The sequence below is a fragment of the Ranitomeya variabilis genome, chromosome 8 (genome assembly GCF_051348905.1).
Source record: "Ranitomeya variabilis isolate aRanVar5 chromosome 8, aRanVar5.hap1, whole genome shotgun sequence".
NCBI lineage: Eukaryota > Metazoa > Chordata > Amphibia > Anura > Dendrobatidae > Ranitomeya > Ranitomeya variabilis.
In genome coordinates this window covers 64001053-64145231 of record NC_135239.1, presented here as the reverse complement: position 1 = coordinate 64145231, position 144179 = coordinate 64001053, and the positions used below count along the sequence as shown (strand labels likewise).

At 47.7% G+C, this 144179-nt stretch overlaps 3 protein-coding genes across 5 annotated transcripts; 2 read left to right on the top strand and 1 right to left on the bottom strand.

Annotated features, from left to right (window-relative positions):
* Positions 1–16748: 16748 nt before the first annotated feature.
* Positions 16749–26672, top strand: PRDX6 (peroxiredoxin 6). Its single transcript, XM_077276933.1, has 5 exons — positions 16749–16945; positions 24300–24456; positions 24904–25050; positions 25596–25742; positions 26131–26672. Exons 1-5 carry the CDS (start codon positions 16854–16856, stop codon positions 26260–26262), a joined length of 675 nt encoding a protein of 224 aa, XP_077133048.1. The 5' UTR covers positions 16749–16853; the 3' UTR covers positions 26263–26672.
* A 17179-nt stretch (positions 26673–43851) lies between these two features.
* Positions 43852–79827, bottom strand: ANKRD45 (ankyrin repeat domain 45). 3 transcript variants are annotated; one of them, XM_077276026.1, is made up of 5 exons: positions 79690–79827; positions 72067–72330; positions 57766–57933; positions 49549–49643; positions 43852–44054 (listed from the first exon to the last, which is right to left on the bottom strand). In XM_077276026.1, exons 2-5 carry the CDS (start codon positions 72308–72310, stop codon positions 43935–43937), a joined length of 627 nt encoding a protein of 208 aa, XP_077132141.1. In that variant the 5' UTR covers positions 72311–72330; positions 79690–79827; the 3' UTR covers positions 43852–43934. The 3 variants fall into 3 exon arrangements, with proteins under 3 accessions (XP_077132141.1, XP_077132139.1, XP_077132140.1); XM_077276024.1 differs by having other exon boundaries at positions 43852–44031; XM_077276025.1 differs by lacking the exon at positions 79690–79827 and adding an exon at positions 72417–72438 and having other exon boundaries at positions 43852–44031.
* On the top strand, positions 79816–139481 carry KLHL20 (kelch like family member 20). The gene is made up of 12 exons (XM_077276023.1): positions 79816–80107; positions 91048–91245; positions 97375–97948; positions 108614–108772; positions 109668–109762; positions 113615–113730; positions 114127–114310; positions 114437–114580; positions 124410–124543; positions 130727–130935; positions 133192–133298; positions 136116–139481. Exons 2-12 carry the CDS (start codon positions 91223–91225, stop codon positions 136198–136200), a joined length of 1830 nt encoding a protein of 609 aa, XP_077132138.1. The 5' UTR covers positions 79816–80107; positions 91048–91222; the 3' UTR covers positions 136201–139481.
* Positions 139482–144179: the final 4698 nt, after the last annotated feature.

Below are 144179 nucleotides of genomic sequence, written 5' to 3'. Positions count from 1 at the left end.
AAATCATGCATTTTATGTAGAACGAGAAAACGTATCACCTCGCGGTGTTCAGGAGTCATGCACATGGTAACCTGTGTCCAATACTGCGGTTTATTTTCTGCTAATGGCGTAGCATCAATACCCCTAAGAGGGATAGGATTTTCTAATGGTTCAAGAATAAAACCACAGCGCTTAGCAAATGAGAGATCCATAAGACTCAGGGCAGCACCTGAATCTACAAACGCCATGACAGGATAAGATGACAGTGAGCAAATCAAAGTTACAGACAGAATAAACTTAGGATGCAAATTACCAACGGTGACAGGACTAACAACCTTAGATATACGTTTAGAGCATGCTGAGATAACATGTGTAGAATCACCACAGTAGTAGCACAAGCCATTCCGGCGTCTATGAATTTTCCTCTCATTTCTAGTCAGGATTCTATCACATTGCATCAAATCAGGTGTCCGTTCAGACAACACCATGAGGGAATTTGCGGTTTTTCTATCACATTGCATCACATCAGGTGTCTGTTCAGACAACAACATGAGGGAATTTGCGGTTTTGCGCTCCCGCAACCGCCGGTCAATTTGAATAGCCAGGGACATGGTATCATTCAGACCTGTGGGAATGGGAAAACCCACCATAACATTCTTAATGGCCTCAGAAAGGCCATTTCTAAAATTAGCGGCCAGTGCACACTCGTTCCAATGTGTCAGCACGGACCATTTCCGAAATTTTTGGCAATACACCTCAGCCTCGTCCTGGCCCTGAGACATAGCCAGCAAGGCTTTCTCTGCCTGAATCTCAAGATTGGGTTCCTCATAAAGTAAACCGAGCGCCAGAAAAAACGCATCAATATCAGCCAATGCCGGATCTCCTGGCGCCAACGAAAAAGCCCAATCTTGAGGGTCACCCCGTAAGAATGAAATAACAATTTTTACTTGTTGAGCAGAGTCTCCAGACGAACAAGGTTTCAGGGACAAAAACAATTTACAATTATTCCTGAAATTCCTAAACTTAAATCGGTCTCCTGAAAACAGTTCAGGAATCGGAATCTTGGGTTCAGACCTAGGATTTCTGGTAACATAATCTTGTATACCCTGCACACGAGCGGCAAGCTGGTCCACACTTGTAATCAAGGTCTGGACATTCATGTCTGCAGCAAGCTTAAACCACTCTGAGGTAAAGGGGAAAAGAAAAAAAAAAATAAAAAATGAGAGAGGGAAAAAAACCCTCAATTTTCATTCTTATAATCCCACTTCTGCAATGCATTAAACATTTAATACTGTCCTGGCATACTGTTATGACCCCAGTGGACAGGGTCTCAGAGGAACGTGTAAGTCTGCGAGATTCAAAAATCCAGCTCATAGGGCTGTGGTAACTGGGTTGACCAAATAGCTACTCCTAACGCCAACACTAGAAGTAGCCGGGGATCATGCCTACGGTGATCGCTAGATGACTCGCGCCAGCCGGAGAATCTAACTACCCCTAGGAGAAGAAAACAAAGACCTCTCTTGCCTCCAGAGAAAGGGACCCCAAAGCAAGATACAAGCCCCCCACAAATAATAACGGTGAGGTAAGAGGAAATGACAAACACAGAAATGAACCAGGTTCAGCAAAGAGAGGCCAGCTTACTAATAGCAGAATATAACAAGATAACTTATCTGGTCAACAAAAACCCTATAAAAATCCACGCTGGAGATTCAAGAACCCCCGAACCGTCTAACGGTCCGGGGGGAGAACACCAGCCCCCTAGAGCTTCCAGCAAAGGTCAGGATACAGATTGGAACAAGCTGGACAAAAATACCAAACAAAACAAAAGCAAAAAGCAAGGAAGCAGACTTAGCTTGAAATACAGGAACCAGGATCATAGGACAAGAGCACAACAGATTAGCTCTGATTTCAACGATGCCAGGCATTGAACTGAAGGTCCAGGGAGCTTATATAGCAACGCCCCTGAACTAACGGCCCAGGTGAGGATATAGGAAAAGACAGAAGCTCCAGAGTCAAATCACTAATGACCACTAGAGGGAGCAAAAAGCAAAATCACAACAGGTATGGGTCGGGCAGGTAACGTGGAATTATCTGTCCTCCCAGTCTCTGAAGTAAAGTGTAGAGATCCTTACTCCCTCGGTATTCTGGCTACCGGATTCCTGCGCCTCAGAGGGAAGCAGCTTGCTCCTTGCTGATCTCCCTCTGATATACCTCTCCTGTGCTCTGCTTTCCTGCACACTCTCTGCAATGTGTTCACTTTAGTGTCTTTTCCCAGGCGCTGCAGCACTTCAGGCTCCAGGACTCCACTCCTTCCTCTGTCCTCCTGACAGGAACTGAACTCTGAGCCCCTTTCCCTCCAGATCAGGATGTTTTATAGGGGAGTTCACCTTAAACAGGCTTAGAGCTCCCCCTTCTGGTCTGGAGTGTGAACATGTTGCATGCATTGTGTTACCTGATAAAGAGATCTCCTTTATTGCCTTCAGACGTAACATCACTCCCCCTGGTGGAAGAATGACATTACTGCAACGACCAGGACTGTGGGGCGCTGCACATGCTCACTGCAACGTATTCTGCTTTCTAAGATGTCTCTTTCTGGGAGCTGCAGCTCTGAGGGCATGCACAGCTCTGTGAACCCTCTATCCTCCTCAGATGGCTGTCTGGAACTGACTCCGTCCGGAACTGACTAACTTTCCCTACAGACTACCAGTTATATATATATATGGGGAGTCACCTAATAAATAGGATCAAAAGCTCCCCCTGGTGGCCTGGAGTATGAATGTGTTGCATGCTTGTGGTACTTGGATGCAGTTATCCTTCCTTGCCACCGAACGTAGCATCACCTTCCCCTGGAGGAAAGCAATGCCACTGTGACGACCAGGACCCTGGGGCGCCACAGAAATAAATATGTTCATTCTTTTGAGGCTTTTGTTAGTGCGTTGTCAGATAGGTTTTGGTGTGAACTTGCGCCAAAAAAAATAGTTGTGTGCACATACTCTAAAGCAGAGGTGTCAAACTGCATTCCTCGAGGGCCGCAAACAGGTCATGTTTTCAGGATTTCCTTGTATTGCACAGGTGATAATTTAATTACCTGCGCAGAATGATTCCAGCACCTTGTGGAATGCTAAGGAAATCTTGAAAACACTCATGGTTTGAGGCCCTCGAGGAATGCAGTTTGACACCTCTGCTCTAAAGGGTCTACAATTCATTCACATTTCTTTCAGAAAAGTAAAGTTCTTGCTTGTAGTTACCTTTCCCACACCCAATGCTCTCATCCTATTGAGACCTTAAAGATTTACATGTCAGGCCAATATGATTTTTATATGAGTTTGTGCTTTTACCTACTGACCTTGAACATTTATATTTATGGCACAACTGAGCTGTACCAAAGTTCATACAACTAACCTAAGGGGCATAAAAGTGCATCTATATATCTCTGGATTTATGAGCTGTCTTCATCATGTAAGCAGTAGTGATGAGCGAGTGTACTTGTTGCTCAGGTTTTCCTGAGCTCGCTCGGGTGATCTCTGAGTGTTTGTAAGTGCACGGAGATTTAGTTTTCATCCCGGCAGCTGACTGATTTACAGCTACTAACCTGCTTGATTACATGTGGGGATTCCCTAGCAACCAGTCAACCCCCACATGTACTCAGCCTGGCTAGTAGCCATAAATCATTCAGCTGAGGTGCCGAAAACTAAATCTCTGAGCACTTACAAATACTCGGAGATCACCCGAGGGTGCTCGGGAAAACCCGAGCAACGAGTATACTTGCTCATCACTAGCAAGCAGTAAGTGAGCATATTGGCCCCGATTCACCAAGCTGAGTACGCCAGATCATAAAACGTTTTAAAAAGTTGCCATTTTTGTACAACAAGAGATTCTGTAAAAAATATATGGAGCTAGGGTGGCATGGGGGCATGACATCACATCTCGTCCAATTCATCATGTAGTGCTCCTTATGCCAAAAATCTTACTCAACAAGTAAGTCTAAACTGACAACCGGATCACACGAGTGCATGCAGCAATTGCTTCTTAAGCTTGTTGGTTAGCCAATCGTTTGCGGTAAGCATTATGCTCTGATATCTGTTTATCTACCTCACGAGATGAGTCTAAGGGTACCGTCACACAGTGAAATTTCCATCGCTGCGACGGTACGATTCGTGACGTTCTAGCGATATCGTTACGATATCGCAGTGTCTGACACGCAGCAGCGATCAGGGACCCTGCTGAGAATCGTACGTCGTAGGACATCGTTTGGAACTTTCTTTCGTCGCTTGATCACCCGCTGACATCGCTGGATCGTTGTGTGTGACAGCGATCCAGCGATGTGTTCGCTTGTAACCAGGGTAAACATCGGGTAACTAAGCGTAACGTCTCAGCTTCTCTGCACTGTGAGCGCCTGCCGGCCGGAAAGCGAGCACAGCGGTGACGTCACCGCTCTGCTTTCCGGCTATGGCGCTTACACAGTGGAGAGAAGCTGAGACGCCGGGGACAGACACCGGAATGTGAGTATGTACTGTTTGTTTTTTTTTACGTTAACGCTGGTAACCAGGGTAAACATCGGGTTACTAAGCGCGGCCCTGCGCTTAGTAACCCGATGTTTACCCTGGTTACCCGGGGACTTCGGCATCGCTCCAGCGCCGTGATTGCAAAGTGTGACCGCAGTCTACGACGCTGGAGCGATATTCATACGACGCTGCGACGTCACGAATCGTGCCGTCGCAGCGATGGAAATTTCACTGTGTGACGGTACCCTAACACTACCCCATTTAATTGCATTGGTCCATGTGCTGCTTGCATGCTATCCAGTTTGCATAATGAAGACAGCCAGCTGCACAAGTGAGTACTTGCGGACAGCACCGCTGCCACCACCGATAATGGTTGATGGTCGGGTGCCAGATATCCTAAGGATAGGTCATTAATGCTAAAGTACTGGACAACCCCTTTATGATATGCAGAGTAGTCTGGTAGCATTTATTTTTATTTCTAACAAGTACCAAGGACTAGATTAAGCTGGTAGGCATGTGGGAGATGGGTAGCTTGGCTGTACATGATGTGCACTGATGTAAATTTTCACCTATACTCAAGCCCTTTTTAAAAGCAGTTTCTCCTCTATAACCATCACTAGGATACAAGGAAGCTTAAATAATCATGGATTTCTGAGATGTGACATGTGGGCCCGGGAGATTTGATCTCTTCTCAAGAGTCCAGGAGGGCTCTTTTTTTCTGTAAAAGATATTTTGCTATTTTTTATTCATCATGCAATAGTGGCTACAGAAGAACAAAAAAAAACAAATATTGGATATCAGGAAAATATAATGAAAAATTGTATAAATATATAATAAAACAAAACATACTGAGATGATACAATAAAAGAATGTCTTTGTTATATATTATTTGGCATACAATAGCACTGATACAACGTGCCTGTACTTGGAAAGCAAATACAGCTGTGGCGCCCCATGGTCCTGGTCATCACAGTAGCACTGCTTTCCTCACAGGGAGAGTGATGTTACATTTGGAAGCGATAAAGGATATCTTTTATCAGGTAATCACCATGCACACATCTTCACACTCCAGGCCACAAGGGGGAGCTTTGATCCTATTTACTAGGTGACATATATATATATATATATATATATATATATATATATATATATATATATATATCTATAATATAACGCTGGGAGCGTCACTCTGTCCGAAGCCTCTATAGACTGCGCAAGCGCAAGCGCCGGCGCAGTCTGGACCGCACAGAGCGACGCTCCCAGGAGATCGCGGTATGCGTAAGCGCTGAACGCACACCGCGATCTCCACCGGACAAGAAGGGACGAGCCAGGAGGCGGAGGGTGAGTATACTTACCTGACCCGTTCCACCGACGCGCTTCCGGGCCGTGACTGTCCCCCTGCTCCCGGAATCGGCGCCTGCGCAGTCCGCGCTTTCCGGCGCCATTTTCTTGAAGACACATTGCAGTGTCTTCAAGAAAATGGCGCCGGAAAGCGCGGACTGCGCAGGCGCCGACTCCGGGAGCAGGACCAAGAAAATGGCCGCACCCAGCACAGCCGCCGCGCCCAGCACAGCCACGCACAGCTGCCCACAGCAACGCACAGCCGCCGCACCCAGCACAGCCGACCATAGCCACGCACAGCCACCCATAGCCACGCACAGCCGCCGCACCCAGCACAGCCGACCACAGCCACGCACAGCCGCCGCACCCAGCACAGCCGCCCACAGCCACGCACAGCCGCCGCACCCAGCACAGCCGACCACAGCCGCCGCACCCAGCACAGCCGCCCACAGCCACGCACAGCCGCCCACAGCCACGCACAGCCGCCCACAGCCACGCACAGCCGCACCCAGCACAGCCGACCACAGCCACGCACAGCCGCCGCACCCAGCACAGCCGCCCACAGCCACGTACAGCCACCCATAGCCACGCACAGCCGCCGCACCCAGCACAGCCGACCACAGCCGCCGCACCCAGCACAGCCGCCCACAGCCACGCACAGCCGCCGCACCCAGCACAGCCGACCACAGCCGCCGCACCCAGCACAGCCGCCCACAGCCACGCACAGCCGCACCCAGCACAGCCGACCACAGCCACGCACAGCCGCCGTACCCAGCACAGCCGCCCACAGCCACCCATAGCCACGCACAGCCGCCGCACCCAGCACAGCCGACCACAGCCGCCGCACCCAGCACAGCCGCCCACAGCCACGCACAGCCCACAGCGACGCACAGCCGCCGCACCCAGCACAGCCACCCACAGCCGCCGCACCCAGCACATCCGCCGCACCCAGCACAGCCATGCACAGCCGCCACAGCCACGCACAGCCTCCCACAGCCACGCACAGCCTCCCACAGCCGCCCACAGCCACGGACAGCCGCCGCACCCAGCACAGCCGCCGCACCCAGCACAGCCGCCCACAGCCACGCACAGCCGCCGCACACAGCACAGCCGCCCACAGCCGCCGCACCCAGCACAGCCGCCCACAGCCACGCACAACCGCTGCACCCAGCACAGCCACCCACATCCGCCGCACCCAGCACATCCACCGCACCCAGCACATCCGCCGCACCCAGCACAGCCGCCGCACCCAGCACAGCCGCCCACAGCCGCCCACAGCCACCCATAGCCACGCACAGCCGCCGCACCCAGCACAGCCGACCACAGCCACGCACAGCCGCCGCACCCAGCACAGCCGCCCACAGCCACGCACAGCCGCCGCACCCAGCACAGCCGACCACAGCCGCCGCACCCAGCACAGCCGCCCACAGCCACGCACAGCCGCCCACAGCCACGCACAGCCGCCCACAGCCACGCACAGCCGCACCCAGCACAGCCGACCACAGCCACGCACAGCCGCCGCACCCAGCACAGCCGCCCACAGCCACGTACAGCCACCCATAGCCACGCACAGCCGCCGCACCCAGCACAGCCGACCACAGCCGCCGCACCCAGCACAGCCGCCCACAGCCACGCACAGCCGCCGCACCCAGCACAGCCGACCACAGCCGCCGCACCCAGCACAGCCGCCCACAGCCACGCACAGCCGCCCACAGCCACGCACAGCCGCACCCAGCACAGCCGACCACAGCCACGCACAGCCGCCGCACCCAGCACAGCCGCCCACAGCCACGTACAGCCACCCATAGCCACGCACAGCCGCCGCACCCAGCACAGCCGACCACAGCCGCCGCACCCAGCACAGCCGCCCACAGCCACGCACAGCCCACAGCGACGCACAGCCGCCGCACCCAGCACAGCCACCCACAGCCGCCGCACCCAGCACATCCGCCGCACCCAGCACAGCCATGCACAGCCGCCACAGCCACGCACAGCCGCCTACAGCCACGCACAGCCTCCCACAGCCACGCACAGCCGCCCACAGCCACGGACAGCCGCCGCACCCAGCACAGCCGCCGCACCCAGCACAGCCGCCCACAGCCACGCACAGCCGCCGCACACAGCACAGCCACGCACAGCCGCCCACAGCCGCCGCACCCAGCACAGCCGCCCACAGCCACGCACAACCGCTGCACCCAGCACAGCCACCCACAGCCGCCGCACCCAGCACATCCGCCGCACCCAGCACATCCGCCGCACCCAGCACATCCGCCGCACCCAGCACAGCCGCCGCACCCAGCACAGCCGCCGCACCCAGCACAGCCACGCACAGCCGCCACAGCCATGCACAGCCTCCGCACCCAGCACAGCCACGCACAGCCGCCTACAGCCACGGACAGCCGCCGCACCCAGCACAGCCACCGCACCCAGCACAGCCGCCGCACCCAGCACAGCCGCCCACAGCCACGCACAGCCGCCGCACCCAGCACAGCCGCCCACAGCCACGCACAGCCGCCGCACCCAGCACAGCCGCCTACAGCCACGCACAGCCGCTGCACCCAGCACAGCCGCTGCACCCAGCACAGCCACCGCACCCAGCACAGCCGTCCACAGCTGCCGCACCCAGCACAGCCGCCCGCACCCAGCACAGCCACGTCACATACAGCCGCCCGCACTCAGCACAGCCACATACAGCCGCCCGCACTCAGCACAGCCGCCCGCACTCAGCACAGCCGCCCGCACTGATGGGGGCGCAGGATGGAGCAGCACGTGATAGGATGGGGGCGCAGGATGGGAGCACATGACAGGATGGGGATGAGGATGGAGCAGCACATGACACGGTGGAGCAGCACATGACAGGATGGGGGCGCAGGATGGAGCAGCACATGACACGGTGGAGCAGCACATGACAGGATGGGGATGCAGGATGGAGCAGCACATGACACGGTGGAGCAGCACATGACAGGATGGGGGCGCAGGATGGAGCAGCACATGACACGGTGGAGCAGCACATGACAGGATGGGGGCGCAGGATGGAGCAGCATATGACAGGATAGGAGCAGCACATACCAGGATGGAGACCATATTCCAATATAAATGCTTGCCACCCGGGCGTAGAACGGGTTCAATAGCTAGTATATATATATAGTGGTTTGGAGGGAAAGAGAGATTAGATTGTCAGAGAGACAGAAGAGAGCAGTCTATAGGACTGGAGGGGCCGTTCTGCCAGAAAGTGCTGAAGCTCCTGGACAGAGATGATACCGACAGCAGAGCATCGTTCAGTGAGCGAGAAGGAGAGCGAAGCACAGGGGAAAGATATCAGGGGAGACCAGCTAAGAGAAGGCTGCCTCCCTCTGAGGCACAGATAACCGGTAGCCGGACCACCGAGGTTGTAAGGACTCTACGACTTACATCAGACCCTGTGTACTGCCCACTCTCCTGATACTGAACTCGCCTTTGTGGCCTGTGAACTGCCCGCTCTCCTGATACTGAACTCGCCCTCGTGTACTGCCCGCTCTCCTGATACTGAACTCGCCCTCGTGTACTGCCCGCTCTCCTGATACTGAACTCGCCCTCGTGTACTGCCCGCTCTCCTGATACTGAACTCGCCCTCGTGTACTGCCCGCTCTCCTGATACTGAACTCGCCCTTGTGTACTGCCCACTCTCCTGATACTGAACTCGCCCTCGTGTACTATCCGCTCTCCTGATACTGAACTCTCCCTCGTGGCCTGTGTACTATCCACTCTCCTGATACTGAACATTCCCTCGTGGCCTGTGTACTGTCTGCTCTCCTGATACTGAACTCGCCCTCGTGGCCTGTGTACTGTCTGCTCTCCTGATACTGAACTCGCCCTCATGGCCTGTGTACTGCCCGCTCTCCTGATACTCAACTCGCCCTCGTGGCCTGTGTACTGTCCGCTCTCCTGATACTCAACTCGCCCTCGTGGCCTGTGTACTGTCCGCTCTCCTGATACTGAACTCGCCCTCGTGGCCTGTGTACTGTTCGCTCTCCTGATACTGAACTCGCCCTCGTGGCCTGTGCACTGCCCGCTCTCCTGATACTGAACTCGCCCTCGTGGCCTGTGTACTGCCCGCTCTCCTGATACTGAACTCGCCCTCGTGGCCTGTGTGCAGCGCCCCCAGGGCCGAGGGGTACCCGGTACCGGGCCTCTGAGTCTCTGTTCTGGGGTTGTCACGGTGGCTAGACCCGGTCCGTGACCCTGCTGAGGGGCGCACAATGAAAGGTGGTGGTATGGTGCTGAAGTTATGGTGCGGTGTAGTGCCGGTCGCGGTCAATAACGAGGACACCAGGTTGCAGTCTCTTTACCTCTTTACTGAAGGCTTCTGAGTCCTCAATCCGGAATACGGTTAACCGGGCTGCGCAAGTCCGGTCAGTCCGATGGCACCTCCAGAGTTCCCTTTGCAGGTGGAAATCTGTGCCTACCTTCCTGCGCTTGTGTGTTGTAGTCCATCCCTGCTGAGCACCACGGGATAGTCCTCACAACTGTTGTGTCTGTTTCTCGTGTTCCCTCACAACTCGATTCTGATGTTCTTCCACGTCCCCCAGATCTTATGGTTAGGACGCACCCGTATGACGGGGAGGCTCGGAGCTATTCCGGGACTCTAGCGTCGCCCCACTCCTGTTGTTACCCCCCTGTGTCTTCCTAGGTCAATTGGGTGAGACAGCCCGCCTCTAACTGACTGTCCTGCCGTAGGTTTGAAGTTTGGCTTGGAGCTCTATACTTCCTCGGCGTTCCGGCCACCGGTTATGCGCCTCAATAGGATGTTGCCTCGTCTTACAGCACAACTCCTACTGGTATTCTCCTTGTTGCATTGATCTCGTTTCTCACTCAGCACAATAAACTTCGCTTCTTATCCTTTCTTGGGGTACCGCCGCTATATCGTGCAGGCACGGTCCCGTAAAGTTCTCTCTGGTTGCTAGGCCTCTGTCAGGATCCCACCCCTGACAGGGACCCCTCTGAATCTTCCCCTACAACACCCTCTGCCACAAGGTGTTGCCTGGTTACAACCCAGTCAGTTTTCTCTCTAACTTCCTGCCTAACCCCCAGTTTTACCAGATTGTGAGGAGTGGCCTAATGAATAGAACCCTTAGCTCCCCCTGGAGGTCAGACTGTGAAATGTATTGGTGTCGGTGATACCTGGTCAGATGAACTCCTTCAGTGCCATCAGACGTACAATAGCCCCCCTTAGCGGCGGAGCCACAGTACTGCAACGACCAGGACTCTGGGGCGCTGCACTCCCCCCCGGTTAAATCCAGTACTCCTGGACTGGGAAGAAAACAACAATACATGTTAGCAAAAAGACATACAATTTTGAAAATGCAAGTACAAGTAAACTTTTTAACAGAGCTTCCCTTTATGGGAGGTGAGGACACTTGAACGTTACAAACATGGTTAAATACTTTAAATAACAGACTATAAATAACTTCTTTTACCCAACCGGGTATTCTACTCAGTGCAAAACTTGTGAACAATAATTCAACATTGCCTTTAAGGACGTACTCGCTAAATCCACTAAAGACCTTCTTATAACACATTATAAGGCTATTCAACGTTTATGCATTCTCCTTCTTTACGTCTGCAGGACCGCCTGTCCTAACTGCTCCAGACCTACTGCCTCTCCTTTCTGGACAGGACCGCCCCTTTTCGCCTGGGCCTACTGTCCTTCCACTACTATACACAGTATAGAACATATCATTTTTCTTTCAGTTCAAGATCACTGAGCCATCTCTGTATGGCTCCTAGGAGGACTCACTAACTAACCCCGTACGGGTTCACTTCCTGTCCTCGTTCTTCTATCAACATTATTAAACATTTCTTACAATTAACTAGCTTGTTACATTCAACTTTTACATATCAGCATTATTACTTCTTTTAAAGCATCATCATTCCTTAAGTGCTATCGATGAACATCCCCTTTAAGAGGGGACCAAGTCTCTATGAGGTAGTGCAACTTCTCAAGCTGCAAGTCCGTATGCAGCAAGGACTCCGGTGTTGGTTCCTAGACCAGTGTCTTCGCAAAGAGTCCTTTTCTTGTATAAAACCAGTAGAGAGCACCTTTAAAAAGGTGCAAACTATTTACAACATCAGTTTTTGAATCATTCACCGTCCATGATTCGGCAGTCCTTTGATAACTGTGCAAAAAATAGAAAACAAACAAAAAAAACAATAGGGATCCCGGGTCAACAAAGGGATCCCTTTAAGAGTTAACCCTGGACGGGTTTTAGCAGCAAAACAGTGAAAACAATGAACTTATTTACAGTTGCAGAGTGTTAGTACAGTTACTTAAACCACTCAGGAGGCAGCACTGGCGGAGGCAACTCCTGTGGATATTGCCCACCACCTGGTACTGCATAAGGGGGAGTGTTGTCCCATCTGGGGGTCTGCGTACCCACTGTCTTCAATTCTGGAGCAGCAGGAGCACCCCTCACCTGAGGAGGCGCCTCCTTGGCCATGAGGGTGGTGGAGGTGACGATGCTGCATGTCGTGGTCTTGATCATAGTGCACGTTGGAGTGACCTCGGTGGTCCTGGTGATGACCACGGGCTGACCACAAGGGGGCACCTTGGCCACAGGGGTCAGCCTCACCGGCACCTTAATCGGGGGGGGGGGTCACAGGGTTCTGCCTCCTGTGGACATTCAGGGCAAACCACCCCTTTTCCCCAAAGTGCCTGGTGTAGCTCACTTCGTCCCCCGGGTAGAGATCCCGGTCTGGATGGCCCTCTCTGAGATGTGACTCAACATCCCTTCGGTTGACAAACACCTCCGCATACAGGCCCGGCTCTTTAATGAAGCCCCAGCCTCCGCGGAGCTTGAAGGTGGTGATGGTGCCCTGCCTGCGCGGGGCCTGGTGAGCAGCGGGGTCCTTGCGGGCTCGGTCCTTGACCGCCAGGTCTTTTTGATGGTAGGCCTCCAGCCCGGCCTGGTATGCCTCTTCTTTCTCTTTCCACTGCCGTGCCAGCTGGATCTGGTACTCCTCCCAGCTCAGGGCCTGCACCATCTCCCCTTCCCGTGTCTTCACCCCGGGGAACGCCATGAGGTCGGATCCTGGGTTCACCCAGCGGCATACCGTGCGCTCCGCACGGGCCTCACACAGCAGGGTAGTGGGTGTGATTGGGGCTTTCAGGAAGCGCTCCATACCCGTTGCCTCCTCCCATGGCAACAGGCGCTGGCGTCTATGGGTCCCAGGGAGAGGGGGTGCCGCAACGGGGCCTACTAACAAGCCCTCTGCTAGCGGGACGGGGTCGGTGGACTCACCAGCCAATGCAGGCTTCTCCTCCGCGACGGGTTCCGCTGGCAGTGTCGGCGAGGGCCTCAGCAACAACACCGGTAGCGGCACAGGATCCGATGCCAGAGGACTTCCTTCCGGCGCTACCTGGTGCAGACCTTGGGCCTTCATGTTCAGCTGAAGAAGTTGATGGATCAAGTCTCCCATCTCAGCCTGCAAGAGGTCAGTGCTATCCGTGGAGAATTGGCTGCAGTATTCGTCCGGGTAGTTGGGGGAGACTTCTGCTTCCACCCCACATTCGGGTTCCGAGTTGCTGGCCATGGCGTCCTCCACGTGAGTCGCTTCCTGGTTCTTTTCCCGCTCTCTCCTTCGTGGGCGGTTTCGTTTTCTCTGCCTCCGCCCACCATTGAGAATCAGGAGGCGGATCTCGGATGACGGACACGTCCTCACGGTGCAGAAATATTTAGACTGGGCGGCCATTGTCTTTCGCGCTCTTCAGCTTGTCTACGCCCACTCCACGCCCCTCTTCTTCTCCTGCGCTCTCCTCAGCGCTGTAATGGCGGATTTTGGCGGCAAGTGGCGCGGCACAGTCTTTGCAATAAGTCACAGTCCAAGTATAATAAATCACAGTTCCAAGGCACACATGACCTGATTCTTCAGGCTTAAGTAGATCCTGTTCGTGACGCCAAAATTGCAGCGCCCCCACTGCCGCAGGGCCGAGGGGTACCCGGTACCGGGCCTCTGAGTCTCTGTTCTGGGGTTGTCACGGTGGCTAGACCCGGTCCGTCACCCTGCTGAGGGGCGCACAATGAAAGGTGGTGGTATGGTGCTGAAGTTATGGTGCGGTGTAGTGCCGGTCGCGGTCAATAACGAGGACACCAGGTTGCAGTCTCTTTACCTCTTTACTGAAGGCTTCCGAGTCCTCAATCCGGAATACGGTTAACCGGGCTGCGCAAGTCCGGTCAGTCCGATGGCACCTCCAGAGTTCCCTTTGCAGGTGGAAATCTGTGCCTACCTTCCTGCGCTTGTGTGTTGTAGTCCTTCCCTGCTGAGCACCACGGGATAGTCCTCACAACTGTTGTGTCTGTTTCTCGTGTTCCCTCACAACTCGATTCTGATGTTCTTCCACGTCCCCCAGATCTTATGGTTAGGACGCACCCGTATGACGGGGAGGCTCGGAGCTATTCCGGGACTCTAGCGTCGCCCCACTCCTGTTGTTACCCCCATGTCTTCCTAGGTCACTTGGGTGAGACAGCCCGCCTCTAACTGACTGTCCTGCCGTAGGTTTGAAGTTTGGCTTGGAGCTCTATACTTCCTCGGCGTTCCGGCCACCGGTTATGCGCCTCAATAGGATGTTGCCTCGTCTTACAGCACGACTCCTACTGGTATTCTCCTTGTTGCATTGATCTCGTTTCTCACTCAGCACAATAAACTTTGCTTCTTATCCTTTCTTGGGGTACCGCCGCTATATCGTGCAGGCACGGTCCCGTAACGTTCTCTCTGGTTGCTAGGCCTCTGTCAGGATCCCACCCCTGACAGGGACCCCTCTGAATCTTCCCCCTACAACACCCTCTGCCACAAGGTGTTGCCTGGTTCCAACCCAGTCAGCTTTCTGATCTAACTTCCTATCCAACCCCCAGTTTTACCAGACTGTGAGGAGTGGCCTAATGCATAGTGCCCTTAGCTCCCCCTGGAGGCCAGACTGTGAAATGTATTGGTGTCTGTGATACCTGGTCAGATGAACTCCTTCAGTGCCATCAGACGTACCATAGCCCCCCTTAGCGGCGGAGCCACAGTACTGCAACGACCAGGACTCTGGGGCGCTGCATGTGTACTGCCTGCTCTCCTGATACTCAACTCGCCCTCGTGGCCTGTGTACTGTCCGCTCTCCTGATACTCAACTCGCCCTCGTGGCCTGTGTACTGTCCGCTCTCCTGATACTCAACTCGCCCTCGTGGCCTGTGTACTGTCCGCTCTCCTGATACTCAACTCGCCCTCGTGGCCTGTGTACTGTCCGCTCTCCTGATACTGAACTCGCACTCGTGGCCTGTGCACTGCCCGCTCTCCTGATACTGAACTCGCCCTCGTGGCCTGTGTACTGTCTGCTCTCCTGATACTGAACTCGCCCTCGTGGCCTGTGTACTGCCTGCTCTCCTGATACTGAACTCGCCCTCGTGGCCTGTGTACTGCCTGCTCTCCTGATACTGAACTCGTCCTCGTGGCCTGTGTACTGTCCGCTCTCCTGATACTGAACTCGCCCTCGTGGCCTGTGTACTGTCCGCTCTCCTGATACTGAACTCGCACTCGTGGCCTGTGCACTGCCCGCTCTCCTGATACTGAACTCGCCCTCGTGGCCTGTGTACTGTCTGCTCTCCTGATACTGAACTCGCCCTCGTGGCCTGTGTACTGCCTGCTCTCCTGATACTGAACTCGCCCTCGTGGCCTGTGTACTGCCTGCTCTCCTGATACTGAACTCGTCCTCGTGGCCTGTGTACTGTCTGCTCTCCTGATACTGAACTCGCCCTCGTGGCCTGTGTACTGCCTGCTCTCCTGATACTGAACTCGCCCTCGTGGCCTGTGTACTGCCTGCTCTCCTGATACTGAACTCGCCCTCGTGGCCTGTGTACTGCCTGCTCTCCTGATACTGAACTCGTCCTCGTGGCCTGTGTACTGTCTGCTCTCCTGATACTGAACTCGCCCTTGTGGCCTGTGTACTGTCTGCTCTCCTGATACTGAACTCGCCCTCGTGGCCGTGCACTGCCCGCTATCCCGCTAAATGATGCTGGGAGGCCAATTTGTATTCATAGACATGGGCAGGAAGCCTACTACGTGGAAATCTGTATTCAACATTACAGGAGTTTTTCCACTTTAGGCCATATTGCGTTGGTGCAGTCCGTTCAACGCACAAACACTAGTGCCTTTTCCAAGATCGCATTATGCGATAGCGATCGCGCAGATGCTCCATTTGCGCTGTTGGTGACGGACCCGGAAACGCTGCAGACCTCGTAAAGGGTCTGTCACAAAATGACGGCACATGCCAATTATGGCCTGCGTTAGTTATGCGCTACATAATGGCAGACAATGGGTGCCTGCGCTGAAGCGTCTGTTACATTGTGTTAGTGCTGCTGTGTAAGATGCCATCAGCGCATTGCCATTAACGCAATATGAACCCGGCCTCAGACCAGTGGTCACCAAACATTTGCTCCAAAGTAAAACAATAGCTCCTAACGTAAAAAAACAGCACTGCTCCTCCTCCCCGTCACTATCTCTCCGACTCTGTGAAGTTGAGACTACAGAGCATATCACCGCTGCAGTCAGTCACTGCGCTCAGCCATGTAAACGGCATTAGCTGCTGAGTGCAGTGATTGGCGGCAGTGTTAATGTGCTCTGTAATCAACTGCGTATGTGTTACAGAGGAAATAATGGCTTGCTGTGACAGAAGTCTTGTCTTCATGAGTGTGGTGGTCAGAAGACATTAGAGGAACGTGAGCTGCAGTGCAGAGTCCTCCACCACGGAGGACAGGAGATTATGCTACAGCACGCAGTTACCCGCACAACACTGCGCCTGCGCCTCAGTCACACCCACAACGTCACTGCTCCGCCCATTAGATAATAAGTACCCCTACACAGGCCTGCCCGGCTTTTAACTGGTGCCGTCTATTAAGCACAAATCCCCGCCCCTTAGTGTAACCCCGCCCCCTTTACATCCCCGCCCCCTGCCATTAGCGCTGCGCTCGCTCTCGGCTGTGCTGTCAGTCGCTGTGTCTTGCTGTCACCGCCATGCCCGGACTGCTCCTCGGCGATGTCTTCCCGGACTTCGAGGCCGATACAACGATCGGCAAAATCCGGTTCCATGAGTTCCTAGGAGATTCGTAAGTGTCAGAACCGGCTGTTATATAACCGCGCGGTGCACAGGATCCTGCCCGGAGGGAGCTTGCTGGGACTTGTAGTTCTGGGATCTGGATGTCTTCTATAGCATGTGATCTCTAGACAGGCTGCTGATGGCGGCGGATAACACCCGCTGCCCTGTGTGTGAGGCCCTGCCCGGTTCTGACCTCCTGCCGCTGCGGGACTTTCATGTTTCAGTATTATATTTCCTCCTTTTCCCCATCGTCTGCAGCGTGAGTGCGAGTGACGGCCCCGGGCGGTGCGGGGGTTCTGCGCCTTGTCACCGCTCTCATCATATTTATCTATATACTAGATGGTGGCCCGATTCTAACGCATCGGGTATTCTAGAATATGTATGTAGTTGCATTCTGAAAACTTCATAAATAAATTAGGCTACTTTCACACTAGCGTTGTGCACTGCACGTCGCTATGCGACGTTGCAGCACAGCGATGCATAGTGTGAATGCACCGCACATCGGGGGCAGCGGATGCTGTTTTACATCGCATCCGCTGCCCCATTGTGATGTGCGGGGGGGGCGGAGTTCCGGCCGCGCATGCGCGGTCGGAAAAGACGCTATCGACGCACAAAAAAAATTACATGTAACGTTTTTTTTGTGCAGACAGTCCGACGCAACCGTCGCACTGTGTCGTTAATTCAAGTCTATGGAGAAAAAACGCATCCTGCAAGCAATTTTGCAGGATGCGTTTTTTCTACAGAACGACGCATAGCGATGTGTAGTGCACGACGCTAGTGTGAAAGAGGCCTTACACACAGGATTCGGCCGGCCACGACTAATTAGCGAAGCGTGGTTCAAATTGCCACATAGTATATAGCACAGCCACATAGTATATAGCACAGCCACATAGTATATAGCACAGCCACATAGTATATAGCACAGCCACATAGTATATAGCACAGCCACATAGTATATAGCACAGCCACATAGTATATAGCACAGCCACATAGTATATAGCACAGCCACATAGTATATAGCACAGCCACATAGTATATAGCACAGCCACATAGTATATAGCACAGCCACATAGTATATAGCACAGCCACATAGTATATAGCACAGCCACATAGTATATAGCACAGCCACATAGTATATAGCACAGCCACATAGTATATAGCACAGCCACATAGTATATAGCACAGCCACATAGTATATAGCACAGCCACATAGTATATAGCACAGCCACATAGTATATAGCACAGCCACATAGTATATAACAGCCCACATAGTATATAACAGCCCACATAGTATATAGCACAGCGATGTAGTATATACCACAGCCACGTAGTATATAGCCCACAGCCACGTAGTATATAGCCAACAGCCACGTAGTATATAGCCCGGCCACGTAGTATATTGCACAGCCACGCATAGGCAGCATCTATAGTAAAAAGTTGGTCACACAGGGTTAATAGCAGTGTTAACTGAGTGCGTTACACCGCGGCATAACACGGTCTGTCAACGCTGCCATTAACCCTTTGTGAGCACTGACTGCAGGGAGTAAGGAGCGGTTATTTTGCCGCCGGACTGTGCCCGTCGCTGATTGGTCGCAGCAAAACGGCCACGACCAATCAGCGACTTCAGACAATCAGACAGAAAGACAGACAGACAGAAAGACGGAAGTGACCCTTAGACAATTATATAGTAGATTTATTTATCCATGGAGGGGTTTAATTCATTGGGGCTATATTGGGGTTTATATCTTTGTTTGGATTGCAAGGAGTGGGAGAGATGTGGTGTCAAATATATCAATATTAGAATATAGATTTTTTTTTTTTTTAAACCGTTTTTTATCAGGAAATTAAAAACCATGGTGGATACATTACAAATTTTTTCTTTTGGATAAAAAAAAATCACAAAAAAATGCTTTAAAAAAATGAATCTATCGTGTGTTTATTATGGGGATGTTCATCAGACTGCACTCTGTGGAGAGTAGTTTACGGGGGACTGCCGCCCTCTGTGGAGAGTAGTTTACGGGGGACTGCCGCCCTCTGTGGAGAGTAGTTTACGGGGGACTGCCGCCCTCTGTGGAGAGTAGTTTACGGGGGACTGCCGCCCTCTGTGGAGAGTAGTTTACGGGGGACTGCCGCCCTCTGTGGAGAGTAGTTTATGAGGGACTGCCGCCCTCTGTGGAGAGTAGTTTACGGGGGACTGCCGCGCTCTTCTTAAGCCGCATTTACACTGGCTGGTTGTGATGTAGCGTTCTTAAAAACACGTTTCAATATAACCTTTCGCTGTAAGCAGGCTGCTGATGGACGAGCAAAGCATTAGTTCGTTGGGTGAAATTATATTTTGTGCAGCGCTAAAGATCATTATCCTCGGTGGTATAGCATCCTGTGTAATCCAGATTTGTGCAGCTGAGAGCCATGGCAGCCCATGCACAGCGGTCGCTCAGTGCACGCTGACTGCAGTCTGCCTGTGTACACTGGATACACACGCTGTAAGTTGTTTTTTTTCGGGCATGCACAGTTTGCGCTGCCCTTCGAACTTACAGCGCAGGCGCTGAGGCCACAGCAGAACACACGGGCGACTGACTTCCTCAAAGTGGTCGCTGTTGCGGCTGCTGCTCCGACCACGGAAGGTCGTCTGGGAAGTGAGGGACGCACGGCAATGGTCACTGACATGGCGGTACATCTGGGAGCCCCAGTGGGACGTTAATGAAAGCAGAGGAGGCGGCGCACAGAGTATTGAGTGATGGCTGGGAGGGAGGCGTTTGTGTTCGGGTGAAAAGACATGCCCCCAGGTCTAATTCGAGGTATCAGGGACAAATTATAAAAACGATTATTTTAGCATTGAAAGGGACCACAACTAAAAGAGCCACCTTGTCAGAATGTAGCATTAGTGCTGCACAAGATGGCTCTTTTAGTTACAAACTCCAGAGGGGGGGTGACAGGTTCCCTTTAAGTGGTCTAAAAACACAAAACCCCTCCCGCTTGGCATGTGTATAAAATGAAGTTATAACTCAGCCCAGGAAGTATTGATAAATGACTGAAAAGGCTCCTCACTGTGAAATTGTGATTAAATGTTTAACCCTGTCTGGTGCGGATTGTGTATGCTGCTAGTGCACACACAACAGTATTTGCATGCTGAAACCAGGAGTGCCTCCGAAATACAGAACAGGTGTCAGTCTTTCAATTAGAGGTTTACTTTAAGTTCCAGTCTTGCAGAATAGTGATGATTCTCAGGAAATGTGTATTCAGTTTTTTCCAAAACTGTATGGGGGAGGGGTGCCGCAAGTCACGTCTGTGGGAGGGCAGAATGTTTCTACTCCTAAATCAACGACCTTTTACCATGGGAAGGGTTCGGCTTCTCCTCGGTTCATGGTCCTCCAGTGTGCAGCAGCGCTTATATGAATCTGCATTTCTGGCAGGAAGCCGAGGTTAAATATTAACACGCACCCGTACAGTGGTAAATGTGCAATATGTGTGTGTGGGGTGGAGGGGGAAGGGGGATTTGATAGTTCAAGTATCTGAAATATTCTGTGCAATTGGGAAAATATTCAGTTGTGCTGCTGCTCCCAAACATGTTCAGAATCCGCACACAATCTCCTCTATACACTCAGGACTCCCATTGTGACAATCACCGGGTCCCAGCAAGAGATTGGCCATTGTTTTCTGCAAAAAAAACAAGACTGACCATCCCTCCAAACAGAACTGCTGTGTACAGGTGTAAACTAAGAGTAGCCATCTCTATTCATAACAAATAAATTGCTGCTCTAGGTAATGGGAAAAAAATGAGATTCTTGGCACATAACTTAGCCAGTTCATGCCCAGCAGCCAAGACAAGGTGATCTCCTTTTGCTGGGAACCTATCTAATGTGAATCTTAGGCTGAAGCCTGCATTTATGGGTAGGTAGGACCATGCTGTAATTAAACCGTAACTCCACCCATCAGTCCATGGCAGCTTTACTTGCATCAGAATCCTTCCTACCCATATAAATGCAGGCTTCAGTCTAATGTGAATCCTCTCCTAGGTTGCAGCCTTAATTTTCTGCAGGATGCTTCAGGGGCTTGAAAATGAACCTGCAGCCTGAGAAATCCTGGGAATAGTTTTAGTTGTATTTTTTTTTTTTATACTGTCTCTCTCTAGGGTACATGAACAGTTTTTAATAGCAAGTTTCCTAAGGGTTTTTTCCCCTTAGGCGTTAAAGGGAATCTGTCACCAGGGTTTTGCTATGTTATCATAGAGCAGCATGATGTAAGGGCAGAGATCCTGGTTTCAGGCATGTCGCTTGCTTAGCAGCTTACTGTAGTTTCGATACTATCAGTGTTTTATCAGCAGGAGATGATCACTGCAGGACTAGGGTTGTGGTGTCAGTCCAGGTGATCTATTAATCTCACCCCTACTCCTGATTGGCAGATTGACAGCAATCAGGGGTGTTAACACGTATAGGAGAGAAAACAGGGTTTCTATCAAAATTTCAGAAAGCAGCCCGGAAAGTGACACATTGCTGGAATCAGGGTCTCTGTCTTTATATCATGCTGCTGTTGGATTACACTTCAAAAACCTGCTGATAATTTCAGTATAAGCAATGAATTAAATGTTAACCTTTTGTGAGGCAATAATCCCTAAAACTCTTACAAAACGTTCAAAATAATAACTCCCAGGCATCTGTACCATTTTTGTAGTTTGCACACTGACTTCTATGGTAAAGTATGTAGTGGTTTCGTACTGGAAAATGCCTGAAAAATTGACAGATCAGTTTCCATTTGGCATTTTGAAAGCCTGAAGTGGATAAAAAATACATTCAGGCTTTTCAACTCTTTGTTTTTACGTAACTCTGAATAAGAGCAGGCAGCCATAACCCAGCGCTTCCCTTCAATAATGGTTAGCAGGAGTCAGTTTCTCTTGCAGAGCTCCACCCTGCACATCCCGGGCACTGGGGGCTATAGACATTGTCTGCTAATCCTGTCACCTTTGGCTGCCTCTGTGCACACTGCGCACATCTAATGCCTGTTATATCTGGTAGACTGCCCCCTGACATTTGCTGCCAAGCCCGGTCCTGTGCTTTTTCCCACCATGTCAGACCTGTCTGCTGCTCCTCACCCTCCTCTGCTGTATTAAAATATGGAGCGATTACATAACCGTGAATTTGCAATATGTAAGATTTGGGCACTCGGTGGCATGTTTCTACATGTGTCCCATTTCAAAGTCCTCCTCACCTGGAAGCTCGAGAGAATATGGTGCCTCCTATGGGCGCCATACTTAAGGGTACACTCACATCTGCGTATCTATAGTAGCTGAGATTCTCAGCCACAAAAGGAGTATCGGGCATTTTTTTTTTCCCCCTCACCCAGCATCCGTATGCCATGCAAGTGGTACGCGAGTGTGCTTTTTTTCCCCCTCACCTAGCATGAGTATGCAATGTGTTTTAATGTGCAGTATTTGTCATTTCAAGCTATTGCTCTAACTACTAAAACAATCTTATATACAGATATAAATATATAATCAGTGCTTTGCGTGTGTATTTTTCTGTACTTGTATTTAGCAAATAAAAGAAAATGGCATTGGGTCCCACTTATTTTTATTAACCAGCTGAGGGAAAGCAGACAGCTGAGAGCTGGTCTTAATACTCTGGGAAGGGGGCAATAAGCAGCTGCACTGCGCTGTTACTTCTGACTTCATTTTACCAGGTCAATCGGGTTTCTTATTAGGAATGAAACATATTGTTTTGGATTACCTGCACAAATAAATATCTGCTGTTTTCACATCCAAGTGCCAAGTTTACTTTACATACTTAAACGGATCGGATCCTGCCGGGGTGCTTGTGCTCTAGTCTTTGACATTACAAAGTTGACATCAACTCCAAAACCATTACCCTCCTTGCCAATGTACCAGGGCAAACGGGAAGAGCCGAGTCTAAGCGCCAGAATTGGTGCATCTAATGGATGAGCTATTTCTGGGGCGGCTGAGGGCTGGTGGTGTTAGTCTGGGAGGGGACAAATATCTATGGCCCCTTCCCAGCATATTATCAGCCTGCAGCTGCTTAGCCTTTGCTGGTTATTAAAAATAGGGGGGACCTCACTTCATAATTTTTTTTTTTTTTTTTGAGGGGGGGTCCCCTTGTAATTACCAGTAAAGGCTAAGATGACAGTTGTGAGCTGATCTTAATAGCTCCGTGTTTATTTCGCCCATCCCAGACTTAGCCTCTGCTGGTTAATTAAAAAAGCCATTACTCTTATATTTAATTATTAGCTAAATACATGCACGGTAAGCTTTATGCACTAATTATATATCTCAATGACCTCTTTCCATCTATTCTGACTATTCAAGCTGTGAATTTGCTGTACTCGGCTGATGAAATGTCACGTTTCCTATGAGACGGTGAGATGTGTGTGTAACAATCGCATGGAACAAGCATGGTCCGTGTGCTCTGCGGTGTTTTTTTTCTTAATATTGCACTTCCTGATTTCATACACAGATGTGAGCGAACCCTAAGACCATGTGATTTACTGCAATTTTTGTTGCACTTGGGAGTGTGAGAGTCCACAACGATGTGCTATGCAGCAAGCAGTCTTCAAAAGGAGATGAACCCCCTACCCTCGGAGCTGAAAGGCATTGCTGAAGCTTAGTATCTTGGTTTGGCATCTCAAGGAATCTTGGTCTGTTCTCCCCATACTCTTACAAAGCAGTCATAGGATCTGTGCACCCTGAATATTCATAAAGTAAAACCAGACATAAATGAGCATGAACACAGTCTAAATGCAGACAAGCCATCCAACTGGATTTTTTTCTATGCGGTAACAGGGGTTGTATAAGACAATAGGCTTTTTTTGCCCTTTATGTACAGCAGATGCCTATGGGTCTGTAATGACTATCATGCAGGATCCGAACTTGTAGCTTGTCGTGTACATGGACCCCTTGTAGAAGAGCAGAGGGTGACGTGGAATCTGTGGCCACACAGGGGATAACTTGCCATCCTGGGATTCCACCTATTTATAAGATGGGAGAACTTATTGATCACTAGCCAGAACGGGGCTCTGGATCCTCTATTGTGCCCTGTTGTGAATGGGGCAGAGGTGCCCATACCTTGCCTAAAGGATTGTTGGACATAGCCCAGCACTGTACTTTTTCTGCCAGCCCCATAGACAATGAATAGAAAGCATTGAGCATACACATCTCTGGTCCATTAAAAATGGGTCTCTACAGGGCCTTGTTCTCAGTCAAAGCCCCCAAAATCACTAATTTGTCTCTTATTCTAAAGATAAGGGTTCTGTCAGTGGTGCTGAGCCACTAATGCTTTTTACTTGTCTTTTCTAGCTACATAATTCTGCATTATAGTTGACTCCAATTTATATGAAACATTACTTGTATTTCTCAGATGGGGTGTTCTCTTCTCACATCCGAGGGACTATACGCCAGTATGTACCACAGAGCTGGGTCGGGCTGTAAAGATGGCACCGGAATTCAAGAAACGAAATGTCCGCATGATCGCCCTGTCCATAGATAATGTTCCAGATCATCTCGGCTGGAGCAAGGTAAATGCTTAACAGGTTTAACCTGTGATTGGGAAACTGTAGCTCATACAGTAGTCGGAAAGATGAAAGTGGGGAGTTGACAGAAAGCCACCCTTGGGGTGGTGGCCAAAGCTCCTTACCAGTCTTGTACAGTACATGCTTAGATGCCAACCATGAATGTCTTAGTGGCCGGCCGGTCTCCCTCTTCTTGTTATTGAGCTTTGTGAACATGTGGCGCGTTCTTGCCCTTCTGCAGCCCATTTATTCTGATGTGTACATATAATTTTGTGCATCGGCTACATTTACGTGTGCTATGCTTTCTTTGAAGAAGCTTTTTGCACCAGTAATGACTTGTGGTCCTTCTGTAGCACTGGCAGCATGGGAAGCTCATTTATGTCACCTTGAGCTTGCCACCGATGGACAGAAGCTTTGGTATTTTTATTCCATGTTCTGTTTTGTTCCATACAGGACATAAATTCTTACAACGGTGAGGAGCCAACAGAGACCCTACCCTTCCCCATAATTGCTGACCCCAAAAGGGACCTTGCTGTAAAACTGGGTATGCTGGATCCTGATGAGAAGGACAACGATGGGATGCCGATGACAGCTCGTTGTGTGAGTATTGATTTCCTCATAGGTGACTTCAATCAAATTAGGTTTCCCTATTTTTATTTGCCTTATGGCATTAATTGACTTTTTTTGTCTTCATCAAACTCCTCAAAATCTCAGTTAATAAAAGTGTTTTGTTTTTGCTTTTTTAGCACCAAGACAAATCCTTTTCAACCTGGTGCATTTTTTTGCAACTTTATAAAACTCCTCCAGATACCTTACTACAGATGTGGACAAGAGTGAAAGGCGCGCCCCCCTTCCCCATTAAATGCAACATCTGGTTAAAAGTTGCATTTCATAAATATAGTACAAATACTAAAGGAGCAGTGAGAGAAGTGGAGAAACTGCAGAGAATCCAGGCCAAAAGGCTGCACACTGTGACTTGTAATTGGCCGGAGGTCATTGCAGTGGTGTAGTAAGCACAAAAACCTAACTTATTGCTGCACTGTATTTCTCTATATCTTGGGGACATGCCTACAGATCTAACTTTGCACATATTGCATGTGATCAGTATATAATGACCTACTGAAGCTTTTCTTTTTTTCTTGTAGGTGTTCGTCATTGGTCCAGATAAGAAAATGAAGCTGTCAATCTTGTATCCAGCAACCACCGGTAGAAATTTTGATGAGATCTTGAGGGTTATAGACTCCCTTCAGCTAACAGCCCACCACAACGTTGCAACTCCTGTAGACTGGAAGGTAATAAAGGCAATGCTTGATAATAACCCGATAGTACAGCACCATAATAGGACATGGTGGGTTCTTGTGAGTTGATGGTTGTATTTCGGCACAATGATGTCAAGAACTGAACCCCAAAGAGTCTTGTTGTAATGTGGTACTCTTAATACCGGGTAGAGGTAGCCGTGGGGAATAGGGTGGTGGCAAAACTTTTTTTGCATTGCTTAAATCCGCTTTATAGTACAACTTTAATTTCTCTAACATCTCAACCACGTTTCCACTGCATTTCTCCAACCCTAGCACAGAAATCCTAGCTACAGCCACAATCAATATTGTGCAATCTAAGCCATTGTTTAAAGAACGCCTTTATGCAATCTGCTTTAATCCGATTTTCTTTTCCCTTTATCAGCCTGGCGACAGAGTTATGGTTCCTCCAAATGTTCCTGAGGCCGAAGCTAGTAAGATCTTCACCTGTGGAGTTTTCACCAAAGAACTACCTTCTGGGAAGAAATACCTGAGATATACAGCACAACCAAAATAAAAGATTCCTTCTGCTGAAGTTTCTCATTATTTTACAGATAAAATCTAATTGACCTTCTGTGATTGTCCTCTTGATGAGCTCCAAAATCTTTAAAGTGGCTTAAAAATTGCATTCCAGATCTTAAATTATCCAATCCTTTATAATGAAGAGAGATGGAGAACTCTTGGCTCTTTGGAAGAAAAATATCAGATCTTATTGTTCTGTATTACCTACTAGATGTTCTTGCATTTGACCTTCATCTCACAAAAAAAAACCCTGAATGTGAAGCCCTCGTCAGCCATATGCCAACCACACAGTGCCTTTCTCACTACATTGTAAAATAATGCAACTGTACTTGATATTTGGGGGGGTCTGGTATCCTGATACCACTCTGAGCAATATGGAATAAATTCTCCTCTTCATTACACATGCATCTTGTAGTTGCAAGTCTAATTTGTTAGACCCCCATACCCACACCTGTGTTTCATGTATTTTTGGTTGTAATTTTTCTACCTTTCCCAGACCAAACGTCTGCAAAATGAATTGCTGAAACATGTCCATGTTTGGTACAACTTGTGGTCCCCAACTCGCCCAGTCTCGGGAATGGGTAGATACTAGTGATGAGCAAATATACTCATTACTCGAGATTTCTCGAGCACGGTCAGGTGTCCTCTGAGTATTTTTTAGTGCTTGGAGATTTAGTTTTTTCCATCATACATGACGGCACCACGAGAGAGGGGATCCGCCCATCAAGGACAGGAAACCTTCAGGATAAAAGGGGCGGCTCCTCTCTCCACATCAGTTGGTTTCCTGTCCTTGACGGGGAACCCTCAAGATGGAAGATGTCTGATGAAGATGGATGACGTCTGAAGATTGAAGAGGATGCCGGCGCTGGTCTGCTGCACCCGTCACCAGGTACCAGTAGTCGCCTCGGGGGTCAATGTATACCATGCCCCCCCTGAGCGAAGCATGGCCACAGCCCGCGAGGTGAACGCCCGGGTGAAGATTCTCCACGGGGGCCGCAGGTGCGCTCTCCCCCCTGTCGAGTAAAAATCCTGCCTGTCCACGGGGGTCACCTTATGGTGCCCCCCCTGTTGACCAAAGGTGGCCATGCAGCCCGTGAGGCACATCGGTGCCTGGGCTAGGTAAGCTCCTCGGTGGGGTTTGGGGCCCTCCCTGTTGAGCGTAAAAAAGCAGGTCTCCCCCCTTACTCCCCTCCTCCCTGGTCGGTACCTGTACAGAGGAGCGGTTTTGGAGCGGTGTCCGCTGAGAAACATCTGCTTGTTGGGGGTGAGTGCTGTGCATCTGGCTCCTGGGGTCCGTGGCGTGGACATTTTCCGGCGCTGAAAGCTCCTGCTCAGTTGGCGTCAGGTACCCGGAAATGGCAGGTACGCGCATGCGCACAGTACCCGGCGGCAGCACTCGGAACATTATAGAGGTGCTAAGCAGCAGGGGGACTGAAAGATGTGGTGCGCACCGGAAGTAAGTCCGGGTGCGCGCGCAGGGCTCTGCCAGAGGCAGGATCAACCAGGTAAATGGTGGATTAAAAAGCACGCACCGGAAGTGGTTGCCGGGTGCGCGCTGGCATGATTATACAGCGCAGGCGTTGCGCTAGCGACTGCAGGATCAACCAGGTGATTGATTGCACATAGAAGCACCGGAAGTGGTGCAGGCACGATCAACCAGGTAATCATTCAGGACAGGTGCGATTATACACCTGATCACTGAAGCAGCCAGTAAGGCAGGATCAACCAGGTGATTCATTAAAAAAAAAAAAGGGTGAATCTATTTAAGCAAGCCAGAAACGCTGCCCTGTGTCACTAAAACCAGGCCAGGTTGAAGGTGACTACTCTTGCTAAGTGTTAGTGTGTATGATGGAGAGTCTTTCACCAGAGCATTTGATGCCACAGCAAGAGATACAGGAGAGGCGGTCTCGCTCAAGCGAAAAGAGCCAGTCCCGCCATGGCAGCAGCAGAAGCCACTCGGACTGCGTACGGACGGATCGCCGTGCCAAGGAGGGGTCCCTAGTCTCAGGGAGAGACACGGAGAAATCCAGCCAACCTCCGGATCCGGTACCCGTACTTTGAAAGCGTCCGAGTGGTGAGTGATCTGCGAGAAAGTCCAGCACGCTAATGTCTGTTCTTTTCTCTTCTCTTATCTCCGTCTCTCCCCTCTTTTCTTACATACATTGCGGGGTGGAGTATAGGAGGTCCCCAAAAAGTGTAGTGGAAAAACTAAGAATAAGGAGTGCCCCTTATGTAAAAAGCCCTTAAAGACATCTTGGGGTAAAAGACTGTGTCAGAAGTGTATCAACAGGATGGTGGCGGAGGAAACACCCTCCTTTACGGACAACCTAAGATCACTGATCCAGACCGAGGTCTCGAAGTCCGTAAAAGCATTGCAGACACCTGACACAGATGCCAGATCTAGGGACAGATCCAGCCCTTCAGTAGGATCCCAAAGAGATTCCTCGGGGTCAGAGCAGGATTCAGATACAGCCCGCTGCTCTGATAGTAGCTCAGAGGAGGAAGACATCTTTCCAGCAGAGGCTACGGATAGGCTTATTAAAGCTGTTCGCTCTACCATGGGGCTGGTAGATGAGAAGGCCAAAAAGACAGCCCAGGAACTTATGTTCAGTGGCCTACAAAAGAAAAAACGGAGGTCATTCCCTGTTAATGAACAAATTCTAGATCTGATTAAAAGGGAATGGCAAAAGCCAGAAAAAAGGTCCCAGTTAACCACCTCCCTAAAAAGAAGGTACCCTTTTGAAGAGGAGGCGTCCTCATCTTGGGACAGATCCCCAAAAATTGATGTGGCGGTCTCCAAAGTAGCCAGGAAATCCTCCCTGCCATTCGAGGACCTAGGTTCTCTAAAAGAACCTCTGGATAGGAAGGTGGACAGTTCCCTGAAGACAGCTTGGGAAGCCTGAGCAGGAGCACTAAGGCCAGCCATCGCGGCCACTTGTGTAGCCAGATCCCTTAAAATCTGGATAGACAACCTGGAGGAACAGGTAGAGAAAAAAGTTCCCAGGGAAACTATCCTGGAGGCAATACCAACTATGAAAGCAGCGGCGGTGTTTCTAGCTGAAGCATCAGCGGACTCGGCTAGGCTGGCAGCAAAATCAGCAGCGTTGGCCAACACAGGACGCCGTGCCGTATGGCTTAAATGCTGGCCAGGAGATACTCAGGCGAAGATGAAGCTCTGCTCTTTGCCTTGTGAGGGGAACTTCCTCTTCGGACCGGCTTTAGACGAGGTATTGGAGAAAGCCATTTCAGCCCTTTTGTCGCTCCTTTCGGAGAGGTCAAAAATTCCGGAGGCAGCAGTACAGAGACCGAGACAGGAGCAACCTGGACAAGCGACCCAGGGGAGGAAAAGGCTTCTATTTCGGCAAGTCCCCCAGAGACACCAAAAAACCCTCCCAGTGATGGTCCTTCTCAGGTGGGAGGAAGGCTCTCTCACTTCCTTCCAGCCTGGGAGAGGATCTCATCCAGCATATGGATCCGGCAGATCGTAGGATCAGGCCTAAAACTAAAATTCCACCACTGGCCTCCAAGAAGGTATATGCAGACCCCGGTACAGTCCTCTCAGGAGAAACAAGACAGTCTGGAAGGAGAAGTAACATCACTCCTAGACAAACACGTCTTGGAAGAAGTTCCTATAGAGGAAAGAAGGGAAGGATTTTATTCCCCTCTTTTTCTCATAAAAATACCAGTCAACTCCTGGAGGACAATAATAAACCTAAAAGGCCTCAACAAATTTCTTGTAATACCATCATTCAAGATGGAGACCATAAAATCAGCAGTGAAACTTCTCTATCCCCTGTGTTACATGTCCGTCCTCGACCTCAAGGACGCTTATTATCACGTCCCAATCAGACAACAAGATCGTCGGTTTCTCAGAGTGGCAGTCCAGATGGGGTCCCAGCTGCGTCACCTCCAGTACAGGGCTCTGCCCTTTGGGATAGCAACAGCCCCATGGGTATTCACAAAGCTGATAGCAGAGGTCGCGGCACATCTCAGGGAAAAAGACACTCTGATAATACCCTACCTGGACGACTTCCTGATAGTGGGGAAGAACTTTTCTCACTGTCAGGAACAGGTCAGGATAGTGATGGATACTCTTCAGACACTGGGATGGCAACTAAATCTCAAGAAGTCCAAGCTAGAGCCAGCTATGGTCCAGAATTTCCTGGGGATAACGATAGACTCCGTGGCACAGGAAAAACCCAATGTGGCTAAACAAAGAAGTAAGACAGGCAATTAACAGTAAAAAGAAAGCATTTGCACTACTAAAGCAGGATGGCACCACTGAAGCTCTAAAAAACTATAGGGAGAAAAATAATTTATCTAAAAAACTAATTAAAGCTGCCAAAAAGGAAACCGAGAAGCACATTGCTAAGGAGAGTAAAACTAATCCCAAACTGTTCTTCAACTATATCAATAGTAAAAGAATAAAAACTGAAAATGTAGGCCCCTTAAAAAATAGTGAGGAAAGAATGGTTGTAGATGACGAGGAAAAGGCTAACATATTAAACACCTTCTTCTCCACGGTATTCACGGTGGAAAATGAAATGCTAGGTGAAATCCCAAGAAACAATGAAAACCCTATATTAAGGGTCACCAATCTAACCCAAGAAGAGGTGCGAAACCGGCTAAATAAGATTAAAATAGATAAATCTCCGGGTCCGGATGGCATACACCCACGAGTACTAAGAGAACTAAGTAATGTAATAGATAAACCATTATTTCTTATTTTTAGGGATTCTATAGCGACGGGGTCTGTTCCGCAGGACTGGCGCATAGCTAATGTGGTGCCAATATTCAAAAAGGGCTCTAAAAGTGAACCTCTAAATTATAGGCCAGTAAGTCTAACCTCTACTGTTGGTAAAATATTTGAAGGGTTTCTGAAGGATGTTATTCTGGATTATCTCAATGAGAATAACTGTTTAACTCCATATCAGCATGGGTTTATGAGAAATCGCTCCTGTCAAACCAATCTAATCAGTTTTTATGAAGAGGTAAGCTATAGGCTGGACCACGGTGAGTCATTGGATGTGGTGTATCTCGATTTTTCCAAAGCGTTTGATACCGTGCCGCACAAGAGGTTGGTACACAAAATGAGAATGCTTGGTCTGGGGGAAAATGTGTGTGAATGGGTTAGTAACTGGCTTAGTGATAGAAAGCAGAGGGTGGTTATAAATGGTGTAGTCTCTAACTGGGTCGCTGTGACCAGTGGGGTACCGCAGGGGTCGGTATTGGGACCTGTTCTCTTCAACATATTCATTAATGATCTGGTAGAAGGTTTACACAGTAAAATATTGATATTTGCAGATGATACAAAACTATGTAAAGCAGTTAATACAAGAGAAGATAGTATTCTGCTACAGATGGATCTGGATAAGTTGGAAACTTGGGCTGAAAGGTGGCAGATGAGGTTTAACAATGATAAATGTAAGGTTATACACATGGGAAGAAGGAATCAATATCACCATTACACACTGAACGGGAAACCACTGGGTAAATCTGACATGGAGAAGGACTTGGGGATCCTAGTTAATGATAAACTTACCTGGAGCAGCCAGTGCCAGGCAGCAGCTGCCAAGGCAAACAGGATCATGGGGTGCATTAAAAGAGGTCTGGATACACATGATGAGAGCATTATACTGCCTCTGTACAAATCCCTAGTTAGACCGCACATGGAGTACTGTGTCCAGTTTTGGGCACCGGTGCTCAGGAAGGATATAATGGAACTAGAGAGAGTACAAAGGAGGGCAACAAAATTAATAAAGGGGATGGGAGAACTACAATACCCAGATAGATTAGCGAAATTAGGATTATTTAGTCTAGAAAAAAGACGACTGAGGGGCGATCTAATAACCATGTATAAGTATATAAGGGGACAATACAAATATCTCGCTGAGGATCTGTTTATACCAAGGAAGGTGACGGGCACAAGGGGGCATTCTTTGCGTCTGGAGGAGAGAAGGTTTTTCCACCAACATAGAAGAGGATTCTTTACTGTTAGGGCAGTGAGAATCTGGAATTGTTTGCCTGAGGAGGTGGTGATGGCGAACTCAGTCGAGGGGTTCAAGAGAGGCCTGGATGTCTTCCTGGAGCAGAACAATATTGTATCATACAATTATTAGGTTCTGTAGAAGGACGTAGATCGGGGGATTTATTATGATGGAATATAGGCTGAACTGGATGGACAAATGTCTTTTTTCGGCCTTACTAACTATGTTACTATGTTACTATGTTACTATGAGTGTCGCCTCCCAGAAGAAAAAGAGGAAAAAATCAAACAGATGATTATAGCCATTTTAAAAAAAAAACGGAAATGACTTTAAGAAGGGCCATGTCGGTGTTAGGATCCCTAACCTCCTGCATACCGGCAGTAAAATGGGCCCAGTTCCATGCAAGAGAACTGCAATGGTGTGTGCTGCAGAACGACCGGGAACTTCAGGGGCAGTTAGAGCAGAAGCTCACTCTCCCACTCTCTGTGCTCCAATCTCTCAGATGGTGGTTACAGATAGTCATCCCCGAGAGGAGTTCCCTGGACATTCACAGCCTCCAAGGTGATCACAACAGACGCCAGTCCGTGGGGGTGGGGAGCCCACTCAGACACACTATGGGTCCAAGACCCCTGGGCTCAAGAGGAGAAAGATCTATCCTCAAACGAGTGGGAGCTCCTAGCAATAGAAAAGGCGCTAGAGAGATTACTTCCTCACTTGGCAGGGCATCATGTGAGAGTCCTATCGGACAACCGAACAGCGGTCGCATACGTGAACCACCAGGGAGGCACCCGCTCTCGGGCTCTGATGCACGTAACCACAAGACTCATGTCTCTAGCCGAAAGGCACTTCCTGTCATTATCGGCCCTGCATATCCGAGGCGTGGACAACATAAAGGCAGACTTTTTAAGCAGGAACCACTTGAGGCAAGGAGAATGGTCCCTAAAAAAGTCCGTTTTTCAACGGATAGTGCACATGTGGGGAAAACCCAAGGTAGACCTCTTTGCCTCAAAAGTCAACAAGAAAGTCCAAAAGTTCTGCTCCCTGAACCCAGCAGACAGGCCGTTGGCAGTAGACGCCTTCAGCATAGAATGGACGTCAGGACTCCTGTATGCCTTCCCACCGATATGTCTAATCCTAATGGTTCTGAGGAAGATCAGGGAGGACAAGGCCAGGGTAATTGTCATAGCTCCCTTCTGGCCGAAAAGACCGTGGTTTTACTGGCTGAGAGTGATGTCAGTGACGGACCCATGGGTTCTCCCGGAAGACCAGGACCTTCTAACTCAGGGTCCCTTCAACCACCCGCAGAACTCCGGGCTTCATTTGACAGCCTGGCTTTTGAGCGGTCGTTACTAAAGAAGGGTTCTCAGCTGGGTTAATATCCACCTTGCTCAGCAGCAGAAAACCAGTAACGACCAAGATCTATGGGAGAATATGGAAGAAATTCCTCTCCAACTCAGGGCCAATACGGGAAGGGGAGGTCCCAATAGTGGCAATACTGGAGTTCCTGCAGAAGGGCTTAGATCTGGGGTTAGCTGTTAGCACCCTCAAAGTACACATTTCAGCCTTAGCAGCCCTATTTAACTGTGACCTGGCAAGTAATAGGTGGGTGGTGAGGTTTGTCCGAGCCTGTAGTAGAGCTGACTCTGTTCCATCTCCTACTCCTCCACCATGGGATCTAAATCTAGTGTTAACAGCCCTGACGGAAAGCCCCTTTGAGCCGTTAAATACAACTTCTGATAAAATACTAACATTAAAAACAGCTTTGTTAGTGGCCCTTACATCGGCCCGTAGGGTGGGGGATTTACACGCATTGTCAGCTGACCCCCCTTACACACAAATCATGGACGATAGGGTTGTATTAAAATTAGATTCGGCATATCTCCCCAAAGTGGTATCGAGATTTCATAGGGCTCAGGACATAACCCTACCCTCTTTCTGTCCCAATCCCAGTAACAAAAAAGAGGAGAGACTCCATTGCCTAGACGTTAGGAGATGTATCCTACAGTATCTAGAGGTGACAAAATCCTGGAGGAAGCAGAGGGCTTTGTTTCGTTCCAGGGGTCAAGGAAGGGCCTTAAAGCCTCAAAACAGACTATAGCTAGATGGGTGAGAGAGGCCATTATTCTAGCGTATAGTAGTGCAGGCAGGGTTGTTCCACAGGGTCTGAAAGCCCACTCCACGAGGGCCATGGCGACATCGTGGGCGGAGAGAGCAGATGCTACCATCGACCAAATCTGTAAGGCGGCCACTTGGTCCTCTCCGTCTACATTCTTTAAACACTATAGGCTAGACCTATCTGCTACCTCTGATCTCACATTTGGGAGAAGAGTGTTACAAGCAGTGATCCCTCCCTAAAGAGAATACAAATCTCTGTAACTCTCTCGTGGTGCCGTCATGTATCATGGAAAAACACGGGTATTACATACCTGGTAATGTGTTTTTTCATGAGACATGACGGCACCCTTATATTCCCACCCTTTTGATCACGTCATTAGTTGGGTGCATTATTAGCATTATTTGTATTACACACTCCCTGGGGTATCGGTGAATAGAACCGTATAGGATGTATTATTTATGTGTACACTAACCAGCGGAGTTCCTCTCGTACTCTGTAAACAACTGATGTGGAGAGAGGAGCCGCCCCTTTTATCTTGAAGGTTTCCTGTTCTTGATGGGCGGATCCCCTCTCTCGTGGTGCCGTCATGTCTCATGAAAAAACACATTACCAGGTATGTAATACCCGTGTTTCATCGCCTCAGCTGAATGATTTACAGCTATTAGCCAGACGGAGTACATGTGGGGGTTGCCTGGTTGCTAGGGAATCCCCACATGTAATCAAGCTGGCTAGTAGCTGTAAATCATCCAGCTGCGGCGAAGAAAACTAAATCTCTGAGCACTAAAAAATACTCGGAGGAAAAATGCTCGGGAAATCTCGAGTAACGAGTATATTTGCTCATCACTAGTAGATATAAAAACACTGATGTATTTCAGGTTGCATTTGAGTGCGGTTCATTTTTCACTTGGCAATGCAAGAAGTAGAAGCCCGGAAATCTCTAAGTGTTTCTCCTCCCCGGCATTCTCTCTCGAAGAACATTGGAAAAATAACACCCAAAATGTCCTCAGCAACCAAAAATGGATGTAAATTTGAAGCTGCACATTTGAGTACATAAAATTAAACTAATTTCTACTTAAAAGTTAATGTACAAATTGTAGTCCAAGCACTTTTATAGGCCTGGGGAAGAAGCTTCCACCATAAGTAAAGGATCGTTTCGCAATGTATTTTCCGGTCTGTACTTGGACTGTGAGGCTGCTTATGTAGTGATGAGCGAACGTGCTCATCTAACGTGTTATCCGAGCGTGCTCAGGTGCTAACAGACTGTCTTCATGTGCTCAGAAAATATATGTTCAGTCCATGTTGCTGCATGTCTCGCGGCTTTTAGGTAATCCCTGCATGTTTTGCAGCTAACAGACAATCCCTACATGTGTTGTGGTTGTCGAACAGCAGTGAGACATGCAGCCGTGAGGTTGTGAACATGTTTTCCAGGCACGCCAAAGACCTCGGCACCTGATCATGCTCGGATAACACGTTAGAGGAACACGTTCGGTCATCACTATTATGCTGTCAAGCTTGGGTCAGAAAACCCACGGCCACGCCGTACATCACGGTCTTTGCTTGATGCTTCATAACAGTCTTAAGGGCTCATGCAGATGACTGTAGATTCTCTCGTCCTCAGATAATTTGGCCAAACTCTGATCATAGTGTCATTTGCATGGTGTGATCTGATTCTCCCTGAGAAGATGCAGGTGGGGGATAAAATGTCTCCATTCTGTCAGTGTGCAGAAATCCATCTGCAGTCATTAGAGTGCAGCCCGATGGTTTCCGTGGACTCATTGACTTGCATGGCTGAGTGCAATATGAATATCTGCTCAAACTCTGGCATGGTTTTTTTTTTTTTTTTTCTCGCCCCTCTTAGACTTTCCGAGGTTTAAAATCTGACATAACATTGGTCCAGGTGCAATCTCATATTTCTCTAGTCACCTTCCACGACAGCCACTTCGGAGGTTGTCTTCCCCGCCCTAATAGGGGACAGGAACACAAAGAGGTTAAATACCCCTCCCTGCAACCACCAGTGTTTTCCTGTTCCCTATGGGGCATGAAGGGGCTGCCGTGGCCGGCGACTGGAGCTCCACAAACTACCTTTTCAAGTCGGGCAGCCCGAAGTCGGGGGCTTCGTCTCTCCTCCGGTGCTGCTCCCGTCTCCTAGCCTCGGCAGGACCTTCACCGCCTCTCCTGTGTCCCCTCCGGGGGTAAAGCAGGTCGGTGACGTGCATGCTGGGGACCTCCGGTAGCCCCCCGGTTTCCTCCTCCCTTGCTGCTTTCCGGTGCTGTCGGGGCGCACTAGGGGAGGGTGGCGCGCGCCTCGGCTCTGGCGCCTCACTTCCGGTGGGATGTGCGTCACTTCCGGTCTCTTCCTGTGCGTTCCACGTGGACCGCATGCGCGCCGGCCGGCGTTTTTTCAGCGGGCAATATTACCGGGCCTTCCCGGGAAGGATTCTGCTCAATTGGGCCAGGATTGGAGGAGGAGAACAGATGATGCTGACCCATGATCCCCTTTAAAGATCCGGGTGGGGGAGACACCAGGTAAGGCTTGTCTGACGCTGACTATGGACGGTGACAAACCCCTTTGCTCTGCTTCTGCAGAACCCAGCATACCCCCCTCCTACTGTAAGTATCAGATGCTGGCCCCGGCTATCCTGTATACATGCTACAAGCGGATTAGTGAACCCTTTTTCTCTCTTATAGGGAGAAAAGGGCTCTGACCCTAGAAGGACAAGCCGCAAGTGTAAAGTGTGTGCAGCCAGACTCCCATCTACATATGGGAAAAAGCTCTGCCAGTCTTGTACAGATGAGGTCCTACGCACTGAGCAGCCCTCTCTTCTGGATAGCATAAGATCCCTCATTAAACAAGAGGTCCAGTCTTCCATGGCTACCCTCTCCCAGATCCGGGTGCCTCAACCACTTGTTCCTAAGAAGAGGAAAACAGCCCCAGTAGACTCAGACTCTGGTGAAATTCAATCCTCGGGTTCTGGGGACGTTTGGGAGAATGAGGGCTCCACTTCCACCACCACCCCTAAGTCAGAGAACAAGAAATATTACTTCTGAGGATACGGGTGACCTAGTCAGTATAGTAAGAGGCACCATGGGGGTGGAGGATGAGGAAATTAAGCTTACGGTACAGGATGAGATGTTTGAGGGTCTAAAGCCCAAAGATGAAAAAGGTTTTCCTGTACATAAAAATATACAGAATCTAATTCTACACGAATGGGGCCTCCCTGAAAAAGGTCTTAGTATCCCCTCAGAACAAAAAAAAACGTTTTCCCTTGGACGGAGATAACTCCTTATGGGAGACCCCAAAAGTGGATGTTCAAGTGTCCAGGGTAACTAAACAAACAGCCCTTCCCTTTGAAGACTCTTCCCAGCTCAAGAATCCAATGGAGCGAAAGATAGAGAGCTTGTTGAGAAAGTCCTGGGACACCTCCACAAATTTATTAAAGACAAACATAGCCTCCACATGCGTGGCCAGATCTCTGTTCATCTGGTTACGCAAACTTGAGGATCATTTAACACAGGGCACCCCAAGAGAGGAGATCTTAGACTCCTTGTCCCTCAGACCCCAGATAAACAATAACGGTGCTCCGGTTGGGGGTCGACTCTCACTCTTTTTCACCCAGTGGCAGTCCTTCTCCGCAAATCAGTGGGTCCTTCGTACCATACGAGATGGACTAAAAATAGAATTCGAGAGACCTGCCCCACAATGCTTGAGATAACCTCCCTACAAACCCCACACCTCCAAAACTCCTTGTTAAAAGATCTACAAAGTCTACTCCAATCAAATGTGATCTCGCAGGTGCCAAAACGGGAGGAAGGATGTGGCCACTATTCTCGTCTCTTTCTGGTAACAAAACCGTCCGGGAAAAACAGGATCATCATAAACCTGAAACCTTTAAACGAATCAGTCCGGTACAGGAGATTCAAAATGGAAACAATCAGGTCGGTGAACCCCCTCATTGGGCAGGATTGGGTAATGGCGACAGTGGATCTGAGGGGATGCGTACTACCATGTACCAATCCATGCAGGACACAAGAAATTCCCCAGATTTGCAGTCTCTCAGGAGCAGCAAATCAAACATTTCCAATTCAACGTCCTACCCTTTGGCATCTCTTCGGCTCCACGGGTTTTTACAAAAATTATGGCGGAAGTAATGATCTTCATCCGTCGCCAGGGAATATGCATTGTCCCATATTTGGACGACTTTCTCATCATGGCACCATCTACCCCCCGTCTGGAGGCAGACGTAACAAAGACCCTGGAGATATTATGGTTCCTAGGCTGGATCCTGAATCTAGAAAAACAGAGATCCATCCCTCCACAAGGAGGAAGTTTCTAAGGGTTCTCCTGGACTCGAAAGAAAGGACATCAATTCTACCAAAGGATCGTCAGATCGGCCTTGTCCGCAAAATAACCAGATTCAAGGACCAGCGAGCACCGACCCTCAGGGAATCAATGTCCGTTCTAGGATCCCTGACCGCATGCATACAAGCAGTTTCCTGGGCTCAGGCTCACACGCGAACCCTTCAAACCTATGTGCTTCTACATTCCAGGGAACGACAGATTTCATTAACTCAAAGAATTTTTCTCCCCGGCCAAGTAATACGCCCTGAGGTGGTGGTTAGATTATCAAAATCTTCAGAGGGGGGTCAGCTGGGATCAGCTTCCCCTGAAGACACTCTGCTCAGATGCCAGCAGACGAGGTTGGGGTGCAGTGGTAGGCGGTTACCACTTTCAGGGACGATGGGCATCAAGCATCAGCAGCAGTTCCTCGAACCTAAGAGAACTAAAAGCTGTGGAAGAAGCCCTAAAAGCGTCATCTGCGCTGATCCAAAATCACCATGTTCGTATCTACTCGGACAACATGACCACAGTGGCCTAACTGCGACACCAGGGAGGAATGAAGTATGCCGGTCTGAAGGAAATAGCAGCAAGAATTTTTTTCTGGGCAGAGAAAAACCTTCTGTCGGTCACGGCGGTACATCTAAGAGGGTTAGACAATACTCAAGTGGACTTCCTCAGCCGGAAAGACATAATCCAGGAGAGTGGTGTCTCAACCAAACAGCGTTCATGTCCCTAACCTCGAGATGGGGAACTCCAGAGGTGGACCTGTTTGCCAACAAACAAAATGCGAAGGTGGAGACATTCTTCTCCCTCTATCGCACGGATGGGGCGCAGGGAATAGATGCATTCTCGCAACCATGGAGGTTTAACCTCGCATATGCTTTTCCACCCATCCCCATGCTGGCAAAGACACTACAAAAAAATCAGAACAGACCGGGTCACCACAATCCTAATCGCTCCACTGTGGCCTGGGAGGAGCTGGTACAATGACCTACTGGACATGACTCTAGAAGGTCCCTGGCTTCTACCTCAAAAAGTCGACCTCCTTCACCAAGGTCCCCTACTGCATCCCGACCTACACAAACTGAACCTGGAGGCATAGTTACTGAGGCCACAATTTTAAGAGCCAGAGGACTCTCGGATAAAGTAATCCAAACCCTCCAAAAAAGCAGAAAGCCAGTAACCAATGCCATCTATGCCAAGGTCTTGAAAAGGTTTACATCCTGGTGCTCCCCAGAAACCCCTTCCATCCCAATATAGCACAGATCTTAATGTACCGTCACATTCAGCAACTTTGCAAAGAGAACGACAACAATCCGTGACGTTGCAGCGTCCTGGATAGCGATCTCGTTGTGTTTGACACGCAGCAGCGATCTGGATCCCGCTGTGCCATCGCTGGTCGGAGCTAGAAGTCCAGAACTTTATTTCGTCGCCAGGTCGGCGTGTATCGTCATGTTTGACATCAAAAGCAACGACGCCAGCAACGAGCATAGGGGGCGTCGCAGCGTCTCCTTCTAGCCAGTCGGTACACTCCGGCTGTTTGACATGGAGCTAACAACCAGCGAGAACGAGAAGTGAGTCGCCGTTACGTCACTGGATCGCTCCTGCATCGTTCTGGAGTTGCTGTGTTTGACGTCTCTACAGCGACCTAAACAGCGACGCTCCAGCGATCTAGTTTAGGTCGGTTCATTGTCTATATCGCCGCAGCGTCGCTGAGTGTGACGGTACCTTTAGACTTTTTACAGAAAGGTTTAGAAATGGGCCTTACCCCTAGCACACTCAAAGTGCAAGTATCAGCCCTTAGCATCTTTTTTGATCTAGACTCAGCCGGCCACCGCTGGTTCAAGCGCTTCATGACATCAGCATCCTGGATTTGTCCTAGACTCCGTAGTACGCTGCCGCCTTGGGACCTCAATGTCGTTCTTAACAGTCTAACCCAAGATCCGTTTGAACCCCTGGGATCTATGACCATAAAAAACTTAACCCTTAAGGGTATGTGCACACGTCAGGATTTCTTGCAGAAATTTTCCTGACAAAAACCAGACATTTCTGCCAGAAATCCGCATGCGTTTTTTTCACCTTTTTTGACGCGTTTTTTCCCAAATGCATAGAATTGCAGGAAAAACGCAGGAAATCCGCAAAAATAATGAACATGCTCATTTTTTTACCGTGATGCGTTTTTTTCGCGGAAAAAAACGCATCCATGTGCACAAAACATGCAGAATGCATTCTAAATGATAGAATGCATAATGTATGCGTTTTTAATGAGTTTTTATAGCGTTTTTAGCACGAAAAAACGCAAAAAAACCTGAACGTGTGCACATAGCCTAAAACAGTTTTCTTAGTCGCAATCACTACGGCTAGACGTGTAGGAGAGTTACAGGCCCTGTCCATAAAGGAACCTTATCGGATGTTCACTACAGATAGCATTATACTGAGACTAGATCAGTCCTTCCTACCTAAAGTAGTCTCAAATTTTCATATGGATCAGGACATTGTGCTGCCCTCATTCTGCCCAAACCCATCCAACCCTAAGGAAGAGACCTTCCACACCCTTGATGTCCGCAGGGTGGTTCTATCTTACCTACGACAGACTGAAGCCTGGCAAATTGACCAAAACTTATTCATCCAGTTCTCAGGACGGAACAAAGGCAAGAAGGCGGCAAAGAACACAATCGCAAACTGGATCAAACAATCTATTTGCCTGGCTTACTCAGCACAGAAACAATTAGGCTTACCGGTAATTCGGTTTCTAGGAACCTTTCAGACAGCACTAATTTCCCTCCCTATCTAATGTTTATTTATTGAATGATTCCTGCACTTTTGTAGTAATTATACATGCTACTGTGTCCAGGAAAACACTGGTGGTTGCAGGAAGGGGAGGGGTATTTAACCCCTACATGACCTTGGGATTTTCCATTTTTCCGTGTTCGTTTTTCTCTCCCCTCCTTCCCAGAGCCGTAACTTTTTTATTTTTCCGTCAATTTGGCCATGTGAGGGCTTATTTTTTGCGGGACGAGTTGTACTTTTGAACGACATCATTGGTTTTACCATGCCGTGTACTAGAAAACGGGAAAAAAATTCCAAGTGCGGTGAAATTGCAAAAAAAGTGCAGTCCCACACTTGTTTTTTGTTTGGCTTTTTTGCTAGGTTCACTAAATGCTAAAACTGACCTGCCATTATGATTCTTCAGGTCAGTACGAGTTAATAGACACCTAACATGACTAGGTTATTTTTTATCTAAGTGGTGAAAAAAAATTCCAAACTTTGCTTAAAAAAAAAAATAAAAATTGCACCATTTTCCGATACTCGTAGCGTCTCCATTTTTCATGATCTGGAGTCGGTTGAGGGCTTATTTTTTGCGTGCTGAGCTGGCGTTTTTAATGATAGCATTTTGGTGCAGATATGTTCTTTTGATCGCCCGTTATTGCATTTTAATGCAATGTCGAAGCGACCAGAAAAACGTAATTCTGGCTTTTCGAATTTTTTTCTCGCTGTGCCGGTTAGCGATCAGGTTAATGCTTTTTTTTTTATTGATAGGTCGGGCAATTCTGAACCCGGCAATACCAAATATGTGTAGGTTTGATTTTTTTATTATTGATTTATTTTGATTGGGGCGAAAGGGGGGTGATTTAAACTTTTATATTTTTTTTATTTTTTTTCACATTTTTTTTTACTTTTTTTTTTTTAACTTTTGCCATGTTTCAATAGCCTCCATAGGAGGCTAGAAGCAGGCACAAAGCGATCGGCTCTGCTACATAGCAGCGATCTGATGTTCGCTGCTATGTAGCAGAAATGCAGGTGTGCTGTGAGCGCCGACCACAGGGTGGTGCTCACAGCTGCTGGGAATCAGTAACCATAGAGGTCTCACGGACCTCTATGGTTACACTGCTGAAGCATCGCCGACCTCCGATCATGTGACGGGGGTCGGCGATGCGATCATTTCCGGCCGCCCGTCCGGAAGCGGTGGTTAAATGCCGCTGTCTGCGTTTGACAGCGGCATTTAACTAGTTAATAGGCGCGGGCAGATCGCGATTCTGCCCGCGCCTATTACGGGCACATGTCAGCTGTTCAAAACAGCTGACATGTCCTGGCTTTGATGCGGGCTCACCGCCGGAGCCCGCATCAAAGCGGGGCTTCTGACCTCGGACGTACTATCCCGTCCGAGGTCAGAAAGGGGTTAACCTCTTTGTGTTCCTGTCCCCTATTAGGGCGGGGAAGACAACCTCCGAAGTGGCTGTCGTAGAAGGTTCCTAGAAACCGAATTACCGGTAAGCCTAATTCTATTTTTGCCTGATTGCACTTGGACCAGTAATATGGTTATGTACACTAGCCCTAAGCATGTACACTTAATAAAGTGTTTAGGAGTGCAGGTTCAAGCTCCTTAGGGGTGGGAGGACTAAAAAAAAAATGTATTTACAACACCACCCTTCTCCCATCTTTATTTTTAAAGTTGAGGTAGTGGGAAAAGGGAGGTAAAATGTGAGGTCAAAATGTTTTTAAACAGGGAGAGAAATGTATTAGCTCACAAAAAGAATCAGGTGCTGTCCTGTCTGTATGCTCTTTTGCTTCTTCCCCTGCCCAGGAGCTGTGGTATGATCAGACCATGTCTCTTTACGGTCAGACAAGGCCATTACACAGCAGGGGACATTTATAAGATTATCTCAGCACAGGAACATTTTTATTTATCCCATCCAGTTATGGAAATTATTATTCAAAGATCTATTGATTAAAATGTGTTGTTAGTGGGAAAACCCCTTAACGTTCATCTCTTAATATGACCTACACGTTAGATTCCAATCTCATTATTTCATAATGAAAATCTTTAGTGTCACAAAGAAGAATATGGAAAAAAATACGTATTCGATACCAAATGGTAATCTATTAAAGTCCATATTTTCAGGCCAAAGATTTTTCGGTTTGTGCTCCTACAAGAGAGAGAAAGAAAGGTCTGAAGAGTCTTGGTGCGGCTGTCATCGATAACCTAGGAGCCGCGTGCTCCGGTGTACAGAAAAATCGGGAAGATCGCTGTGAGCCAAATGATTGGCTGATAGCTATCGAATGTGTCTGAGGGGCTTTACTCTGTTCTTCATCATTGTCAACCAGTACTTTCACTGCTCCCAGCAGCTGAAGAGCCACAGACTGGAGAACACTGCCCATAGAGCATTACTAATGAGTCTTACGTGGTGTATTGATCTTGGTGAAGATTATCTGTGCTGTGTTCTCTAGTTGTTGCTTCTGATCCAAAAAGTCTTGTGTTGTTGGATTCTTGGCGTTTTGCAGCCATTCATTTTTTGATTTGCAAGCATTGATCGCTTGGTTCTAAGGAAAAGAAAGACTGAGATCTAAAAAAAATCCGGACATAAAATGTCATACAAGTTCATGTTTAACACTGAAACCTTATCTTCTATTGTATAGATAATTGTCTCCAGGGCTACATGGCATTCATCATGTTACATTTCACAATTGCATCCAGTTATTGTCAGTGGTGTCACATTGTGCCATCATGCGGAGCCGCCATTACAGATAAAACAAACCTGTTGGATATTTTGGTCAAAGAGAACAAGTCACATGCACAAAGCCAAATTACAACTGTAAAATAGACAAGTGACTGCAAGTTTCACCAATGTTTTTAATCCTGCATCTTGTCTGAGACTTGCTGTTGCAATTCTAGCCCTAGCCTAAATGCCAGATGAAAAAAAAATGACATCTCACTGTAAATATGCAGTTTAAATGGGATGAGTCCTAAGAAAGCTGCCTAGTCCTGTCTACAGAATGATCACCAGTGGCCGATCCACAGCTTGCAATCTAACACCCAGGCCCCCATACACATGATGAAAGTCGGCCAAACCCAACAATTCTGATAGGATCAACCGATCATCTGTGTATGGTCGTCTCTTGGCCCTTCCTCTGACATTGGAGAATCAAGGTTTTAGAATTTCAACAGCCTTTCTGTTTTCAGGGCAGATAACCCACTATAAGGGTGCTAACACATTGCATTCATGGGCTTGTTCACTGGCCCCATCAGGGCTTGTGTCCGATCCTCCTGCAAAAAGGAATTTGGGCATATTCATCGATGGGGCTATAGACTATAATGGTGCCAACAGCGCGAACATGTGCTCTATCGTGCAGCATGACAGAGCACACGTTTGAGCTGACGGCACCATATACTACAACGGTGCCGAAAGAGCGTACGCCCGAATCCCATTTTACGGGGGTTTGGACACAAGCTCCGACAGGGCCAACGAACGGGTTAATGAATGCAATGTGAAAGCACCCTAAGAGAAGTCGGGCAGCGGCTTTCTCCTCTCTCTCCATTGAAAACACATGATTGCTCAGCCATGAGAGATTGCTGGCTGCCCAATTACCTTTGACCACAAGTGGTCTGGAGTATCGCCAACAGTCTACTAAGGAATCAGGGCAGACCTATTTAATGCACGGAGAATCCTGCTGTTTTTTTTCTGATTATTATGGGGAATGAAGAAAAATTAAATCTATTTCAAATCAATATGTGGTGTAATCGTGCTTTTCCTTCAAAACAACATCAATTCTAGGTACATTTGTACAAAATTTTGAAGGAAATCAGCAGAAGAAGGAGGTTGTATCAAACATTTTGGGGAAATAATCACAGATCTGTAGATGTCGCTTGCGTAAATTCTCCGGTCTTTTCATGTATACCCACACAGACTTGATTATGAGATCAAGGCTCTGTGGGTTCCAAATCATCACTTCCAGGACTCTGAAGATAGAGCCAATGTCTGGCCGCATTTCTACCACTTCTGGACAAACTTCTCTGAACAGTAGATGGGTGTAGCTGGATCCAACTGTTTGCTGCCATTTCTGAACTGATAGCACTGCTGGACATCTTTCGATTTCAAAGGGAAGTGTGTATGATATGTCTTTCATCTGCTGCAATTAGTTTCCTTGGCTGATCGCTGTGACTACGGTCTTTAACTTTGTCCATTTCTTGGTGCCTTTTCAAAAGAACTCATCGTGAAACTGCAGTCTGTTTTTGAAATCTTTTCCAGGGAGAGATCTTGTTGATGCAGTGCAACTACCTTGTGTCTTGCTGCTGTGCTATGTCTCACTATGGTGTATGACCTGTGAAAAATAGTCTTCCACAACCTCACTGTGTAGCAGAGTTTGGTTGATACTCACCCAGTTTTCAGCTTCCGCCATAGCTGTCCCCGTTTCAGTTAAATGGGTTCTCCAAGAATGTGATAAACATGATGTCGGTGACATAGTTCAAACTGCAGCCGTCCTAGTCATGTCAGGATGACTGCACACTGAAGAAGCAAAGCTCGAGACGAATCTCAGCTGTTAGAAGAGCTGCCGTTATAAGCACACATCAGCTAAGGAGCAGGGCTGACTTGAGACAGAATAAACATTTAGGCTATGTGCACACGTTGCGGATTCGTATGCGGATTTTTCAGCGCAGATTCAGAAAAATCCGCAGGTAAAACAGATTTCACCTGCATTTTTGCACCTACGGATTCCTATTAAGGAATAGATGTAAAACGCTGCGCAATCCGCACAAAGAATTGACATGCTGCAGAAAATAAACCGCAGCAATTCTGCGCAGAATTTTCCGCAGCATGTGCACAGAGGATTTGGTTTTCCATAGCTTTACATGTTACTGTAAAACACATGGAAAACTACTGCAGATCCGCAGCCAAAACCGCAACGTGTGCACATACCCTTAAGGTACTGTCACACTCAGCGACGCTGCAGCGATATAGACAACGAGCCGATTGCTGGAGCGTCGGTGTTTAGGTCGCTGTAGAGACGTCAAACACAGCAGCTCCAGAACGATGCAGGAGCGATCCTGTGACGTAACGGCGACTCACTTATCGTTCTCGCTGGTTGTTAGCTCCATGTAAAACATTGCTGACATTGTTGCTTTTGATGTCAAACATGACGATACACGCCGACCTGACGACGAAATAAAGTTCCGGACCTCTAGCTCCGACCAGCGATATCACAGCGGGATCCAGATCGCTGCTGCGTGTCAAACACAACGAGATCGCTATCCAGGACACTGCAACGTCACGGATCGTTGTCGTTCTTGTTGCAAAGTTGCTGAGTGTGACGGTACCTTTACAGTGACTGCGCACGTATATTTGTTCTACTGAACAGCAGAAACCCTGCTCTACCCCATTGTGTTCAGTCAGTGAAAAGATCCTTGACTTAGTACAAGATTACGTAGAAGAATTGATGCTTTGATACTGTTTTGAAGGAAAAGGGTGACACCAAATATTGATTTTATCTAGATTTCCATTTTGTTCATTCACTTTGCATTTTGTTAATGTTAATAGTTTATTTCCATCAATAACCTAGGCACTTATGGAACAGATGTCTTTCTTGTGTATATTTGTCAGGTTTACATCTGGACAACACTGTTTCTTTGAAAGTATCGAAACATGTAGACCCATTATGTCTATCCACCCGCGGCTGTTAACATGTTAAATGCCACTGTCAATCTGTGGCAGAGGCATGCCGGGAGAGTGTCATAAGACCAGCACATTGGTGCCCCTGTCACATGATCGTTAGGTGTGAGATGGGTTGGCATCACAGCCGGGGTCTGCAGAAGACCCCCGTACTTGTTATTGCAGATCTCCTATGAACACTGTGGCCGTCATTCATAGGAGATGATGATTTCTGCTACAAATAGCAGGAATAAAACCCTGCTATGTATAGAACAAGCTGGTATCAATAAGAGCATCAGCTCGGTGAGGGAAAAAAAAAAAAAATAAGCCCCCACTCAGCCCCAGATCCCAAAAATGGAGACGCTACGGGTTTCGGAAAATGGCGCCATTGTTTTTTTTCACCACTTAAAGGGAACCTGTCACCCCGTTTTTTCCGTATGAGATAAAAATACTGTTAAATAGGGCCTGAGCTGTGCATTACAATAGTGTATTTTGTGGACCCCGATTCCCCACCTATGCTGCCGAACTACGTTACCAAAGTAGCCGTTTTCGCCTGTCAATCAGGCTGGTCTGGTCAGATGGGCGTGGTGTCTTCCCCCAGAATCCACTGCACAGGGGAGGGAAAAGATCGCGATCTGCGCTATTCCCCTGGTGATCGGTGGGGGCGGCCATCTTCCTGTGGCCGCGCGTGCGCAGATGGAGATCGCGGCGGCCATTTTCCTGAAGCAGAGTTCGCATCTCTGCTTCAGGAAAATGGCCACCGCGATCTCCATCTGCGCACGCGCAGCATCCCGCGGCCATTTTCCTGAAGCCCCGGGCAGCAGAGCGCTCCATCTGCGCACGCGCGGCCACAGGAAGATGGCCGCCCCCACCGATCACCAGGGGAAAAGCGCAGATCGCGCTCTTTTCTCTCCCCTGTGCAGTGGATTCTGGACTTGGGCATGCGCAAACTACTCTGCCACCAATGGAAAAATAAGCAAGATCTGGGGGAAGACACCACGCCCATCTGACCAGACCAGCCTGATTGACAGGCGAAAACGGCTACTTTGGTAACGTATTTCGGCAGCATAGGTGGGGAATCGGGGTCCACAAAATACACTATTGTAATGCACAGCTCAGGCCCTATTTAACAGTATTTTTATCTCATACGGAAAAAACGGGGTGACAGGTTCCCTTTAAATAAAAAAACCTATACATGTTTGGGGTCTGCAAACTCGTGCTGACTTGGATACTCATAGGTCAGTTTTAGCACCTAGTCAACATGGTAACTAAAAAAACAAACAAGCAAAAGAAAAAAAAAATTGTGGCATTACTTTTTTTTTTTTTGCAATTCACCACACTTGGATTTTTTTTCCTCTTTTCTAGCACAATATATGGTAAAGTCAATGGTATCGTTCAAAAGTACAACCTGTCCTTCAAAAAACAAGCCTTCACACGGCCATATTGACGAAAAAATTAAAAAAAATATAGCTCTTGGAAGAAGGGAAGTAAAAAACGAAAACGCAAAATGGCAAGGTTGTGAAGGGGTTAATGCCATAATCTAATCTATTTTCTAACATACGTCAATTAAAAATGTCTTATCCTTCCCCAACTTCACTATCTAACTGCTTTTCTTTTTTTGTTTACAGTTTCCTTTTTTATCGCGCTTTGAGAATTCCCAGTGCATTTTATAATACTCAAACAATGCATTATCAGTCACTGCCACTGCCTCTGTCCTCTCCCTGAAACAAAAAGTTATCGCTGACCTTCATGTAAGGGGCTTGGCTAGTCACTGTGCGATGTGTACAATGACAGTGCACTCTGTTGCTGGCTCAGATCAGAAGTAATGAGCCGGCAACAGGCCGCAATATCAGTGCGCATTGGAAGAATACCTGGCGGGTAGAGACAAGCGCTGCCCGTGCAAGTGATGCCACTTGTGTGGGAAATGCTACTGTCTGCAAGCCAGGTATTAGTCTCACAAACCATCAATGACAGTGTGCTCGGTCACAGACTTGTTACTACTGAGTCTGTGAAAGAGCGCACTGTCATTGCTCACATTGCACAGTGACAGAACAGTCCCTGAAATAAAGGTCCCGGATGACACTTCATATCAGGAACAGGGCAGGAGCTGTGGAAGGGATGGCAGCCTCTGACCCCTGATGACGCAGAGTCAGGATGCACTGGGAATTCTCAAACGAAGCTTCATACAAATGAAAAAAAAAAGCAGCTAGTGTGGTTGGGGAAGGATAGGGAATTTTTTAATTAAAGTATGATAGAAAATAGATTTGATGAAGACATTAATAGAGCTTTAGGATGAATATTAATTAGTATTTTGGGCCACCCCTTAAAAGTAAGTTTTAATAGTTTAGATAGCATATCTGGCAATCAGATAACTCATTAATACACCTCAATTAAAGCTTGTTTGACCACAAACCTTGTCCTCTTTATTAAGTTTTCCATGAACTTTTTCAGGGTCAGCAATGGTCTGCTGGATAAAGCTGATGTAAGCCTTCAGGGCCAATCTAGCTTCTGTAGGAAAGAAAAAAAAACAATTTCCAATTCGTAATTAAAAAATTACCTAAAACAGTACACCAACATCTCTGACACTGATCACTTGTATTAACACGCTTCTATTTTTATACTTTTTTTTTTACTGAAGAACCAAGAATAAGTCACAACTCAGCAAAATATTCCAGGCCTGTTAGCTAATGAAGAGTGTTGCAATGGCCAGTAGATGTGTCACAAGTGGATGTGACCGAACAGGAAGGCTACGCCGCCATTCAAACTGACACTAGGAGTTTCCTGGTTACGAAACTGTCCAAAAATGGGTTACAATGACGTGGCATCCAACTGGCACGGAAATAGTATATGCACATAGAAGCTGATCAGGTGGTCCCGGAGGTTTCCTTACTCAGTGGTCTTGTTCTCTCTATCAATGCAGTACGATACGTGAATCAGCTACGGTTCTAAGGCTGCACATCAGCTGCATGCGGGATCCATTATTTACACCAGTCAGACTGGAACCTGTCCTGGTGGTTCAGTAAAGGCTTTATTGATCCCTTCCCCTGAATGCAACTCATCCATGGGTGATGGTGACATCCTAATCACAGACACTGATGTGATAGTCTAGTTTCTGAGCCAGGTTCTCAATACCTACAGAACCTGGCCAGGTGATCATCGGTTGCGTCTTCCTGTTCATGAGTCATCAAAAAAGAGGTTTGGCACAAATGTGTAGGCTTAAAGAGGCCGACACAGGTAAAAGAGGGCCCCTGTGCATACATGGACCCTTAGTAGTCCAATAGTTTAGGACAATACCCCCGATTACGTGTTTGTGATAGAATCTGCTGCCTTGGAGGTCTCTGACCTATTGGGCCATTGTGGTGGCTGCTCTGGTTGCACTTCTGGTATTGTCTTCCCATGTATCCCACAGAAAGTAATAGAGAGAGCGGCATACATGCACAGCTACCCCTCCATTCCCTCCTTACATGCGGCAACTGGTGGACACCTTACCAGAGAGGATGGGGACTGTGGGTCAAAGAGGTAGACCTCACGCCTTTCCTATCACAATGTGTATTAAAAAAAGCTTACAACTTTCACACTGGCCACTGGGGCTTTTTTAGACTCGCATTTCCTTTTCTTTGGGAAGAGTTTTCAGCAGTCTCATTATCATCACAGGCAGAATTACAATGACAGGTAACATCTCTATACACAGCTGATGACACAGGATCCACCAATCACAATAGGCGACGTCACAGCTGACCTTGCTCCCCCTCCCTTCACAAAAACTTTTGCACATGCTCATTAGAGGTTTCGATACAGAAAATAGGGTCTAAGTTAGCCTATTGCTGCTAATGTACAAGTGAATTTCTTAAAACAACAAACAGTCTAAAATAGCCCCAGTGGCAAAATTGCAAAGTTTCTAATTTTTATTATAGATTGTGTTATGGAAAAAAAAAAAATAGAAAAAATGTTTAAAAAATGAATTTCAAACACAAAACCTGATTTAACTATCGGACGTTTCCTCAGGAAATGAACCCAGGACCTCAGCGCTGGAAGGTAACAGTGCTAACCACTGACCACCATGCAGCCCATTAGAGCATGGGTGGTTTTACTTGGCAGTCAGCCATGGGAGATGATGACATGGAAGCCTCTGTGACATCACAAAGAACCATGAGCAAAATCCTGCAGTCACAAGCAGATGCGTTACAGTTTAAGATGTCTCCACCACGTCGTTTCCGTTTGGAGGTTTGTGAACGTCCTTTATGGAGGACTATTGGATTAGACTTATTGCCAGAAGAATTAGAAGACAAAGAACCTCAAACAAAAGCTTCCAGTTCCCATCTTTACGAAATTCTTGATCATATACAATGGGTGTATGGGCAGATGTACAGCATGCCCACATCTGTTGTAGTATTTCATGCAACCTGGATTGTAATGTTTATAATTTTGCTATCAGCGGCCTTCTATTATAGAAGACATTGGAAAAAGCCTCAACTCAAGGTGAGGAAAGTAACAGAGGTTCCTTTAATTGTGAGAAGCAACCTCAGGTGCCGAGTACAGTACCACACACATCTGCTATCGTGGCTGCCAAACCGCCTGCCACAGAACTGCCCCAGTACTATGCTGTCCTCCTGAGCCCTGCCCATGCTTCATTTCCCTGCTTCGGGTTAAATACTCAGGTTATTTTAATAGTGAGAAGCAACCTCAGGTCCAGAGTACAGTACCAGGCACATCTGCTATACTGCCTGCCCCAGTACTATGCTGTCCCCCCAGCCACAGTTGTCCTCCTGTGCCCTACCCACGCTTCCTTTCCCTGCTTTGGGCTATATACTGAGGTTATTTTAATTGTGAGAAGCAACCTCAGGTGCCGAGTACAGTAGCAGGCACATCTGCTATACTGCCCTCCCCAGTACTATGCTGTCCCCCCAGCCGCAGCTGTTCTCCTGAGCTCTTCCCATGCTTCATTTCCCAACACTGCTATAGTGTTGAAGTCAAATATGTGATCCACAATAATCATGTGCTGATTAAACTCTAGAAAACAATCAGTGTCATACCTTGCTGCAAGCAGCAATGAAACTGACAAAAGCACACCATATAAAGAGTATAACAATAATTTTTATTAAATCCCATATAAAAACACACAAACAAAAACAATTGGACTAATAAACCGGACTATCTCAGATTGTGAGGGACTCACAAGGTTACTCTTAACTAACATCCACATGTGCAAGTTATTAAATTAAGAATGCAGCAAGGTAATTGTTATATCGTAGGTGAAAAACCCCCTCAATGTCTATCGCTTATAAGAAGCCTTATGCGGGTACACCGAGACAATGCCTATCACAGTATCAAGCAAGGGGCTGAGGCTGCATGCATTCCACTTTTTCAGCAATTGCTCCGAAGACAACTATGGAAGCTTAATGTCCTTCCTCAAACACCAAACCATGCTTGCTATGAGCTGCAATTAAATATCAATAAATCATAATGAATAACAATAGTAATGCTTACATTGGATGTGTGAAGAGTCCCGGTCCCTCCAACCCCGACGCGCGTTTCGTCAACACAGGTGCCGAGTACAGTACCAGGCACATCTGCTATACTGCCTGCCCCAGTACTATGCTGTCCCCCCAGCCGCAGCTGTCCTCCTGAGCCCTACCCATGCTTCCTTTCCCTGCTTTGGGCTATATACTGAGGTTCCTTTAATAGTGAGAAGTAACCTCAGGTGCCGAGTACAGTACCAGGCACATCTGCTATAGTGTCTGCCCCAGTACTATGCTGTCCCCCCAGCCGCAGCTGTCCTCCTGAGCCCTACCCATGCTTCCTTTCCCTGCTTTGGGCTATATACTGAGGTTCCTTTAATAGTGAGAAGTAACCTCAGGTGCCGAGTACAGTACCAGGCACATCTGCTATAGTGTCTGCCGCAGTACTATGCTGTCCCCCCAGCCGCAGCTGTCCTCCTGAGCTCTTCCCATGCTTCATTTCCCAGCTTTGGGCTATATACTGAGGTTCCTTTAATAGTGAGAAGCAACCTCAGGTGCCAAGCACAGTACCAGGCACATCTGCTATACTGCCTCCCCCAATACTATGCTGTCCCCCCAGCCACAGCTGTCCCCCTGAGCTCTTCCCATGCTTCATTTCCCAGCTTTGGGCTATATACTGAGGTTCCTTTAATAGTGAGAAGCAACCTCAGGTGCCAAGTACAGTACCACGCACATCTGCTATAGTACCTGCCCCAGTACTATGCTGTCCCCCCAGCCACAGCTGTCCTCCTGAGCCCTACCCATGCTTCATTTCCCAGCTTTGGGCTATATACTGAGGTTCCTTTAATAGTGAGAAGCAACCTCAGGTGCCAAGTACAGTACCAGGCACATCTGCTATAGTACCTGCCCCAGTACTATGCTGTCCCCCCAGCCACAGCTGTCCTCCTGAGCCCTACCCATGCTTCATTTCCCAGCTTTGGGCTATATACTGAGGTTCCTTTAATAGTGAGAAGTAACCTCAGGTGCTGAGTACAGTACCAGGCACATCTGCTATAGTGCCTGCCCCAGTACTATGCTGTCCCCCAGCCGCAGCTGTCCTCCTGAGCCCTGCCCATGCTTCATTTCCCTGCTTTGGGCTATATACCTTTGCATCTGATGCATCTATTAACATTTCTCTCCAGTTCCCCTAGCTTGTGCAGTCGTCATTTCCGTAGATAATCTAGGCCATTGCTTTGATAAATTCTTCTAAACTTATATTTTTGTAATACCACGTCCTGTTAATCATCCTCGCTAGTGGGACTTTTTGTCTTCTCAAATGTAATATTGAGGTAACAAATAGGTCAAAACAGGCAAAGGAAGGATCAGAAAAGCATCTTACCCGATACATGGCTATCTCAGAGGAAGCAGTGTGTGCACCATGACAGTAAACCATGCATCAGTGTGTGCACCATGACAGTAAATCGTGCATCACTGTGCAATCTGTGTGTACAGCCGATGACAACATCGGACATACATTACCACACTCCGCGACTTGTCACCTTTTTGCATCACTAGTATTCACGTCACAGGCGGTGAAAGCTTTGTCTTCAGCACCCTTTGGCCTTACATGCCATTGAGCTGCAGGGGATCAGATTTCTTCTGAATGTAACAATGAATTACACTGTTTAAAGGGGTTGTCCAGGACTGAGCTAATGATGGATTACCGTATTTGTGGGTCAATATGAGATTGAAGTGGCACTCTCACTGATCAGCTGAAAACTGTCAGTAGAAGCCACTTACCAACGTACAGATCTGCTGTGTTAGACCACAGACATTGCTTATTTCCGGATGTTGTCAGCAGATTTCAGCTGATCAGTGGGGGTGCTGGGAGTCGGACCACCACAAATCTCATATTGATGACCTATCTTTCAGATAAGTGATCAATAAATCAGTGGTCGCCAGCCCCTTTCATCAGCTTTTGAGCTTTGCCTTCCCCCCTCACTAAGATTCTGCTTTAAAACCTTTAGGGGTAGTACTGGCTCTCGTTAAAGAGACACATTAAGAAATAAAGACTTATGATAGGTAATACAAATTAGTTCCTCTATAGTAGGAAAAAAAAAGCTATCTCCTGCCAGAGACTGCTCCAGAAAATGAACGGAAACCCATCCACAGCTTCTGGGTTTTTGCCCCTCATTAGTGCTGAGCTGAACATTGGTTAGCGAGCTGCAGCTCAGAGAGAAAAGGCTCTAATTAAAGAGAAATAGTACTCTATGGAAACTTATTTACAGGGAAATGCTCCATAGGACAAAAGTGACTATATTGGCTCTCCTCTAGAAGAAAGCCATCTCATATCAGTCAAGCCTAAAAGGCAGAAAAGCCCAGTTACATACAGTTGTTCCGTGGGTTTTGCCCCTCATCAGTGCAGAGCTCGATAATGATTTGATGAATTAGAAGCCTAAAGGCCCATTTTGGGTGAGCTGAATTGGGAACAAGCCGTCATTAGAACGCACGAATGAGTAAAATGCTCATTCGTCAGTTCATTGGATCTTCATGTTGGTGATTGGTGGTTGGATTGTTTATAGTTATTGGCAGCACCCTGGGTAAACAGGTGATATACATTGAACAGTCATATACGATCATTCTACATAGAATTTCGGTGGTTTCTAAACAAGCCACTAAATGCCCGACCGATCGCTTGTATGTAGCTGATCAGCAATAGTTTAATGGTCGCGGTCGGAGGGTGTAAATGAACCTTTAGATGCTGCTCTCATTAAAGAGCCACAGTGGTGAACAGAGGCTCCAACACCTGGTTCTAAGAGCTGTAAGTTCACACATACGATTTTCTCATAGGAGTGCCCTCCTTGTTTTTCAAGGAATGTTCACGTCTGATTTTTTTTTTCCTTGGACCAAATAGTTAGCGAAAAATATCGGAGACATGTCCGATTTTGATCCGAGCGTTGGATCAAAATCAGCTCTGTAAGTCTATGGGTCCGTGAAAAAAAAAAAATAAATAAAAAATCGGACTGCACTCGGATGTCAAAGCGCGATCTGATTTTCACGAAATGTCAGAATGGAGAAAGTGGAGAAAGTTTTTTTTCCTCTCCACATCCGATAAAACTGACACTCGGATCACATGCTGATCAAACACTGATCAGAATAATCAGTCCGTTTTTCTCGTATGTGTAAAAATCGGATGTGTGAATGAGCCCTAAGAAAGCAACTCTCTTTGTACTAATCCTGTACAACCAATTTAACAATCACAAGATCTCCATTGCAAAACATGATATGAACTTGGTTCAGTCATAACGTGGCCATTTTAGGCCAAAAAATATATACACCTCAATATTAACTGCTCGGATAATTGGACTCATATGTCCCAATGTTCAGACCCAAACGGAAATGTATGAATTCTTACAATTCTGTCAAAGCAAAGCTAGCTGAAAAGGACATCCTATAGTCAAAGGTCGAGCAATGGCATGAAGATCATTTAGTGTTTGTTATATAAATACAAAGTCTGATGATCCAGAAAGTCTGATGATCCAGAAAGTCTGATAATCTTACATCTCTTAGGAGCTATTTTTTTAAATTAAGGTTAAATTAATCTGCCCATTAACTCCAATTTTATGGCTCATTTGTATGGTGTTCAGATAATTCCACGCAGACCTGATGATTCACTCGTCTTACCACCGTTTCTCGTTTCAGGATGGTGTCTACAACTTCTCCATCAATTATAACATACCAGGACCAGACTGTATGGACACAGAATGTGAAGTCGCCGAGGTTATTCGGCAGATTGCAGGAAGCACACTAGTGGTGGAACTGCAAAAAAAAACAAGTGGACCACCCGGTCCATCCAGAAATGGCAGCAGTGAACAAGCTGCAAGATGCTCATGTTGCACATGAATATGAGAGCGATACCATCTAAACATAAAGCATCTCAGAACATCAGTCATTGGGGCGATCTCTTACTGATCTATATGTCTTGCTGTGTTTTTCATTAGCTAACAGCTAGGTGTTATTACGCCATCGTCTATAGAAAAAAGGCAAAAAAAAAAAAACTTTCTGCCATGATGGTTGAATAGTAAATGTGGGTTTACACAACCCGACTTGCAGAGTTAAATGACTGCTGATCATCTGCTTGTTTGTAGATTGGGGGTCGTTTAATAGCACTGTCAGATCGCGCTGCAGAACAATCTAAGAGAGTGTATTGCCTGCTCTTGTTCTCGGCAGCACAATTTTGTACAGGAAGATGTGCTGCCGAGAGCGATGATGTTTCAGAGAAACCAAAATTATCCTTGTACCTTAAAACGAACCTGTTACATAAAAAAAACCCGCTATTAACCTGTAGATATGGGGTTAATCTGCAGGTTACTAGCATTCTGGACCAGCCCAGTGCCGAGAGGAAAAAGTACTGTATTCCTCCCGGCAGCATTCTGGTTTCAGCCACGGGGGTGGCACCGGCATGGGTTCAGTCACCGCTCTGTGTATAGAAAGTGGCAGCTGTAGATGAGACCCAGTACTGATGGACAGCAGGGTCAGCATTAGGGCCAACTGTCAGTCAGTACAGGGGTGCGGTTACAGCTGCCGATCTCTATATACTGAGCGGTGACTGAACCCGCACCGGTGCCAACCCCATGGCTGAAACCGAACGCTGCCGGGAGGAATACAGTTAATTTCCACCCAACAGTGGGGCTCTAAGTGCATGTGCCGGGCAGATTCAGAACGCTATTAACCTGAAGATTAACTCCATATCTGTGGATTAATAGCATTTTTTTCACATCACAGGTTCCCTTTAAGAGTGTTTTGCTTGTTCGTCAGGGGCATCGGTAGCCTGTTTACATTGCACTATTATAAAATATATATATATAATGCATGAGGTATGCAGTTTATTCACTGCTGGTAGAAATGTATGTATACATTTTATTTACTGCTGGCATATAGCTATGTATTTTTTATGGTATATATTTACACATATTTTGAATCATATTATGTTTTAATAAACTATAGAAATCCAATTTTACATTTTGCTTACAATGTGAGAAGTTCCGGGGTCTTGTAAATTTGATTGTAAGGGAACCAAATATTTCCGAGGGCGGCCTTTTATGTGCTAATATTAATACATGGTAGCCCATTATGGTAGAGCACATATGCTTGTTGCATACTTTGTATGTTACACGGGTTAGAGCACTTACCAGCCCATTTCAGGAAATCTACACAATCTGTCTTGTTGTATCTGGACGCTATTTCACCTGCTTTTTCCCCACGGAAATTGAGAAGCGAGATGTCACCTCCTAAGTCAACAAGAGCCTTTAACACATCCAGGCGTCCCCACGCTGCAGCACAATGTAATGCTGAATATCCTGCAAGATGAAGGGGAAAGACGCCTTATTGATTTCATTCAGTTGCTGTGGGTTAATGGGATTGTATCCTGGCAGCCTGTACAAAGTGTATAGCATGCGGCTGCACATCATTTAATTGCTGGATGTAAAAGTTAATTAGACGGCATGAAATTGCTGGTCAGAAGTCAAGTCAGATAAAAGGTAATTGCACTATAAAATCTAAATGCCAAAGTGCCATGATACTAAAAGGCCTTGTGCACGTAGCAAACAAAGCCTAGTGGGATATAGCATGTAAGTCCTAGTGACTAACAGGCAATCCCTGCATGTGTTGCGGCTGTTGAAAATCCGCGAGACATGCAGCTGAGGAGACTCGAACATATTATTCGAGTACGCAGAATATACTCTGCTAGCACTGGAGCATGCTCAGATAACACCTTATCCCAGTTCATTCATCACTAGTTTAACATATTCATGATGAATCTATATATATAAGAGGCATCGTGACTACTCGCTAATCCCGCCCCCTGCACAGTAGCTCCGCCTCCACATCACCACACACAATCCCACCCCCACATTACCACACACAATCCCGCCCCCCACCACATTACCACACACAATACCGCCCCCACCACATTACCACACACAATCCCGCCCCCCAACACATCACCACACACAATCCCGCCCCCCCACCACATTACCACACATAATCCCGCCCCCCACCACATCACCACACACAATCCCGCCCCCACCACATTACCACACACAATCCCGCCCCCCACCACATTACCACACACAATCCCACCCCCCCCACATTACCACACACAATCCCGCCCCCACCACATCACCACACACAATCTCGCCCCCTCACATCACCACACACAATCCCGCCCCCACCACATTACCACACACAATCCCGCCCCCCACCACATTACCACACACAATCCCGCCCCCCCACCACATTACCACACACAATCCCGCCCCCACCACATTACCACACATAATCCCGCCCCCCACCACATCACCACACACAATCTCGCCCCCTCACATCACCACACACAATCCCGCCCCCACCACATTACCACACACAATCCCGCCCCCCACCACATCACCACACACAATCCCGCCCCCACCACATTACCACACACAATCCCGCCCCCCACCACATTACCACACACAATCCCGCCCCCCCACCACATTACCACACACAATCCCGCCCCCACCACATTACCACACACAATCCCGCCCCCCACCACATCACCACACACAATCCCGCCCCCACCACATTACCACACATAATCCCGCCCCCCACCACATCACCACACACAATCCCGCCCCCACCACATTACCACACACAATCCCGCCCCCCACCACATTACCACACACAATCCCACCCCCCCACCACATTACCACACACAATCCCGCCCCCACCACATTACCACACATAATCCCGCCCCCCACCACATCACCACACACAATCTCGCCCCCTCACATCACCACACACAATCCCGCCCCCACCACATTACCACACACAATCCCGCCCCCCACCACATTACCACACACAATCCCGCCCCCCCACCACATTACCACACACAATCCCGCCCCCACCACATTACCACACATAATCCCGCCCCCCACCACATCACCACACACAATCTCGCCCCCTCACATCACCACACACAATCCCGCCCCCACCACATTACCACACACAATCCCGCCCCCCACCACATCACCACACACAATCCCGCCCCCACCACATTACCACACACAATCCCGCCCCCCACCACATTACCACACACAATCCCGCCCCCCCACCACATTACCACACACAATCCCGCCCCCACCACATTACCACACACAATCCCGCCCCCCACCACATCACCACACACAATCCCGCCCCCACCACATTACCACACACAATCCCGCCCCCCACCACATTACCACACACAATCCCGCCCCCCCACCACATTACCACACACAATCCCGCCCCCACCACATTACCACACATAATCCCGCCCCCCACCACATCACCACACACAATCTCGCCCCCCCACATCACCACACACAATCCCGCCCCCACCACATTACCACACATAATCTCGCCCCCCCACCACATTACCACACACAATCCCGCCCCCCACCACATTACCACGCATAATCCCGCCCCCCACATCATCACACACAATCCCGCCCCCCACCACATTACCACACACAATCCCGCCCCCACCACATTACCACACATAATCCCGCCCCCCACCACATCACCACACACAATCTCGCCCCCCCACATCACCACACACAATCCCGCCCCCACCACATTACCACACATAATCTCGCCCCCCCACCACATTACCACACACAATCCCGCCCCCCACCACATTACCACGCATAATCCCGCCCCCCACATCATCACACACAATCCCGCCCCCCACCACATTACCACACACAATCCCGCCCCCCACCACAATACCACACACAATCCCGCCCCCACCACATTACCACACATAATCCCGCCCCCCACCACATCACCACACACAATCTCGCCCCCCCACATCACCACACACAATCCCGCCCCCACCACATTACCACACACAATCCCGCCCCCCCACCACATTACCACACATAATCCCGCCCCCCCACCACATCACCACACACAATCCCGCCCCCACATTACCACACACAATCCCGCCCCCACCACACTACCACACACAATCCCGCCCCCACCACATCACCACACACAATCCCGCCCCCCCACCACATTACCACACATAATCCCGCCCCCCACCACATCACCACACACAATCTCGCCCCCCCACCACATTACCACACACAATCCCGCCCCCCACCACATTACCACGCATAATCCCGCCCCCCACATCATCACACACAATCCCGCCCCCACCACATTACCACACACAATCCCGCCCCCCACCACAATACCACACACAATCCCGCCCCCACCACATTACCACACATAATCCCGCCCCCCACATCACCACACACAATCTCGCCCCCCCACATTACCACACACAATCCCAGCCCTCACCACATTACCACACACAATCCCACCCCCCACCCCATTACCACACACAATCCCGCCCCCCCACCACATTACCACACACAATCCCGCCCCCCCACCACATTACCACACACAATCCCGTCCCCCCCACCACATTACCACACACAATCCCGTCCCCCCCACCACATTACCACACACAATCCCGCCCCCCCACCACATTACCACACACAATCTCGCCCCCCACCACATTACCACACACAATCCCGCCCCCCAACACATTACCACACACAATCCCGCCCCCCACATTACCACACACAATACCGCCCCCCACCCCATTACCACACACAATCCCGCCCCCCCACCACATCACCACACACAATCTCGCCCCCTCACATTACCACACACAATCCCGCCCCCTACCACATTACCACACAATCCCACCCCTCACCACATTACCACACACAATCCCGCCCCCCCGCCACATTACCACACATAATCCCGCCCCCCCACCACATTACCACACACAATCCCGCCCCCCACCACAATACCACACACAATCCCGCCCCCACCACATTACCACACATAATCCCGCCCCCCACATCACCACACACAATCTCGCCCCCCCACATTACCACACACAATCCCACCCCTCACCACATTACCACACACAATCCCACCCCCCACCACATTACCACACAATCCCGCCCCCCCACATTACCACACACAATCTCGCCCCCCACCACATTACCACACGCAATCCCGCCCCCCAACACATTACCACACACAATCCCGCCCCCCACATTACCACACACAATACCGCCCCCCACCCCATTACCACACAATCCCGCCCCCCCACCACATCACCACACACAATCTCGCCCCCCCACATTACCACACAATCCCGCCCCCCCGCCACATTACCACACATAATCCCGCCCCCCCACCACATTACCACACACAATCCCGCCCCCCACCACATTACCACACAATCCCGCCCCCACCACATTACCACACACAATCCCGTCCCCTACCACATTACCACACAATCCCACCCCTCACCACATTACCACACACAATCCCGCCCCCCAACACATCACCACACACAATCCCACCCCCCACCCCATTACCACACACAATCCCGCCCCCCCACCACATTACAACACACAATCCCGCCCCCCACCACATTACCACACACACAATCCCGCCCCCCCACCACATTACCACACACAATCCCGCCCCCCACCACATTACCACACACAATCCCGCCCCCCACGTTACCACACACAATACCGCCCCCCACCACATTACCACACACAATCCCGCCCCCCACCACATTACCACACACAATCCCGCCCCCCACCACATTACCACACACAATCCCGCCCTCCCACCACATTACCACACATAATCCCGCCCCCACCACATCACCACACACAATCCCGCCCCCCACCACATTACCACACAATCCCGCCCCTCACCACATTACCACACAGAATCCCGCCCCCACCACATTACCACAGATAATCCCGCCCCCACCACATTACGACAGATAATCCCGCCCCCCACCACATCACCACACACAATCCCACCCCCCACCCCATTACCACACACAATCCCGCCCCACCACATCACCACACACAATCTCGCCCCCCCACATTACCACACACAATCCCGCCCCCCCACCACATTACCACACAATCCCGCCCCCACCACATTACCACACACAATCCCGTCCCCCACCACATTACCACACACAATCCCGCCCCCCACCACATTACCACACACAATCCCGCCCCCCACCACATCACCACACACAATCCCACCCCCCACCCCATTACCACACACAATCCCGCCCCCCCACCACATTACAACACACAATCCCGCCCCCCACATTACCACACACACAATCCCGCCCCCCACATTACCACACACAATCCCGCCCCCCACCACATTACCACACACAATCCCGCCCCCCACGTTACCACACACAATACCGCCCCCCACCACATTACCACACACAATCCCGCCCCCCACCACATTACCACACACAATCCCGCCCCCCACCACATTACCACACACAATCCCGCCCCCCCCACCACATTACCACACATAATCCCGCCCCCCACCACATCACCACACACAATCCCGCCCCCCACCACATTACCACACAATCCCGCCCCTCACCACATTACCACACAGAATCCCGCCCCCACCACATTTCCACAGATAATCCCGCCCCCACCACATTACGACAGATAATCCCACCCCCCACCACATCACCACACACAATCCCGCCCCCCACCACATTACCACACACAATCCCGCCCCCCACCACATTACCACACAATCCCGCCCCCACCACATTACCACACAATCCCGCCCCCACCACATTACCACACACAATCCCGCCCCCCACCACATCACCACACACAATCCCGCCCCCCCACCACATTACCACACATAATCCCGCCCCCCACCACATCACCACACATAATTCCGCCCCCCACCACATTACCGCACATAATTCCGCCCCCCACCACATTACCACACATAATCCCGCCCCCACCACATTACCACACACAATCCCGCCCCCACCACATTACCACACAAAATCCCGCCCCCACCACATCATCACACACAATACCGCCCCCCACCACATTACCACACATAATCCCCCCCACCACATTACCACACACAATCCCGCCCCCCCACATTACCACACATAATCCCGCGCCCACCACATCATCACACAAAACCGCCCCCACCACATTACCACACACAATACTGCCCCCCACCACATCACCACACACAATCCCGCCCCCACCACATTACCACACATAATTCCGCCCCCCACCACATTACCACACATAATCCCGCCCCCCACCCCATTACCACACATAATCCCGCCCCCCACCCCATTACCACACATAATCCCGCCCCCCACCACACTACCACACACAATCCTCACCAGATCACCACACAATCCCACCCCCCACAAATCCCGCCCCCCCACCACCACACACAATCCCGCCCCCACCACATTACCACACATAATCCCGCCCCCCACCCCATTACCACACATAATCCCACCCCCACCACACTACCACACATAATCCCGCCCCCACCACTACCACACACAATCCCGCCCCCACCACATTACCACACACAATCCTCACCAGATCACCTGTTGTGAATTTACCTTTTGGCTCCCTCTAGTGGCTACTAGTGATTTGACTCTGGGTATGTCATTCATCCCTTGTATGCTCACCTGGGTCGTTAGGTCAGGGGTGTTGCTATATAAGCTCCCTGGACCTTCAGTTCAATGCCTGGCAACGTTGTAATCAGAGCTAATCTGTTGTGCTCTTGTCTACTGATCCTGGTTCCTGCTGAATTAAGCTAAGTCTGCTTTCTTGCTTTTTGCTATTTGTTTTTGTTTGCATTTTTGTCCAGCTTGTACATAATCTGTATCCTAACCTTGCTGGAAGCTCTAGGGAGGCTGGAGTTCTCCCCCCGGGCCGTTAGACGGTTCGGGGGTTCTTGAATCTCCAGTGTGGATTTTTGTTAGGGTTTTCGTTGACCATATAAGTTATCTTACTACATTCTGCTATTAGTAAGCGGGCCTCTCTTTGCTAAACCTAGTTCATCTCTGTGTTTGTCATTTCCTCTTACCTCACCGTTATTATTTGTGGGGGGCTTGTATCATACTTTTGGGGTCTATTCTCTGGAGGCAAGAGAGGTCTTTGTTTTCCTCTTCTAGGGGTAGTTAGTCCTCCGGCTGGCGCGAGACATCTAGCGACCAACGTAGGCATGTTCCCCGGCTACTGCTAGTGTTGGCGTTAGGAGTAGATATATGGTCAACCCAGTTACCACTGCCCTATGAGCTGGATTTTTGTACGTCGCAGACTTACTTGTTCCTCTGAGACCCTCGCCATTGGGGTCATAACAATCACCACACACAATCCCACCCCCCACAAATCCCGCCCCCCCACCACATTACCACACATAATCCCGCCCCCCACCCCATTACCACACATAATCCCGCCCCCCACCCCATTACCACACATAATCCCGCCCCCCACCACACTACCACACACTATCCCGCCCCCCACCACATTACCACACACAATACCGCCCCCCCACCACATTACCACACAATACTGCCCCCCACATTACCACACAATCCCGCCCTCCCACCACATCACCACACATAATCCCGCCCCCCACCCCATCACCACACATAATCCCGCCCCCCACCCCATTACCACACACAATCCCCCCACCCCATTACCACACATAATCCCGCCCTCCCACCACATCACCACACATAATCCCGCCCCCCACCACATCACCACACATAATCCCGCCCCCACCACATCACCATACATAATCCCGCCCCCCACCCCATTACCACACACAATCCCCCCCACCCCATTACCACACACAATCCCCCCCACATTACCACATAATCCCGCCCCCCACCACATCACCACACATAATCCCGCCCTCCCACCACATCACCACACATAATCCCGCCCCCCACCCCATTACCACACACAATCCCCCCCACCCCATTACCACACACAATCCCCCCCACATTACCACACATAATTACGCCTCCCCAACACATCACCACACTTATTCCCGCCCCCCACCCCATTACCACACATAATCCCGCCCCCCACCCCATTACCACACATAATCCCGCCCCCCACCCCATTACCACACATAATCCCGCCCCCCACCCCATTACCACACATAATCCCGCCCCCCACCACACTACCACACACAATCCTCACCAGATCACCACACACAATCCCACCCCCCACAAATCCCGCCCCCCCACCACATCACCACACACAATCCCGCCCCCACCACATTACCACACATAATCCCGCCCCCCACCCCATTACCACACATAATCCCGCCCCCACCACACTACCACACACAATCCCGCCCCCACATTACCACACACAATCCTCACCAGATCACCACACACAATCCCACCCCCCACAAATCCCGCCCCCCCACCACATTACCACACATAATCCCGCCCCCCACCCCATTACCACACATAATCCCGCCCCCCACCCATTACCACACATAATCCCGCCCCCCACCACACTACCACACACTATCCCGCCCCCCACCACATTACCACACACAATACCGCCCCCCCACCACATTACCACACACAATACTGCCCCCCCACCACATTACCACAAACAATCCCGCCCTCCCACCACATCACCACACATAATCCCGCCCCCCACCCCATTACCACACACAATCCCCCCCACCCCATTACCACATAATCCCGCCCTCCCACCACATCACCACACATAATCCCGCCCCCCACATCACCACACATAATCCCGCCCCCCACCACATTACCACACATAATCCCGCCCCCCACCACATTACCACACATAATCCCGCCCTCCCACCACATCACCACACATAATCCCGCCCCCCACCACATTACCACACATAATCCCGCCCCCCACCACATTACCACACATAATCCCGCCCCCCACCACATTACCACACATAATCCCGCCCCCCACCACATCACCACACATAATCCCGCCCTCCCACCACATCACCACACATAATCCCGCCCCCCACCCCATTACCACACACAATCCCCCCCACATTACCACACATAATCACGCCTCCCCAACACATCACCACACTTATTCCCGCCCCCCACCCTATTACCACATATAATCCCGCCAACCACCAATTTACATTTCGTTATGAAATTTGTTTAGATGCTGGAATGAATAAAAAAACGCACATCTTACTGAATCCAGTTTGTTTTTGATTTTACACTGTGAATAAAATGTATTATTAGTATTATTCTGATTTTTAATGATTATTATTGTTATTAACTTCATTTTAAGTTAATTTACCACCTGCGTAAGCGCTATTGAATGTTGTCATTATTTACTTTAGGTTAATCACCAGCAGCGTTAATTAGATAGCAATGAGCGTGCCGATCGTTAGCTGGCTGGAAACAGCTAGTTTTGAAATAAAAGTTAAAAAAATACACCAAAACAAAGTGGAAGCAGAAAAAAGTAACAACCAAAAGTTCTGGCCATAAAAGAGTTGTTGTACCAGATACAGTGGTAGGTATGGAAGCACTGATGCTTATGATAAAAAAATAAATATCACGGATCCTGAAGACTGGTGGTCCCTAGGGTCAGACCCTCACCAATCAGACATTGATGGACTGTTCTCAGCATAAGCCATAAAAACTCTCTTCAGGACTATAACATTGATGGTCTCTTCTTATAGGGGCCAAAGGGGTTCTCAATCAAAACCGGAGGGGCAGAGCTGGACAGAAAACTGCATAAAAGCACGCTTCACTCTTTACAGAGCTTTAGCAAGCAATGTGCAACTTTTTAAAGGGATCGTCCACCACTATGACAACCCCTTCTCAATCTGTGTTGTTCTCTCACTTCCACCGGATAAATATGTCAGAAGGTGGTGAGCGTGAAGCGTCCTCCAACTGGCAGCAGGGATCGCATGACGTACAATGTTATGGGATCACCGGGAGAGCCAGTGCTAACACCACCAGAACGCTGCCGGCACCGGAGGGGAGTATAAGTGTTACTGTCTTACTGGGGGCAGACATCTGGGTTGTACAAGTAGTGAACAATCCCTTTAATAAGTGATATTATCAAAACTACAGCAAGCAGCCCAATAAGTGACACATTGCTGGAATCATTATACTACTTTCAGATTAGGTGGAAAAAACCTGCTGACAGATTCCCATTAAGTCATTAAGGAACATTTCTGAGCACACAGAGTTTTATCATTCGGGTGGAGATAAACTGTAGAAGATGCAAGTCTGATGATAATATCCAGCACGTAATCCCATGGATTCATGATATAACACAGGTACAATGCGGACTCCATAGACAGACTCTGGGGCCTGAACTAATCACAAGACCTGCCTGCAAACACACAATCACAGAGGAAGAAATTACAATTATTAGTTTGGCGCAAAAACAAAAGACGTGCACAAAGGAAAGATGACGTTGTAGGCATAGCGCGTTGCCTGGCAACCGAAACGCTCCGGGAAGGCCTAGCTGTCTCATAATCACTCGGCATACCTAGACGCCCGCCATGTGTAATGCGCAACTGCGGAAGTAAGGAAAGATGACGTTGTGGGCACAGCTTCCACAGTTGCGTACTATACATGGCAGGCGTCTAGGTACACTGAGTAATTACGAGACTATGATTGGCTGGAAACTGATTTAAATAGACTTATGCACATTAGCACTTTAGCATTATAGGTTGTTTCTCTTAGGCAATTCATTAGACTTAATACCTGTCAACAGGGTTCAACAATAACTAAGGAACAAGTTATTTATTGACTTACCTTACTATTTACTACAGGGTTGTTATTGTTTAAACATCTGTACTGCACATGAAACCAGTTATTGGATTGGAGGTATTCCTTGCATTATGAAATTGTAAGTTGTTGTATGTGATGAGTTTTTATCTCATTTGTTATAAATAAAATTACTAGTTTGAACATAGGGTACTTAGTTAACATAATTTTGATTAAAAAAAAACAATGTAAAAGTCATTAAACCATGTCAAGGTGACCCTATTTGGGACGGTCCTAACCTCTAGTATTAAAACCTTACCATATGTCAAATGACGTAAATGTGAAGAAGGACGGAGACCTGCAGCCATGGGGAGCCACATTAAGTCCAGATCAAACAAAAGGGAGGCCGAACCCTTAAGGTACCGTCACACTCAGCGACGCTGCAGCGATATAGACAACGAGCCGATCGCTGCAGTGTCGCTGTTTAGGTCGCTGGGGAGCTGTCACACAGACAGCTCTCTCCAGCGACCAACGATCAGGGGAACGACTTCGGCATCGTTGAAACTGTCTTCAACGATGCCGAAGTCCCCCTGCAGCACCCGGGTAACCAGGGTAAACATCGGGTTACTAAGCGCAGGGCCGCGCTTAGTAACCCGATATTTACCCTGGTTACCATTGTAAAAGTAAAAAAAAAACACTACATACTCACCTTCTGATGTCTGTCAAGTCCCCCGCCGGCGTCCACAGGGTTAAACTGCTTTCGGCAGGAGCGCTTGCTAATGCACGCGCTGCTGCCGAGAGCTTCCCTGCACTGAATGTGTCAGCGCCGGCACCCGGCAGTAACAGCGGTGATGTCACCGCTGTGCTCTGATTTATGGCCGGCACTGACAGTCAGTGCAGGGAAGCTCTCGGCAGCAGCGCGTGCATTTAGCAGCGCTCCTGCTGAAAGCAGTTTAACCCTGTGGACGCCGGGGGACGTGACAGACATCAGAGGGTGAGTATGTACTGGTTTTTTTTTACTTTTACAATGGTAACCAGGGTAAATATCGGGTTACTAAGCGCGGCCCTTGCGCTTAGTAACCCGATGTTTACCCTGGTTACCATTGTAAAACATTGCTGGCATCGTTGCTTTTGCTGTCAAACACAACGATACACACCGATCTGACAACCAAATAAAGTTCTGGACTTCTAGCTCCGACCAGAGATATCACAGCGGGATCCAGATCGCTGCTGCGTGTCAAACTCAACGAGATCGCTATCCAGGACGCTGCAACGTCACGGATCGCTGTCGTTCTCGTTGTAAAGTCGCTCAGTGTGAAGGTACCTTTACCTGCACTGAGTGCAGAAACCTGAAACAGAAAAATAAAAAGAGATGAATTGGTCCTCCTCGGGCCTTATTCACATATGGCAAGGTTGCAACACTATAGATTAAGACCGCCCTGAATAGGGTCACCTTGACGTGGTGGGATGGCCTTTACATAGTTAATGTAATTTTAATAAAAACAAAGTACCCAATGTTATTTTCAGGCACTATTGCTATTTATATATTGCAGGGTATTTGCTCATACTGTTTTTATCTTAGTTTTTTCTGTTTAGTGGCCAATGTGAACATGTGCTTACACGACGCATGCACACCAACTTATATTCCAGTTCATCTCTTTAGGTTTTTGTAATAGGAAAAGGGGTCAAGTGTGAAGTGCCATGCTGTGAGTACTGGGGGGCTGTGGAGAATTCCGATGAGAGTGTTAGGAACTGTTTTTCTAAATAGAAGACAGGATACTTATATTACTGAGGAAGAAGGTAAAGCGCTACTTAGATTACTGGTGAAATAAGTCCTATGACTTCTGGGTAAATGAGGTGGGTCTACTGGGCAAGCGACTGCTGTGATCACTTAGTTAACATGAAAGGCTAGAGCGACTATTTGGAAAGTAGGTAAGGGGATGATTCAACAATTGAAGAATTAGATAAAGGCTGCTGTGACTACTGGGGGAAAAGAGAACTGCAGTATCTACAGGGGAAAGCTGCAGTGACTACTAGGGAAGTGGGCAGATAGCGGAGTTTACTAGGAAACTAGCCATAGAAAGAATACAGACGCTGAAATTCCAGACACAGCGCAGAGTTACATCTTGTTATGTGCCCACCTTGAGAGGTGGATTCCCTAAGCAGCAGGTCAGGGTGAGCAGCAGAGATGGAAGGCCATGGGCTTTGAAGGTCAGTCCCATGTATTCGTGAGGATCAGGAAGACAAGAGGACATAAAAACAGAGCAGAGTAGAAAATGTCACATGAAGCAGAGTCAACTGTGTGGATACAGATTGGCACATTAGATGAATAGACAAAACAGGAGTTGCAGCAGACAAATGGTCAATAGCAGAGATACTGTATATACAATAAGAAACTTGCAGCAAATAGATGATTAATGTTAGAAATATGCTGTATACAGTCAAGGAATTGCAGCAAGGAAACTGATAATCACAGGAAAGCACTGATGAATAGGCCGACTCGTTACTTGCTTGCAGAGACTAAGTTATGAACAGCACCGAGAAAAAATTAAAAGAAGTTGGTAATCTGAATCATTATTGCAGAATGATAGCTGTAGACTACACCTAGATAAGCAGGACTGGGCTTGGAAATAAATACTGGAAGTTAAATGGAAGTTAGGGGCATCATGAGATCATTAGACACTGGGCTAGAGCTGAGCTAAGTGGAAGGTGAAGCAACTCCTGACAAGCAGATGGCCCCCTGAACCGGCCTAAAAAGGCCTTGGGAGATGATGTCAGAGGTGTTTGCCAGGTTACCACAGTAACCCGGTGTGGACGAGCACAAGGAAGCTGGCCATAAGGGAAGGAAACAAAGCCCGGCACTGAAGCCAGGACAGGTAACACACTCGGAGCATGCCCTTCCTGTTGCATGTGTCTGCAGCTTCTGTAATCCAATGTGACCTTGACCTGCATTTTTTATATTTTTGACTAATGATCCCCATCCTTACAATCATTACATCTCTGATGATGGATATTGAAAACATACAATATTGGACACACGCTGACATCTTCCAATATAAATGTTTCACATTATGTTTTAAAAAAGATAATTGTTATGCAAGTATGACCATTATTAATCAATAATCATTTTAAAATGGTTTATTTTTATTAAATTTGTGCATTTCCATTGCTTCATTAGTGTTACAATTCTTAAGCAGAAATAAATTATGACAGTACTTAGTATGGGTTTTTTATTACTTTTTTTTTTATTATTATTTGCATATCTACAACAGAACCACTAGAGGGCAGCAATGAATTTGGAATCATACTTCGGGATAGATTTGACTTTTGCGCTAATGTTATATACACTAATGATGCAATTAGACGTGCTGACTGAGGGCCATCAATACATGTTAACGAGCGTCGATCGACTATTTCCTGTCGCTTGTTACCGGACTGTTTACCAAGCCTGACAATGATGGGGACTTTAGGACCGCTAATGTGATCCTTCTCATACATCTCATGTGATTATCAGCTCATTCCCCGACTACACAGGACGATGTGCTGCTGATAATAATGTTTTCTTGACAGCATAAAAGACCGATCACCTAGGTAGTGCCACTAGCTGATTGGATATGAGAAAATTGATTTATAGGTGGTGACTCAACAGTTTGGACCCCCTATGACCCTCAGGACTAGGGGTCTCTGTGCTCCATATTTGCAGTGGAGAAAGGACAATTGCTACACTGCATGTCCATTGTATGGAGGAGCAATACAAGCAATGTACAGAATACACGCTCCGCACATACACACACACTACCTCGAGCTGTTTTTTGGTTGACGTTGGCTCCATACTTGGCCAATGCTCTGACGACTTCGGTGCGTCCCAGTACACAGGCTAAGAACAGCGGGTTCCTCCCAAGGAGATCTTCTTCTACAAGAAATGTGTTACATTGTTCATGGTGGTCATCAGCTGAATCTTCAAAAATGGACTGTAGAGCGGGCACATTTCCTTCTAGAGCACAGCGCAGCACCGGGTTATCAGGGGGACCGGAGACTTCCATCCTCTGTTCTTCACATTACCCTGAATAGTGAAATAAGAACTTACAACCTCCAACACGATGAATCGTCATGACTCACAGATCGGAACATGGAGGCCGCTGCTAATACTTGTCCTGTACTGGTCGCTGGTCCCTGCATCGGTGGTGATGGGTCCCTGCACTCCTGTCACCGTATGGACAACATGTGTACGATGTTAAGATGATGTGTGAAGGTGGTCTTAGAGGCACGGCTCCACTCACTTATAGGGGCCATGTATCCTGGGGATCACTGACACTTATGGAGTCACTGCATCAGATAATGGCACAACAGCTGGCACTTCAGGGGCAACGACACCTGACAATCACAGGGCAATGAATGTGACACAGTATGCCTGACAATGACGGGAGCATTGTATGCAACACTTATGGAGGCGCTGCGTGTGGTAGTTATGGAGGCGCTGTGTGGTAGTTATTGAGGCCCTGTGTGTGTGGTAGTTATGGAGGCGCTGCGTGTGGTAGTTATGGAGGCCCTGCGTGTGGTAGTTATGGAGGACCTGTGTGGTAGTTATTGAGGCCCTGCGTGTGGTAGTTATGGAGGCCCTGCGTGTGGTAGTTATGGAGGCGCTGTGTGGTAGTTATGGAGGCGCTGCGTGTGGTAGTTATGGAGGCCCTGCGTGTGGTAGTTATTGAGGCCCTGCGTGTGGTAGTTATGGAGGCCCTGTGTGGTAGTTATTGAGGCCCTGCGTGTGGTAGTTATGGAGGCGCTGCGTGTGGTAGTTATGGAGGCCCTGCGTGTGGTAGTTATGGAGGCGCTGCGTGTGGTAGTTATTGGGGCGCTGTGTGGTAGTTATTGAGGCCCTGCGTGTGGTAGTTATTGAGGCCCTGCGTGTGGTAGTTATGGAGGCGCTGCGTGTGGTAGTTATGGAGGCCCTGCGTGTGGTAGTTATGGAGGCCCTGCGTGTGGTAGTTATGGAGGAGCTGTGTGGTAGTTATTGAGGTCCTGTGTGTGGTAGTTATGGAGGTACTGCCTGTGGTAGTTATTGGGGCGCTGTGTGTGGTAGTTATGGAGGAGCTGTGTGGTAGTTATTGAGGTCCTGTGTGTGGTAGTTATTGAGGCCCTGCGTGTGGTAGTTATGGAGGCCCTGCATGTGGTAGTTATGGAGGCACTGCGTGTGGTAGTTATGGAGGCCCTGCGTGTGGTAGTTATGGAGGCCCTGCGTGTGGTAGTTATGGAGGAGCTGTGTGGTAGTTATTGAGGTCCTGTGTGTGGTAGTTATGGAGGTACTGCGTGTGGTAGTTATTGGGGCGCTGTGTGTGGTAGTTATGGAGGAGCTGTGTGGTAGTTATTGAGGTCCTGTGTGTGGTAGTTATTGAGGCCCTGCGTGTGGTAGTTATGGAGGCGCTGCGTGTGGTAGTTATTGGGGCGCTGTGTGGTAGTTATGGAGGCGCTGCGTGTGGTAGTTATTGAGGCCCTGCGTGTGGTAGTTATGGAGGCGCTGCGTGTGGTAGTTATGGAGGCCCTGCGTGTGGTAGTTATGGAGGCCCTGCGTGTGGTAGTTATGGAGGAGCTGTGTGGTAGTTATTGAGGTCCTGTGTGTGGTAGTTATGGAGGTACTGCGTGTGGTAGTTATTGGGGCGCTGTGTGTGGTAGTTATGGAGGAGCTGTGTGGTAGTTATTGAGGTCCTGTGTGTGGTAGTTATGGAGGTACTGCGTGTGGTAGTTATTGGGGCGCTGTGTGTGGTAGTTATGGAGGAGCTGTGTGGTAGTTATTGAGGTCCTGTGTGTGGTAGTTATGGAGGCGCTGCGTGTGGTAGTTATGGAGGCCCTGCGTGTGGTAGTTATGGAGGCGCTGTGTGGTAGTTATTGAGGCCCTGCGTGTGGTAGTTATGCAGGCGCTGCGTGTGGTAGTTATTGGGGCGCTGTGTGGTAGTTATGGAGGCGCTGCGTGTGGTAGTTATTGAGGCCCTGCGTGTGGTAGTTATGGAGGAGCTGCGTGTGGTAGTTATGGAGGCCCTGCGTGTGGTAGTTATGGAGGCCCTGCGTGTGGTAGTTATGGAGGAGCTGTGTGGTAGTTATTGAGGTCCTGTGTGTGGTAGTTATGGAGGTACTGCCTGTGGTAGTTATTGGGGCGCTGTGTGTGGTAGTTATGGAGGAGCTGTGTGGTAGTTATTGAGGTCCTGTGTGTGGTAGTTATTGAGGCCCTGCGTGTGGTAGTTATGGAGGCCCTGCATGTGGTAGTTATGGAGGCACTGCGTGTGGTAGTTATGGAGGCCCTGCGTGTGGTAGTTATGGAAGCCCTGCGTGTGGTAGTTATGGAGGAGCTGTGTGGTAGTTATTGAGGTCCTGTGTGTGGTAGTTATGGAGGTACTGCGTGTGGTAGTTATTGGGGCGCTGTGTGTGGTAGTTATGGAGGAGCTGTGTGGTAGTTATTGAGGTCCTGTGTGTGGTAGTTATTGAGGCCCTGCGTGTGGTAGTTATGGAGGCGCTGCGTGTGGTAGTTATTGGGGCGCTGTGTGGTAGTTATGGAGGCGCTGCGTGTGGTAGTTATTGAGGCCCTGCGTGTGGTAGTTATGGAGGCGCTGCGTGTGGTAGTTATGGAGGCCCTGCGTGTGGTAGTTATGGAGGCCCTGCGTGTGGTAGTTATGGAGGAGCTGTGTGGTAGTTATTGAGGTCCTGTGTGTGGTAGTTATGGAGGTACTGCGTGTGGTAGTTATTGGGGCGCTGTGTGTGGTAGTTATGGAGGAGCTGTGTGGTAGTTATTGAGGTCCTGTGTGTGGTAGTTATTGAGGCCCTGCGTGTGGTAGTTATGGAGGCCCTGCATGTGGTAGTTATGGAGGCACTGCGTGTGGTAGTTATGGAGGCCCTGCGTGTGGTAGTTATGGAGGCCCTGCGTGTGGTAGTTATGGAGGAGCTGTGTGGTAGTTATTGAGGTCCTGTGTGTGGTAGTTATGGAGGTACTGCGTGTGGTAGTTATTGGGGCGCTGTGTGTGGTAGTTATGGAAGAGCTGTGTGGTAGTTATTGAGGTCCTGTGTGTGGTAGTTATTGAGGCCCTGCGTGTGGTAGTTATGGAGGCCCTGCGTGTGGTAGTTATGGAGGCGCTGCGTGTGGTAGTTATTGGGGCGCTGTGTGGTAGTTATTGAGGCGCTGTGTGTGGTAGTTATTGAGGCCCTGCGTGTGGTAGTTATGGAGGAGCTGTGTGGTAGTTATTGAGGCCCCGTGTGTGGTAGTTATTGAGGCCCTGCGTGTGGTAGTTATGGAGGAGCTGTGTGGTAGTTATGGAGGCACTGCGTGTGGTAGTTATTGGGGCGCTGTGTGTGGTAGTTATTGAGGTCCTGTGTGTGGTAGTTATGGAGGAGCTGCGTGGTAGTTATTGAGGCGCTGTGTGTGGTAGTTATTGAGGCGCTGTGTGTGGTAGTTAAGGAGGCCCTGTGTGTGGTAGTTATGGAGGAGCTGTGTGGTAGTTATTGAGGCCCTGCGTGTGGTAGTTATGGAGGAGCTGTGTGGTAGTTATGGAGGCACTGCGTGTGGTAGTTATTGGGGCGCTGTGTGTGGTAGTTAAGGAGGAGCTGTGTGGTAGTTATGGAGGCACTGCGTGTGGTAGTTATTGAGGCCCTGCGTGTGGTAGTTATGGAGGAGCTGTGTGGTAGTTATGGAGGCCCCGCGTGTGGTAGTTATTGAGGCGCTGCGTGTGGTAGTTATGGAGGAGCTGTGTGGTAGTTATGGAGGCACTGCGTGTGGTAGTTATTGGGGCGCTGTGTGTGGTAGTTATTGAGGTCCTGTGTGTGGTAGTTATGGAGGAGCTGTGTGGTAGTTATTGAGGCCCCGCGTGTGGTAGTTATTGAGGCGCTGCGTGTGGTAGTTATGGAGGAGCTGTGTGGTAGTTATGGAGGCACTGCGTGTGGTAGTTATTGGGGCGCTGTGTGTGGTAGTTATTGAGGTCCTGTGTGTGGTAGTTATGGAGGAGCTGTGTGGTAGTTATTGAGGCGCTGTGTGTGGTAGTTAAGGAGGCGCTGTGTGTGGTAGTTAAGGAGGCGCTGCGTGTGGTAGTTATGGAGGAGCTGTGTGGTAGTTATTGAGGCGCTGCGTGTGGTAGTTATGGAGGCGCTGTGTGTGGTAGTTATGGAGGCGCTGCGTGTGGTAGTTATGGAGGCGCTGCATGTGGTAGTTATGGAGGCGCTGTGTGTGGTAGTTATGGAGGCGCTGCGTGTGGTAGTTATGGAGGCGCTGCGTGTGGTAGTTATGGAGGCGCTGCGTGTGGTAGTTATGGAGGCGCTGTGTGTGGTAGTTATGGAGGCGCTGCGTGTGGTAGTTATGGAGGCGCTGCGTGTGGCAGTTATTGAGGCGCTGTGTGTGGTAGTTATTGAGGCGCTGTGTGTGGTAGTTATTGAGGCGCTGTGTGTGGTAGTTAAGGAGGCCCTGCGTGTGGTAGTTATGGAGGAGCTGTGTGGTAGTTATTGAGGCCCTGCGTGTGGTAGTTATTGGGGCGCTGTGTGGTAGTTATGGAGGCACTGCGTGTGGTAGTTATGGAGGCGCTGCGTGTGGTAGTTATGGAGGCGCTGTGTGTGGTAGTTATTGAGGCGCTGTGTGTGGTAGTTAAGGAGGCGCTGTGTGTGGTAGTTAAGGAGGCGCTGCGTGTGGTAGTTATGGAGGAGCTGTGTGGTAGTTATTGAGGCGCTGCGTGTGGTAGTTATGGAGGCGCTGTGTGTGGTAGTTATGGAGGCGCTGCGTGTGGTAGTTATGGAGGCGCTGCATGTGGTAGTTATGGAGGCGCTGTGTGTGGTAGTTATGGAGGCGCTGCGTGTGGTAGTTATGGAGGCGCTGCGTGTGGTAGTTATGGAGGCGCTGCGTGTGGTAGTTATGGAGGCGCTGTGTGTGGTAGTTATGGAGGCGCTGCGTGTGGTAGTTATGGAGGCGCTGCGTGTGGCAGTTATTGAGGCGCTGTGTGTGGTAGTTATTGAGGCGCTGTGTGTGGTAGTTATTGAGGCGCTGTGTGTGGTAGTTAAGGAGGCCCTGCGTGTGGTAGTTATGGAGGAGCTGTGTGGTAGTTATTGAGGCCCTGCGTGTGGTAGTTATTGGGGCGCTGTGTGGTAGTTATGGAGGCACTGCGTGTGGTAGTTATGGAGGCGCTGCGTGTGGTAGTTATGGAGGCGCTGCATGTGGTAGTTATGGAGGTGCTGCATGTGGTAGTTATGGAGGCGCTGTGTGTGGTAGTAATGGAGGCGCTGCATGTGGTAGATATTGAGGCGCTGTGTGTGGTAGTTATGGAGGCGCTGCATGTGATACTTATGGAGGCGCTGCATGTGGTAGTTATGGAGGCGCTGTGTGTGGTAGTAATGGAGGCGCTGCGTGTGGTAGATATTGAGGCGCTGTATGTGGTAGTTATGGAGGCGCTGCATGTGATACTTATGGAGGCGCTGCATGTGGTAGTTATGGAGGCGCTGCGTGTGGTACTTATGGAGTGTGGTACTTATTGAGGCGCTGCGTATGGTAGTTATAGAGGCGCTGCGTGTGGTAGTTATGGAGGCGCTGCGTGTGGTAGTTATGGAGGCGCTGCATGTGGTAGTTATGGAGGCGCTGCGTGTGGTAGTTATGGAGGCGCTGCATGTAGTAGCTATGGGACGCTACTCCTGGCACAGAGCTAACAGTATGGAGCATTGCACCTGACATGCATTGCTGCAGCGATGTGACTGGCCCTTGGGTTGGCACCTGGGCATTATGGCGGCAGGGATGTGACTGGCCCTTGGGTTGGCACCTGGGCACTATGGCGGCAGGGATGTGACTGCCCATCGGGTTGGCACCTGGGCACTATGGCGGCATGGATGTGACCGGCCCTTGGGTTGGCACCTGGGCACTATGGCGGCAGGGATGTGACTGGCACTCAGGTTGGTACCTGAGCACTATGGCGGCAGGGATGTGACTGGCACTCGGGTTGGTACCTGTGTATTATGGCGGCAGGGATGTGCCTGGCCCTCAGGTTGGCACCTGGGCACTATGGCGGCAGGGATGTGACTGGCCCTTGGGTTGGCGCCTGTGTATTATGGCAGCAGGGATGTGACTGGCCCTCGGGTTGGCGCCTGGGCACTATGGCGGCAGGGATGTGACTGGCCCTCGGGTTGGCGCCTGTGTATTATGGCGCAGGGATGTGACTGGCCCTTGGGTTGGCGCCTGGGCACTATGGCGGCAGGGATGTGACTGGCCCTCGGGTTAGCGCCTGTGTATTATGGCGGCAGGGATGTGACTGGCACTTGGATTGGCGCCTGTGCATTATGGCAGCAGGGATGTGACTGGCCCTCGGGTTGGCGCTTGTGTATTTTGGCGGCAGGGATGTGACTGGCACTCGGGTTGGCGCCTGTGTATTATGGCGGCAGGGATGTGACTGGCACTCGGGTTGGCGCCTGTGTATTATGGCGGCAGGGATGTGACTGGCACTTGGATTGGCGCCTGTGCATTATGGCGGCAGGGATGTGACTGGCCCTTGGGTTGGCGCTTGTGTATTTTGGCGGCAGGGATGTGACTGGCACTCGGGTTGGCGCCTGTGTATTATGGCGGCAGGGATGTGACTGGCACTCGGGTTGGCGCCTGTGTATTATGGCGGCAGGGATGTGACTGGCACTCGGGTTGGCGCCTGTGTATTATGGCGGCAGGGATGTGACTGGCACTCGGGTTGGCGCCTGTGTATTATGGCGGCAGGGATGTGACTGGCCCTCGGGTTGGCGCCTGGGCACTATGGCGGCAGGGATGTGACTGGCACTCGGGTTGGCGCCTGTGTATTATGGCGGCAGGGATGTGACTGGCACTCGGGTTGGCGCCTGTGTATTATGGCGGCAGGGATGTGACTGGCACTCGGGTTGGCGCCTGTGTATTATGGCGGCAGGGATGTGACTGGCACTCGGGTTGGCGCCTGTGTATTATGGCGGCAGGGATGTGACTGGCCCTCGGGTTGGCGCCTGGGCACTATGGCGGCAGGGATGTGACTGGCACTCGGGTTGGCGCCTGTGTATTATGGCGGCAGGGATGTGACTGGCCCTCAGGTTGGCGCCTGGACATTATGGCGGCAGGGATGTGACTGGCACTCGGGTTGGCGCCTGTGTATTATGGCAGCAGGGATGTGACTGGCCCTCAGGTTGGCGCCTGGGCATTATGGCGGCAGGGATGTGACTGGCCCTCGGGTTGGCGCCTGTGTATTATGGCGCAGGGATGTGACTGGCCCTCGGGTTGGCGCCTGGGCATTATGGCGGCAGGGATGTGACTGGCCCTCAGGTTGGCGCCTGGACATTATGGCGGCAGGGATGTGACTGGCCCCCGGGTATTATGGCAGCACTGGCCTTGTGCTTCCGTGTAACCATCTCACACCCGCCCCCACATCCCCCGGACGCGCTCTCCGCTCCCCCATCTTCTCACCTGATCTCCACCTCAGTACAAGCACTGCAGACGCGTCGTCATGGAGACCGCTGCTCCGCCGGAAGTGCGTTTCAAGCCTCTTTCTGAGCGAGGAATGAGTCCGTACAGACGTTGCTTCCAGTGACAGCCGCGGCCGGGGGAAGAGAGAGGCGGCGGACCTCTTCCGGCCGTAAAGGAAGACTGGAGACTCCGGTTAGGAAGCGGCTGTGTCTTGCTTTAGCTACGTGGACCGGCGAGAACACCGAGAGGAGAGGCCGCTGCCGGGGTTATATGATGCCTGGACCGTGAGTGGCGCTGGGCCGGGGTCACCCACGATGTGCTGTGTAATGGCCTCCTATTGACTGGTCTACACAGAGCTACAGTGTAACAGGGCGTGCACCGGGAGTCCACGATCAGCCCCATCACCTGCTCCCACCAGGTAAGTGCCAGTGACCGGATCAGGTCCTATGAGGCGCTGTGTCACCAGGGGGGCTTCTAAGTGTAGAGGATCCCCCACAACCTGCGGCCATACCACCTTGTGTCGCCCCAGGGTCTGTCCGGCGGAGGCACCGGCAGCCTGCTAGAAAGGTGATGTCCCCCCTCATCCGTCCCCCCAGCCCCCAGTTTGTGCAACTTGTCTTCATAAAACATCCGATGATGTGCTGCTGAAGTCACCTGACCCCTACAGTCAATCACAGGCTGTCACTGCTTTTCTGTCTCTGTGCAGTCTTCCTTTTTCATCCAGCTCTCCTGGTATGTGAGGGTCCATCTGGTATTGATGAATAGTGCTGAGTGAACATGCGCGGATAAGGCTACTTTCACACTAGCGAGAAAAACCGCATCCTGCAAAGTTGCCCACAGGATGCGTTTTTTTTTTTCCATACACTTGCATTAGCGACGGACCGTCGGCACAAAAAAAGTTCCATGTAACGTTTTTTTGTGCGTAGTGTCTGCCATTTTCGATCACGCATGCGTGGGCGAAACTCCGCCCCCTCCTCCCCGGACCTTACAATGGGGCAGCGGATGCGTTGAAAAACTGCATCCGCTGCCCCCGTTGTGCATTTATTTCACAACGTATGTCGGGCCGACGCTAGTGTGAAAGTAGCCTAAGGGGTTAACCGAGGGTCTTCAGCATACTCGAATAGCATGTTCCAGTCCCCGCGGCTGCATGTCTCCTGGCTGTTCAACAGCTGCAACACATGCCGGGACTACCTACTACCTAACAAAGAAACCAACACCACCACATATTCAGGGAGATTACAAAGTATTAACATATATAAATTAGGTCATAAATCCCCATGTGGACACTTTGTCAAAGCGGACACATCCATAATCCAACAACTCAATTCCACTAGGGAATAACGATGCACTAGTCCAAGTAAAATTTATTGTAAATCTTTATTAGAAATGTTAAAGTAGGAATAACCAAGTGTGTGTAGATTACAACCTAAAAATATATATGTACCTGAGGCGCCACACCCCCTATGTATCCCCACAAACCTCAAAATACCACCATATTGTTATAATATATTGTCTGCACCTACAGCATCATTATTATTATTTATTTATATAGCACCATTAATTCCATGGTGCTGTACATGAGAAGGGGTTACGTACAGAGTTATAGATATCGTTTACAGTAATCAAGTTTACAGTGACAGACTGGTACAGAGGGGAGAGGACCCTGTCCTTGCGGACTTACATTCTATGGGATAGTGGGGAAGAGACAGAAGGTCGGAGGTGCAGCAGCTCTGGCAATGGCGAGGCAGCAGAATGGTTATTGCAGGCTGTAGGCTTTCTTGAAGAGATGGGTTTTCAGGTTCCGTCTGAAGGATCCGAGGGTGGTAGTTAGAGTTAGATGTCCCTGCACCAAATGCCCATCACAATTGTGACTCAATGTGGCATATCCCAATAGGGGAACTCATATCCTAATCAATGAGCTTTTTATGTATAATCACTATAAGGCTGCTGTCACACTAGCAATATTTGGTCAGTATTTTACATCAGTATTTGTAAGCCAAACCCAGGAGTGGACCACTAGAGGGAAAGTATAATAGAAACACGTCACCACTTATCACCCACTCCTGGTTTTGGCTTAAAAATACTGATGTAAAATACTGACCAAATACTGCTAGTGTGACGGCAACCTCACATGCAGAGTGCACAGCAGATTGTAGGGAACCAGGAGAGTGTGCACCCACCCCAACGTGCGTTTCGGTCCGTCCTTTGTCAGGGGACCACCTAACAAACAGACAATCCCCACATGAGTTGCTGCTGTCTAACAGCCACGAGACATGCAGCCGCGGGGGCTCGGACATATTATCCGAGCACATCAAAGTCACTCAGCACCTGAGCATGCTCAGATAACACTTATCCTAGAACGTTCGCTCACCACTACTTATGGGCTGACTCCAACTTATGTGCAATGTGGCACTTACTGTTGGTCTGTGTCTTACTGTTGGTCTGTGTGGCTTGAATTATAACAGTTTGCGTTACAGACTCATCCTTTTTTTGAAGCCGATATTACACAAGGGACACACTCGGACATCCGTGCAAATCAGCATGAGATCGGACCGCAGTGCACGGACTGGCCGCTGGTCTCCTGACCTGAATGTAACAGCTTCCGGCCAGTCCGTGCACTGTAGTGCCGTCTCTCACCGATTTGCCCCCACGTCTGAATCTGCTAAAATGTGAAACAACTCCGTGAGCACAGCTACGAAGTGGTGCTATAGTTAGGCTAGTCTGCGGTGGACTCCGCGTCTGGCGGCATGCACGCCAACACCTCGCTCTCCTAAAGCACTTCTCTCTGCATACCTTGGCTGTGGTCCCCCAGCATAGAATTTGTGTGGCCCACTGACTTCTGGCCCCATTCATCACATGTATTCCGTATACGTAACTGAAGAAGGTTCATGTTGAACCGAAACGTTTTGAGTATACTGCAAAATAAATTCTTCTGTTCCAGCATCCTAAGTTGAGTGCTAAGTTTTATGTTGATTGAATCTGCTAAAACCCATAGAATTTATTGGAACTTTTCACTTCTCGCACTTCCCGGATCGGCGTCCCTGATCTGTTAAACTGTTTAATCTCCCTAATATCAATCATGGATTAGAATGGGCCATTTAAATCAAAGGGAATCTGCAGAAACAGATAAAGAATGGAAGTTTTCTTCTCCCATCTGTTCTTCCTCCACTTCTAATGGATCCATTTCTGACTGATGTAAAAAATAAATAATTGAGCACTATACAATGTTCAATTATTGTTTTTTAAGATAAACAGATGCAAAATGAAAAACTGAACCCGCTATGTGACTGTGCCGTAAGGTTGCCATTTGGGCCACATTCACACCTCCATTGTGTGCTCCTCCGTGGTCGCCGTCTCCTTCTCAGCAGCTCACTCTGTGTCATTGAGCCGCACACACATGGTCCTCGGTCCTGATCACAAGTTTTGCAGATCTGACTTGGCCATTTAAAGTTGTGAGGATCTGTGTAAAACGGACACTTTAAGGAAAGGCTTTGCACTTCAGTTTTCCCTTCAAGTTTCACCCATTTTTAACTCCACCTTTGTGGAGAGTCAGTGGATCAAAAACATTCATAGATTACCTGCAAAACGAAAGAAACTAGGATGAGCCCTGAGAAAATAATCTGTTTCCCAACAGTCCCACGGTTGTAGCCTAAGGGACTGATCAGATGAGAGTGAATCTGAAGCCTCACTGATCAGATGATGAGAATATCTCCTATACAGGGCTGAGCGCTCACAATCATTAAGATTCCATATGGATCAACTGTGTATTATCGGATTTATTTATTTTTTGATGCATTGTTATTATTTTAAATACACAACTCTTACACCCCCTCAGTCCCTATGTCCCCACTCCTCCTCATCCTTTTAAAATAATAGCATCTATACTCCCCTCCGTTCCAGTGATGTTGGCACCGGCCCTCCCAGGGCTCACATAACACTGGCTGCGGGACTTGCATGACACAGCGGTCACTTCACTGTCGCCTCCTTCCGACAAATCGGACATCCGGAGCAAGTGAGCGAGCAGCCGCAGTGCTGACTGTCAGTTATGTCCGAAGTAGGGAATAATGGAGAGGCCGCTGATAATGTCACATGAGCCCTGGAGGGCAGGTGGTGGCATCTCTGGAGCGGCGCCCCCACCGGAGGAAAGTCTAGCTGCTATTACTCGTATAATGGGGATATAGTAATCCATACTGCATCGGGATTTGCGGGAAAACAGTCCATTGTATATTATCACTAAAGCGCCTAGATGTCATCTTATATCTTCATAAATTCACAACCTGTCGATCAATGTTGCAGGTTACACCCAATGCAATGCAAAGGGAAAAATATGCCTGTAGATTCACTAAGGATCATTGCAAAAACCTCTGCAGACAATCTCTACATGTGACTATATCCTTACAGTCAATATTCTTATAGAATCTGTATGAAGAGGTGAGGACTAAAGATGAGCGAGTGTACTCGTTACTCGTGTTTTCCAGAGCATGCTCGGGTGGTCTCTGAGTATTTATGACTTCTTGAAGATTAAGTTTTCGTCCCCTCAGCTGCATGATTTCCAGCTACTAGCCTGCTTGATTACATGTGGGGATTCCCTAGCAACCAGGCAACCCCCACATGTACTCAGGCTGGCTAATAGCTGTAAATCATTCAGCTGCCGCGATGAAAACTAAATCACCGAACACTAACAAATACTCGGAGATCACCTGAGTAACGAGTACACTCGCTCAACACTAGTGAGGACACAAGAAATAAATATTGTCACAACATCTTGTGTAGTCAGGTCTGACTGTTCCTGGCAGCAGAAATCAGAAGGCATGGACTGCTCAAAAAGGCTTAACCCCTTCCCGACATTTGACGTACTATCCCGTCGAGGTGGGGTGGGCCCGTATGACCGCCGACGGGATAGTACGTCATAGCCGATCGGCCGCGCTCACGGGGGGAGCGCGGCCGATCGCGGCCGGGTGTCGGCTGCATATCGCAGCTGACATCCGGCACTATGTGCCAGGAGCGGTCACGGACCGCCCCCGGCACATTAACCCCCGGCACACCGCGATCAAACATGATCGCGATGTGCCGGCGATGCAGGGAAGCATCGCGCAGGGAGAGGGCTCCCTGCGGGCTTCCCTGAGCCCCCCGCAGCAACGCGATGTGATCGCGTTGCTGCGAGGGTCTTACCTCCCTCCCTGCCTGCTCCAGACCCGGATCCAAGATGGCCGCGGATCCGGGTCCTGCAGGGAGGGAGGTGGCTTCACAGACGCCTGCTCAGAGCAGGCACTGTGAAGCAGCCTGTACTTCTCGCAGATCGGTGATCTGTCAGAGTGCTATGCAAACTGGCAGATCACCGATCTGTATTGTCCCCCCCTGGGGCAAAGTAAAAAAGTTAAAAAAAAATTTTCCAAATGTGTAAAAAAAAATAAAAAAAAATATTCCAAAATAATGAAAAAAAAAAAAAATATTATTCCCATAAATACATTTCTTTATCTAAATTTAAAAAAAAAAACAATAAAAGTACACATATTTAGTATCGCCGCGTCCGTAACGACCCAACCTATAAAACTGCCACACTAGTTAACCCCTTCAGTAAACACCGTAAGAAAAAAAAAAAAAACGAGGCAAAAAACAACGCTTTATTACCATACCGCCGAACAAAAAGTGGAATAACACGCGATCAAAAAGACTGATATAAATATCCATGGTACCGCTGAAAACGTCATCTTGTCCCGCAAAAAACAAGCCGCCATACAGCATCATCAGCAAAAAAATAAAAAAGTTATAGTCCTGAGAATAAAGCGATACCAAAATAATTATTTTTTCTATAAAATAGTTTTTATCGTATAAAAGCGCCAAAACATAAAAAAAATGAGATAAATGAGATATCGCTGTAATCATACTGACCCAACGAATAAAACTGCTTTATCAATTTTACCAAACCCGGAACGGTATAAACGCCTCTCCCAAAAGAAATTCATGAATAGCAGGTTTTTGGTCATTCTGCCTCACAAAAATCGGAATAAAAAGCGATCAAAAACGGTCACGTGTCCGAAAATGTTACCAATAAAAACGTCAACTCGTCCCGCAAAAAACAAGACCTCACATGACTCTGTGGAGCAAATGTGGAAAAATTATAGGTCTCAAAATGTGGAGACGCAAAAACTTTTTTGCTATAAAAAGCGTCGCTGGTTTCACACTTCCGTTTTTGTCTGCAGCGTTTTTTGCACAAAAAAACGCATGCGTTTTTTCCCTATATTTAACATTGAAAACGCATGCGGTTTTTTTGTACGCGTTTGGTCGCGTTTTCAAACGCATGCGTTTTTTTTCTGCATGCGTTCATTTTCAGAAATACAACCTGCAGTATTTTCTTGCGTTTTTAAGCACATGCGTTTGTTTGCGTTAAAAACGCATGCATTTTTATCGAAAAAAACAGAAAACACACTGAAAAGCCACCCACCACCATCAAGGTGATAAAGGGATCCAAACCCTTACCCTAACTCTACCCCTAACCTCACCCCTAACCGTTTAATGAACATTTTCTGACAGTCATAGTGCCACGTATTTCAGTGCCACGTATTTCAGTGCCACGTATTTCAGTGCCACGTATTTCAGTGCCACGTATTTCAGTGCCATGTATTTCAGTGCCACGTATCACGTATTTCAGTGCCACGTGTTTCAGTGCCACGTATTTCAGTGCCACGTATCACGTATTTCAGTGCCACATATTTTAGTACCACGTATTTCAGTTGCACGTATTTCAGTGCCACGTATTTCAGTGCCACGTATTTCAGTGCCACGTATCACGTATTTCAGTGCCACGTGTTTCAGTGCCACGTATCACATATTTCAGTGCCACGTATTTCAGTGCCACGTATTTCAGTGCCACGTATTTCAGTGCCACGTATTTCAGTGCCACGTATTTCAGTGCCACGTATTTCAGTGCCACGTATTTCAGTGCCACGTATTTCAGTGCCACGTATTTCAGTGCCACGTGTTTCAGTGCCACGTATTTAAGTGCCACGTATCACGTATTTCAGTGCCACGTATTTCAGTGCCACGTATTTCAGTGCCACGTATTTCAGTGCCACGTATTTCAGTCACGTTTAGGGTTAGGGGTAGGGTTAGGGTTAGGGCTAGGGTTGGAGGTAAAGTTAGGGTTGGGGCTAAAGTTAGGGTTGGGGCTAAAGTTAGGGTTAGGGTTTGGATTACATTTACGTTTGGATTAGGGTTGGGATTAGAATTATGGGTGTGTCAGGGCTAGGGGTGTGGTTAGGGTTACCGTTGGGATTAGGGTTAGGGGTGTGTTTGGGTTAGGGTTTCAGGTAGAATTGGGGGGTTTCCACTGTCCAGGCACATCAGGGGCTCTCCAAGCGCGACATGGCGTCCAATCTCAATTCCAGCCAATTCTGCGTTGAAAAAGTAAAACAGTGCTCCTTCCCTTCCGAGCTCTCCCGTGCGCCCAAAAAGGGGTTTACCCCAACATATGTGTTATCAGCGTACTCGGGACAAATTGAACAACAACTTCTGGGGTCCAAGTTCTCTTGTTATCCTTAGGAAAATAAAAATTTGGGGGGCTAAAAATCATTTTTGTGGGAAAAAAAAGATGTTTTATTTTCACGGCTCTGCATTATAAACTGTAGTGAAACACTTGGGGGTTCAAAGTTCTCACAACACATCTAGATAAGTTCCTTGGGAGGTCTAGTTTCCAATATGGGGTCACTTGTGGGGGGTTTGTACTGTTTGGGTACATCAGGGGCTCTGCAAATGCAACGTGACGCCTGCAGACCAATCCATTTAAGGCTGCATTCCAAATGGCGCTCCTTCCCTTCCGAGCTCTGTCATGCGCCCAAACAGTGGTTCCCCCCAACATATGGGGTATCAGCGTACTCAGGACAAATTGGACAACAACTTTTGGGGTCTAATTTATCCTGTTACCCTTGTGAAAATACAAAACTGGGGGCTAAAAAATCATTTTTGTGAAAAAAAAAAAAGAATTTTTATTTTCACGGCTTTGCGCTATAAACTTTAGTGAAACACTTGGGGGTTCAAAGTTCTCAAAACACATCTAGATAAGTTCCTTGGGAGGTCTAGTTTCCAATATGGGGTCACTTGTGGGGGGTTTGTACTGTTTGGGTACATCAGGGGCTCTGCAAATGCAACGTGACGGCTGCTGACCAATCCATTTAAGTCTGCATTCCAAATGGCGCTCCTTCCCTTCCGAGCTCTGTCATGCGCCCAAGCAGTGGTTCCCCCCCACATATGGGGTATCAGCGTACTCAGGACAAATTGGAAAACAAATTTTGGGGTCCAATTTATTCTGTTACCCTTGTAAAAATACAAAGCTGGGGGCTAAAAAATCATTTTTGAGAAAAAAAAAAAAAAATTATTTTCACGGCTCTGCGTTATAATCTGTAGTGAAACACTTGGGGGTTCAAAGCTCTCAAAACACATCTAGATAAGTTCCTTAGGGGGTCTACTTTCCAAAATGGTGTCACTTGTAGGGAGTTTCAATGTTTAGGCACATCAGGGGCTCTCCAAACGCAACATGGCGTCCCATCTCAATTCCAGTCAATTTTGCATTGAAAAGTCAAATGGCGCTCCTTCCCTTCCAAGCTCTGCCATGCGCCCAAACAATGGTTTACACCCACATATGGGGTATCAGCGTACTCAGGACAAATTGCACAACATTTTTTGGGGTCCAATTTCTTCTCTTACCCTTGGGAAAATAAAAAATTGGGGGCGAAAAGATCATTTTTGTGAAATAATATGATTTTTTATTTTTACGGCTCTGCATTATAAACTTCTGTGAAGCACTTGGTGGGTCAAAGTGCTCACCACACATCTAGATAAGTTCCTTAGGGGGTCTACTTTCCAAAATGGTGTCACTTGTAGGGAGTTTCAATGTTTAGGCACATCAGGGGCTCTCCAAACGCAACATGGCGTCCCATCTCAATTCCAGTCAATTTTGCATTGAAAAGTCAAATGGCGCTCCTTCCCTTCCAAGCTCTGCCATGCGCCTAAACAATGGTTTACACCCACATATGGGGTATCATCGTACTCAGGACAAATTGTACAACAACTTTGGGGGTCCATTTTCTCCTGTTACCCTTGGTAAAATAAAACAAATTGGAGCTGAAATAAATTTTGTGTGAAAAAAAGTTAAATGTTCATTTTTATTTAAACATTCCAAAAATTCCTGTGAAACACCTGAAGGGTTAATAAACTTCTTGAATGTGGTTTTGAGCACCTTGAGGGGTGCAGTTTTTAGAATGGTGTCACACTTGAGTATTTTCTATCATATAGACCCCTCAAAATGACTTCAAATGAGATGTGGTCCCTAAAAAAAAATGGTGTTGTAAAAATGAGAAATTGCTGGTCAACTTTTAACCCTTATAACTCCGTCACAAAAAAAAATTTTGGTTCCAAAATTGTACTGATGTAAAGTAGACATGTGGGAAATGTTACTTATTAAGTATTTTGCGTGACATATGTCTGTGATTTAAGGGCACAAAAATTCAAAGTTGGAAAATTGCAAAATTTTCAAAATTTTCGCCAAATTTCCATTTTTTTCACAAACGCAAGTTATATCGAATAAATTTTACCTTTAACATGAAGTACAATATGTCACGAGAAAACAATGTCAGAATCGCCAAGATCCGTCAAAGCGTTCCAGAGTTATAGCCTCATAAAGGGACAGTGGTCAGAATTGTAAAAATTGGCCCGGTCATTAACGTGCAAACCACCCTTGGGGGTGAAGGGGTTAAAGGAATTCTAAACCACCCATCCTCCGCACTGCCCCCATTAATCCATTCCTTTCCTTTTAATCCTATTTAGCCTCATATTCCAATTAGATGGTTCTAATGTGTAGCGGCTGTAAGTACACTGGGGGCCTCCCTGCCCCCTGCATGGCGGCCTCCCTGCCCCCTGCATGGCGGCCTCCCTGCCCCCTGCATGGCGGCCTCCCTGCCCCCTGCATGGCGGCCTCCCTGCCCCCTGCATGGCGGCCTCCCTGCCTCCTGCATGGCGGCCTCTCTGCCTCGCCCTGCTGCGGTGGGCCAGTCATCCAAGACACCCCGTCCCCAGCCAGATTTTAAAGTATGTTTGACTGAAATATTTGATGACTATAAAGTAAAAAAAAAAAACAAAACAAAAAAAAAAAACAGTTGTAATCTCAAAATCGGTGCCTGATTCGTGCCGCCTGTTCTTCTGCAAGGATTAATTTGACGTCATGTTCCCTTTGTGTAACCTATATTTCTGCCAATTTATTATGTAACTCTATATTTCCTTTTGGTTTGGGCTTTAAAAGAGCAGCCCTGAAAATAAAGACCAGAGATTATTTGGACAGACAACGATGAGTGTGTCTCTCTGATCATTGTTTCATCGCTTGGGTACCTAAGACGCAGAACACCTGAGTAGGTTAGAAAGCCCTCCTCTAACAAAGGTGTAACTGTTGTTTATTTACTTTTTTTTAATTAATGGTAAACCTGAAGACAGAAAACTATATATACTATATTGTAATAGAGAAATCCTCTTTTTTTTTTTTCTCCTCCTGGACTGATCTTTCACTCTCAAAATTCTTAATTTATGGGAAACAATCTCTTTAGTGATTAAAGAGTGTCATTACTGAGATGACAGTTGGTGCTTGTAAAGTTCTATGGAGAACTGGTAACTGCCGTGTCAGGAGAACTTGCAGCAGGATGTCTGTCTGCCTCTAGTGTTCTCCTCGCCATAGACCTTTATGAGCACCAAATGTCATCTCCTCTCTCAGTAATTGGAAAATCTGTCTTCACTGAAAACAGATTTTACCTTTCAATTTCTAATGAAAGAAGCAAGCTTCTCTGATAAAATATAGTACAAAGTTTCTTATTTTCATGTGTACTATAGATCTATTAAATAATAACTACATTGGCGGTGACTCTTTTAATGTTCTTTTAATACCATTGCTACACTCTGGATGTGATGCCTCTTCATGCGGACAATGTATCCCCCTTGTCGGCTGATGGTTTGGGGTCTGTATGTGCCCTGTACATACGTGGTTGATGTCTTTCCCCATGGTCGGTTCTCACTTTTAATATGGATTTCCTGATTGTGAGCCGAGAAACACTTAGCGGAGGAATGTGGAGTGTAATTGAAAGCCGATGTGGAGGCCGCAGTGATGGAGGCTTCGTCTCTGGGATGGGATCCAGACGTCTGACATTGCACAATGCCGCGGAACTTATGGATTTCTCATTAGATGTGTTGTTTTGCGGGGTCTTCTTAATAACGTCTGCCTAATTCTGCATGCTGGAAAATGTGACCGGCGCTGGCTCGCAATAGTCCGAATTTCCTGAGTTGTCGCCGATTTTTCTTACGATGTGTTGTCTCTTGTAGATGCTGCGGGGATTACTAGATCTTCAGAGCGAAGACGCCAGAAACTGGAAACGACGTAGTTCTGCGACCAGGACCACCCTGGCTGATACCGCACATCGGGCTGGTGGAGACTCCATGTGTTTGTCTTCCCCATTACTGTTTTTAAAAGTTGGGTGAAGAATTCTCTTCACTGTGCATGGACAGAAAGCCAATGCGTAGGTGAGTGTCGGAGGAGGAGGCGCGCGTCCCGCTGCGCTCCATCTAAGTTGGTATTTTTTGGGCAGCGTGTACACCGGATGTACTGTATGCTGTGTATGGGGCTTTGCCTTTCACCCCGGTGCTCAATCCTTTTATGCTGAGAAACGCAAAAATAAAGCATGCCGCCACATACCACCCAGACACATACCGAATAGATACGTCCATTCCTATTCTAGTCATAGTATCTGCCCAACACGGTTCAGGCCCCATCACTAAATCCTCTCCTTTATCTATGCATAAGTATGTATCGAAGCAGAACGCACGCACGCACACACACACACACCCTTTATTTGTGGTTCCAAAAAGATTGTGGAGACAATAGACAATGTGGCTGACAGCCGTTTCGCATATGCAACAAATTCAAAAAGAAGTTAAACCGCACCCAATAATTAAACAGCCTCCATGTGCATAATGGCGCACGTCATATACCAGGGGGTCCAACCCGGTTACAAGTCCATAGCAAAAATAGGAAAAAGACAGGGCCACAACGGACAGTGATAATAGTCTTACGCTTTTTAATCTGCCTCCTGCGGCGACGTTTCGGTCCAATGACCTTTATCAAGGTCAAGCTTGATAAAGGTCATTGGACCGAAACGTCGCCGCAGGAGGCAGATTAAAAAACGTAAGACTATTATCACTGTCCGTTGTGGCGCTGTCTTTTTCCTATTTTTGCTATAGCCGTTTCGCATATGTCACTTCCTCAGGCATCTGATGCTTCAGACGACACCTGACTTGCATGCGAAACGGCTGTCAGCCACAATGTCTGTGGAATTGCAAATAAAGGTTACCGTATTTTAATGCTCAGTGGCTAGTGTCACATTTTCTCATTGTATTACTATTGTACTGTTTCCTGATGAGCAGCATTGAGATGGCTAATCAGCTGCTGAATCTAGTTAGTTTCGTCATTGCTGTCTTAAAGCACACAGTATGAATGGAAGCAGTGCCGGATCCCTGTTTTTCTACATCTAAAATATATATATATATATATATATATATATATATACACAGTACAGAGCATTTTAAAGATTTTTCTGTATTTTCATGACTATGAAAATTGTATAATGACACTGAAGGCATCAAAACTATGAATTAACACATGTGGAATTATATACTTAACAAAAAAGTGTGAAACAACTGAAATTATGTCCTATATTCTAGGTTCTTCAAAGTAGCCACCTTTTGCTTTGATGACTGCTTTGCACACTCTTGGCATTCTCTTGATGCGCTTCAAGAAGTAGTCACCTGGAATGCTCTTCCAACAATCTTGAAGGAGTTCCCAGAGATGCTTAGCACTTGTTGGCCCATTGTCCTGTTGAAAAATAAATGATGGTCCAACTAAACGCTAACCAGATGGAATAGCATGCCGCTGCAAGATGCTGTGGTAGCCATGCTGGTTCAGTATGCCTTCAATTTTGAATAAATCCCCAACAGTGTCACCAGTAAAGCACCCCCACACCATCCCACCTCCTCCTCCATGCTCACGGTGGGAACCAGGCATGTAGAGTCCATCCGTTCACCTTTTCTGCGTCGCACAAAGACACGGTGGTTGGAACCAAAGTTCTGATATTTGGACTCATCAGACCAAGGCACAGATTTCCACTGGTCTAATGTCCATTCCTTGTGTTCTTTAGCCCAAACAAGTCTCTTCTGCTTGTTGCCTGTCCTTAGCAGTGGTTTCCTAGCAGCTATTTTACCATGAAGGCCTGCTGCACAAAGTCTCCTCTTAAGAGTTGTTATAGAGATGTGTCTGCTGCAAGAACTCTGTGTGGCATTGACCTGGTCTCTAATCTGAGCTGCTGTTAACCTGAGATTTCTGAGGCTGGTGACTCGGATAAACTTATCCTCAGAAGCAGAGGTGACTCTTGGTCTTCCTTTCCTGGGGCAGTCCTCATGTGAGCCAGTTTCTTTGTAGCCCTTGATGGCCACTCGTTTTCTTTACTTAGCTGCTTTTTTCTTGCCATAATACAAATTCTAACAGTCTATTCAGTAGGACTATCAGCTGTGTATCCCCCAGACTTCTGCTCAACACAACTGATGGTCCCAGCCCCATTTATAATGCAATAAATCCCACTTATTAAACCTGACAGGGCACACATGTGAAGTGAAAACCATTCCCGGTGACTACCTCTTGAAGCTCATCAAGAGAATGCCAAGAGTGTGCAAAGCAGTCATCAAAGCAAAAGGTGGCTAGTTTGAAGAACCTAGAATATAGGACATAGTTTCAGTTGTTTCACACTTTTTTGTTAAGTATATAATTCCACATGTGTTAATTCATAGTTTTGATGCCTTCAGTGTGAATGTACAATTTTCAGTCATGAAAATACAGAAAAATCTTTAAATGAGAAGGTGCGTCCAAACTTTTGCTCTGTACTGTGTATATAAATATCTCTTCACTATAACTATTTAAAAACTCTTTTTAGTCTGGGCCGTGAGTTTTCTTATTTCTCAGCATATTTATTTCGCTGAGTATGGGTGCAGATTGACACATAGTTTGGTGACCACGCCTGAATTGAGTCAACCTATTTGAACTCTGACTCCATCTTCAATTCCTTTATGAATTGCAACTGACAGAACATAAAATATATTTATAATCAAGGGAATCTGTCACCAGGTTTTAGCCACCTAATCTTAGAGCCGCATTATGTAGAGACTAAGACCCTGATTCCAGCAATGTGTCACTCACTGGGCTGCTGGCTGTAATTTTGATAAATTACAGTTTTATCAGCAGGAGATTATTACTAGAGGACTAGTAAACCTGCTGCCAGGTAGTCCTCCGTATTTATGAGCTCTGCATAACCACACCCCACAGCTGATTGGCAGCTTTATGTCTATGCACAGTGTACACAACGGCCAATTAGTGCTGTGGGTGGGGTTATGAAGAGCTCAACATTCAGAGAACAGGTAGATCTGCAGAAGAGCAAAAGAGCAAAACATATATACATATATATACACACATACATGCATTATATATACCGTATATTCTATCTATCTATATAATCCTCCTGAAGTTGACACAGAAACATCTTGATTTTCACCATCAACTAGCTTTATCTCTGCTTCCACAGCGCTGCAAATAAACCTTTATTATCTGTGGCATATAGAATTTTTTTTAAAATCCCGGTGGTAATGGAACGTAAGTCAGGAGACTTTTTTTCTTTGTAATAGAAGTGTATGGTATATGCACACAGGCCATTATTTTAGTGTAAAATGATAATCTATATGTACACGGTCCATAAGGTGGTATAAGCAGAAAGTTGCACCAAAGATATAACACTTTGTGCTACATTACCACAAATTTGTCCCTTTTGGTCATCTCCTAAATCGATGCAGATTATGGCTGTGTTAAGAAATCTCCCCCATTAAAGTGCGTTACAAAAGGATTATTAAAGAGGACCTGTCATTTGTTAAAAATTAAATAAATACCTTGTATAAGATCCCTGCAATCCCCTGACTCTAAGGGTACCGTTACACAAAACGATTTACCAACGATCACGACCAGCGATACGACCTGGCCGTGATCGTTGGTAAGTCATTGTGTGGTCGCTGGGGAGCTGTCACACAGACAGCTCTCCAGCGACCAACGATGCCGAAGTCCCCAGGTAACCAGGGTAAACATCGGGTTACTAAGCGCAGGGCCGCGCTTAGTAACCCGATGTTTACCCTGGTTACCATCGTAAATGTAAAAAAAACCAAACAGTAGATACTCACATTCCGGTGTCCATCAGGTCCCTCGCCGTCTGCTTCCCGCACTGACTGTGAGAGCCGGCCGTAAAGTAAAAGCACAGCACAGCGGTGACGTCACCGCTGTGCTGTGCTTTTACTTTACGGCCGGCTCTCACAGTCAGTGCGGGAAGCAGACGGCGAGGGACCTGACGGACACCGGAATGTGAGTATGTACTGTTTTTTTGGGTTTTTTTATATTTACGATGGTAACCAGGGTAAACATCGGGTTACTAAGCGCGGCCCTGCGCTTAGTAACCCGATGTTAACCCTGGTTACAAGCGAACGCATCGCTGGATCGGTGTCACACACAACGATCCAGCGATGACAGCGGGAGATCCAGCGACGAAATAAAGTTCCAAACGATCTGCTACGACGTACGATTCTCAGCGGGGTCCCTGATCGCTGCTGCGTGTCAGACACAGCGATATCGTATGGATATCGCTGGAACGTCACGGATCGTGCCGTCATAGCGACAAAAGTGCCACTGCGAGACGGTACCCTTACGCTCTTTTCCGTTCTGTGCTGAGTCGCTCTATTGCAGAGATACTCAGTTTTATTGATTTTTGCAGAGCAGTATGTGGAACCTCTGCTTTTAGTGCAATGGGGCGTGTCTTCTCTGAAGGCGTGCACTTTTACCTCTCCCTTTTAAGATGCTGCCAATCACCGCTCAGCAGTTGATGTAGAAGTCAAGCGATCTCCAATGCTGCTGAGCTGTGATTGGCAGCATCTGTAATGAATGGGATGGGTGAACGTAAACGCCCGTAAAGAATACTCTGAAGAAATGCCCAGCTGCACTGTAAGCAGAGATTTCACATACTGTGCTCCAGAAGAAACAAATCTGAATATCTCTGCAATGGAGCGACGCAGATCAAAATGGAAAATAGCGGCAGAATCAGGGGAGCGCAGGGATTTTTACAAGGTATTTACCTCGTCTTTTTTTTTTTTTTTGAGCGACAGGTCTATTTTAAATCTAAAAGTGCATGTGTTTTTTTTAATAAAATGTATCATTGTGATAATCCCTTTATTCATTTAGTATCATCTATTTTGTCACTTTTTTAATTATAATTTAGGATTTAGTTTTCGATACAGAGATTATTTTGCGCACTCCTTTGTGTAAATAAGTATACGGTGTATCGACCTTTCAGTGACTCTGGATGCAAATTATTTATTGCATTTCCAATGGTTCTTTTATTTGGCAGCCCGTCCGGGGAATCTGCCCTATCCGTTCTATATATAAATGCGTTTAATGGTTTCCCCTCTGCCAAGAGCTGAGACACGTTGCTGAGGCTAATGCCCGCTGGTCAGGGCTCTGGTTTCACCTTCAGCTGCTGGATTAATGATGCGAGGGCTGGAGAAGGCAGCCGTTGTGTTGTCCGTCCGGCACTTCCCTCGCTGTCTTGTGGACCCCAGCAGCAGCTCCTTGTCAACGGGGAGAAAAAAACCGTCCAGATGCCAGACCTCCTAGCATGGTAATGGGGCTTACGGAGTACGGCTGGGTTTGGTGCACTCAGATATTTTGCACTCATTTCTTTAGTTTAGGCAGATAATAAACCTACAGATCTAATGTAGTGCACTTATGATTTCTGAAGCCACCGTTCAGTGGTGGGGGGCACAGTATATGTGCATGTGCAATATATATAATTTCTAGGAAATCTGCACTTTACGCATAAAGTTTTTAAAAAACGTGCCTATTAATTGACTTAATTTTTTTTCTCCCATTGTATAAGAGTAAAAGAAAAAAAATGCATGTATTGGAAATAATGCTCGTCTTGCCTTGGCCCAGCAGGATCTGTCTGTTCTTGAGTCATGTTTTTTTAGTACATGAGCAGGTAGATGTTGTGGCATTATTAAAGGGATTGACTATGTTTAATTAAAAACATTTTTGTACTTAAATGCACATATTTTGGGTGAAATATAATTTTTGCAATTGGGCCTCATTAAAATTGTTGGACCAATTGACTCCTCTGCGGTGCATTAGGCTGCTGAATGAGTTAACTAAGAATCCGTCAGTAAGTCCACCATGACAGTCTTCATGTGGAGTCTCTAACTTTTATGTCTTTCTGAGCGCCTCTGTGCTGATTTATGACCACAGACAAGTTAAAACTTGTATGTGCAGGGACACAACGAGCCTGGAAAATCCAAATGGTGCAAAATTTTTAATGAAACCCGATTGCAAAAGTGATTTTGAGCCCCAAATATGTGCATTTTAAGTTTAAAAAAAAAAAAAAAAAAAAGCCACTCGTTTACCATGATGCAATAGCAGATCTGTATAACTGCATCTAGGAGCAATAAAGGGCACAGTGTGCGAAGAGCTGCAGTCTAGCATCCTCACTGATTTATTAAGCTGATGTATATTTTTGTCCGCAGGTGTCTCAGTACTCGCCCAGGTGAGACTGGAATGGATGTGACGAGCCGTTGCACCCTCGGAGACCCCAACAAGTTACCGGAGGGGGTCCCACAACCGGCCCGCATGCCTTATGTCTCCGATAAACACCCGCGGCAGACTTTAGAGGTCATTAACCTCTTGCGGAAGCACCGAGAGCTCTGCGATGTCGTCCTTGTGGTGGGTGCCAAAAAGATCTATGCCCATCGGGTCATCCTCTCTGCGTGCAGCCCGTATTTCCGGGCGATGTTTACCGGCGAGTTAGCGGAAAGTCGACAGACGGAGGTTGTGATCCGGGACATTGATGAGCGCGCCATGGAGTTGCTGATTGACTTCTCGTACACCTCGCAGATCACAGTAGAGGAAGGCAACGTGCAGACCCTGCTGCCGGCCGCCTGTCTCCTCCAGCTTGCAGAAATCCAGGAGGCGTGCTGTGAATTCCTGAAGCGGCAGCTTGACCCGTCCAACTGCTTGGGCATCCGAGCCTTCGCTGATACTCACTCCTGCCGGGAGTTACTGAGAATCGCAGACAAATTTACCCAGCATAACTTCCAGGAGGTAAGCAATGGAAAATGTGGATGACAGTAAGTCCGGCCCGGCGGCGGGATCATGTTTCCTGCCAGTTGTGTATTTAATGTCCCTGATCTATGGCGAAAGTGACACGACGATGACAGCGAGCGAGCCGCTCCGTTCACACACATGCTATCCCCAGGATCTGCTATATATACAAGTGTCCAAACTTTTTTCTCAGCCCCCTACTTAAGTGCACACCTTTTCCTCCAGAGGCTATGAATGCCATCCTATGCCAGGATCACGGTACATGTAGTTCTTCAAAACTTATCTACGGGCTTCATAAACTTTATCAGTTGTCAGATAAGTTCTCATAAAGAAGTTGTCCACTACTTTTTCATTGATGACCTACCCCTGATCAGTCGGGGTCCGACATCTGGCACCTCTGCCAATCAGTTATCGCTGGCCGGAAGTAGTCTCTTGCCAGACGGCCAGCTGCAAAAGTGAGTACTTCCGGCCGTCAACACCGATAACAGCTGACCGGCAGGGGTGCCGCGTGTCCGACACTGGCTGATCAGACATTGATGACCTATCCCAAGGATAGGTGACCAATGAAAAAGTAGTGGACAACCTCTTTAAAATTTTAAAGGGCCATTTACATGAGTCGACTGCAACCGTCACATGACCACTCCTAAATGCCCAATGGCTGACATTTATAAGCCTACTTAGATAAGCCGACCAGTATTCAGTGCATTCAGACCATTCTGAATAAAATAGAATAATCGGCAGCACATCTCCTGTTTACACTGGACGATGTGCTGCAGAGAGCGATAGTTTTAATGCCAGCATGTGCAAACCAATCTCCCAGCAAAAGAGCATTGTGCTCGCTCGTAGGGTGAATGCAGATAATCTGCCATATTCTGAGTCACTCCTGATTCTCTGCCCGTCTCCGTAGCTTTATGGCTTTGTACATACGATCAGGATTGGCTACAGATGTGCACTGCAAGTCTGCAACAATTTACAGTAAAAAAATAATAATAAAAAATCCTCGTCTACATGTAGCAGTAAAAATCTAAAAGAAAATCAGAGCATCCTGCAGACCTTCACTGCAGAACTCGCCCGCCCGGCGCAGCGCTCTGCTATAAAGCAGAGTGAAATTTCAACACTTGCAGATTCGTCCACAGCAGAAATTTTCTTGCCTTTGTTGCAAACTTTTCTGTGGCTGTCCCATTGAGCTGAATAGGCTTTGCCGAAATCCATGCGCCTCATACAGAACTCACACCCCATAATTTACACTTGTGGAACTTATTTGCAGCAACTCTGCTTTCTGTTAATTCTCTTTATAAAAGTTGCTGCACCAATTCTGACTTTTCCTGTTTGGTAAGGATGTTGGATAGCAGTGGATATGGACTTCTCTCTCTTTGCAAAAGCAGAAATCTGATGCCAGCACCATGTTTTACCAGCAGTAGCATGTACTTGAAAGGAACCCAATATCCGGTTTTAGCCATATAATCTGAGAGCAGCATAGTGTATGGACTGAGACCCTGATTCTAGTAATATTACCTACTAGGCTGCGTTTTACTATTTCAATAAAATCAGTGTTTTATCAGCAGGAGATTATCACTACGGGACTAGATGTCTCGTCCCTCCTTGTCAACTGCTCTGTATAACCACTCCCACCACTGATTAGCAGCTTTCTGCCTATTCAGTGTACACCGCTGCCAATCAGTGGTGTGGGCAGGGTTATACACAGCTCGGCATTCAGAGAACTGCTAGATCTGCAGCAGAGAAAATGGTGATTGTATCAAAATGACAGCAAGTAGCCCAGTAAGTGACACCTCACTGTAATCAGGTTCTCAGTCCCTTCATCATGCTGCTCTCAGATTACATATTAAAACCAGTGACATATTCCCTTTAATAGTTCTTCCTGGTAATTAGTCAGGATGTGCCCCCGACTAGAGGTAGTTAGTCAGGATGTGCCTGCGACTGGAGGTAATTAGTCAGGATGAGCCCGCGACTGGAGGTAATTAGTCAGGATGTGCCCGCGACTGGAGGTAATTAGTCAGGATGTGCCCCCACCTAGAGGTAATTAGTCAGGATGTGTCCCCGACTAGAGGTGATTAGTCGGTATGTTGCCCTGACTAGAGGTAATTAGTCGGGATGTGCCTCCGCCTAGAGGTAATTAGTCAGGATGAGCCCGCGACTGGAGGTAATTAGTCAGGATGTGCCCCCGACTAGAGGTAATTAGCCAGGATGTGCTCCCCGACTAGAGGTAATTAGCCAGGATGTGCCCCCGACTAGAGGTAATTAGTCAGGATGTGCCCCCGACTAGAGGTAATTAGCCAGGATGTGCCCCCGACTAGAGGTAATTAGTCAGGATGTGCCCCCGACTAGAGGTAATTAGCCAGGATGTGCCCCCGACTAGAGGTAATTAGTCAGGATGAGCCCCCGACTAGAGGTAATTAGTCAGGATGTGCCCCCGACTAGAGGTAATTAGTCAGGATGTGCCCCCGACTAGAGGTAATTAGCCAGGATGTGCCCCCGACTAGAGGTAATTAGCCAGGATGTGCCCCCGCCTAGAGGTAGTCAGTCAGGATGTGCCCCCGCCTAGAGGTAATTAGTCAGGATGTGCCCCTGCCTAGAGGTAATTAGTCAGGATGAGCCCACGACTAGAGGTAATTAGTCGGCGTGTCCCAGGGTATCCTGTGTCTTATAGTTCCCGCTCAATTGCCAGGGTCCCCGGGGGCTTTCTGTTTTTCCGTGGTGGATACTCCATGAGATTCTGTGTCAGGGCTCGGGCAGGACGCTCGCTCGGCTGTCCGTGTGTTTTTCTTTCCTCTTGCAAATCTATTTAGAGATCAAACCAGGATTGTGATCGTCACGTCCCGATGCACAGGCCATTTGTGGATGGGCGGCAGCCTGAGAAGGTGCAAGCAGTTATGGGGACCCTATGGCTCCTGGTAAATATACTCGGGTGCAGCAGGGGGAGGAAAGTGATTGGTTAGCCGGAAGCTGATTCCTTTAAGTCCATAAAAAGTCTTCTAATCCTATAATATCCGCATTTACCTGACTATTCGCATTACTGCTTTATATTCCTGGTGGGTGTCATTTTAGGTGCACGTAGTAATGCATGCACTTACATTAGGTGGTACATTAGGTGGTACATTAGATGTTACGGTGGTACATTAGATGTTACGGTGGTACATTAGATGTTACGGTGGTACATTAGATGGTACGGTGGTACATTAGATGGTACGGTGGTACATTAGATGGTACGGTGGTACATTAGATGGTACGGTGGTACATTAGATGGTACGGTGGTACATTAGATGTTACGGTGGTACATTAGGTGGTACGGTGGTACATTAGATGTTACGGTGGTACATTAGATGTTACGGTGGTACATTAGATGTTACGGTGGTACATTAGATGTTACGGTGGTACATTAGATGTTACGGTGGTACATTAGATGTTACGGTGGTACATTAGATGTTACGGTGGTACATTAGATGTTACGGTGGTACATTAGATGTTACGGTGGTACATTAGATGGTACGGTGGTACATTAGATGGTACGGTGGTACGTTTGATGGTACGGTGGTACATTTGATGGTACGGTGGTACATTAGGTGGTACGGTGGTACATTAGGTTGTACGGTGGTACATTAGGTGGTATGGTGATGCATTAGGTGGTACGGTGATGCATTAGGTGGTACGGTGGTGCATTAGGTGGTACGGTGGTGCATTAGGTGGTACGGTGGTGCATTAGATGGTACGGTGATGCATTAGGTGGTACATTAGGTGGTACGGTGATGCATTAGGTGGTACATTAGGTGGTACAGTAATGCATTAGGTGGTACATTAGGTGGTACGGTGGTATGGTACATTAGGTGGTACATTAGGTGGTACGGTGGTACATTAGGTGGTACATTAGGTGGTACAGTGATGCATTACGTGGTACGGTGGTACATTAGGTGGTACATTAGATTGTACGGTGATGCATTAGGTGGTACATTACATGGTACAATGGTACATTAGATGATACGGTGGTCTCCTGTTACTGCCGGTGCGTGTTACAGACCACATCCACTTTATAAATCCTAAAAGTGTACAGTATCTGGAGAAAAATGCTGAGCAGTATGACATTATCTTATGGTATGGCGCCACCTAGTGTTCAAGGTGTATAGCACTGTGCACGTCCATGTAGTGAGCGGAGTGCTGCTGGTTGCACATGCTCAGTCATTGCACGGACACCAGAGAGGAAAGCAAGACTACTTTTCCTGCCTTGGCCCCGCCCACAGGACTCTGTGCATAATTTACATATTTTGGTGCTCTGTCGACATTTCCTCCCGTTTGTTTATTCTGCAGGGTTATGTGGGATATTGCTATTTTTCCCAGTCCAAACTGTGGTAAAGCAGCGACCTCCCCGAGCTGTGGTAGAAACCCCATAAAGTGATTTCCCGGTATGTGCCTGCACCGTATATCCAGGAGCAGATGACAGGGGTCACGGCGAGCTACGTGTCGGGTTGCGGAGACAGCTGGTGCTCTCGCTGATCTGTCCATGTTTACACAGAGCTGTATATGGCGGCCACCTGGGCATACTCCGCCTGGGTCTCGCCCCCTACACGGACCGCTCTGTGCGCTGCAGCTTTAAGGAAAGATTGGGAAAATACTTTTCCATTTGTCGGTCTATAAGACGGCCAGTCAGCAGAGAAATAAAGAAATGCTCATGTACCATATGCTGCAGGCTCAGTAATGTGGCCAGTTCCTCATCACCCTGAGTGCCCCTGGTCTGTGCCAGCATTAATGCCCTGCTGCCAGCCACACAACCCCAGCATTCATTTAGAATAGAAGCTCAGATTGAATTAATTGGAGAACTGGTATCACACTGCAGCCCCTGATATATGACATTTAAAGGGGTTGTCCACTACTAGACAACCTCTTAAAGAGAATTTGTCACTAGGTTTTTGCCACCTAATCTAAGAACAGCATAATGAAAGGGCAGAGACACTGATTCCAGTGATGTCACTTGGCTGCTTGCTGTAGCTGTGATAATCTCCTGCTGATTAAGCAGTGATTTTATCACTAGGGGACTAGTAAACCTATTGCCATGTAATCCTCCATATTTAGGAGATCCTCCACCACCGATTGGCTGCTTTCTACCTATGCACAGTGTACACAGAGCTGCCAATCAGAGGTGTGGGCGGGGTTATACAGAGCTCAGCATTCAGAGAACTGCTAGCTCTGCAGCAGATAAAACAGCGGTCTTATCAAAACTGCAGCAGGCAGCCCAGTAAGTGACACATCGCTGGAATCGGGGTCTCTGCCCCTACATCACGTTGCTCTCAAATGAGGTAGCAAAATCTAAAGACAGATTCCCATTAATGGGTTCAGGCATGTGAATAAAATGATAAAAAAATTACAATGATTTTTACCTATTAGGCAAAATGTGAACAAAATGCAACTGAATCATCAGGATGTGGTGCTGATCCTGGAGAGGGGTATCCATTTTTTTATTCTATTTTTCACCTCCCTGAGCCTATTAATAACTGGACAGCCCTTGTAAGAATTGTCCTTCATGCAGGTCTTAGAGTTGCTGCAAATTGAGCTTTATTTATAACTAGATGGTGGCCCGATTCTAACGTATCGGGTATTCTAGAATATGCATGTCCACGAGAATATAAAGTAGAAATCTTAGATGTGAGAAGATGACATTGCACAAGTCCGGTCCTTAGAATACGTTGGCAGAGATGCAAGAAGGTCCGTTATTTACATAGGACTTCACCATTTTGCCCTTATTTCCTCTGCATGATCCGTCAGCATTGCCCCTGTGTTTGCAGAGTGTTGAGGGGCCGAGAAGTTGCTGACTGCTGGCACGCTAATGCTTTGTGCCGAGAAATGGAGCAGCTGATGGGGCGAGGGTTCTGGCAAGGACACAGCCTTATTTTAGTGCTGCCTTTGGAGTCTGAGCAGCTGCTGGGGGGAAGGTGATGAGCGGAGACTTCTCTGCTCGCTTTACTCTAATCTGTCAATTCAATTAACTTTTATTCCGTTTTCTTTTTTTTCCTCCGGATAAACTTTAGTTCACACGTGCTCTAGCAGTTACTTATTTAATGGGATTTGTGGTTTTGGCTGCATTATATTGATGGAGTCAGCAGTAGTGCTCATCAGGCCAGTTGCAAAAAAAAACAAAAAAAAACAAAACAACCACGGCTCAGACCATCGTCTACATTGCATCCCTCCACTTAGGCTACTTTCACACTAGCGTTAACTGCATTACGTCTCAAAACGTCTTTTTTCAGAAAAAACGCATCCAGCAAAAGTTTTTGCTGGATGCGTTTTTTCCCCATAGACTTGTATTGGCGACGTATTGCGACGGATTGGCATACGTCGTGTGCGTCGTACGACGGATGCGTCGAAATTTGGCGACACGTCGTCGGCAAAAAACGTTGCTTGTAGCGTTTTTTGTCTCCGCCTAAAAAACGTGTCGCGACGCATCCTGCGGCATGCGTCGTTGGCTACAATGGAAACCTATGAGCGACGGATGCGTCGGGACACGTCGTACGACGCAACGCAGCGCTGCAATACGTTTTTTTACACTGAGCATGCTCAGAAGCTGGATTTTGTTGCCAATTGGCCAGACACCCCCAAATCTATATAAACCTGGCCTGGGCCTTCAACCCCACATATATGGCCACGTACTTAAGTGCCATGTATATAAGTGCCACGTATATAGGTGCCACGTATTTCAGTGCCACGTATTTAAGTGCCACGTACTATAAATACTATAACCACGTGGTTATACGTGGCACTGAAATATCGTGGCACGTAAATACGTGGCACTTAAATGTGTGGCACTGAAATATCGTGGCATTTACGTGAAGTACGTGGCACTTCTGTACGTGGCACTTCTGTACGTGGCACCTATGTACGTGGCACCTATATACGTGGCACCTATATACGTGGCACTTATATACGTGGCACCTATATACGTGGCACCTATATATACGTGGCACCTATATATACGTGGCACCTATATACGTGGCACCTGTATACGTGGCACTTGTATACGTGGCACCTATATACGTGGCACCTATATATACGTGGCACCTATATACGTGGCACCTATATAGGTGCCACGTATATAAGTGCCACGTATATAAGTGCCACGTATATAGGTGCCATGTATATAGGTGCCACGTACATAGGTGCCACGTACATAAGTGCCACGTACATAAGTGCCACGTACATAAGTGCCACGTACATAAGTGCCACGTACATAAGTGCCACGTATTTCACGTAAATGCCACAATATTTCAGTGCCATGTATTTCAGTGCCACGCATTTAAGTGCCACGTATTTACGTGCCACGATATTTCAGTGCCACGTATAACCACGTAGTTATAGTATTTATAGTACGTGGCACTTAAATACGTGGCACTGAAATACGTGGCACTATGACTGTCAGAAAATGTTCATTAAACGGTTAGGTGTGAGGTTAGGGATAGGGTTAGGGTTTGGATCCCTTTATCATCATCCGTAGTTCATTAATCTGATGTATCCAGAGTCGCCTCCGTCTCCGTTGCTGCAGAAGCATCCTACGTCTTTCCGCTGCCGCCTCCTTCTCCCGCACTATGATATCCAGGCGATTCGTCTCAAAGATAACGTCGGTAACCAAGCTAGCAATCCTCACAAGAACACCTTCCATCGCTGCCACAAAACTAAAACTCTCAAAGATGGGCTGTAAAAACAGTAACTATATAGTTTTCCATATTTTCCAGTAGCCAATCAAATTTGGGAGCCTCCCATTTTAAAAACGGATCCGTCGTAAAAACGGATGCAACGGATGGTAAAAACGGATGCAACGTATGCAACGCATCCAGTATTTCGACGGAAACGTTTAGCGGATTTGCGACGGATCCGTCGAAATGCTGTATGCGTTGCATACGTTTTTCACTTTTTTTGACGCATCCGTTTTTTCGGTAAAAAACGGATTTGCGACGTAATGCAGTTAACGCTAGTGTGAAACTAGCCTAAGCGACCATGGTGCAGATCTTATGTTCCAGTATTGTATGCGGAAAATCTGCTCCGTGTTTCAGGACTAGCAAAGTGGTTGAAATTGAGTAACATCTCATCCACAAGACCGAGTGCAGCGTCGTCTCACAACTCACCGGGAACGGTCCCATTTGATTCTCCCTGATCAGCTACATTGTGCACACGCTGCGGATTTTGCTGCGGATCCGCAGCGGTTTCCCATGCTTTTACAGTATAATGTAAACCTATGGGAAACTAAATCCACAGTGCACATGCTGCGGAAAAAAACGCGCAGAAACGCAGCGGTTTACATTCCGCAGCATGTCAATTCTTTGTGCGGATTCCGCTGCGGGTTTACACCTGCTCCATAATAGAAAACAGCAGGTGTAAACCCGCAGCGGAATCCGCAATAGAAACCGCGATAAATCCGCAGGAAAAACCGCAGCGGTTTTGCCCTGCAGTTTTCCCAAATCCGCTGCGGAAAAATCCGCAGTCCTCCACATTACGTGTGCACATACCCTAAGGCTATGTGCACACCTAGGAAATGTGGTGCAGAATTTTCTGCACTAAATCTGCATCTCCTGGCAGAAAACACAGGTGCAGTTTCTGTGCAGATTTTACCAGTGCAGATTTTTATCATGGAGGGGTGCAGAAACGCTGCAGAACTGCACAAAAGAAGCGACATGCACTTCTTTGAAATCTGCAGCGTTTCTGCTCAGATTTTTCTGCACCATGTGCACAGCTTTTTTTTTTTTTTTCCACATTGATTTACATTGTACTGTAAATCACAGTGCAGTTCTGCAGCGTTTCTGCAGCAGAAAAATCTGCTGCAGTTCTGCAGTAAATCTGCATCGTGTGCACATAGCCTAAAGAGCTTCTCATATCGCTCTTCAGGAACAGACCTGTAAACCAAATTGGGCATTGAGAAGTAATTAGTAAATACCCTTTATTAATAAACAGAAGGGTCTTTTATTTTAAGGTTATTCTAGGCTTTCCTAAAAGTATACTATTTTTACAGGTGACTTTATACCTTTACATCCATAATTAAAGGGGTTCCCTCATGTTGTTAAATGGGTAAAATTGCAAAGTGCTAGTGAAAGCAAGTACCGTAGTTTTGCAATTTAGCTCTTATCAAAAAGTCTCTCCATTCTTGAAAATGGAAGTATTTATTTAATCGTTGTTTTTTTTTTTTACGTTTTAGGATAACATACAATGCAAAAGGAAATGTGGATTGCTTATTACAGGCAATCTCGCAAACCACTCCTGCCAGCCATTCATTGGCTTCTGCTGATGTCATGTCGACAGAGCAGTGGCTTCTCTTCCTCTTTCCTCTGTTGACGGAGCGTGACTGCTGATGTCATGCTGATTGAAAGAGGCTAGCTGTCAATCAACATGACGTCCGCAGAGCAACCTGGAAGTGGAAAAGCTGCTCTGTTCATATGGAGCAGCTGAATTGCCGGGAGGAGCGCTCGGTGGTGATTCTCAGCTGACACTGGGTAGAACAGGCAGATAGTCGCCTCTGCTTGTTAGTACTCCTCTGGCGCGGCTGCTCTCGTCTGGCGCGGCTGCTCTCGTCTGGCGCGGCTGCTCTCGTCTGGCGCGGCTGCTCTCGTCTGGCGCGGCTGCTCTCGTCTGGCGCGGCTGCTCTCGTCTGGCGCGGCTGCTCTCGTCTGGCGCGGCTGCTCTCGTCTGGCGCGGCTGCTCTCGTCTGGCGCGGCTGCTCTCGTCTGGCGCTCCTGCCCTTCTCTGGCGCTCCTGCCCTTCTCTGGCGCTCCTGCCCTCCTCTGACTCTCCTGCCCTCCTCTGGCTCTCCTGCCCTCCTCTGGCGCTCCTGCCCTCCTCTGGCTCTCCTGCCGTCCTCTGGCGCTCCTGCCCTCCTCTGGCGCTCCTGCCCTCCTCTGGCGCTCCTGCCCTCCTCTGGCGCTCCTGCCCTCCTCTGGCGCTCCTGCCCTCCTCTGGCTCTCCTGCCCTCCTCTGGCTCTCCTGCCCTCCTCTGGCTCTCCTGCCCTCCTCTGGCTCTCCTGCCCTCCTCTGGCTCTCCTGCCCTCCTCTGGCTCTCCTGCCCTCCTCTGGCGCTCCTGCCCTCCTCTGGCGCTCCTGCCCTCCCCTGGCGCTCCTGCCCTCCCCTGGCGCTCCTGCCCTCCCCTGGCGCTCCTGCCCTCCCCTGGCTCTCCTGCCCTCCCCTGGCTCTCCTGCCCTCCCCTGGCTCTCCTGCCCTCCCCTGGCTCTCCTGCCCTCCCCTGGCTCTCCTGCCCTCCCCTGGCTCTCCTGCCCTCCTCTGGCTCTCCTGCCCTCCCCTGGCTCTCCTGCCCTCCCCTGGCTCTCCTGCCCTCTTCTGGCTCTCCTGCCCTCCTCTGGCGCTCCTGCCCTCCTCTGGCACACCTGCCCTCCTGTGGCGCAGCTGAGACAAAGCTGCCAGTGCTTGCAGTATGGAAGAGAGCTCCGTTTGGGCCAGCATTGCGACCATGCCACTAGTCTGAATTGTCAGTTGTCAGGAGCGCACCACTGCCCCCTTCATCCTCGACAAGCAGGAGGTCAGAAGGTGGAAGAGCAGTGCACTCCTGAATAAAGGTCATGAGAACCTCTTTAACACCTGTCATCTGAGGTTTACGTGTCAGAATCCATGTACTACATACTAAACACTGCGCTCACACGTTATACATGGCTTTTCTCTTGCAGGTTATGGAAAGTGAGGAGTTTATGCTTCTCCCTGCCAACCAACTGATCGACATCATTTCCAGTGATGAGCTCAATGTGCGCAGTGAGGAGCAGGTCTTCAATGCAGTCATGGCGTGGGTGAAGTACAGCATTCAGGAGCGCCGGCCGCAGCTCCCACAGGTACCGGGGAAGACGAGTCCTATCACGTGCACCATGAGACTCCAGGCTGAGGATTTTCTTTTTGTGTGCAATATATCCAAGAAGAGTTCCAGCATTGTATAGTTGCCCCGATACTAGAGCTGCCGTGCACATGTCATGCTGATTTGGGAATAAAGCCTGACGCCCCCATACATGTGCACGCTGGGTGTAGGACGGGCTGAAGAATAGAGTACACCAGATATTCGGCTAGTTTTAGGAAACTCTTTTTAAGTGAAGGTCCGAGCTGAATATGAAGAGTCAAGATGGCTTCCTAACGTCTTACTATCTTTGTGGATCCATTCATTTATTTTTATTTTTGCAGTGGGAAAACCAGTTTCCAGGTTTGATCCTTTTAAATTAAGTAAGACCCAATACATTTGATTACCCCCCCCCCCCAAATTAAAGGGGTTGTCCGTTCTTATAAGCAAAGTCTGCAGTCACTCTGTGTAAGAGCAATCTGACGAATCGTGAGAGCGTGCAATAAGCGCACTGTCACTATTCCCCTGTATGCCCCGTGCAAGCGAGCAACTGCATGACCATATGTAGGCGATTTGCATTCATATGCCAACTAGTCTCATCTAGATTCTCTTAATCGAAGTGAATTGAGAAGCTGGACTAGACTAGTTGGTACCTGACCACAAGTATGCAAATCGCACATGTAAAGTCACGTGACCTCCCTCCCACACAGGGTCTAAAGGAGAATCCTGACAGTGCACATCACCGACAGCTCAATACCTACCCATTGCTGCCTATCTCCATGTGGCTGCTATAAAGAACTTGCAGCATTTTAGTTGCATTAAAGTAGTAATAGAAAAGGCACATTTGCTGTCCTGTTTAGATTATCTCTGGTTCCAAGGTGTTTTCTTCTTTTCTGTAGGTTTTACAGCACGTCCGATTGCCATTGTTAAGCCCAAAATTCTTAGTAGGGACAGTGGGGTCTGATCCACTGATTAAAAGTGATGAAGAATGCAGGTACGTTACCCTCTGTGTGCCGAAGTATTCTGATGTTTTGTCCTCTAGTTGGTCATCATACAATGTTAGAGTTGGAAGGAACCTCCGGGGTCATCGTGTCCAATCCCCTGCTCAATGCAGGGTTCACTAAACCATCTCAGACAGATGTCTGTCCAGTCTCTGAAGACTTCCATTGAAGGAGAATCCTCATAGATTGTAAGCTTGCGAGCAGGGCCCTCATTCCTACTGGTATCTGTTTTGAACTGTGATTTCTGTTATGCTGTAATGTCTATTGTCTGTATAAGTCCCCTCTATAAGTTGTAAAGCGCTGCGGAATATGTTGGCGCTATATAAATAAAATTATTATTATTATTAAGGAGAACTCACCACCTCTTATGGCAGCCTGTTCCACTCATTGATCACCCTCAATGTCAAAATGTTTTTTCTAATATCTAATCTGTATCTTCCCCCTTAAAGTTTCATTCCATTGCTTCTCGTGTTTCCATGTGTAAATGAGAATAGTGATGATCCCTCTACACTGTGACAGCCCTTCAGATATTTGTAGACCGCTATCAAGTCTCCTCTTAGCCTTCTCATTTGCAGGCTAAACATTCCCAGATCCTTTAACCATTCCTCGTAGGACATACTTTGCAGTCCGCTCACCATCCTGGTAGCTCTTCTCTGAACTTGCTCCAGTTGGCTAACTCATTGTCTATTGTACTATGCACCACACGATTCATCCTGATCACTACCTGTCATCTAGAACAAAAGATGGCTTTTTTTTTTGTTGTTGTTTTTTTTTTGTTTGACAGCTCAAATCTACAGCTAAAAATCATTGATTTGTAAATAATTTGCGTTTATGCATTTGTTTTCTACTCTTACAAAAAGAAAAATGAATACTTTTGATCATTCCCAATGACTAGTTGCATAAGGGTGTGGTCGCAGGTCCGTTTGTAGGTCGGTGTGCTGCCCAATTATTTATTTTTTCATCATATTCTAAACTTCAACATCAGATACTCATTTTTTTCTGATTATTGATTATCACGAATGTGTGTATGGACAGGTGACATTCTATGCGTACAACTGCTGTCCGATAAAAGATTAGACAGAACTCGGATATGTGAATGCCCCCTAACGCTGACTGTTATGAGATCTGAAACATGTATAACATGTTAAAGGGGTGTCTGGCGATGTGATTGCACACTTGTATATCCTCAGAGTACGTCATGATTCTCCGGTGCGAGTGCAGAGCGGGCGGTCATGCCACTTGCATACCTCCGGCCACATTCCGACTAGACGTGTCTGTCCTCAATTTATTGAGCAAGGCCACGTACGTCTAGTCGGCACGTGACCATATTATGTGTTCTGCTTATATAACGCAATAATTCCACAGCACTTTTCTAACCTCGTCATCACTGTCTCCATTGGAGCTCACAACGTAAATTCCCTATCAGTATGTATTTGGAATGTGGGAGGAAACCGGAGAACTTGGAGGAAACCCACACAAACACGGGGACAACATACAAACTCCTTGCAGATGTTGTCCTTGGTGGGATTTGAATCTAGGACCCAGCGCTGCAACACAACAGTGCTAACCACTGAGCCACCGTCCTGCCCTATGCATGCAAATTGCAGAATCCAGAACTCATAAGTCGGCAGTCACATAGAGCGACTGAAGACTTGTTCGCCATAGTTTGACAGCGCACTTTGTACTCAAGATGGACTCGCAGAATTCTGAAGTTTGTTTTTAACCCCTTCCCGACCTCCACCGTACTATTACCTACGAGGTCGGGTCCCCTGCTTTGATATGGGCTCCGGCGGTGAGCCCACCTCAAAGCCGGGACATGTCAGCTGTTTTGTACAGCTGACATGTGCCCGCAATAGCGGCGGGTGAAATCGCGATTCACCCGCCGCTATTAACCAGTTAAATGTCGCTGTCAAACGCTGACAGCGGCATTTAACCGGCGCTTCCGGCCGCGCGGCCGGAAATGATTGCATCGCCGACCTCCGTCACATGATAAGGGGTCGGCGATGCGTCAAGATGGTAACCATAGAGGTCCTTGAGATCTCTATGGTTACTGGTGCCGGCCTGCTGTGAGCGCCACCCTGTGGTCGCCGCTCATAGCAAGCCTGCAATTCAGCTACATAGCAACGATCTGATGATCGCTGCTATGTAGCAGAGCCGATCGAGTGGTGCCAGCTTCTAGCCTCCCATGGAGGCTATTGAAGCATGGCAAAAGTAAAAAAAAAATGTTTTAAAAAATATGAAAAAAATAAAAAAAATATGAAAGTTTAAATCACCCCCCTTTCGCCCCATTCAAAATAAAACAATAAAAAAAAAAAACCTACACATATTTGGTATCTCCGCGTTCAGAATCGCCTGATCTATGAATTAAAAAAAAGGATTAACCTGATAGCTAAATGGCGTAGCGAGAAAAAAATTAGAAACGCCAGAATTACGTTTTTTGGTCACCGCGACATTGCATTAAAATGTAATAACGGGCGATCAAAAGAACGTATCTGCACAAAAGTGGTATCATTAAAAACGTCAGCTCGGCACGCAAAAAATAAGCCCTCACCCGACCCCAGATCACGAAAAATAAAGACGCTACGGGTAACGGAAAATTGCGCAATTTTTTGTTTTTTTTTAAGCAAAGTTTGGATTTTTTTTTTACCACTTAGATAAAACGTAACCTAGACATGTTTGGTGTCTATGAATTCGTAATGACCTGGTGAATCATAGTGGGAGGTCAGTTTTAGCATTGTGAACCTAGCAAAAAAGCCAAACAAAAAACAAGTGTGGGATTGCACTTTTTTTGCAATTTCACTGCACTTGGAATTTTTTTCACGTTTTCTAGTACGCGATATGCTAATACCAATGATGTCGTTGAAAAGTGCAACTTGTCCCGCAAAAAACAAGCCCTCACATGGCCATATTGATGGAAAAATAAAAAAGTTATGGCTCTGGGAAGGAGGGGAGTGAAAAACGAGAACGCAAAAACGGAAAAGGGCAAAGTCGTGAAGGGGTTAAATATGAAGAAAAACATAATGTATACTAACTCCAAGTACAAAAGTAGTAATGTTTGGATTTGCAAAGATCCAGGTGATTCCCTTTAAATAGTTATTTTCAACAAACATGTTATACCCTATCCAATGAATAGGGGACAACTTGCTGTCCTCAGTAATCCCAAGATGGTCTCTAGCCCCATGACAGAGGCTTTGCGGCCCTGCCCTGAATGTTGTTGGGATGTCATGCATGGCCTTCATGCTATTCATTGTCTATGGGACTAGATGAGAGCCGTACTTAGCAGTCCCATAGACAATGAATGGAGCAAAGCTGCAACGTTACATTCTCGGGGTACCAGAGCTCCTATGTTAGGATTGCTGGGGGTCCCAGTGGTCAGATACCCTTCTATCATTAAGTTATCTCCTATCCTGTAAATGGGGGATAACTATATTTCCGTAAAGGGTTATTCCAAAAAAACACATCTGTGTTGGCATTGCTACACGGAGGGGAAAGTGTATGCATAAAGATAGAAAAGTATCCCACTAGCGCCATCCTTGGAGGTACGTACCTTCTAAATCAATGTCTGACGTCTTAACGAGCCTTGCAACCCGACTAGGGGTACTCGCCTTGACCCTCGTTGGTGTAAAGATCGGTTTGGCTCTCTGGATCATTCATGAGTAATGCTATAAACCCCAATCCCCAAATGGAGAAAATGAAATAAAATCTAAAAATTACTGTAAGTCGCAAAGTGACCAGGCATTACCGAATGAGATCTGAAAAAATATCTCTGTTTATGAAAGGAAGGGAGAAAAGCGCCCATCATTTCATATGTACTTTTATAGACTTCTTTTTTTTTTTTTTTATAGAGACTTAGTGGATGAAGCCAAGAACTATCTTCTGCTTCCTCAGGAGCGTCCATTAATGCAGGGTCCCAGAACGAGACCTCGGAAGCCCATCCGTTGTGGGGAGGTGCTGTTTGCAGGTACATTTGGCAGGTCTTCCTTAAAGGGAGTTGGACATTAATGGTTTCCTTTTTCATCTTAACTTTTAAGAGTGAGCGTCGTCTTAGTTTTTATTTAATAAATCAGTAGTACACGTAAAAAGAAGAAACTTTGTAATATGTTATCGAAATCAGCTTTTTTCTCTGCTGGGACTGAGCTACTATATGATAACACTTAGTGATGAGCAAACATGCCTAAAAAACAGGCAACCCTGGCACATGTTGTGACTGTCGAACAGCCGCAACACATGCAGCCGCGGGGACGCGAACATATTTTTCGAGCACGCCGAAGACACTCGGCACACGTTCGCTCATCACTAATGACACCCAAATCCCAGGAAACCTCTGAACAGGTTTAATGTTCTTTTTCCTTTACAGTCGGGGGATGGTGTAGCGGTGATGCCATTTCTAGCGTAGAACGGTACGATCCTCAGACCAACGAGTGGCGAATGGTGGCTTCTATGAGCAAAAGGCGCTGTGGGGTCGGCGTTAGTGTTTTAGATGATCTTCTGTACGCAGTTGGCGGCCACGATGGATCTTCATACCTCAACAGTGTAGAAAGGTACTTTTTATTTATCTCTATTTTATATTCTGATTTAGCAAGTTTTTTATATAGGACATTGTTGAATATTTTGTAATTCGTTGTCGAAAATAATCTGACCTTTTTTTTTTTTTTTTTTACTTTTAGATACGACCCAAAGACAAACCAGTGGAGCAGCGATGTGGCACCAACCAGCACTTGCAGGACGAGTGTTGGCGTTGCGGTTTTAGGCGGGTATCTTTATGCCGTAGGCGGTCAGGATGGTGTCTCTTGTCTCAACATTGTAGAAAGGTATACATAATAGTTTTTAATTCTTTTGTTTACTATATTTTTGTACTTTTATGTGAGATAAATATATTTTAAGGCGACAACTACACTAAGGGGCCGGTTCATCACCTTCCATTTATTGAAGTTATTGTTTTTCTCTTCTTCTTTTTTTTTTTTTTTTGCTACTTTTCAAAACGAAGTGTCACAAATCCTTTTGAAAAGTTGCTAAAATGTGCCAATTTGAAAGCCCCTCCAGAAACCTTAGTCCAGACAGGTAGGTGCTCTATTGAGATGCGTCAAAAAATGCAACAATTGGTAAAAAATTGCGTTTTATGAGTCTGGCTGAAACATCTGCATAAGCAAAGTTGTCAAGAAAAAAATAACAAAAAGACTTAAAAGGGTGATCCAGGACCTAAAATGCATTGTGCAATTATCAATCCTTACACCCTAACCACTTTTGTAATTTAATATATACTGCACAATACCCTAAATCTCTCTTAAAAAAAAAAATAAAAAAAAATCTGTAAATGTTTTTTTTCATTATGCTTCCTGTGACTTTTCTTTTGAGTGGCGTCACAGGAGGCTAGGGCTGCACTCACTCCCAGCAGCGTCCATCGCACCTCCTGGAACAGTACTTCACAGTGGGCATCGCTGCAGTTACTCGTTAGTTTCTTGCATCGCCTCTCCCTTTTGAAGATATCTTAAATCCACCACCCCAAACATATCATCAGCAAGGGGTGGTGGCAGAAGCTGGAAGTGACACCAGCGCTGCCCCACAGCTTCTATAACTGCTCTCAAGCAAATATGTCATTAGGGGGCGGCACTGGTGTCACTCACTGCTTCTATGTCTTCCCATGACAACGTCTTCTTTCACTTAGAAGCTGCGGCGGAGATAGAATCAGAGAGCCAGTGCTGCACTCGCATCTCCCACAGTATCCATCACCCAGGATCTAGGATGTCTTCAGAGGGGGCAGCAATGCAGAAAAAAAAAACTACTGAGTAACTGTGGTGCTGCTCCATATGATATCCTGTTCCAGAAGGGGTGATGGATGGTGCCTGGAATGAGCGCAGCCCCAGCCTACTGTGACATCATGTTTGAGACTCCTCTCTAACAAAGCGTCACAGGAAGTATAGTAAAAAATATATATATATTTAGGGAGAAGTGTAGGTTGTTGTGTATTAATAAAGTAAATTACAAAAGTGGTTAGGGTGAGTAGATAGATAGAAAGATAGATAGATAATAGATAGATAAATAGATAAAAAATACATTACTCTGTCGCCTCATTGGGGGAGACAGGACCATGGGTGTTATGCTGCTGTCCACTAGGAGGCGACACTATGCATAATCTGAAAAAGATTAACTGTGGCTCCTCCTGTGCAGTATACACCCCTGGACGGCATCAGCCTTCTCCAGTTTTTGCTTAGTGTCGCAAAGGAGGCACACCTAAAGATTTTTACTCCGTTTTACTCCGTTTCCCGTTTTCCGACGGGATTACAGATGAAGAAAAGAGGGTCTCCTGTGAGACCCCCGGCATGGCTCCTTCCTCGGCCCCCTATTATGGGGTGCCCAGTTGAAGTTGAGATGGCTATTCCCCATGCTGCTCCTTCCCCAGCCCCTCGGGTGTTGGTTCGAAGTCGAGACCCCCCTCCTTCCCCAATTCCTTTTGGTTTCTGGGTTGAGGTCGAGGCGAGGATAAAGGCCCCTGATGGTGACAACAGCACCCTCCCTATCCCCCTCTGGGGGTATTAGGTTGAGACACCTCAGGTAGGGCCTGTACAGGCAGCATCCTACAGCTCCCAGCAATGGGCCAGCATACTGCGCCTGCATCCAGGGACCCCAGCCCAGCTGCGGGCTCCTGTTGGGGCCCGGGGGAATGCAGGCAGGCATGGCACATACAGACACAGGGCTCCCAGCGTCCCTGTCTCTGCGGCAGCACCAGCTCTCTACTGCCTCAGGGGGACCCGTCACCGGGCTCCCCCTTCCGCTTATAGCCCCACCGCCATCCTGCCTTCAAATCCGGAGGGGTCCGGTTCAGATCCGACCCCCTCCCGGACTTTCGCGCCGGCCTGGAGCCCTTCTGGGCCTCAGGCATCTAATTTAGGCCCCGGCTTCGGCCTAGCTGAAGCAGCAGCCTCCTCTCCGCCCCCCGGCCCGCCCCCCGGATGACAAATATGACACTCTACAGTGTCATACAAGGGGCGGATCGAGACAGAAAGGGCGGGTTTTTTATAGCCTTGCCGCCTTTTTCCAGCTCTCCGCCCCCTTCTCCTCCTCTCTCCTCTGTCTCTGCAGCCATTTTCGGCTGCAGATTAACCCTGCATCTCCCGGTCTGCAGGACCAGGACCAGGCAGCCAGTCTCCGGGGGGGGCACAGGACTGTGGATCTTCGGCGCTGGACCTCGGGGCACACTGGTGGGGTAAGATCACAGCTGGGTTATTTTTACTCAGCTGTGAATCCATATTACCTATAAGACTCCCCTGTAGGTTCTCTACCCCTGTAAGGTCCATCTGCTGGCAGCACCTCTGCACTTTGTGCACTATGCAGGGCTCAAGGTCCAAGAGAACCAGGCAGATCTGCTATTATGCATTCTGCACAGCCTGCGGGACCGCTCTCCCCAGTAGTAGCACGTACCCGCATGGTCAGAACTGTATACAAACTACTGTGTCACAGCCTCAAGAAGCCCCTGCCAATGCCTCGGTGTCTAATGCCACGCCGGAATGGGCTACTCAGTTATCGCAATCTATGACGCAGTCTATAGATAACCTAACTTCCACATTGCTTCAGGCTCTCCAGGGTCATGCCCCGGCTATGACCGTTACCCAACAACGGGAGAGCTTGACTCAGGAACAAGATGACCCTGGCACATCCACGTCTAGGTCAGGACGCAAGCGGATCCATAGATCAAGTCCATCTGCGTCATCCCATAGCACACGGTCATCCCCCTCTAGGGAGAGACACCGTAGCTCCAGGTCATCTAGACCGTCCCATTCCAGGGACAGACAATGCAGATCTCCGCAATCCCCAACCAGAGAAGGCCTCCTCCCCAGCCCACCCAGCAGGGGACGCCTCAGTGATACACAGGATTCGGAAGGCATCTGTGACTGTGACTCTGACTCGGACAGAGAAACGGAGAGGTCCCTGATCCCAATCCCTCCTAGCAATACAGCGCTGTTGTGAATTCTGTTTTTGGCTCCCTCTGGTGGCTACTGGTGGTACTGGCTTACTTTTGTCTTTTATTTCCAGTGCACCTGTTCCCATCAGGTATTGGGAGTTTCCTATTTAGTCTGGCTTTTCAGTCATTCTAGTGCCGGCAATCAATGTTACCAGAGTACCTCTGTTGCTTGCTACCTGCTCCAAGTCTGCAATTCAGCTAAGTTGGATCTTCTGCATTTTTTGTGTTTGTTTGTCCAGCACGCATTTATATACTCTTGCTGCTGGAAGCTCTAGTGATCTGAAATTACTACTCCGGTGTCATGAGTTGATATCGGAGTTAAAGTAATTTCAGGATGGCTTGTGAGGGTTTTTAGGTGACCGCGAAGTCCTCTTTTGTATCTTCTGCTATATAGTCAGAGGGCCTCTCTTTGCTGAACCTATATTCATACTACGTACGTGTTTTCCTCTTACCTACCCGTTATTATATGTGGGGGGCTACTATCACTTTTGGGGTTTCCCTGGAGGCAAGCCAGGTCTGTGTATTACTCTACTAGGGGTAGCTAGATCTCCGGCTGGTGCGAGACGTCTAGGGATAAAACGTAGGCACGCCCCCCGGCTACTATTAGTTGTGTGTTAGGTTCAGTATCGCGGTCATCTGAGATTCCATCATCCTAGAGCTAGTCCGTTTTTGCCTAAGTCCCTGCCATTGGGAATCATGACACAGCGCTAGTTGAGGACATAATATCGTCCATCCATCGGGTGCTGGACATTTCTGATCCGCCACCAGAGGTCCCAGAACATAAGATTTCCTTTGAAGGACCTCTGAAGCCGCCTAAGGTTTTCTCTAACCACCCAGAGTTTAAGGCGATCCTTAAAAAACAGCTCTACAGCCTGAGAAAAAATTCGCTAATCGCAAATATCTGGGGGCGAGGTACCCCTTCCCACAGAAGGACACCAAGGAATGGACAGATCCACCTGAAGTGGATTAAAAGTCTCCAGCCTAGCAGCACAGACCCTCCTTTTCACTGCCAGATAGCTCAACCCTCAGGGACGCAGCAGACCGGCAGGTAGAACGCATGGCTCGTTCAATTTTCGAGGCAGCAGGGGCATCCATGGCTCCCGCGTTCGCCTCAGCTTGGGCTGCCAAGGTCATCCTGACCTGGGCAAAGAATTTACAAGCCTTCCAAGCATCCGCTCCTGAACTGTCGGACCAAGCGGTTCAAATTGCAGTTGTAGCAGATTACATGCTCCATGCAGCTCTGGTTTCAGCAAGGGGAGTCGCGGGGATAGCATCAAACGCCATCACGATTCGGCGTATCCTCTGGCTGCGGGAATGGAAAGCGGACGCAGCCTCAAAGGAGTCCCTCACGCACCTCCCCTACCTCAGTGGGAGTCTTTTCGGTGAACAGTTGGACACTATGATATCCAACGCCACAGGGGGTAAGAGTACTTCTCTTCCCCAACTGAAACCTAAACGCACTTACAAGAAGCGTAACCAAACTTGATTCCGATCCTTTCGGAATTCCTCCGGCTGGTCCGTCTCACGTCCGGTACAAAATCGTAACCGTTCCCCACGCAGGGACAACTCACGATCGACGCAAAGGTCGGACAAGACCTGGCAGTCAAAAGCAGGCCAGTCTAAGCCCAGAGGAGGAAAATCCAGACTTCTCCTCCTCATGACTCACAGACTCCGGAAAACACCACACCAGTAGGCGGCCGACTTTTGCAAAACGCCAGCCAAGGCTCGAGCCTACCACCAAGCGGTCTCCTCGCTTTGTTAATCAGGAGTCATAGTAACGGTACCCACGACCGACCGCTTCCGAGGGTTCTACTCCAATCTGTTCGTAGTTCCCAAGAAAGGAGGCAGCATACGGCCCATACTAGACCTAAAACAGCTCAACAAATATGTACGGGTCCGTCACTTCCGCATGGAGTCCCTTCGGTTCATCTTGCGTCCATGGAGAAGGGAGAATATCTCGCCTCCATAGACATACGTGCATATACCCATTGCACCTGCCCATCAGAGGTTTCTCAGGTTCGCAATAGGCCAGGACCACTACCAATTTGTGGCTCTCCCCTTTGGACTCGCCACGGCTCCCAGAGTCTTCACCAAGGTCATGGCAGCAACCATGGACGTCCTGCATTCTAGAGGCATAGTAGTCGTTCCATACCTGGACGACCTACTCATCTAGGCTCCCACCTTCAAGGAATGCGAGCTCAGCGTCTCAATCACAACCGATACTCTCAGTCGCATGGGCTGGTTAATCAACCTACAAAAGTCATCACCAACCCCGAGTCAGTCCCTGACTTTCCTGGGAATGTTATTCAACACTTCCAGGGGTCTAGTGCTCCTTCCCAAGGATAAGGCACTGGCCCTCCGACTAGCAAATGAAGAAAGAGGGTCTCTTGTGAGACTCCCGGCATGGCTCCTTCCTCGACCCCCTATTATGGGGTGCCCAGTTGAAGTTGAGATGGCTATTCCCCATGCTGCTCCTTCCCCAGTCCCTCGGGTGCTGGTTCGAAGTCGAGATCCCCCCCCCCCCTTCCCCAATTCCCTTTGGTTTCTGGGTTGAGGTCGAGGCGAGGATAAAGGCCCCTGAAGGTGACAACAGCACCCTCCCTATCCCCCTCTGGGGGTATTAGGTTGAGACACCTCCGGTAGGGCCTGTACAGGCAGCATCCTACAGCTCCCAGCAATTGGCCAGCACACTGCGCCTGCATCCAGGGACCCCAGCCCAGCTGCGGGCTCCTGTTGGGCAAGTGGTCTTCAGCGGAAGCGTCCATGCCCATCAACATCCTGGAAATTTGTGCCATCCTTCTGGCATTGAGGGCTTTCCATCACTTACTGGCAGCCTCGCACATCAGGATACAGTCGGACAATGCCACGGCTGTGGCATATGTGACTCATCAAGGGGGGACCCGCAGTACCCAAGCGATGCGGGAAGTGCCACATATCCTCCGCTGGGCGGAGGACACAGGGTCGGTCCTTTCGGCGGTCCACGCTCCGGGTGTGGACAACTGGGAAGCAGACTTCCTCAGCCGACAAGGAATAGACTCGGGAGAGTGGTCTCTCCATCCCGAAATTTTTCAACAGATCTGTCTCCGCTGGGGGACCCCGGATGTGGACCTAATGGCATCCCATTTCAATGCCAAGGTCTCCAACTTCATTGCCAGAACACACGATCTGCGGTCGCTCGGAGCAGACGCTCTGGTTCAGGACTGGACCCAGTTCCAGCTTCTGTATATTTTTCCACCTCTCCCCCTGATATCCAGAGTGGTGAGGAAGATCAAACAAGAGGGAGTTCCAACCATCCTCATTGCACCGGACTGGCCCAGACGTACATGGTACGCCGACATCGTACAACTCAGAGCAGACGCTCCCTGGCGTCTCCCCGACCGCCACGATCTTCTATCACAAGGGCCGTTCTACCACCAGAACTCAGGGGCTCTCAATTTGACGGCGTGGCCCTTGAGACCTGGGTTCTAACCCAGGCAGGGCTCTCGGCAGATGTCATTGGAACCATGATCAGAGCACGGAAACCAGCCTCTGCCAAGATTTATTACCGTACCTGGAAAGTTTTCTTTACCTGGTGCGAATCTCGTGGCCAGATCCCACTCCCTTATTCCCTACCCAAAGTTCTTGGTTTTCTCCAAGCGGGTCTGGAGGCCAGGCTGTCATTGGGCTCGCTTAAGAGCCAGGTGTCAGCCCTCTCAGTGCTTTTCCAAAAGCTCATTGCTACCAAGCCGCAAGTAAGGACTTTCCTTCAGGGGGTTTCTCGATTGGTTCCCCCCTACAGATGACCACTAGAAACGTGGGACCTCCACCTGGTCCTGACAGCATTGCAGGAACCACCCTTCGAACCCCTTAAGGAGGTCCCGCTCCGCCTTTCTCTCCCAGAAGGTGGTTTTTTCCTGGTGGCAATCACCTCACTACGCAGGGTGTCTGAACTGACAGCACTCTCCTGCAGATGGCCTTTCCTGGTATTTCACCAGGACAAGGTAGTTCTTCGTACGGTCCCATCCTTCCTTCCGAGGGTTGGTCCGACTTCCACCTCAATGAGGAAATTTCTCTACCATCCCTTTGTCCGGTTCCGGTTCATAGAGTGGAGAAGACTCTGCATACGCTTGACCTTGTCAGGCCTTTGCATATATACGTGTCTAGGACTGCGTCCTTCCGGAGGTCTGATTCTCTTTTCCTCCTTCCGGAAGGCGGCCACAAGGGTAGGCCAGCTTCCAAAGCTACTCTTGCCAGGTGGATCAAATCCACCATACAAGAGGCGTACCGCCTTAAGAATCCTCCTCTTCCAGCCGGTGTTACGGCACACTCTACACGGGCGGTAGGGGCCTCCTGGGCCATTCGGCACCAGGCTTCGGCACAACAAGTGTGTAAGGCGGCCACTTGGACTAGCTTACACACATTTACTAAACACTACAGGGTTCATACCCAGTCCTCAGCGGACGCGAGCCTGGGTAGGCGTGTCCTGCAGGCGGCGGTGCCCTAAGTGTACGGGCCTGTCTGCACAATATTCGTCCATTGCTTCCCACCCAGGGACTGCTTTAGGACGGCCCATGGTCCTGTGTCCCCCAATGAGGCGACAGAGTAAAGGAGATTTTTGTGTACTCACCGTAAAATCTCTTTCTCTTAGCCTCTAATTGGGGGACACAGCTCCCACCCTGTTGCCCTTTCCGGGCTGTTGTAACTGTTGAGTTCTCATATTGTTTCTTGAGCTCGTACATAGTTGCCTTCTTACAGTCATAATTATGTTATTCATGTTACGTTCCTCCTACTGCTTTGGCACAAAACTGGAGAAGGCTGATGCCGTCCAGGGGTGTATACTGCACAGGAGGAGCCACAGTTAATCTTTTTCAGATTATGCATAGTGTCGCCTCCTAGTGGACAGCAGCATAACACCCATGGTCCTGTGTCCCCCAATTAGAGGCTAAGAGAAAGAGATTTTACGGTGAGTACACAAAAATCTCCTTTTAACGTGCTGGACCTGCTCTTTAAAAAAAGAAAGATAAGTTAAAAAAGAAGCACAAAATGTTTAGAAAATAAGGTGCAAATATAAAAGCCACGAAAAAGGAGAATGTTAATCTCCAGAAAACAAGAAGAACAGCAATGCTGAATCTGGGCCTAAGATTTTTCATTTGAGTGTGCTTAAAGAAGCGCTCCCATTTTGCAGTCACCATATTATATAGCACTGTGTATTTACAATTGCTCACGTTGCCTTTCTACCCAGTAAATTCCCAGTAAAACAGGAAGTCTCTTTTTCTGCATTTATCATTCCCCTCTTCAACTCCTGACCCAGCTGCTCTGCTCCTCCCCCCCGCCAGGGACTTCGCGGTGACTGATGACTCATGCAGGGAAAAGAGACTTCCTGTTTCTACATAGAGCTTAGAAGGATTCACCTAGTCAAGTTTTTAATTATGTGATGTCACAGACCTAATGGAAAAGAGAAGAATTAAAGAGATTGTCCACCATTTGATCTATCCTTAGGATAGGTCATCAATGTCTGATCGGCCGCAGTTCAACACCCGACTTCCCTACCAATCCGCTGTTATCTGTGTCGGCGGCTGGAAGTACTCACTTGCCGGTCTGCTCTGTGTACTTGTAGTGTTCGGGGCTTGGTACTGCACATCCACCTCCTATTAGAATAAACTGGAGGTGGATGTGGCAGCCACTACAAGTAGATGGAGCAGCTCGGCAAGTGAGTACGGCGGTGGCCACCGACACCGATAACAGCTGATTGGTGGAGATACCGGGAGCCGGACCCTGGCCGATCAGACATTGAGGACCTTATCCTAAGGATAGGCCCTCAATGCTAAAGTAGTGGATGACCTCTTTAACTGGGTAGAGGGGCAAAATGAGCAATTGTAAGAACACCGTGCCAAAAAATACAATTTCAGTATATTAAGAGGATAACGATTTTGATTGGAGTGCTTTTTAAAAAAATTGCTCCCAAATGAATGTTGGGAAAAAATTGAATATCTCTCTCATCTAGGATATCCATCGAAAAATGTGTATGGAAAGTCTGCAGTAATTCCACTTGGCACTAATAATTGTAACATGGAAACTCTTCAGTGCACATTATGAAGAAGGTTTTTCCATGAGAATATTCGGATGGTCCGCGTCGGGGGGTTGTGTACCTGGCCATCTTCTTTGTCCCCAGCAGCCAATAATAGGCCGTAGTCTTCTTGTGGGAAGCCACATGATAACAGCGGAGTGGGTGTTTACAGACCAGCGGGGCTGATGTATGGTGGGGGATGCATAGGCTGAATAATAACGTTACTGGAAAATGCTTTTATATGGAAATATACAGACCCTGAGATGCAGAATTCCGCTGTCCTGTGTCCATGCCGTAGGCTGTTGGCACATAGGACCACTACACGTGCGTCTTCCGTGCTGAACTTTGGCATAAATTATAGAAGCAATCTATGCCAGCTAGATTGTCCAGTTAAAACAAGCTGTCAGCTATCTGCAAAATTACATGCTGATCAGCGGGGTCTGACAGATGGGACCTGCACCTATCAGAAGATCAGGAAACTTGAAGTCAAACAACCAGCCGCCACTCCATTCATTCTTAAGGGGTCTACGCCTCCTAATAAAATTGTCTTTTTTTTTTTTTCTTTTTTACAGTACCTGTCTTTTTCATGATATAATGATTAGTCTCATTGCTGATTTTTTTATTTTTTATATAGGTATGACCCCAAGGAAAATAAATGGACGCGGGTTGCCTCCATGAGTACACGAAGACTTGGTGTGGCTGTTGCGGTCCTTGGTGGTTTTCTGTACGCTGTTGGTGGTTCAGATGGAACGTCTCCTCTCAATACCGGTGAGGACATTGTGAAGGATTGTGTGCACATTTTTTTTTTTTTTAAATAAATTTGTCAGCAGATTTTTGCTATTTAATTTGAATGCAGCATGATGTAGGGGCTTAGAAACTGATTCCAGGTAAGTGTCACTTGATCAGCAGCTTGCTGTAGTTTCAGGTCACTCTGTGTTTTGTAAGCAGATTAGCACCAGAGGACTAGGTGTCCTGTGCCAGGCAGTCCAGCTGATCTGTGCATGCTCACCTCCACCACTGATTGGCAGCTTGCTGACATTGTACACAGGAAGCTACCAATCAGGGGTGTGGGCGGGGTTATTCACAGCTCCACATTCAGAGCACTGCTACATCTACAACAGAGAAAACAGGGATTCTATCAAAACTGCAGTATGCTGCCCAGTAAGGCTACTTTCACACTAGCGTTAACTGCATTACGTCTCAAAACGTCTTTTTTCAGAAAAAACGCATTCAGCAAAAGTTTTTGCTGGATGCGTTTTTTCCCCATAGACTTGTATTGGCGACGTATTGCGACGGATTGGCATACGTCGTGTCCGTTTTACGACAGATGCGTCGAAATTTGGCCACACGTCGTCGGCAAAAAGCGTTGCTTGTAACGTTTTTTGTCTCCGCCTAAAAAACGTGTCGCGACGCATCCTGCGGCATACGTCGTTGGCTACAATGGAAGCCTATGAGCGACGGATGCGTCGGGACACGTCGTACGACGCAATGCAGCGCTGCAATACGTTTTTTTACACTGAGCATGCTCAGAAGCTGGATTTTGTTGCCAATTGGCCAGACACCCCCAAATCTATATAAACCTGGCCTGGGCCTTCAACCCCACATATGCCAGCAAGACCCAGAGAGAAGACTGCCAGCCACAAGACCCCAGCCAGCCACGTATTTAAGTGCCACGTATATAAGTGCCACGTATTTAAGTGCCACGTACTATAAATACTATAACTACGTGGTTATACGTGGCACTTATATACGTGGCACTTATATACGTGGCACTTATATACGTGGCACTTATATACGTGGCACTGAAATACGTGGCACTTATATACGTGGCACTTATATACGTGGCACTTAAATACGTGGCACTTAAATACGTGGCACTTAAATACGTGGCACTTAAATACGTGGCACTTAAATACGTGGCACTTAAATACGTGGCACTGAAATACGTGGCACTGAAATACGTGGCACTGAAATACGTGGCACTATGACTGTCAGAAAATGTTCATTAAACGGTTAGGGGTGAGGTTAGGGGTAGGGTTAGGGTTTGGATCCCTTTATCATCATCCGTAGTTCATTAATCGGATGTATCCAGAGTCGCCTCCGTCTCCGTTGCTGCAGAAGCATCCTCCGTTTTTCCGCTGCCGCCTCCTTCTCCCGCACTATGATATCCAGGCGATTCGTCTCAAAGATAATGTCGGTAACCAAACTAGCAATGCTCACAAGAACACCTTCCATCGCTGCCACAAAACTAAAACCCTCAAAGATGGGCTGTAAAAACAGTAACTATATAGTTTTCCATATTTTCCAGTAGCCAATCAAATTTGGGAGCCTCCCATTTTAAAAACGGATCAGTCGTAAAAACGGATGCAACGGATGGTAAAAACGGATGCAACGTATGCAACGCATCCAGTATTTTCGACGGAAACGTTTAACGGATTTGCGACGGATCCGTCGAAATGCTGTATGCGTTGCATGCGTTTTTCACTTTTTTGACGCATCCGTTTTTTCGGCAAAAAAACGGATTTGCGACGTAATGCAGTTAACGCTAGTGTGAAAGTAGCCTAAGTCACACCTCACTGTAATCAGGCTCCATGGCCCTACTTCATGCTGCTCTCATATTACATATCAAAAACCTGCTGACAGATTCCTTTTAAATTGATGATTGATCTCTGTTGAATGAGGAAAGTGATATATGTAGCGAAGTGATTGTGTGCATCTCTTAGGCTACTTTCACACTAGCGTTAACTGCATTACGTCGCAAATCCGTTTTTTGCCGAAAAAACGGATGCGTCAAAAAAAGTGAAAAACGTATGCCACGCATACAGCATTTCGACGGATCCGTCGCAAATCCGCTAAACGTTTCCGTCGAAAATACTGGATGCGTTGCATACGTTGCATCCGTTTTTACCATCCGTTGCATCCGTTTTTACGACGGATCCGTTTTTAAAATGGGAGGCTCCCAAATTTGATTGGCTACTGGAAAATATGGAAAACTATTTAATTACTGTTTTTACAGCCCATCTTTGAGGGTTTTAGTTTTGTGGCAGCGATGGAAGGTGTTCTTGTGAGGATTGCACTTAAATACGTGGCACTTATATACGTGGCACTTATATACGTGGCACTTAAATACGTGGCACTTAAATACGTGGCACTTAAATTCGTGGCACTTATATACGTGGCACTTAAATACGTGGCACTTAAATACGTGGCACTTAAATTCGTGGCACTTATATACGTGATACGTGGCACTTAAATACGTGGCACTGAAATACGTGGCACTTGAATACGTGGCACTTAAATACGTGGCACTTAAATACGTGGCACTTAAATACGTGGCACTGAAATACGTGGCACTTGAATACGTGGCACTTAAATACGTGGCACTTAAATACGTGGCACTTAAATACGTGGCACTTAAATACGTGGCACTTAAATACGTGGCACTTAAATACGTGGCACTTAAATACGTGGCACTTAAATACGTGCCACGTATTTCAGTGCCACGTATTTAAGTGCCACGTATTTAAGTGCCACGTATTTAAGTGCCACGTATCACGTATATAAGTGCCACGTATTTAAGTGCCACGTATTTAAGTGCCACGTATATAAGTGCCACGTATATACGTGGCCATATATGTGGGGTTGAAGGCCCAGGCCAGGTTTATATAGATTTGGGGGTGTCTGGCCATTTGGCAACAAAATCCAGCTTCTGAGCATGCTCAGTGTAAAAAAACGTATTGCAGCGCTGCATTGCGTCGTACGACGTGTCCCGACGCATCCGTCGCTCATAGGCTTCCATTGTAGCCAACGACGCATGCCGCAGAATGCGTCGCGACACGTTTTTTAGGCGGAGACAAAAAACGCTACAAGCAACGTTTTTTGCCGACGACGTATCGCCAAATTTCGACGCATCCGTCGTAAAACGTACACGACGTATGCCAATCCGTCGCAATACGTCGCCAATACAAGTCTATGGGGAAAAAACGCATCCAGCAAAAACTTTTGCTGGATGCGTTTTTTCGGAAAAAAGACGTTTTGAGACGTAATGCAGTTAACGCTAGTGTGAAAGTAGCCTTACTCAAAGCAGCTCATGCCAATTGTCTTTACCTGCAGTGGGTTTAGGGTACTGTTACGTTGCATTAAAAAAAATAAAAAATTGGGTGTATAAAGGGATTGTCTTGTCTTAAGCTACAAGTCTGTAGTCGCTCTATATGACAGCAGACTTGTGAGGCCTGGATTTGGAACAATACTCAAAATCAAAGTGCAAAATCAAGTTACAGGCTGATCCAACTTCAGTGGAAATGCCTCAAAACAAGGAAATGATGCTCAGTGGTGTGTGTGGCCTCCACGCGCCTGTATGACCCCCCTACAATGCCTGGGCATGCTCCTGATGAGGGGGCGGATGGTCTCCTGAGGGATCTCCTCCCAGACCTGGACTAAGGCATCTGCCAACTCCTGAACAGTCTGTTGTGCAACGTGACGTTGGTGGATGGAGCGAGACATGATGTCCCAGATGTGCTCAATCGGATTCAGGTCTGGGGAACGGGCGGGCCAGTCCTTAGCTTAAATGCCTTCATCTTGCAGGAACTGCTGACACACTCCAGCCACATGAGGTCTGGCATTGTCCTGCGTTAGGTGGAACCCAGGGCCAACCGCACCAGCATATGGTCTCACAAGGGGTCTGAGGATCTCATCTCGGTACCTAATGGCAGTCAGGCTACCTCTGGCGAGCACCTGGAGGGCTGTGTGGCCCTCCAAAGAAATGCCACCCCACACCATTACTGACCCACTGCCAAACCGGTAATGCTGAAGGATGTTGCAGGCAGCAGATCGCTCTCCACGGCGTCTCCAGACTCTTGTCACATCTATCACATGTGCTCAGTGTGAACCTGCTTTCATCTGTGAAGAGCACAGGGCACCAGTGGCGAAGTTGCCAATCCTGGTGTTCTGTGGCAAATGCCAAGCATCCTGCACGGTGTTGGGCTGGGAGCACAACCCCCATCTGTGGACGTCAGGCACTCAGACCATCCTCATGGAGTCAGTTTCTGACCGTTTGTGCAGACACATGCACATTTGTGGCCTGCTGGAGGTCATTTTGCAGGGCTCTGGCAGTGCCCCTCTTGTTCCTCCTTGCACAAAGGCTGAGGTAGCTGTCCTGCTGCTGGGTTGTTGCCCTCCTACGGCCCCCTCCACATCTCCTGGTGTACTGGCCTGTCTCCTGGAAGCGCCTCCAGCCTCTGGACACTACGCTGAAAGACACAGCAAACCTTGCCACAGATCGCATTCATGTGCAATCCTGGATGAGCTGCACTACCTGAGTCACGTGTGTCGTTTGTAGAGTCCGTCTCATGCTACCACGAGGGTGAAAGCACAATAACATTCAAAAGTGACCAAAACATCAGCCAGAAAGCATTGGTACTGAGATGTGTTCTGTGGTCCCCACCTGCAGAACCACTCCTTTATTGAGGGTGTCTTGATAATTGCCAATAGTTTCCATCTGTTGTCTATTCCATTTGCACAACAGCATGTGAAATTGATTGTCAAACAGTGTTGCTTCCTAAGTGTGTGTATAAGACGACTTTTTAACCCCTCAAAATCTTCTTAAAAGTCGGGGGTCGTCTTATACGCCGGGTACAGATAAAATGTGCATATGGTGGGTGGGGGGCGAGTGGTCCCGATTACTAAGACAGGGGGCGTCTCACAGTAAAGTGTGAGTGGAGTATATCCCCCTATTACCTCATTGCGGCAGCGTGTGGGTCTCTGTGCTGGGAGCGGCAGCTCCTCTTTGTGCCGTGGGTGCTCTGTGCTGTGGGGCGGCGGCACAGAGCACCCACGGCACGAAGAGGAGCTGCCGCTCCCAGCACAGAGACCCCCACGCTGCCGCAATGAGGTAATAGGGGGATATACTCCACTCACACTTTACTGTGAGACGCCCCCTCTCTTCGTCATCGGGACCACTCCCCACGCCAAAAGGCACATATTCACCGGCCCTATAAGATGACATACGGCGTATAAGAAGACCCCCAACTTTTAAGAAGATTTTATATTTTAACTGGAAAAGTTGGGGGGTTGTCTTATACGCCCAGTCGTCTTATATGCCGGAAAATACGGTGTGTATGTGTGTGTGTGTGTGTGTGTGTGTGTATATATATATATATATATATATATATATATATATATATATATATATATATATATATATATATATATATATATATATATATATATATATATATATATATATATATATAATTTTATTTTAACCATGGTCTATAATGCAACATTTTCATGCACTTTATATCGGATCTTTTATAAATTCCGTTTTCCTATTTTCTAAAATTTAAGTCGGGTTCCGTATTTTATTTTAGAGCCAGAGAAGCGTCATTTACAGTTATGGTTGTTGTTTTTGGATTTGGTCAGCACAAGGTCAACCAACCTCTCACCAAGTGGTATAATACAAAGCTGCTTTGGGGTCTTTTACATGGGAGTAAAACCTATGCACACCTTTAGGGGGGATTTTGTTTTACTTAAGTGCATGTATTTTTGGCCAGAAAGCATTTTTGCAATCGGGTTTTTTTCAGTTGTTAGCATATTTCCTACAGCCTCTGTGTATCAGTGTACATAGCAGAATGAATTAACAATGAATGTGTCAGTGAGCTCTGTAAACACGTCCTTATCATATGTTGTGGTAAATAGCACTGCGGACGCCCATGACCAATGTTTAATATAGATGGTGTTACTGTTTTACACGACACTTGGGCTATAAATCTACTATATACGTTACCTCGTGCCATGACTGGTGGATACAGATGATCCATCCTGACTCTTGTGTAATGAGCGGAGCACCAACGATTATTGCAGTAAATTGCAAATCAGATCTACCTGCTTGTAAATGTTCTGTAAAGCGGGTGCACAGAGGTGGAGTCACAGTTTTGTGTTTTCCCGTTTCAGTTGAGCGGTACAATCCTCAGGAAAACCGTTGGCACACAATAGCACCAATGGGCACCCGGCGGAAACACCTGGGCTGTGCGGTGTACCAGGACATGATCTATGCAGTAGGTGGACGAGATGACACCACGGAGCTGAGCAGCGCCGAGCGGTACAATCCCCGGACCAATCAGTGGTCGCCAGTAGTTGCCATGACTTCACGTCGGAGCGGGGTACGGACTTGTTTACTTACACAATATATTATATTTATTTATATTTTTATGTGTATATGTAATATATTTTTACTCACACCACATGTACAGTGGGTGAAATAAGTATTTGATACACTGCTAATTTTGCATGTTTTGCCACCTACAATGAATGGAGTAGTCTGTAATTTTTATCGTCGGTACATCTCACCTGTGACAGAGAGAATCTAAAAATAAAAACCAGAAAATCACATTGTATGATTTTTACATAATTAATTTGCATTTTATTGCATGAAATAAGTATTTGATACAATAGAAAAATAGAACTTAATATTTGCTACAGAAACCTTTGTTGCAATTACAGAGGTCAGACGTTTCCCGTAGTTCTTGACCAAGTTTGCACACTCTGCAGCAGGGATTTTGGCCCACTCCTCCATGCACATCTTCTCCAGATCTACCAGGTTTCATCGCTGGGCAACATTGAGTTTCAGCTCCCTCCAAAGATTTTCTATTGGGTTCAGGTCTGGAGACTGTCTAGGCCACCCCAGGACCTTGAAATGCTTCTTATGGAGACACTCCTTAGTTGCCCTGGCTGTTTGTTTCGGGTCATTGTCGTGCTGGAAGACCCAGCCATGACCCATCTTCAGTGCTCTTATTAGGGAATGAGGTTGTTAGCCAAAATCTCTCGATACATGACTCCATCCATCCTCCCTTCAATATGGTGCAGTCCTCATGTCCCCTTTGCAGAAAAGCACCCCCAAAGTATGATGTTTCCCCACCATACTCCACGGTTGAGACGGTGTTTGTAGGGTTGTACCCATCCTGCTTCCTCCAAACATGGCGAGTGGAATTCTACTTTGGTCTCATCTGACCACATGACCTTCTCCCATGTCTCCTCTGGATCATCCAGATGGTCATTAGCGAACTTCAAACCGGACTGGACATGTGCTGGTGTGAGCAGGGGGACCTTGTGTGTCTGCGGGATTTAATACCATGACAGCATAGTGTGATACTAATGGTAATTTTAGAGACTGTGGTCCCAGCTCTCTTCAGGTCATTGACCAGGTCCTCCCTTGTAGTTCTTGGCTGATTCCTGACCTGTCTCAGAATCATCCTTACCCCATCAGTCATCTTGTGCTTCTTCCATTTTCTAATATTTGTGCCAACAGTTGTTGCCTTCTCACCAAGCTGCTTGGCTATTGTCGTGTAGCTCAACCCAGTCTTGTGCAGGTCTACAATATTGTCCCTGGTATCCTTAGACAGCTCTTTGGTCATGGCCATGGTGGAGAGGTTGCAGTGTGATTGAGTGTGTGGACAGGTGTCTTTTATACAATTAACAAGTTCCAACAGGTGCAATTAGTACAGGTAATGAGTGCAGAGTGGGAGGGCTTCTTAAACACTAACAGATCTGTGAGAGCCAGAGTTCTTGCTGGTTGGTAGGTGATCAAATTCTTATTTCATGCAATAAAATGCAATTTAATTATTTAAAAATCATACAATGTGATTTTCTGTATTTTATTTTTAGATTCTGTCTGTCACAGTTGAAATGTAAATACGATTAAGATTACAGCCCTCTCCATTCTTTGTAGGTGGGAAAACTTGCAAAATCGGCAGTGTGTCAAATACTTATTTTTCCACTGTGTGTGTATAAATTATGTTAAGGTTTCCTGATTTTTTTTTTCATCCTGTTTTTTTTTTTTTCTTTGTAATATCAGTCTCACGACATCAGTGAATGTCCGCTGTAGGGTGTGTTAGGGGAACGGCATAACACAGCGATTCTGTCATGTACGCCCCCAGGACCCTGTACCAGACAAGAACGCATTTTCTTTACATTCTACCACACTCATTTATTTCTCTTATTTTAATGCACTATTATATAAATGATAAATTACTATATGAAGCCATAAAAATACAGCTATGACCCCTATGGCTATGCTGGTGATGGCTCTTAGAAGATTGGTGTGAAAAAAATACTGAAACGGAAACTGGTTGTTCCTGCAAGGGGTTAATATTTAATCATGAGCTGACCACCCGGGGAGAAGTGATTTGTGTGCCCTAATGTGATGTCCAATATCCCCCCGATACCTCCTGAGTGTGCGTCTGATACATGAGCCTCATTTTCGTCATTGTCCAGTTCGTCCGTCACGTCTCGGACTGTCGCCAGCTCCGCACAGTGAGCTCCGTTTTCTTAGTGCAGGATGTTGGGAGTCAGAATTAAAGGACTAAACATGGGATCCGACCAGTATTGATGAAGTCCGTGGTGTGTTGCTTGTGCTGCAGGTGGGTCTCGCGGTGGTGAATGGACAGCTGATGGCAGTAGGAGGATTTGACGGAACAACGTACTTGAAGACGATTGAAGTATTTGACCCCGATGCTAATACCTGGAGGTATTCGTTACTATTCCTTATATTATTATTGGGTTTGTGCAGTCGCCCTGGGTCGGATCGTCATCTGCCACTTGTCTGGTGGGCTTACACGCATCCCGTTATATCAAATATTCAGTCATATTTCATCTGTGTGCTGAAATGGAGCTTGCAATAAACCAGTGTGTAGAGTTCACTAAGAAGGACAGACACGAGCCATTGAGCCAACTATTGAAATGATGGCGACATTGTGACACTATGAACCTTCCATCAGTTGTAGGAGGAGCGGACCCATGGAAGTTCAAGTTCGACTGAACTTTAGTCTAAAGTTTGTTTTTTTTGTACCTGAACTTGAACCTGAACCCCATAGAAATCAATAGGGACCCAAACTTGGGAGCTAGAATAAAAAATCCCCTCCCCCCCTTCCCTGTTTAGGTATTTTCCTAATTAATACCACCAAAGAATGCCTACTACTTGATACCCCAATACTGTGCTTCATTATTACACCCCATACAATTATTACTCAGTTAAAGGGGTATCCGCAAGATAAATCTTCACCACCATCCCCAGCCTCTGGCTTCCTGGTTGCGCTCCTGAGGATTTGACAGTTCAGACCCGCGGCACGGTCACGCTGGAGGTCCGATCTGTGCTCCCTCAAAGGCTACCAGCAAATGTGGCTTTACCGCCGTGGCACGGGAGAAGTGCAAGGCACTGAGGCTACCTGATTCAGCCATCTGGCCAGCAGATGATCGCCATGAGCAGGCTATAAAGTATAACTGGCCATTCTGAGAGTATAAGGTGGCTTGTAACCTAGGCAACGAGCTGTATCATATACGATTAAAAATCTATTCTTGATAACAGGGAGGATTTTTAATAAGATGTTGATTGATTTTTGCAATTTACCCATAAATGAATTTGAGACAACCCCTTTAATTCTGCCATTCAGTGTCCAATAATGCCACGTGCTGCTAATGATGAATGCCGCTATCCACAGTACAGTGTATGTGGCTGCTTTATTGGTCAATAAATGCTGCTTTTCACACATTAAAACTCATCTGGCCGAACCCAATACAAGTAATGCCACCATGTACATCGCAGTGCCAGTATTAGCAGCTACATACAGCACGTATATAGCTGGCACCACCCCAAGCACAGGGTGCGCCACCACCAGCCCATAGGAAATGTTATAATGGGACTGCCATAGAGCTTCACATTTAGAGCGTTTCCCAGTGTAGCCGTCTGACGGTCCAAAGGTTTCCAATGCTCCCAGCGTGTTTCATCACAGCGTGGGTCTCACATACGCCGGGCTGTTAGGCTTTGGCAGCCCACGCTGAGATCTGCAGCAGCTGGCACGACTGAGGTTGCCACAAAGTTCCCGCATGAATGCGCTGATTTATAGACCCAATTACTAGTTATTCCAGAATGATGTCTGGCCCACCACGTGTAGACGTCTTAAGTAGTGATGAGCGAACGTGCTCCGATAGTATCTTATCCGAGTATCTTGGGCGTGCTCGTATATTATGTTCGTGTCCCTGCGGCTGCATGATTTGTGGCTGTTAGACAGCCTGAACACCTGCGGGGATTGCCTGTTTGTTAGGGAATCTAACAGCGGCAAATCAAGCAGCCGCAAAAACTCGAACATAATATACAAGCGCTCCCAGATGCTCGGATAAGAAGTTATCTGAGCACGTTCGCTCATCACTAGTCTTAACCCCATACCCAGCACCCTCCTTTACGTCTGCACTCGCTATTTATGAGCTGTAGCTTTTATGGGGTGACATCTACCGGACAGTATAGATACTGCAATATCATGCTAGATAGACTCCACAAAAAATGAATTAATTTCCATTGAGTCCAAAAGTCTCTTTATATCCTCTGGCCACATCACCCTTTTCTGATGTCACCCAATTTCCTACACTGTGGCTGCAGTGCTCTTACATAACAATACTAGTGTAGGGCACTTATACACAGATGCTTTTTTGTTCGTCTTCTGCTGGAATCTGCAAAATATATATGACAAATACTGGAGTGTAACCAGATCTGTCACGGGGTTTTCTCAATATGGCTGGGGCTAAGATGGCTTTGTGACCAATGATCGCTCGGTGCCACTTCTACATTGCAGCACAATGCAGATGAATGGAGTCGCAAGGTGATGAAAACTCAACAAATCCTGTAAAATCCACCTTTTTTACCACAACTTGTAAGGCTGCTTTCACACTAGCGTCGGTATGGGGCCGTCGCGCTGCGTCGGCCCGACGTACTGACACATACTGTGAAGAAAATGCCCCACGTGGGCAGCGGAAGCAGTCTTAAGACGCTTCCGCTGCCCCATTGTAAGGTTCGGGGAGGAGGGGGCGGAGTTTCGGCTGCGCATGTGCGGTCGAAAATGGCGGACTAGACGCACAAAAAAAGTTACATGTAACGGCTTTTTGTGCCGGCGGTGCTCCAAAACACGACGCAACCGTCGCACGACGGTTGCGACGTGTGGCACTGCATCGCAATGCGTCGCTAATAAAAGTCTATGGAGAAAAAACACATCCTGCGAGCAACTTTGCAGGATGTGTTTTTTCTCTACAACGACGCATTGCGACATGCAGTGCCCGACGCTAGTGTGAAAGTAGCCTTACAGTGCCCAGCAGGTCCCAATGCAACCCCATTCACCTGCACTATGCCGTGATGTAGCTGTGGCACCGAGCGGCCTGTGTCGCAACCAAAGTCATCGTGTAGCCCAACACATATGGACATCATTTGACTGAAGGGGTGCCATGTAATTCTGGAATTATCGTCCAAGTTTGGTGTAAGTGAACTTTGAAGAGTAACGACCTGCTTCTTTCCTTTCAGGCTGTACGGAGGCATGAACTACCGGCGGTTAGGCGGTGGAGTTGGCGTCATCAAAATGACACACTGTGAATCGCACATCTGGTAGCCTTCCTGATCTGACAAAGCCTCTGTTCATGAACACTGCCAGAGACTTCCCTTACGAGAACGGGATATAACCCCCTTGTGGTCGGTGTTTCCACCAGGAGGACACCAAGGAATACGTTCTTACAGAAAATAAGCTCCCTCACTAATCTGAGTTTGGTTCCAATCAATATACTTGATATATATATCAAAATTTTCAAGATTTTGTCTTCCCAATTTTTACATGGATTCTGAGGGTCTTCGTAGCCCCATTTTGGAAGGTGTTAGTTTTTGTTTTTGACAGATTCAGTAAGTGAAGAATGAGTCTTGTATCTTTTGGGAAGCTCTGAAATTGGCACATCATGGAATATCACTCCTGGTGGCACCAAACGTCGGGGTGAGGAAGTTTACCTGCATGTTATATGGACCCGATTAGATCGTTGACGATCCACGGACTTAGGTCATGGTCGCTGATGTCAGAAATGGGATCAGTACAGGGGGTTTAGGCATGTCCAAAACTGCTCCTTTTTCATGGCCTGGCAAATATGAGATTTTACAGCAAGACGCAGTAACGACTGCTATCAAAGAGAAGGTTTTCAGCCCCCATCGGACGCTCCCAAAGGACACTTCTCTAATGAGCCTCTTCCAAACATTGTAAGATGCTGCAGTCCACGCACCGTTCAGCCACATGCACTAGTGTCTCCTAGTCTCCTTGTGCCTCTAAACCTGCTGCACTGATTGCTACCACGTAAACTGGTCCTGGCCACGACTAGCCTACTCTCAAGCAGCAATTGCCTTGTGAAGATGTAGCAAAAATTGTATAGTTTGTGTACGACATGGAAATATTGTGGGTCAAAAAGCAGTACACTACCGATATGTTAAAAAAAAAAACAATAGTATTACATGACATTCTTCATGGACAACCTGGGGGCAAATTTCCAGCAATTTGTTCCTGCAGATGGTCTGTGCCACGTGTGGTTGGGATGTAATAAGGTGCCTATTTTTACGATACGGTGTGTGTATATCCATGAGGTTCTGTAGGTCGGCTACACTCTCATCTCAAAGGCATTGCCAGAAAACAAAAAGGCTTATTGTACTGTGTATAGCGCCATCACCTGTCGATGGGGGGGGGGAATAACAAAATGTCCATCAATGCACTTGACATATTGAGTAAGGCAGGAGAGTTATCCAGATATGGATCTCATGATTTTATAGGGCTTGGGCCACAAAGAATGGGATAGGTGTTAAGGTGCCTGATTACTGAAGGTCCAGAATAGAGGTCTCCTGGCCCCTTTTTTAAAAGGACAGGTCATGTAATCACTTTATTAAAGGGTTTTGGCCACCAGTCTGACAACGCCTTCTACTCAGATCCTGTATCGGCCCCCTTCCAGCATTATTGGCACCGGATCTCCCGAGGCTCTCATGACATTGTTACGCTACATGAGCCCTGCAGCCAGTCAGTTGCCGCTATTGTGCTGCTGCGTTCCCACTTATTCCGCTGGGCCAGGGAAAATGAGAGCGCAGCAGCTCGGCTTCTGATTATTACTGCATATAAGCCCTGCAGCCAATGTCACGCAAGCCTCGGGAGACCCAGCGCTGGTATGTGACATGAGTATAGGGTATCTTTAATTTACGTGGGGAATTTAGGATTTATGAAGTGGTTGTCTTGGTGCTGGTCAACCCCTTTAAACCTTTTTGGGACTGGTGGAGATAGCCAAGCATTGTCTTCTATCTGACAGCGATCAAACATTTATGTGGACAGTTTTTTGGTTTTTTTTTTCTTTGTGTGGGCCAACCCATTTAAATAATGTAGCTGGTCTCCTTTATTGATCCCATTATTTGGCAATTTTATCACACAGGTTAGGCCATAGTTAGCAACATACTGACCTCCCGAACTCAATCAAAACTCTGTGTAGTATAGGTCTTCATGTGGCAATGGTGATCAATGACTTGTAGTTTTCACCAGTCCTAATCCATTCAAGTCTTATGTGACTAGCGTAAATTTCTGTACATTTGTATGAATGTTTTTAGTTAAGTTATATTTACAGTATGCATAAATTATCACATGTACGAAACGATGCATAGTCTGCACCATTATTACCAGAGGATATTAAAAAAACCTGAATTAATATAAGTTTATTCAAACACTATACTGCAATGCTGTTTCAATTCCTGGTTCATGCTGCTTTAGAAGCTGCTTTCATCTGCTTTGTACAGACTTTCCCTGCCGGAGCTGCTTTGCTCCCAACCTTGTTGCTCAGACATGAGAAAATCCCTACTATGATTGTTTTAAGATGGTGTGTGGATCTTGCTGAACAGCAGTTGGAAGCAGCTTCTAAAGGAGCATGACCTGTTCATCAAAACATCGCTGCAGCATAGTGTTTGGAGGGAAGGGAAGGAAAATAATGAAGTATTACAAAAATCCATAACTTCTAATGACTAAAGAATAATAATAAAAAGAAAATTTTTACTCTTTAAAGGGAATTTGTCAGCAGGTTTTTGCTATGTAATGTGAAAGCATCATGGTATGGAGACAGATCCTGATTCCAGCAATGTCACTTACTAGGCTGTGTGGTGCTGTTTCATTACAATGAGTGTTTTGTCAGCAGGAGATTTACTACAGGACTAAGTGTCTCCTTCCTCCTCGCCAGCTACTCTGTATAACCACTCTGCCACCACTGATTGGCAGCATCATGTTTAGCTGCCAATCGGTGGCGTGGGTAGGGTTATACAGGGCTCAGCATTCTGAGCTCTGCTGGATCTGCAGCAGAGAAAACTAAAATGACAGCATGTGGCCCAGTAAGTGACTGGAATCAGGGTCTCTGCATCATGCTGCTCTCAGATTACATAGCAGAAAGCTGGTGGCAGACTCCCTTTAACTATTACAGCTAACTGTGGCTCTAGGAATGGGAATACATTCTTCTCATTGTAGTGGTGTCACTTTTTTCATTAAATTTCAGTAACGAGAAAGAAGAATGTAGATTTGTTGCAATGAGAAAAAAAAATCCATTCTGTAATTGGCTAGGATACACTACGACATGTCGCACAAGAAAACCATTTTTGCGACTTGCATTGACCTCTATGGAAAGCGAGTGGTGTACGACTTGTGACCTGCTACAGAAAGACCAGCACCTTTGTTAACATTCGCGGCTTTGTGGCGCATTTCACAATGTGACACCATAGGAAACCATTGCGTCTAGTGTTACAGCGCGTCGCCGCAATTTCAATGCTGTGCGCCATGTAGCCGTAGTCCATTGGGTCAGCAGTAATGGATCTAGAATGTAAAGGGCAACGGGGCTGGAATTTAAAAAAAGAAAACCAAAAAAAAAACCACAACAAATAAAAACGCTTTATCCAGAAAGAAAATGCTTCCCTGGTCTATGGGCTGTGTTGGTTATTCCCGACAATGGCGATATTGTAGCAGTGATGGACGCCGATCCTAATTAAAATCGAATCCCTTACTACACTTTTAGGGTTGACAGATCTGCTGCAGCATTGTGAGTGAGAATTTAGGAATTCTGATGTACACGCTGCAGATTTGGTTCTGTCTGCAGCAAATTCACATCATCCCTACAGCTGAATCCGCCTGTGTACACACTTACACTTTCTATTAACGCTTCGAAAAAAAAAAAAAAAAAGCAATGTAAGTTTTAACTCCGTCTTTTATGATTTTATAAAAAATTTTATGTCACATTCAAAGTAAGGCAAGAAAATGCTGTGCTTAGCGGCATTAAATAAAGTTAAAATATATAAACGTGCCACATGAACGCATAAGCCCCCCAGCCCCACCACCAAAAAAAAGCTTTGTATGCAGTGTGTTTAATAATGCACTATAAAGTGACATCTTACTGCATAGAAAACAACTAAAAATATTGAAGAAAAAAAAAAAAAAAGCCCCCAAAAATGCCTGATTGATTTGTAATTTTGTTTTTTAAAGGCTATATTCCCATGATGAGTTTTTAGTGAGTTAAAAGTTACCGCACCTATTTTACTTAATGGGTGTGGAAATGGTGCAGAAACCTGCAGCATCAAAAACTCACAAAATGTTATCGTGGGAATGTAGCCTAAGGCTCAAGTAGTTTTTTTTTTTGTTTTTTTTTTGTCTTTTGCTATGTTTTGTTTTTATCTCCAAATTCTTCAAAATGAGACACGTACGTGGTTCATGAATTTTTTACAAAATCAAAAAGGCTCTTTTATTTTTGTGGGACGGTCATTGGGCGTGCACGCACTAGCAACCTAGCCATTTAATTCTCACTGTGGGTGATTGACAGCTGCAATTAAATGGTTAAACAGCAGTGATCGGACCTAGCTCTGTTCTCTGCTGCCACAGGCAGATGCTGTGTAACACAAGCGGCATCTGCTGAGTATGGTGCAGGCTCAGTTGCTGAGTATGGTGCAGGCTCAGTTGCTGAGTATGGTGCAGGCTCAGTTGCTGAGTATGGTGCAGGCTCAGTTGCTGAGCGTGCTCTGTACACTCACTGCCGACCAGAAGACATAATTTTATGCGACATGGTCGCTATGAAGTTAATGTACTATGTTGTTTACCTCCCTGGACAAACGAGTGTGATTTACAAATTAAAGGTATTTATGAATTTAATTTATGATGACTTTTTTCTTTTTTGCTACTTCTGTCCAACCCGTTTAACCATTCATTTTGTACTGGAAACTTGTGGGTTCGTTTCTCCCTTGAGATCAGGAATGGCAGTGACCTATTGATTATATTTGTATACTGATACTTGGAGGAAATTGGCGTTAGTTGTATAATCGAAGTTCATCAGCAACATGTCACATAAGCCAGTTACGAAGATGTCATATATAAAATATGTCCGGTTAACATTTATGATTTTCTTGTAGTTCATAGTCCTGAAATTAGTGCAAGCGAAAAGTGATGGCGTCTTATAATGCAAAAATAGAGACTCCTGCCTTTACAGCATCTGTGTGTGTGCGCTCCTATGTATATGTGTCTGTATAATAATAAACCTTTTATGTCCTAATTATACATGTACAGTGGCATGTAAAAGTGTTGGCACCCCTGGTCATAATGACAGTTATTGTGATCAGTTAAGCAAGTTGAAAATGAGGGCTAAAGTTAAGGATGACACATTTCCTTTGTATTTTAGGGAAAAAAAAAACCCTGCTATTTTGAGGTTTATCCACAGATTTCAATGATGTTCAGATCAGGGGACTGTGAGGGCCATTGTAAGACCTTCAGCTTACGTCTTTTGAGGTAGTCTATTGTGGATTTTGATGCGTGTTTAGGATCATTATCCATTTGTAAAAGCCATCCTCTTTTCAACTTCAGCTTTTTTACATGTGGTGTTATGTTTGCATCAAGAATTTGTTGACATTTCATTGAATACATTCTCTCTACCCATGAGATGTTCCCCATGCCATTGGCTGCAACTCAACCTCCAAAGCATGATTTATCCACCCCCGTGCTTAATGGTTGGCGAGATGTGTTGTGTTTTTTTTTTTGTTTTTTTCTCTCTAAAATGCTGTGCATTTTCTTCTCCACACATACCTTTGATCATTGTGACCAGAGAGTTTTATTTTTCAATTTTAACTTCATTGGTCCACAGGACTTGTTTCCAAAATGCATCAGGCTTGTTTAGATGTTCTTTTGCATACTTCTGACTGAATTTTGTGGTGAGGACACAGGAGAGGTTTTCTTCCATGAAGGCAATATTTGTACAGATGTCTCTGAACAATGTACCACAACTCCAGAGTCTGCTAGAACTTTGTGAAGCTTTTTTTTACAGTCCAGTGAGGGTTCAGATTTGCCTCTCTAGCAATCCTATGAACTAAAGTCATAAATCCAGATACAGCTGACCGCACCACCAGGACGTCAGAGCCGACACACTAGACTCAGCATGGATTGCAGCCGAACAACAAGACCTCGGGTGCTCTCACCAAGAAGGTATAACAATGCAGTAATCCAGACAAGAGAAAAAGCGGCAGCACTCACCAGTCTTGACAGCAGGTAATACTTTATTGACACATACTCTTCACGGCTCAGGTCAGACCTGTTGAAGCGCTCGAGTAGCGCGAAACGGCTGTCGTTTTACCTGCACACTCATCTGTAAATATGCACCCCCGAGCCGTGAAGAGTATGTGTCAATAAAGTATTACCTGCTGTCAAGACTGGTGAGTGCTGCCGCTTTTTCTCCTATCTGGATTACAATCCTACGACCTGCTCTAACTGACATTTTGTTTGGTCTTCCAGGCCTTATCTTGACCTCCACTGTTCCTGTTAACTGCCATTTCTTAATTACATTTTGAACTCAGGAAAGAGCAACTTGAAAATGCTTTGCTATCTTCTTATAGCCTTCTCCTGCTTTGTGGGCCTCCACCATTTTCAGCGTTGCTAGGCAGTTGCTTAGAAGAACCCATGGCTGCTGTTTTTTGGCAGAAGGTTAGAGGAAGCTGTTTTTTTTTTGTTGTTTTTTATAAAACTGGTAAATTGACATCACCTGGCTTTTCCTAACGATGATCGTTATGGCTTGTTCACTAACAGACTAATTAAGGTCTGAAACTCTGGTCAAAGTTATCTAAGCACACCAATCTCCAAGGGTGCCCAAACTTTTGCATCTGCCCATTTTCTTTTTTAGTATAGAAAGGTAGGAGACAAAAAAAGCGCAAATAGGGTCTTATCCCCAGGATTGTTTCCAATCAATTATGAGAGAACTGCTCACCTGGTGGTACACAGTAAAAGCGTGTCAGCTGCTGCAGATCCACAGGTTGGCGCTGCGACCTCTCAGAACCGTTATAGATGAATGTGGATAAAATCCGCGCTGCTGAGCGTCGAAACGCGTTGAATAAACCATCCGAACATCTTATAACTATATCTGGATCCATCAGATTTTATCCACATTCATCTATTATAACATTTTCTCTTTTGTAGTGTTTGATATTTAAAAAAATACAATTTTTTTGTGCCTTAAATACAAAGGAAAGGTGATCTTTAGTTTTAGGCCTTTTAGAGATCATTTCATCTTGCTTAACTGTTCACAATAGCACTAACTTTGACCAGGGGTGTTCAAACTTTTGCATGCCACTGTATTATATTATACACCACGTTAGGGCTTCATATTATACCTACAAGAACTTTGATGTCATCCCAGTAGTACACTGGTCAAAAAAATAAATATATAAAAATAACACTAAAATACCACATCCTAGATATCTCTGAATGAAATATTCCAGTTGCAAATTTGTATTCATTTCATAGTGAAATGTGTTCAGAACAATAAAGCTTAATAATTATCAATGTAAATCAAAATGAATATCCCATGGGGGTCTGGATTTGTAATGATACTCAAAATCAAATTACAGGCTGATCCAACTTCCGTGGAAATACCTCATGACAAGGAAAAGATGCTCAGTATTGTGTCTGGCTTCCATGTGCCTGTATGACCTCCCTACTGTACAACGCCTGGGCATGCTCCTGATGAGGCGGCGGATGGTCTGAGGGATCTCCTCCCAGACTGACTAAAGCATCTGCCAACTCCTGGACAGTCTGTGGTGTAACGTGACGTTGGTGGATGGAGCAAGGCATGATGTCCCAGATGTGTTCAATAGGATTCAGGTCTGAGGAACGGGGGACCAGTCCATAGTTCAATGCCTTCATCTTGCAGGAACTGCTGACACACACTCCAGCCACATGAGGTCTGGCATTGTCCTGCATTAGGAGGAATCCAGGGACAACCGCACCAGCATATGGTCTCACAAGAGGTCTGAGGATCTCATCTCGGTACCTAATGGTAGTCAGGCTACCTCTGGCGAGCACATGGAGCGCTGTGCGGCCCTCCAAAGAAATGCCACCCAACACCATTACTGACCCACTGCCAAACCGGTCATGCTGAAGGATGTTGCAGGCAGCAGATCGCTCTCCACGGCATCTCCAGTCTCTGTCACTTCTGTCACATGTGGTCAGTGTGAACCTGCTTTCATCTGTGAAGAGCACAGGGCACCAGGGGAAAATTTGCCAAACCTGGTGTTCTGTGG

Coding starts and splice junctions, on each gene's coding strand:
- PRDX6 (XM_077276933.1), top strand. CDS start 16,854: ATGCCCGGACTGCTCCTCGGCGATGTCTTCCCGGACTTCGAGGCCGAT. Junction 16,946..24,299: donor CATGAGTTCCTAGGAGATTC/GTAAGTGTCAGA, acceptor TGTATTTCTCAG/ATGGGGTGTTCTCTTCTCAC. Junction 25,051..25,595: donor TGCCGATGACAGCTCGTTGT/GTGAGTATTGAT, acceptor TTTTTCTTGTAG/GTGTTCGTCATTGGTCCAGA.
- KLHL20 (XM_077276023.1), top strand. CDS start 91,223: ATGGACAGAAAGCCAATGCGTAG. Junction 114,311..114,436: donor TACCTCAACAGTGTAGAAAG/GTACTTTTTATT, acceptor TTTTACTTTTAG/ATACGACCCAAAGACAAACC. Junction 114,581..124,409: donor TGTCTCAACATTGTAGAAAG/GTATACATAATA, acceptor TTTTTTATATAG/GTATGACCCCAAGGAAAATA.
- ANKRD45 (XM_077276024.1), bottom strand. CDS start 72,310: ATGGAAGTCTCCGGTCCCCCTGATAACCCGGTGCTGCGCTGTGCTCTA. Junction 57,934..72,066: donor CAACCAAAAAACAGCTCGAG/GTAGTGTGTGTG, acceptor TTCATCTTGCAG/GATATTCAGCATTACATTGT. Junction 49,644..57,765: donor AGATTTCCTGAAATGGGCTG/GTAAGTGCTCTA, acceptor TCTTTCCTACAG/AAGCTAGATTGGCCCTGAAG.